Here is a 114,674-nt window from a genome sequence, read left to right as displayed (position 1 = left end):
ATTGACGCATGTTTCCAAAAATGGGCAGTTGCGTCAGAGCACACGCGCATAAGGTTTCCTTGGTAAAGGCACGGTAAAGACGCGTCAAGGATTCCCTCCCCTCTTTCCCCACCTTTAACTTTCACTGGGTGGTCTGTGGACACATGCTTTTGGGTCCTGAGCGCACGGAACACAGGGAGATTGTGTAGAGGTGGTCGTAAGTTTCATATACAGAGACAGCAGAGCACAGCTTTGCGGTCCGCATGGTGCTCTCGGAATCATGTGTGCGATTTTTAATGTGCGAACATGCATGTGCAGTTGCTCTTAAAATTCGCTAGTCACCATGGAGTTTTGGTTTTGCACTTTTTCGAGAGTTCGAAACAACATTCTCAATTCAGTATTTTTGTTGTTGTATTTTCCAATTCTTTACTGCATCATAACAGTTTTTCAACCAATTTATCACAATTCTTCAGACATAATTGTGAATCCAGTCTGTATCAAACTCACCCTTATAGCCCGGAGAACAGATAGATGTCGCCAGTGGTACAATAAAGTTTATTGGGGGAGGGTGATTAATATAAGTTGTATAATATCAACACTTTAGATTTGAGTTTTACATTCCAACGTGGGGTCCATGCTATTTTCTGTAGGTAGCCTATTTAGAAATGCATGTTGTGGATTCATAATGCTGTGAAGATGTTTATAAATGCAACCAAAAATGACAATTTTACCACAGTTGTCGTCGGGTTTTGAACCAGTGTTGGGGAAACATTGATTTTTAGGTTGACATATCGCCCTAATGCACTGCCAGCCATAAACAAAAAAGAGGAAATATTTGAATACTGCAGTAACCATCCGTTTCATACGAGTTTGTTTTGCGTTCATTTATTTCGAGTATGAAAGAGTATGAAGAGAACGTACTGTATGAGTAAACACCAGTGCCCAAGACATACCCATAATAAGACTGATAACTAGCTTACTTCAGTAGGTAGGATATACAGAATAAATGAATTGACATGAGACTAATAATAATAAGAAATATATTATGATAAAAGCAAACATGCTTGATAACTCGTGCGTGTGTGTGTGTTTCAATGCCTTTATATATGCGAAGGGCTGTTGTTTATGTTTCTCTATACTTGTGTGCCATCTGATCTGAGCATTATGGAAAAGAACAAGAACAGAAGTGACGCGCGTTCCCGGTGATGGTGAGCGTCACTCGTCGTCTGGCGCAGTTCTGATCTCTTCTTATGGAAAGAGAATTATAGCTGTTCGCAGGGTACATTAATGCGGCGATTTTTAGTCTTATACCATCGGCAAATGCAATAAACAGTTGTGTGCACAGAAAAGTGGCGGAACTCCTTCAGTATGCACAGAAGCTCAACTACATACTAGGCTTTATGTGTAATTTCTATACCATTACGAAAATGTTGCTATTTCAGAATACCATTTTCATATACAATACTCCATCGCATGTGTCCATAAACCAAAGCATTAACTTGGTCATGAGGGCAATATACAGATAAATGGATTAGCTCCTTAACCCAGATTTAATATGAGACGCATTCATTCTAATCTGATAACGTCTCTAGCCCCTGGATGCACGTGCTGTACTGTGAGGTAAATACAACGAAGGCACATGGGGAAAGGTATGTATGCAATATAACTTTTACTTATGGTTTATCACATATTAAACTGTTACTTCAGTGCCCAATGGGGAAAATGATGGGTGAGTTAAAGGGGTCATTGGATGCTACGTGAACTTTTACAAGTTGTTTGAACTGAAATGTGAGTTGGCAGTGTGTGTGTACACAACTAACCTATAATTTAAAAAATCCCCGAGTGTGTATATATATACATCTTGTTAAATCATTTCCCCTTTTTTAAATCGAGCCTTAGTAGTCTGTCAATGCACAACACAAGATCCAGGGGGTGTGGTTGGATCCACATCTAGGGGATAGAGATTGATAGGTTTAGGGGTGGAGATGGGTGGGTTTAGGGATCAGAGCGTGGAGACGGGTAGGATTAGGTATACATAAGGTGGGATGAGTTGGATCTGGATCCAACCACACCCCCTGGATCTTGTGTGCTGCAGTGAGGACAGTCTCAATCGAGCTGATCTCAGATACCTGTCTGTGTGACGTCACACCGACAGGCCCCTCCCACGATAGCTTGATTGACAGTGGGGTTTCAGCAAAGACTGGACTGGCTTCGACCCGCCCTGAGTTAGCTGTCATCAGACCGCTATTGTTTCACCTCCAAAGCAGATGTAGACAAGAATGAATTCTAAATTATTGAGGTGTTCTGTTGTTGGATGTAATAATGAACATAGCAGTCACCATTTTCTCCCAACATCTGAGCTGCTGAAGTCGCAGTGGATTATGTTTATTTCTGAAGGGAATGCATCCCCGATCTACATAAATGCATCTATGTTTGCATGAATAATTTGTGAGCCAGCTTCACCAACAGAAATAAGTATAAGGTTTTTTAATGAATCTTTGCAAACCGCCTTTCCTAGTAATATATTAATTAGCAAGTTTCATGATTAATGCAGCTAAATTAAACAGTCCCTCAGAGAGCTGCTTGGAAGAGAGGGGTGGGGTCAGCAGAGCTCATTTGCATTTAAAGGAAAATGTTACAGAATGGCTTGCTCTGAAAAGAGCCGTTTTTGACAGGGTAAAAAGGGAGTTGTTTTACACTACCACTGAAAAATTAACCAAACTATGTTACAGAATTTCTGTTAAGACCCTAAAGAATCATATCAACTTGTGGAAAGTGGGCATCCGATGAGCCCTTTAACAAAACGATGTAGTATTAAAGAGCCACACAGATGGGAAATCAAAAATTACCTGTATTACAGTGTATGATGTAGCTGTCCATCAGTGTAAACAATGTGCAAAGTAATTAAACCAAAAACTACACGATTTATAAAGTTATTGGCTTCTAAAGTAAGGAGTCGACTCTGAATCGCTGAAACGAGTCGTTATAGATATAAAATCTTTTGCCCATCTCTATGTACGTCACTAGGAACACTTTGCATAATAATCCCCGCCTACCGTCTTGGGAGAAACGGAACTCTGACCTGCCCCACCCCCCACACAGACGCTCTGGTTGGTGTGATAGCATCATGTCGAGGAGACAGTGTGTTTTTAATTGTAAAGGCAAGTTTGTTTTATTTTCACTGCCAAAGAATGAAGATCAGAAGAACCAATGGCTAAAATTCATTTTTACCACAATACCTAAGCAGTACAACAAATCCCTTTTGTTGTGTTCACAACATTTCACTGATGACTGCTTTTCTAATCTCAGTGAGTAAAATGAGGGATTTTCAAAGCGTTTGGCCATAAAAGAGGGTTCATTACCAACTTTATTTAGACCAACGAGCATCTCCGAATCACAACGCGAAGTATGATTATGAAGTTATGTGTTTGTTTTCTCCCGAGCGTCTTATCAGTATGTGTGCTGTCTGCAGCATTTGTCTGTATTGATCTTCATTTACAAACACGTCATTAAAATGAAGTGTAACAAGTGCTGCTAACAGATATTCTGTGATCAAGTAATCCATATGAAAACAACGCGATGTCCGTTTTTCACGTCTCCCTTCATTATATATAATGTGACCACGCCCCCGCGCTGAACGCGCTATTCAGATTCAAACTGAAGCGTGCGGCTTGAATACGCACACACAGAAGAAAAAGCAGCGAGACTGTTCAAGTTTTTTATTTTACTGTTTGCTTCGCGATGAGAGGAATAAGACAAAATTCACCCCAAAAAGATGCTAACGCATTGTTTACCATGAAGTTGTGTGCGGAACAACCAATAAACCTGACTATGTCAGTTGACCAATCAGAACACAGTATGCTACCGAAAGGTGGGGTTTAAGGAAACTGAATCTTTTGAACAGCTTTGCGCGAACCGTTTGGGGATCTCTGAGAATTGAGGTAATTTTAAAATGATATTTTGACAAAATGACAATGTTTTTTAACCTTGGATGGATTTAAACCTATTGTACAGGACTTATAAACAGTGATAGGAAGCTTAGAATTTTCATCTTACTGGCTCTTTAAATGGGGGTCCACACAGTCTGATGAGGCCAGTTTAGCAGAAGGTCGGAAAAGGTTACAGTGCCAAGTGTGGAAGCATGGGAAAACAGACACAAATAATTTTGTTATTATTTTTTTTTATTAAGAATCTTACTGGCTCTTTAAAATAATATTTTCACATATTTTATTGAAATAGCGCAAACTGATTTACATACATGAATCCCCAAATTGTTGCCTTTCAACAATACGCAATAAGAGGTGGCACTGGCACACCTAATTAATGTCACAATCTGCCTGGGAGTCTTGGGTGGAGGCCGGTGAGCAAGTGCTTTGTGGATTACTGACTGGTGAAAACACCTGATCTAGATTAGTACTTCATTGATCTCTTGAAATTTTATTTGCAGGTTTCCCTGGCAACTAATGTAGACTGGTCTGAAACAGAACAGAGCCACAATGTGAACATTCCAGGCCTGGAGGGAATATGAAACTCAGAGGATAGAAAATGAATTCATGCTGGAACATTTACACTGATTAAGCCAATCGCATTACAGAAGAGTAGGAAACATGGCCTTGGTTTGTCTATTGTAAATAATATCCCTGTGTATAAAATACTTGCTCAAATGGAAAATGCAACACAATAATTCTTCAAGCAAAACCACCAGCTGAAATTTAGACATCTGCTATTACGGCACTTCATTATAGTCGTTTCTTGTTTTACTGAGACAAAGATGAACAACTCCATAACAAAGACAGCATACTGAAGCAAAAATATTTAATTATAAAAGAGTTCATGATTATTCTGAATTACCATTTCAATTGTAAACACACAGAGGAGCATCTTCATAACTTAATATTATAGCTGAGAACAATGAAGTCTGTGTGAAAGACAAAAATTCTATAGCCAGGCAACTTCACATTTATTTTCTTGTTCATGTGTTTGTGAATAGAGAAATCCTAGAGACTTGTCTTCAAAAGTCATGGAATGGAGCATTCTTTATTTACTTATGTTTCCACCACCTGCTGTCTATAGCCCAGTGGTCAGGATCTATTTCGACAGGGAAGAATGTGATGTGTGCAGGAATTCTTTTTGACATCATGCTCTGTTACTGAACAACGTTCTTCCTTTATAAAGTTGACAATAATTTTTTATGCTTGCCAGTAGTCTTAAAAAATGGTTTTGCTGGCAGTACGCTGAATGTACCCATACACAATCTGCGGCTTTGACCGTGGTTCTGAAAGAGTTATTACTACGAGAATCGGTTCCTGCTACAATGGAAGGAAATGCGTCACAAACGCGTGGCTGACTCAAAACAAAGAACGACAAAACGAAGTAATGGCCACTTAAAAACAAAGAGGAGGATGGAAAGCAGGAGCGTAAAGTGGAAGAACTTAACAAATGGAGTAGAAATAGGAGAGGTGGGGGGACTTTAAAGAGGGACAGAAAGATTTAGCATTGGTCTTTACTGCAAAAGGGTCTTCCCGTAAACCTTCGGTGTTTGGCCAAGGCAAATATGACCGATCACAGTGATCTTTTATTCCAAGAGGGCAGTAGAGGAAAGATGCAGAGGTATATCTGAGAGTTTTAACATCTTCTACCCCCTTGTTTTGCGAATTATTTTGTCAGGTGCTGCTTTCCGAGTGCTTTTTATCAAAGGTGCTGAACACAATGGAGAAAATCGTTTCAGAACGCAACTGGGGTTTCTCTTTAAGATCTACGTGAAGTATGAATATGTATAGAGATGAGAAACAAGCCTCATGGAATCCTAATTAATTTGTTTAGAGAACAAGTGTGGGCCAAATGTTGGGCTGTCTAATCTGATAAGGTTCCTGTAAACCTGTATGCATGTCGTCGATGTGTCTAAGCAAACCTTGTCACAGATTCGAATGAGCCTTGTGGGAAACACTTTGAGGCAAATTTGTTACATATTAACTGCAATTGTAATTTGCTAAGGAGGCGTTAACCTGTTAAATGTCACCCCGTCCAGTATAGCAATATTTTTTGTTAACAATAGTTAGAAAAGTAATAGATGAATTTATGACAAGAGTGCACCCTCAGAAATCTACATTACAAAAAGAGCTTTGACCTTTGTTTAAAAAAAAGACTTCCTCGTTGCCTTTTTCTCTATCACATATTAGAAATCATCAGAAGTTATATATCACTTGAAAACATAAAATCTCAAAATTCATAAAATCAGACATTGCATTACCATGTAAATGGTACATCAAAATCATGTTACAAAATGTTTTCAGTCATGAATTATAAAAATTTATGTTTGTATCATGCACATTCATGTCTATCTTCAAAAACTTGAGTGACAGTTAACAGGTAGAACAAATGTTGTTTTAAATTTAGATGTACTTCAAGAAATTGGGTGCTATATTGTCAATGTATTATACAGTAAGTATAGCATGTAAGTCACACACAATTTAGCACAGCCACTCTTAACTTTATCTGTTGCTACATACTTAAAATTTTAATGTCACAAATTAGCCTTACAACTTAAAGTTTAGTTAAATTATATATTTTTAGATAATTTACTCCCTGATGTAACTAAGGTTTATCTTTTGAGTGAACATTTGTGTGAAAATTTTAATTTAAAAAATGAAAAGAATATTCTTAGGGCACCTTTACACAGTTAAGTCTGCATTGACAGGCTTTGTGTCTACTCCAAATTCAGACTCAGCGCCACACAAAAGTCGTATAATAGCAGTCATATCATCAACATAATTATTATCAAAAGCGACTGTGATGTAGCCTTAAACTTTCATCATAGCCACGACAGAGTATATATTTTATAACATTCATCATGTTTCTATATTAGTAACAAAATATGTAAAGCATGGCAACACTTTTGTGATTGCAATTCCCATGTTAATACATGGTAATTATTTATTTATTATTTGTGGTGTAGAAGCTGCTTAGGTTGCTGGTTCTGTGCCACATTTTCAGTATAAAGACGACATTAGTTATTGGTATATTCCCCTTTTTGCTTTAATGAAAGCATTCAATCAACCTGGCAAGTTTTATATGGAATAATGTGAGAATGTTTGGAAACAAATAAATCTTGATATGTTGTAGAAAGGAGTTAACAGGAAGCATAAGCTATCACTATATTGTGTGTTTTAGCACTGCAGAAATTTGCCAATCTGCATATAGAACTGGAGCTATAAGTTTTATTATGGACATTTTTGGATTTTAGGATATGGGTTTCTCCTTTGCGTGGCATTGTATGAAATAACTCAAGCTTGGCTCAGTAAAAATGCATGATTGTACATTGTTGATGCAGTAACTAATGATATCATCTTATTTTCTTTTATTTCTTGCATCATCTCTTCATGATGTAAGGGCCCTCTGACAATCCTAAAGAGAACAAACCATGTTGACTCAATGAGCAAGAGTCTCTTCTCAATTGACCTGTCTGTACATGATTTTAACTTCACTTGTCTCCACCTGCCTTTGTATAACAACCAATAATAAGCCTAAAAAACAGGAGAGGTGAGACATACAATGCAAGTGCCATTCACATAAATAGAAACAGTGTTGTGTTACTTTGAACCTATCCAATTTCCTTTGGCATAGGGATTTATTTACCTTTCATATACAACTATATACGTATTTCTTTTGGATAGGAAGTAGAATAGTCAGGGAGCAGTGTCCCTCTCTGGGGTTTACTCCTTTGGAGCATCCATTCTGTCCGGTTGAATGAAAACTTAATGCGAGTGTGGAAAAGTGGAAAATTTAATTAAGCAGCTAAGGGGGGTTTGTGGCACTCGACACGAGCCTCTCAGTTCTTCTGCAAACTCTCCTCACTGTGTTCGCTGTGCACTGCTTGTCTGCCTCCCCTTCTAAAGCCCTCTGAGGTCAACTGGCACAGAGGTCACAGTTTACAAACATTAATGCCTTGGATTTTATGCAGGCAGCTATAGGTAGCCATTGCAAATTCATAAACAGATGTGAGACATGCATTCTTTTTGGCTAATTTAAAATAAATATAAAATAAAAAATGAATTATATGAATTATATTAATTCTATAATACAAATATAATATTAAATATATGTAGAACCAGAGCAAACTTATTGGGAACCATGGGATGAATGCATTTGGGGCAATAGAATCAAGTCTATATATAAAATTAATAACAATATTCATTATTATTCATTAAATAACAAGAAACATTATGGAAAGCAGAGAAGAATTGAATTTAAAATTTTTATTATTTATAATAATATTGGCCATGGATATGTCAGAAAATCCAACTTTTCAGGGTAGTATACAGATTAACACACTACTGATATATCAATTTAGCCTAATAATGCCTGGTCTAATAATTCAAAAACAATAAACAAATATTATTGAAAAGAATATAGGCTTCACAAAACTCCTAAAAACATTCCTGTCTTTTGATCTGCAGTGTGCACCTGTCCATGTGACTCTACCTTGTATACATCACTCCTTCTGACAGGTCAATCAGCCAGACAGGCCATCAGAACACATCTCCCAGCCTGACAGCGGTCAACGCTCAATCCAGCCTGACAGTTGACCAGGTACTGCCGCCAGCCAGGCACTACCGCACACGGAGAGTAGGAGGAATGTGGGAAACATGGAAGGGCACCATTTTTTGAGGATGAAATAAGATGCCTAAAATAAATGAACTCACATGAAGAAGTGACCATATCTTTACTCACTGAATGCTCCATTCCAAATGGAGTGTCAGTTCCTTTAATTTCATGTTAAACTGGGGGAAGCCAGGAGCCGTGTGCCAGAGCTGAAGCGCCTGAGGGGTTTGCTTCAGTAAATCCATGACAGGTCGAAATCGAACACTTACAATTTGCAGCCGAGAGGAAGATGGCAGAAAATCTGCATTCATCTTGTCACCCATCCCCACACCTCCAATCATATCCTGAAGAGAATGGAATAAATAAATAAACAGAGTCCTAACAACGTGAGGGAGAGACAACAGCAGAAACCAGCCAGAGCCAGAAACAGACCGTGTTTGATCCGCTTAGCATGGCTCTCTCCTGCCTTTTGATGCATGGCTAGGAAGAGAGTAATTAGCAATTAACAATCAGGGCTTAACGAGTGGAAGTTATTATCAAGCAGGGGTGAAAACATATCTTGCACATTGACAAAGCAAGGCAAAAAAAAGACTAATTCTCTAATTTCCATGACATCTCGGAGCCCCCTCCCTCCCCCCCCCCCCCACAGCAGATCAAACAGGCTCCAACAAAAGGCCTCAAATCTCCCCAACTCTTCCAAATTAGCTAAGCCTCTCAGCTCCATCATCCCAAACATGGCTCGCGTCAACAACCCCATCCGCGTATACGAGTGTCGCCACCGCTGAAATCCACAATCCTCAATCCCTGCCACCCCCTCCTCTCCCCTACAGGAACGAGATGATGAAGAGGGAAATAAACTCTCACTAATGTCACTCTGAATTTGCAGACATCAGGACGCAAAGTATCCTTGAGTTACCAGAACAGGAAACTTTGTCTCTCATTTTCCCCAACAAATGTTTGTTTCAGCGACTTGCTTTTAATGATGTGTTTGTCTTTTGTCTTCCAGAGGAATGTATTAAATAACCGTGACTGCATATGAAATCGCCAGGCCTGACAGCTTGGGGAGCTCCGCAGTGGTAAACAGGCAAAGGCAGCGGCCGTGTTTCCTCAGCCTTGCTCTGACATATTCAGGCCTTCATAATGTTCCCCATTTCGCTCTAATTACCTCTCATGTTTGCCGCTGCCCTGTCTTCTTAGCATCTCCAGGGAGTGAGGTGATCTAAGATGGCAAATGGGATTTTCAATCATTTGTTTTCTCTTTTCTTTCTTATTGTGGACATCAAAACTCTAATGTCGGAGTTGAAAGTGGACTGTTTTGGGAGGATCTGAATGTCTGGACTTTTCCTGCCTCTCTTTTGATTAATTCTTGGATGATGTGCTTTTGGAAAAAAGTATCCTTACTTTAAAAAGTCACAGTGAAGGCCGTCACATTCACAGTCTTGCTAAATAAGCCCTAAAGTATCATAATAAACACCTAGTGAAAGCCATTTTAAATACAGATGTTGGTCAATCAATCTAAATCTAGTCTGAAATCATTTAATCCATAGTTGCTCCTTATCTCTCAAATAATCACCATTAGGATACTGAGAAAACTGCAACTTGTTTTCACATGTAAACATGAAATGTGGTTGAGGTTTAGAACTATGTGTAAATGCAGATTACCAGATGGTTCAAAGACATTTTAAAATAGCCTGTAGTTAAACAACTGAAACTGTCAGCAGCAATTCCTTCAAAGGTTAACTTAGCCGCTTGGAATGACAATACCGTTGCAATTGATGAATCTAAGCATCATTTAGACTGCCAAGCTTTTTTATTTTCTGTGGCCTGCTGCCATCAAGATGGTTTAAATAAGGCAGGATTACCGGATTTGGGGAATTAGAAGCAAAGTTGGCAACCAAGACCCCGACACTAAAAGTGGAGAGCAAAAAGAAAACAAGGTCTTTGGAAACAGATTCACACCACACCTCATTTAAGCCGTTTATTCCTCTGCATTCCTATTATAACTCTTTGATATTAAAAGTAGACTTTGATATAGAAGTTGCTGGCATGTGCATGAAATACACTGGAGGAAGCACTTTGTTTCCCCCAATCCATAATGTACTGCACTGTGCAATGTACTTTTACTGTTAATGCAGTGCTAGAGCTGATCGAGTGGGTGCTGAAGAAAGAAACAAATCTAAATTCTGTTTCGGCTTAAAGGGCCCATCAACCTTTCCTTCACCTCTTTCAACATCACCTTAAATGGGGGTCCACACAGTCTGACGAGGCCAGTTTAGCAGCAGGTCGAAAAAGGTTACAGTGCCAAGTGTGAAAGCATGGGAAAACAGACACAAATAATTTTGTTATTAATTCTTTTATTAAGACCCTTGATTCTATTAAATGCCCCAAATGCATTCATCCTGTGGTTCCCAATTAGACATGACAGCTCCTACACGACCAACAATAAATTTAGCAGATGGCAGACCCCCGAGGCCAACAAAGACCCCTGACGATGACCCCTGCGCTTAATGATGAAAACAAGCGAGCTCACATTCTCTCCCTCCCTCAGCTGTAGTTTCTCTCCCACACATCCCGTTCATGTCTACACTCCCTTGACAAACACACTAACACACATATGGTTCGTTCTGGTTCATGTCTGAAACCCTGTTAAAAGCTTAAAAGCAATCAGGGCTGACAGTGATGACATGCCAAGACACTTTTCTATCAGAACAAAAGAACACATGCAGACACTCACTCACACAAACATGCAATGTGGAACCAAATGTCTCAAAATACAGAGCAACTACATTCTCTTTGGCAAATTACAAGATTAAACAAACAAGACTAAAATAAAAAAAAACTGGAATAGAAGTGCTCATGATTTAGATGCTTTTTCCAGTTTTGTGGAATCTAGTTGAAAGAAATATGGCATTTTTGACGACTTCATACACATTTACAAACTAGTATAGATATATGAATGATGTGAAACAACTCAGTATTGAAACAACATCAAGTTTTGTGCTGAACTCTTTCTCTCTCTTAAAAATTAAGTACAGATGAACTCCCACTTAGTGTTTGCTATAGGGCAAGGATCATTAATACCATTTTTCCTTCTTAGGTTTAAAGATTTGAACTAACCCTGACCTAAAGTATTAGACTGAATTTGAAGGCTCAAATTATCCACTCTTGTCTGCTCTTAGTAATAAATAGTAACACAATTTATGTTTACAAAATACTAATAACTAGGTGAGTTATGAGTGACAGTAGCTCCGATCAAATCCAAGATATTCACATTCATCCAAGCATGGCCTTATTGGAGTTATCTACTACTGTAAAATGAGTTCCTATACCTATTAATTAACATTAGTTAATGGATTAATTAAGAATAACTTACAATGCAATGCAATGCACTAACAAGTAATACATTTATTACAGTATTTATTAGAATTAGTTAATGAATGTTAATAAATGGAAACTTATTGTAGAAGTGTTACCAAAATAGCACACTAATACAGTTAAGCTAATGATTGATAAGATTTGCACATATATTGATAAGATAAGATTTTGCAATATAAACCGGTACAAAAATGCGAAACACCTTAAAAGTACAACTAATTTTAAAACATATCAGAGTAACAAAAACCAGAAACCGAGTAAAGCTGCAAAGTAACTTGATTTATTGAAGCAATCTATTTATAAAGAACATGGGAAAACACAAAAAGCATATAAATTATACAAAAAAACTAACAAATTCACAGTACTTTTAAAAGTACCAAATGACATTTCTTGTGAGGGCCGGAGCACTGAAGAGGACCAGTTGGCAGACTTGCTGACTCCTGTACATCATGTTCATAGACCCTCCATTCAAATCAGAGAGATCCTAATTAATACAGTAAATTTACAGTTTTCCGTTAGCAAAAGCCCCCTCCTGGAACTGAGGGATAAAGCTTTTGAAGTAGGCCCTGTGGGAGAAAGAAAATGAGAGTGAGAGAAACAGAAAAGAAAGAGAAAGAGACACGACAACAGCAGTGTCATGTAGAAACTTGTGTCCATGTGAAATCACCCAGAATCACCTCCTGAATGTCAACTTGACTAATTATTAGAAACACAATATTTTCTTATTTAAAAAAAAACGTCATTTAATGTGTTAAGATTTAAATTAACGGTTAAATTTTTAGTGACAATATTTGCTGTTTGATCACAAATATTGACAACTTACAACACTTATATATGTTCAAAAAAAGATGGTGAATACAAACAATCAATACGGCCAAATTACAGAAAAGACTAAATAAGCTGGTGAAGTTAATCAGGGAAACTACATTTCTAAATCACTGTTTGATTAAAGCCAAACCAGAAAGTCAATGGAACAGTTATCCAAGCAGAGAACACAAACAGAAGAAGAAATGTATTATCATTAACACCTATTACACTCAGGACAAAGAGTGCTCTCCAGTTATGAGGAGCGGCTAGCTGAAAAAAGTCCAAAGGTGAACACTACTTATTCCAGTAAGCTTTGACTGCAAGAAGGGAAACCATTTGAGAGGAATACCATTTCAAAGGGAGCAAACTATTGGTAGCTCTTTGTTGGGAGGATTCGTAATGCATTTGTTCTTACTTGGCTCGCTTGGCCATCTCGTTGCCATCCCAGCGTGGACTGTAGGGGTACGATTTCTGCACCTGAGAGTAGAGCTGTCCACTGCTGGTGAAGTGATAGATAGACTGAAACGTGAGGGTGGGTTGATCTCGAGGGAAGTATAAAGGCAAGTCCACTACAAGAAGAAAGCATAGAGAACAGCTCAAATACAGATCATCCAGAACAAAAATGCATGACAGATACCACCATGAACGTGATAGGAGTTAATATTTTCACAATTTATAAAAGGCATCTCATGCTCACTGGATATATGGTATGTGTCTGTGGCTACATTTCTACAACACTGCTAAATCTTACCTAAACATACAATTCAGTGCTCAAGGACTGGCATGGTTGCAAAAGCATTTTTATCTGCAAAATTAAACATATGTTGCCTATTGTGCATTTTATGAATGTGATACTGGAAAAGCACAGCGAAATGTTCCCAGAGGAACACTGTTGCAGAAATGTTGCCAGAGTCATTTATTTCCAATGACCCAGAGTTGCAATAAAGGGAACATGTATCTCACCATGGACCAGGAAGCAGAAGTCTTTCCACATGAGCAGAAGGGTGAGCTTGGTAAACCCAACAGCATCATACTCTACCACACCCCTGTTTAGTCAAAACAGAGTAATATTCACTGTTAATATCATGGTATAAATCATAAAATAACAAATAAATCTTGGCATCTTCCCTGTAATATTGTCCTGATTGCCAATATCTGTAACATAAACTGTACTTCAATCAAGACCTAAAATGTGACCTAAAAACAACGGACAAAAGCAACCCCATTGACATTAATACATTTTTTAGAGCCCAAATACTTTTTCTGGGGCCACTGTATCTGCTGTGTCATTATCAGAGATATTTAAAATGGTAAATGTAAAGAGAACCGAACTGAAGAACCACATATTTTTGGTGATGCAAGAGATAAGAAAAACGCTTTGTCCTACTAAATCTCCCCCACCCCCAAAAAACAAGTTTCCCATAATAGCCTTCATTAATACTACTTCACATTTAATAAATCAATGTGCTAGGTTGTGCCTCTTGCCCGACTGCCTTTTCTAATGACGTATCAAGGTGTGTTAATAAACTGGAGACATCTTGGTGCCTTGTGTATTACAGCCCATTATAAAGTTGCTGTTTGTACTTGTTTATGAGATTAGAAGCCAATTTTCCTAAGCAATTAAAAAAAAAAGGAATTAATGTTGGTAAATAATTTCTCATGATCACAGGGGCGTGGTGAGCAGCTATACTGGTTACCACTACAGGTACAAACTTGCAAGACCAGTTTTATTTATTCATGGTCACGATTTGGACGTGTAAAAGTCTCTTTCAATTGGGTTAAAAGTTTATATAGAAAAACCTGACAAAGAATCCGAATTTGTACAATTCTAGTTCACTAAAGTTAGTAATAACATTTTTAATTTACTTGGCTGCTTTTATGATAAATTGCTTGCGTTTTCCTCATTCTTAAGCTGTTAAATTACTGTTAAATGAATACGGTTTACTCTAAATGTCACAGAGATAAATTAAGCAGTATTTAAAGGGAAAAACAGACTCACATTCCAAAGTGACTGAGAAAAGCAGCAATGTATTCTCTCCTCTTGTGATATCCTTGAATGACATACTGAACCTGTGTCAAAAAAAAAAAAAGAAATAATAATAATGAAACAAAAGTTTCTTGGTGGAAAAGTCAGCTAAATTAATGTGGCTGAAAGAATAAAGTCCCTGCACAATAGAAGCAATTGTTGACAATGAACAGAACTGAGATGGATAATGACACTAACCTTGCAAAACCAACACGGTTATTAACATTGAACTGACTTGAGCTGAATAAAGACACTATTATCTTCTGTAGAGTGGCTTTACAACTGAAATTGAAATTTTGTTTTCAAAATTTTATACATTTTACGACATAAAAATATCAGTTCAATATAGTTACTATTTAATGTCATTTTTATTAATTTATTGAATTGAAATTTTTACTTGAACTTATATTCAGTTTATATATATATATATATATATATATATATATATATATATATATATATATATATATATATATATATATATATATATCAATTTAGTTGATGAAAAAGTGCACAATTGAACAAAGCATTTAATTCATTAATTTAAACAAAAACCTTTTGTCAAAGAACATTGTTATTAGCAAAATTATTTGAACATCAAATTATTATTGTTTGTCAAAACAGTACACAAACATGCTAGGAATAGACATGACGCGTCCTGTACACATTACACAACAAATCAAACTTGCATCTTATGTGTGCACAACACCCCCATATCTCAAAAGGTGAAGCAATTTGCTGTTGTGGAAAATTTGAAATGGATAACAGAAAAAGTTCCCTGTCTTTCCAGCACTGGTCTATTAGATCCGATTAGATATAGTTGCTCGATACGAAGTGACTGATATGTTTTTCACAGGTGAGATCAAGAGAAGGGCAGCTCTGATGTTGCAGTGTATGATGTGTGATGTAAGGATCAGTGCTGATCTCTGTTTCATGATTCAGCGCATTTTCAGAGAAGACCCACATCTGAAAGAAACATTATGCTGCTCAATGCAAGACACACACTTGTTCTTTTTGTTTCTTTAAGCCTTGTTTGTTTAGAGGTGTGTCAGGAACTTTGGATCAGTGAACTCTACACCCACACATGGAGCGTGGGAGAAGCTGACAGGTGAGAGCAGTGATCACAGAACAGGCTTTATCGCAAAAGTTCAGAGTCCAGATTTCGGTGTCTGTATGCTCATTCTGGAATAGAAAATACCATTCATAAGAGATGTGATCTGTTATAACAGTGTCACTTTCACAAACATGATCTGGGTCATGAATCCGGCATCATATCTGATCTGAGAGAGGCAGCAGAGCTGAAACTATTCGGTGAATAATGGTTTCAATTTTGGTCTGTCATCACACAAACTAGAGTGCTGCTGCGATGGCATATTTTTGTAGGCCAACCTATCACCGTGGTAACCCAATGGGATTATTAATGAAGCTTTCACATTTTGTTCATCATGAATAAATTAATTTTGAAGCCTATATACAATCTTCAAAAGTAAAAAGCCAAACGAAAGCTTATGAAAGTACCACATAACTCTCATGGTCTCATGACTTTAACGTCACCATGACTAAGTTTTCCGACAACACTTTCAGTAAGAATAGTTTGCAAGAGTGTGATTCTAAACACAACTAGGCTGTGAAAGCAAAACAGTGAGTAGATTGGTTTTCCTGTTTTGTGTGATGATGTCTCTGTCTGACTCTTCAAACACTGGAGCGCTCTGAAACACATCATCTATGTGCATCTACTTTATCTAATATAAACTTAAAACTGGGGCAAGAAAAGTTATATGTTGTCAATTTTGTCATTTTGAAGTAGACTAATGTGTGGCCCTAGTTCAGGTGAGTGTGCCCTGAGGAGCTGGTGGCCACTGGTGGGGCATGAAGTGGAAGATCGGAAGGGTTGATTATTCATGCTGTCTGTGTGGATATGAACAGTGGGGCTGAACTCAAGTAGAGATGTCATGGGGAAGGAATGTCAGTCACTCCTCAGGCTAGTGACAGTCACATTTTCTTCATCTTATTTATGCATGTCTAAACTGATCAGAAATGTACATAAACAAATAAAAACAAATGTATTCGATTCATACAAACGCATCAACTTTACCATCCGTACACATCATTGTTTACTATAAACAAACCCACACTTCACTATAGTTTAACCTGACTGATTAAACAATCATAGTAATTAAAATAAGGAACACACAAAAAGAAAGTAAGGATTATTCTTTACCTTGTTTGTGAGTAATTGGCACACTTGAGGCACATAGTCAATGAGGCAGCCACCACTGGGGAATGCTGGGATATGTAATGCCGAAGATCCTCCAAGTGCACTGAGAGAGAAAGAGGAGGAAATGAAAATAAATATAATTTTAATTCACCCTACATGCCTTAAAAGGAATAACATTATTGACAGTTCCTGTATCCCATATAGCAAAATCAGTGAATTGCTAAAAGTATTTCTGGAAGTCAACATTTGCTGAAAGCACAGAGTGCCTAAGCACTCCTCTTTGTTCAGTTTCGGAATTCTGAAGTACTTTAGTGTGCAGAACCTGGAACAGCATCTACAACCCATTTCCATAATTATACAATACATTATCTACTCATTCTTTGTAAGTACTATTTTTCACATTTTATAATACTATTAAAGCCATCAAAACTGCGGAAAAACAAAAGGAAATTAGTTTGACCAGAAAATCTTTAATAAATGTAAACTCTTCTATATATTAGCTTCTTAAAAGTTGTCCTTTGAAGACTATTACAGCTCTGCAAACTTTGTTCTCAAACAATTTCAAGAGGTGTTTTATATGCTGGGAACTTTCCGGCTGTTTTTTTTTTTCCTCTCCCAAGCATTTAACATGGAAGACATAAGAAACAGAATTTATTAACACTATTTTGAGGTGCCCTTGTAACATGTTACTTACTATTATAGTACTTACTATTATAATAACAATAAATTATGCAACATGCAGTTAATTAATATTACTCAGTACTTAAATGTATAATTACACTATAAAAGGGATACCACAAAATAAAGTTAAACCTAGAAATTCAATCATGTTTTACATTCAAATTTTTGTTCAAGACTATGTGATTGAAATTAGCAGAATGGTTTTGGACTAAATCTTGGATTATGCTTTTATACATAATGACTTACAATGCATTCAAGGAAAGTTTTTTTCTTCCTCTTCCCAGAATTGAACTCTGCTGGTCTACACTGCATCTGTGCTTATAAATCTGCACCATACATACTCCCCCTGCTTTACACATGAACAGATGAGTGTGCTGCTATACAGCAGGCAAGAAGAAAGAGAGAAAAAAACATAAATAGACATGATTCTCAGAGAACAGTGGAAGCTGCCAGATAAATGAAGGATTAGATGATGTGATAGGTTCAGGACAAATATGATGAGAACCTCCATTAACGGCTCTTATGTTGGAGGTTTGGTTTTAAGATGCTTATTTTTGCTTGGACAGTCTTTTTATAAACAGCAGAAAAAATAAGACGCATCTCTTAATAGAATATGAAGGAAGATTACAAAATACTCCATTTTAAAAAAAGGGGGGAAAAAAGAAACATTGCAGATATTCTGCAACTAGTCTCTGAATACATGAAGAATAGCAATCCTCTGTCAGTTGGGTTTAGATCAACAATGCCCCTGACTGACAGTAAGATTACCTTTTGCTGAAACAGTTTTTGGCAATATACAAGCATGGAAATGTCATTCACGTCCATCACGCTCCTGAAGTATATTCATGGACTGTTTAGAGATGTTAATGCAAAGACGTATTATTTATTAACTGTTGAAATAGGAAATAGAGAAATGCCACTCAAACGCTATTCAGCTGTCAATTCTCCATAACAAAATGTTGTCCTGTGCTACATTGACAATAGAGCAGCATCTCCATGGAGATACAGCTTGATTATGATGTATGTGATGCTTGCCTGTGCAAACATTGTGGTGTGGTGCTAAGGTGTTTTGTGTGGTTGCTAGGTTGTTAGTATATGCTGCTATCAGTTGTTCCCTAGATTTTCTGAGTTATGAGTCAATGTTTAATACTGAGGTTGTGAGATTTTGAAAATCGCTCACCCTGTGTACTGCATTGCTTTACCTTAGCAAACAACGCTAATGTTAAATTTTGTCTCAGCATCTTGTGCAGGCATGACGCCAGCAGCCATAGCCACCCCAGAGTAGATGAGAATTTGTCTGTTGGAACAGGATAGGCTTATGGGGATATTTGTTCAATAGCTATTTGAAGCAACCAAGAAAAATCTCAGCAGGCACTATTTTTAGGGAAGATTATGGAATTACAACCTTGAACTGAAGTTGTCTAAGAATATTCTGTTCTGACTTGTTTGAGCATATTACAGGGTTCCACAGAAGCCAACAGACAAAAATATATATTATGAGAGTGGTATTATATCTAATATATTTTGAATATAGTCATGGATCAAGTAAAAGTTGCTTTAAGGCAGGGCTAGACTATATTTGCCCAACCATGCTTTAAGGCATCAAAAAAAAAAAAAAAAAAAAAAAAAAAAAAATTCACAATATCAAAATACTTCTTGTTTTTAAATGGTTACTATAAAAAATTTTTTACAACAAAAATATTAAAAGAAGAGTTTTATATTTAAAAATGTAATTTATTCAGGTGATAATTTGTGGTATATATTTCTTTACAGTACCATTCAAAATATATTTCAATGAAATAAGTCAAAATTCTACTCACAATTACAAACTAAAAATTAACAGTAAATACATCTATATTGTTACAAAATATTTATATTTCAAATAAATGCTATTTTTAATTTTCTATTCATAAAATAATTCTGGAAAAAAATAACCTACCCATATTTCCACAAAAATATTAAGTGCCAAAATTGTTTCCAGCATTGATAGTAAAAAATAAAATAAAAATCTATATTATTATCAATAATAGTTTTCATTCTTTTTATTATTAGTAAATAAATATAATAATTGGAAATGATTTCTGAAAGAGTAATGTCTGTTTCTTTTGTGCTTTTCAAAGTCATATGTGGCTTGTAAATATACCTACACTGTTTTACGAAGAAAAACAAAGAAAATAACAGAATAGACAGCAACCAGAGACAAACGAGAAAACAGGCAAATAATCTGCACAATAATACAAAGCACAACCAACACATATCTGTCTTCTAAACAGACAAAAATGCAATCAAAAACAGAAAAGGGGGGGGGGGGGGAGTGTTCACAGCGCTGTAAAACTATAGAATGTGTAGGAGTCGATCTCGCACCATCACATGTTGAAGGAGATGTGAAGTCCACTGTCAAACTCAGTGAGCACTTCACAGTCATCACAACACAGCCTGCTGTGTGGGCGTAAAGACTGGCCATCACTGCAAGAGCTATACGACGGGTAAACCTGGATGTGTGGATTCAGAGAAAGAGAGACCGAGACAGAGATAGAGAGAAGGATTCCTGGGAGGATTTTATTTCACTCAGCTCAGGCAGGCTGAGAGCGACCTCTCTCTTGCACTTCTCTTTCAAGTCCCACTCACTCTCTCTCTGGTTCTGTGACGGGGCCGCAGGGACGGCCGCATGACTGGCTGGCTGGAGGGGATGCATTCTGTGCCAGCCTGGATGAGAGCTGAAGCAGGGGATTCCTCACATGTGCTGGGTTTGTTTAAAGAAATGAAAATCCTGTCATTATTATTTACTCACTCGCACGTCGTACCAAACCTGCAAATGACTTCTTCTGTGGAACACAAAAGGAGAAATGTCCTGGCCCAGTCCATCACAGTCCAAATTAATTGAATAAAGCTTAAATTTGAATATGCTTTTCAAAAACATTAAATCAAGCAATCATATGTCTTCAGAAGACTTGAAATATGGTGCATGGGTTGCTGTCATTGTATTAAAGGAAGCATGAACAAGTCAAAAGGCTCCAGTGTTGCTTGGTTTGGAAAGTTCTTCAAAATATCTTCTGTTGTGTTTCACAGTGGAAAAAGTAGATTGGAACCACATGAGGTTGAGTAAATAATGACATTTTTTATTTTTGGTTAGAGCATTCCTATAGTACCTATAGCAACACTATAGATTGTGCTGCGACCACAGAACATGAACGCCAGCGACAAATGGCACAAATCTCAAGAAATGCGTGTGCAAAAACACACACACAAATACCATCAGCACAAGAAATGTCTGATACAAATTCAACTCAAATCAGGTATAAACATCCACCCACTCACAAAAAAATCTGTTAACAATGTGTGTATTGTATGAGCATTAGTACCTGTGCAAAAAGTTTCAATCGCAGACAGAAAAGTGTGCTTCAAAAACACTGTGCCACTGTTTTAGCATTCATTATTTTCCAGGTATGTCCTCAGGAGCCCCGTTTCTACATTTCCAGCATTGCTTTGCCCCCCTGGCTCTACCTTTGTAAAAAAAAAAAAAAAAAAACACACCCACAGACACAGACATATACTCCCACCCGCCTGTCTCTTCTCCTAAGTCAACCTAGTCTGAGCCGCTACCGTGCTTGCATGGAGGCAAGGTCAACCCTTTGTGTCCTGTATTATCCAAACTCCCATAATGTAACGGGGTGGAGAGAGTGTGGCCATGACAGATAGAAGCTGACATGGCTGCAGAGCAAACAAACGGGCTTGTTCCTCCTCCTCCTCCCCTCCCGCAACGCTGATTTGAGTAGATGGAGGACAGCACAGCGAAAGACAAAACATAAAAAAAATTAATCAGGCACCCAGAGGCTGGCATTAGATCTATCTGTTGTGAAGTCACACTGAAGTTTCCTACATTTCTTCTGAGAAGTGACCTTGTGTTTTGGATACTGCAGAGGGCATAGGGAAATGTCGGTCTAACTTCAGCATTTTTTATTTCATGGTTAAAGTTAATTAAAACATTACACTTCCATATTATACTACATAAAATAAAATTTAGCTAAAATCATGATTCATTGGTACAAGCTTCAGTTCATACAGGTCTGGCTTAAAAAGAGCACAATAACAGGATTCCAGAAGTAGAAAAAAACAAAAACCTTCCATTAGAAATATTGATTGTGGGTTAGAATACATAAATTTCTTGTTGCAGATTAACTATGAGCTCCAAGTGTGAAATGAAAAAAAAAAAATCTAAACCTAGGGTGTTTAAAAAGTGATTGTTCACTGCTGCACTCTATGCTTGCAGCGACAGAGAATGGAAGAAATAATTATCGGTCTTTTATTAACAATATGTTGATCATCTGTAAATCCATGAACAGCTGTAGAAAGATCACATGAAATTAATAAAGCAGGAGTGGATGAGTACCACTATTTATGAACATTCCATGGTGCACAAGATCAAATTAATTCCAGGTTGTAATGCACAAACTTTGGACTGATGGGAAGAATTTTGTTTTGAACATGAACTGAAACAGTAATGTCATGCTCTTCGAGTCACATCAATAACCGAACCCTTTAGTAGCGGCTCTCTTACTTGCGCAAATTTTTTTTTATAACTCTCAATTCCTCCAGGATTTCAGGAAGTAAACAGCAGAAGAGGAAGTGCTGTCTTTAGTTCATTTACTCAAGCTGGCAGTTGGATAAGGTGAGTCATAAGTCGTGTGCTTCAATCTCTTAAATAACAGTACAAAGCAATTTTCACTCAATTATTTTCATTAAATTATTATAAGCAGATATAAGTATTTAGTAATTTAGATTCAGTCTTTCTTGGCTGTGATAATTGGCTTAACATTTTGGGGAAATAAACTGTTAGAATGAAAATACCACCCCTTTGCACCCCTTTGCAATTGACTAGAAATAGTTAGCAGCATTTTATGTTTTTACTGGCAATTAAAAAAGGAACTAGTCCATTAATATATTCTGCCCTAATCTCTCGAGGTTCTTTAACATTACAATTCTGTATGACCTGGGAAAATGTATTTTCACTTAAGTAAGTCACTCACTGCTCAATGCTGGGAGACAGGTAGAGTTTTGGAAAGACTTGTGTGGCTTCAGCATCTTCAAAACTAACGGAGAGAAGTGCCACATCTTCTCCTGGATCCAGTGCTGTGTCCTAAAAGAAGAATAAAGGAAAAAATATATTTTAAATGATAATATTATAGAACATATATAGACAATCAAATATGCGGTTGGCAAGATTTTACAAAACAGCAGTGTGCATGCTAATGCTACTGTAAATCTTTTAATTGTCTTGCATTTTGCCATTTTGAGATTATCAGGATTAGACAAAAACGGTTTCGGCTTGGCTGATGAACAGTCATCTAAACATCAGAAGGCACCTTTTTTTAAAGATATATAATAGGTAAAATAAATGTAAATACTGAATGTTTCATATGTTTTGTTCCAGAAAATAAGGAATTACTGTACATGTATATTGACTATCCTCCTATCTTAGTGGTTAACTGGTGGGTGGCGAATGTTTGATTGTGGTCAACAGATCCGATAAAACATCATGCATGTGTGGTATTGCACATGCATCAAAGCTTAGAACAGATAAAAGTCCTGGAGATAGCTATAACAAGGTTTGATATTCACATTAGCACCACGCACGTAATATGAACTGTCAAGTAATCATATAATTAGAAAGACAACAGCAAATGGGGATGTTTTTTTTTAATTTATTTTTTTGGGTTCCCGCCTTACAATGCTTGAATACACCTTTAAGAATAAATGCTCTGAGGTAGTTCAATGCACTGGGAAACACTGAAGGTATTAGCTAGCATACACACCAGCCCGGCTGGTGCTGAGCAAGTTCTCATCTGAAGGTGGTGTGCAATTTTGGCAGGAAAAGACTACAACCAGAATTCACGCTGCATTAGCTTTAGCTTCAGCTATGGCCACATCTGCCAGTCTTCAGCTTATCACATCAAAAGGTTCCGTAGGGATCTGTCTGAGACCAGTTTTCCTACAGGCTCTGATGTACAGTACAGTGCATCATTAGCACCATGGCAGTAACAGAGGGCTCTAATCAAATGTGTTTCAGTCGGTTTGAACTCATCCATTTGTGATAATTGCTGCCTGCCGTGTAACCTCTGCTCCCATTTGAGTGAGCCGTGTGTGTTTGATATGTGATGTTACCACTTTGTGGGGACATGTGCGGGATAACTTGGTGAGGCACATTGAGGTCTGGGGAGAAACATGAAATATGAATGGGACATATTCAACCATGGCTTGACAATCTATTTGATGTTATAGCAAAATGGTTCTCTCATCTCTAACAAAGTTGTATTACTCTGGCTAGTCTAGAGTGGCAAAATATTTCTGTGATACATTAGGTCAAAATACAAAAGACATCACAATTAAGTAACACATTATAAAACTAATTTTGTTTCAGTTGTGTTGTTGGTAATGAAGTCTTAGAACAATGTTAAGAATCCAACGATTTTCATTGTGAACACAACTTCATTGTGTAGCTGGCATACTAGTAATTTTCTGCTAGCATTTAATCTGTTTTCATATGGATTAATTCAAAATATAAGCAAATTAAATTTATTTTTGTTTTTCACTTTAAAGTAAAAAGTACAAAGTAAAAAAAGGTTGAGTTAAAAATAATTGTTTCAAGTTTTCATGATTTCAAGTTGTTTCAAGAGTAGTGTTATAATGTATGTTGGAGATGGAATACACTACACAACATTTAAAAACTGGATATATTTTAAAATACTGGGCATCATACACTTACCGACTTTGTAATAGTCACAGAGAAAAAACTGGCCATCATAAGCAGTAATACCAGTTAATTGACGAAAAATTAGCGGAACAACTTTACTGGTAAATAAAAAAATAAAAAAAATTCCATATTTTTCCGGTAAAGTACCATTTGTTTAAAATAATTGGTTTTAAATTACCAGTAAATTCTGTGATATTCCTTCATTGAACGGAAATGACCTCTAAACAGCAGCACCTTCATTTTTGTGTCAAACGTTCAAAATCATGCAGCTTCTTTTGGCCCAGAAATATCGTATTAGACGACTTCAAACCTAACTACACACTGTAGAGTAAATCATCATTGCGTCAGAATGGTATGACTGTCCCGCCCCAGAGCCACTAAAGTTTACATTTTAACGGCACTGGATTGGCCCAGAGTACATGTCTTATGTAACCACGTTCTGAGCTCGTATGTGCTCATATCGGTCATTTTCATTCTGTGTTCACACACAGCAGAATTCCGTCAATTAACTTGTAATGTTACAACTTCTCATACCAGGAAATTGCTGGATTGAATTTACCAGTATTTTCAAAAAAGGCCTGCTCACACGATCTCTTTAATGGCAATTTACTAGTAATTTCCAGTAAAATCTGTATGTGTGAAATGGGATATACACTAAACGACTGAGGATCATACCACACTTTGAAGTAATTCCAATCAAAACAAACTCATGCAGGAGCATGTGCCTTATTGCTAGGAGATGCGTGACAAATGAAAAAAATGTGTGTTCTAAAATCAGCTAAAAAAAATAAAACATGTTAGATATCCTCTAACTGGATTGAGTCTGTGCCCATCATACACTACACAATTTTATATTGAATCTGTCAACTCAAATCTGCATACTGGCTCTGACAACCGGCAACTAACGCCAACTCCTCCAAAAATTGTGCAGTATATTTAAGCCTTTGTCGAACATCCCGATTTCATACACATAACAGTAACTGATATCATCAACCTTTGGTTTGACTACATTATCACACAATAATGTATTAATAATGTGTTACTAACAAACCACGTTCCAATTCACCATCTAAGAAAACAATCTTCTAAAAGTGAACATCCTTAGGCTTTGCTAATGGTATGAAAAGCCACACCTTGATGATGTGATTGGTTACATGTTTGTGATGGTATGAAACAGGGCCTGTTTCAAACCACATTTTGAGAATTGCTTAATACACTGCAGTTTGGGGAAAATGCTCAGCAATGGTGTTGACTGATGAATTTGCACATGGTTTACCTTTAAGCATATTAAAAACACCAGACAGACAAGGTGTCCTAACCAAAAGCAATGCAATAAGATTCCAGTCACAAGCAATCTGTCTGTCCACATCAGACACGCCACATCAGAATCAATCAAAATTCAGTGCCAATAATAAGCCAGTGTGAATGGGTAATCACTGAAAGCACACTGCACTTGCAACGAAATGGAAAAGTACATAATCTAATAAACCTCTTTAACATTATTACAAATACATACTGAGTTGACTGATACAATCTTTTTTGTAGAATACACTTGTATATTGACAGAGTTGACAGTTTGAACATTCTTATAACTTTAAATCTAAGTAAACTATCTGTTGTTGCTTTCAGTATGGCTATAAAGGTCATGCAAAGTGATATTCAAACTCACATTAAAGCATTTTAATCAGTAACTGAGATAATCATTGTCATAGTTTGTATACCGTTGTTGTAGTCACAATGTTGCCGAAATAGAAACGATTTCTTAAATAGAATCCCGTCTATTTTTTGTTCATTAACACAATGGTTAGGACACGTTAAACAGGAATAAATGAAGTGTTGATTTAAATTCAAATTACTTTCTACTCCTGTGCATTTATGTTTTTTCTTGCATCTGACCTTGACGGACTGAACAGAGGAACTGGACTTGAAGTATGAACTGCAGAAGATTTCCATGTCAAAGAAGTTCAAGTTCAGGTGTTTACCAGCAAAAGCGAACATTTCTGGAACATTTGCTTTGGTAAAACTCCCAAAATGAACTACATTTTGGCCTAATTTTGTTTGGAATGACGTCATACAGTTATTCTTTGATTTCAATTGAATTATTTCAGGCCTTTACATTGTATTATCTTACAGTAAAGGGTAACCAACACATGTTTATAAGCTGCTTTCTCATCAATATGTACTACTGTGAATTGGAAATATTGGTTCAGTAGATTTCAGAGACCTTTGAAATGAATGTAGCATCAATAGCTGATAATGGAAAGATCCAACGAATAAGCTTCACATCATTTAAGATTGCCTATGACTCACAAATTCATCAAGAAGTCTGAGTTCACTACTCAAGATGATCTGAAAAATGGTTTGAAATGTTTTCAGAGCAGTATGGACCTTCTGGGGCTAGAAAACCTAATTTTCAGTAAAAAAAAAAAAGGGTTCAAAACTCAGTCAGTAATAATATGGGGCTGCTGTTGAAAAGCATCAATTTGATGAAGCTCTGAGGGCAAACGTGTGAATCTGTTTGAACGCAGGAGGAACAAAATGTCAAGCGCAAAGCTGATGGCTACCCTTGTCATCTGTGTCTTCTTGCTCTTCATCAGCCACTATCTTACGACATGGACCTGGGCTGGGGGTGGGGGGTGGTGGGGGTTGGGCATCAACATCCCAAGGTGTTGTTTGATTTAATCAGCTTGCATCAGTACAGTGCTTTGGTATGACCCATGCGTTCCCAGAGAGATAATTCATTCTTGCTGATGGGCATTTGTGTGATTGTTAGGTTATGGCTTGGACAAGAAAAAAGAGATGGAGAAGAATTGTATTGTTTTGTGCGCGTGTGGCTGATATTGGCATAGAAACAATGCATACGACTTGTTTCGTGTGCATTGTTTAAGCACTTGGCTTGTTTTCATGTCAACAGAACCTTTAGAAATATATTTACTGAGAAAATGGTGATGTGTTCAATACTTATTTTACCCGCTGTATGCACTTTCTTCTAACTTGTTTTGTTAAGAAAGCAACTGCTAATAAATGTATGAATGAATGAATGAATGAATGAATGAATGAATGAATGAATGAATGAATCAATCAATCAATCAATCAATCAATCAATCAATCAATCAATCAATCAATGCCGCTTTTGCGCCAGGCAAGGGATAAGTCAGCAGGAAAAGGATTGGGATATTGACTAGACCCTGCTTAAAAAAAAAAAAAAAATCTAAATTTAAAATAATTAAGATTCAAATTATAATTGGCAGACATACAAGTAAATTTTCCTCAAAAGCCTAATGTATAATATTTGATACATTTTAAAATTATTTTTCATTATAACACTAATAAACTACAAGATGAAAAGTATAATGGTATAATTATAGTAAAAGTATAGTTCCATATTTTTTTTTAAAATGGTTCCACAATAAATCTTATTATTATTATTCCACATATAAAGAGCATCTTTAATGTGGAAGTCTTTGGGCAAAATGATACTTAAATAAGAATAAAGGTGCATCATTAAAACATGCTCTAAGAGGTTCTTGGTAAAGAACTAATGAAGACAACAGTGATGACTAATGAGGGTTTTGAGTGACCCTTCCTCCAGGACAGTGAGAAAGGGAGTATAGTGCACTCCGTGGCTCCTGTTTAAACCAGTGAGTCAAGTGTCAAGGAGTCGGGGGTAGGGCATGGGGCTCAAGGGTCTGGGACCCGCTTTGTGTTGTTTTATGACCTCCCCTCGGGTGCTTGCCATACTGCGTGATGTGACATCATAGAGATGTGACAGCTGTCTCCAAGCCAAAAGCTGTCTTAAACCAAAACTTGAGGTGAAGTTGATTTGTTTGGCCCTACTATAGAAACTGCTCAATGTTTTCAGAGCCATCTCATATGGGGAAAGCACAGAGACCTGAGTGGTTAGCTACAACCATGACCTTGAAGAACAGGTGTTTTCCAACACACTTCAAAATTTACCACAGCATTTAACATGACCTTCCAAAATTTATGTAGTGGCAATTCATAACTATATTTTAGACCATATGTCATCAGCTCAGGCTCATTTATTTGCTTTTCAACAATGCACATTTTTTCAAACTACCTTTACAGATTGGATTACTAAATGTTAATATGTATCAATATGTACCATATGTGCATATCAGCTTGGATTCCATAACCAAATGGTACCAAACATGGATGTTTCATTGATCTTGTAGCACTATCAGGATTGCTGACCATGACGTGGTTGCTAATTAATTAATTCTTCCTTGAAAACATATTCACCACTGAGAGAAACTCAATATATCCCAATGTTCTTTTATATATAAATGTTATATATATATATATATATATATATATATTGTTATTGGTGACTACTGTTGACTGTTGTAACTGACTACATTCATAACTTTAACATATATAAAATTACTATTATTGACAAGATTTTAGAAAGATAGTTTTCAGCCTAGGTGTCATGCCCACTGAAGAGATGCCCAAAATATTTTCATGGCGGGAATATTTAACCTGAAGCAGACAATCTGGGTAGCAGAGGCATCTGTCTCAACCTATATAAACCTGACAATTTTTTCTACATTCCAAAGATACTGAAAATGTGATGTGTTCAAAATGGCAAAACATATCACAGAAATATAAAATATTTCGGAAAAGGTAATGGAAGTTAAAAAGAGCCAATTGATAAACTTAAAACATTTTAAGATGTTGTGTGTTATATAAATAGGCAGGGAGTTTTTTTTTTTTATTGGTGGATAAAAGGAGGAGAATTGTGGAACATTTTAAAAATTTGGGCACACCCTCCAAGGTGGAGAACACAGCTGGGCTATAGTGTCTGTATCTCAGGGGTGTGTACGTGTTTGAGCCAAATACTATTTCAAATGGGTGTGGTGACTGAGGTAACCCAGTGTCTAGAGAGCTACTACCATTAGTCAGACAACCCATCTGATCAAATGATACGATAAAGAAAATAACTTTTTATTCAGAGTCTAAAGTTGACTAAATACTCATGTGACAACTGTAAGCTTCATGATGAATAAATCGGGAACAACTACAATAAAATTAAAAATTTCCAACAGGAGAAGTACGCCTTAATTTTTCCACATTCTTGTGCACTTCCTGGTGAACACTGTAAGTTTGCACACCAAGACCAGTAGCTCAATACTCTTTTAACAGGTTACATGATTTGAGGCTTTTGACGTGTTAAAACAAACCTCAAATCCCTAAGTATATATTAGTCATTTTTTATACATATGAACATACATTTCTCTCTCTCTCTCTCTCTTTCTCACTCTCTGGGCCCTATTTTCATGATCTAAACGCAAAGTGTAAAGTGCACAGTGCAGGTGCACTTAGGGCATGTAAAAAGTCCTCTTTTGCTATTTTAACGATGGAAAAACGGTTGGCGCACCCGGGTGCATGGTCTAAATGGGTTGTCCCTATTCTCTTAATGAGTAATGGGTATTTTTTGGGCATAATGTGCAATAAAACAATCAGAGTCTCATCTTCCATTCCCTTTAAGAGCCAGTTGCGCTCGTGCCATGATGGATTTGCTATTTAAATGGCGGAATTTGGCAAGCGCAAAGACAGAACGTGTCTCCAAGATGAAACTGAGCTGTTTGTGTGCAAGCAAATAGCCTTATTCTGATACATGTAATGACCATGTATTATGACACACACACATATATATATATATATATATATATATATATATATATATATATATATATATATATATATATATGGTAGAAAATAGTATTTTATTATTTATAATATACTAAGTGTTTACAAGCAACAAAGCAAAAGAAGGCCACACTAAACAAACTATATAGTTTTACTTTAGGTCACACCTAAAAGATACATATTCATACATATTCATATTAACCAAATAGCATAGCCTCTATCACTGGAATATAAAAAGCACTGCTGGCTAACAGACTAACACAGAATGACAGTTATTGTTTCTAGTGCTTGAATATTGGAACTTCATAATCTAAAGCAAGCTTCTTGTCATCCCACATCTTTCTCTGTTATTTTAGATCTCTTCAGGTAGTGTCGGAAAACTAAATTTATTTCCAGTGCCATCGTATTGAAGTAGAAATAAAAAATACTGAGACCTTTAAGTCATTTGGATATGGAACAAAGCAAAGACCAGAGAATGGCTTCCGTGAGTTAAACTGAGAATGAGATGTCTTCAGGTAAATACAGGCAGTCAACTGAAAACAGAAAACATATAGAGGGAGAGTGTACACCCACTCGCCAAACACACAAGCAGTTTGAAAAGGGAGCAGTGCCTGGAAATGGCAGCAGTGTGTGACTCACAAGAGGACAATCAACAGCTGCTTAATATATTGAGCCTTGAATTGTGGTCTATGGTGAAAACATGTAGCAGCACACGCTTCTCCACTTTTTTTAAACACACACAAACTGTGACCCAGGTTCATCGATGACTGGAATCAGGGGAAACACTGTTAAACTGCAATGATGAGTAATAACAACATAAAAAGAGACAGACCACACTCTAAAGACATTGATTATTTTGGTGAAATATCTTTACAATTAAAAATATTCGGTAAAATCAATGAATTAAGTAAATGTATTTAAAACATTTAAGTAGATCTAAATAACTACAGATAAAAAGGTGATTCAAATATTTGATTTACATAGTCCTCATGTCTTTAACACCAGGCTCTACTCTTCAACCAGATGGCAACATAACAGAAAACCTTATAAATCTCAGCATAAAACAGAACATTAAACACTAACAGATCTCATCCTATAATAATCTATTGCAAAAATAAGAGGAATATCATGATTAAAGATTTGGGAATATTGATATGGAATAATTATTGCACTAAAAAAATTTAGTTCTCAAAAGTCATCAGTATAATTTCTCCTTTCTCAAATATTTTGAATGAAACTGATCAAAAATAATATAATCTGTTTGTCAAATACAAGTTTCTTTTGGCTAAAACAATAACAACTAAATAATAGATGCATATTTTAGAAAACTTAAAACTGGTATGTTTAATTTGTCATTTAGAGATTTTTTAAGGTAGTTATTTATTATTGTGATGTTTACAAAGCCACTGGATTATTTTTTAAAGTGCACTTGCATATCTATGAGTGAAATTTTAGCTCAATTAGTAAGTAAAACCACTGTAATGTTTGCAGTAGTGTTTACACAATGACTCCAAAGCTAACAAGGCATTACAGGTACATTAAGACATAAAGGTATTAAATCCCATTAAGGTATTAAGTTCCCATGCTTCAATAGCAATCTTGCCCCTGATGGTGCCACCCATCTGTGTAGAGGCGAAACAGTAGTTGGCATCCATTACACAGTACGATGCATCCATAATGATGACTTGTCATCAATGCCTATCATATGTTGCCAGAAAAGTCATAAGCTTTGCACTTGGGGCGTGAAGTCATGATAGCAGCGTGGTGATGTCCTCATTTTTTGCGCTTGTTTGATCCTGTCTGAAAAGTGTTAACACACCAGGGTGCTCACGAGTCAATGTGAGTAATTGCTATCTCATCAGTGAAGAGATGGCAATGGGGCATGTTACGTAAAGTTTGGTCATACTCATTCTAGCACCTGAGAACATGACTTGTCCTACAATAAATGCAAGCTGTCCTACAATAAAATCACCTGAATTAATAATAATAATAATAATAATAATAATAATAATAATAATAATAATAATAATAATAATAATAATAATAAAAACAATCCATTACTAAAATACATGTTGTAATTCTCAGAATGGAACAAAGGAAACAAAACAGAGCAAGAGCATGACACAGACATGTATCACAGAATAATGATTAAAACAACTGTCTATTTTTAGCAATACTACTAATAATAGATCAGCTCAGTTGTTATTACTATCATGAAAGACAGACAGAAGAATGTGACAAGAAAAACAACACTTCCCCTGGCCTTAAAAGTGGGATCAGATGTAATTTTGATATATCAATTTTGTAGGGGCCATTCACAGAATAAGTTGAGAATGTCTCTGATCTTTTTTAATGCAGGTTGAAAAAGGTCTGAAAATGAATTTTCACACATTTACACACATGCATAACCTATAAAAATAAGGTCATGGTATGACTTCATGATCAGTAGATGACCTTTAGTGATACAGGACCATGTGATGTGACTATTTAAATCATTTTGTTTTCTGACTGAAGAGCAGTATCTTGACTTCAGCAACATTTGAGCTCACACTCACACGTAGATAATAAAAAAAAAAAAAAAAAAAAAAAAAAAATATATATATATATATATATATATATATATATATATATATATATATATATATATATATATATATATATATAAAGTGTCATTACATTTAGGGATAAAAATATGCAAAATGGGGAATTATTTTGCATTTAGGACATGAATTAACATTTGGGGTTGTGTCCAATTGCCTGAGGGATTTTATGAAGATAAAAAGGACATAATAACGAATATTAGAGACACACAGGAAAAACATGATATATATTCAGCTGAACAAGCATTTAATCAGGGCGGCTCATGGGTTCTTTAAGATCAATTCAATTAGGTCAACTGTAATATTTTTCAGGGTTAGGCTTTGTCCACCCTTCTTTAATACTTTCCATTCAGAATTCCTCCCTTGTCAAAAAATAAATAAAATAAAATAATAATAATAAGCTCATTGTACCTATAAAAAAATGTCCTTCAAACCAGCAATTATCTCGTAACCATAAGATGATGTGTTTCCTGCTTATCTTCATACTATACTATTTTTTGCATGATTTAAAGCATTTGTGCTATTATTTTTGAGTGTGCGCATATTTCAAAGCATCCAACTGCTATAAAAAATAAATAAATAATAGAATAAAACATTTCTTAAATATCTTAATTTCATACTGAAAAGTAATAATTCAACAAAAAATGTAAAGGTTTCTTCTGTGGAATACAACAGGACCAACAAATTTATAAATAGTCAAATAGACCGTGTACTGTTTTCTAAGTTCTTTAAACTGACTATAATTAAAATCGTTATGAAATGAGAATCAACCCAATACCATAGCTCTGAAATGTCATTCGGATGTGCACATATTTTAAATGGCATAAAGGCATGCTACATTTAACACTGATGGCAAAAACCTGTGGTTTTTGTGTGTCTTGTAACCATCCATGACATATTTGAACATGCACACTGGCGAGATAAGATGCCTCCTTATGAACAGAGTGTAATTACTGATATATTGTGACACATTTATGAATGACTGCAGCATAACAGTGAAAATCATGAAAGGGACCACTGTGGTAAACCTATTCTAAATAATCCTATTTTTGAAAGATTATGAATAATAATTTTGAATGAATTGTTTATTAAGTCTCATCAATGCAAAATGCAATTGATTAACTGAATTCTAAATTCAAAATAATTTATTATTGTATTTACTGAAAATAAATGCGTTTTCACATTTAAGTTCGATAATTGAATAACAACAACAAATCACTTGACAACCCCAGTCAAAGATACATAACAGGAATCATATTTTTAATTCAAGGGGTGCTATAATAAGCAATAACCTACGAATGCATGATTCAATGATCCCACTCAACTTGTCATAAATGAAGATGTTTGAAATGTGTATCTATTCCAAGTAATTAATAAATAACTAAAATAATTATTATTAATTAATTATTTATTTAGAATTATTTTAAAAAAGGTGTGTGGGTGCCTTTCCTCTATCTAATAAATATTCGCTAAACATTTTCCTTTCTTGTTCATTGGAAGAAGGAAGGCCACACAGGTTTTTCATGACTTAAGGCTGACCTTTAACCCGGTTTTACCCTAATCTACATCCCTAATTTGTAATTTTCTTAAGAAACAGCAAAGATATGATCAGAATCTGAGGGAGTGTTATCTGTCATTGAAAGTGTCACATGATGCAATACAGCTCTTAGAGAGTAACTTCCCGTTTCACGATTTTCCTTGTTTCAAATGACGACTGGTTTAACTACATACCTAAGAGTGCAAAGTGATTGCCTGTCCTCTAAATCAAAAAATAAGCAGCATAGTCACAGAAGAATGACTTTATTCTCAGACAAGATGCTAATTTTCCTTGATCTTGGACATATGATGCAGCTACAGAGATGTCTTCCTCTCAACCCTGTGCTTACAGTAAATTACTGTCGTGTTTCCATTTTCCAAATGACTATGGTGTACAGGTCTCTCTTTCCAGTATCTTATCGCTAACAGCTTACATGGCACCTTTACAGCTCACAGATTTCCTGTGGTTTATTCAAAGCAGTCTCAGCTTCGAAAAAGATCCCCTTTCCTCCTCACAGGAGGATATATATATATATATATATATATATATATATATATTTTTTTTTTTAAATACCGCTAACACGGTCTGTCTTTCTCTCGTCTTGAATGTGTATGCGCATGTTGGGTTCACGCAGATAGTGCTGTGTGAGCCTACCCCTCCGCTGTGCCCTCTGTTCAGTCAGTCGTTGATTCTCGGATTAATTAACCTTGATTAATTAATCTAATTAGTTAACACATTGCGCAAATGAAACAACTGTTAGCTCAAACACAGGGAGGGAGGGAGGGAGGGAGGGAGGAGAGGAAGACAAATGGTAGAAAAAATAAGCATTTGCTGTAATTGCTTATGGCAAAAACAGTTGTGAAGGTCAAGATTCCCTCTTTTCTGTCAGTAAATGTGCTTTTGGGTACAGCAGAGGTTTCAACAAACAGCAAGACCTAGGCAGACTTTATTAGAGACTTTATTAGAGAGGCATTTTAAAATTGGTTTGAGCTAGATCTGTGCGGCTGGTAAAAATCTGACAGAGTAGCATCTACAGAACTATAAAACACTCCACACAACTTGCTTAAACTTTCTGTCATGCTAGCAGAATTGATTCCCCTCTTTCCCCCCTAAAATCATTACAGAAATGTAAAAAAAAAATAAAAAAAAATCTGCTGATTAGTTTCATTAAAGGGGTCATATGATGCAATTAATATTTTTCTTTTCCTTTATAATGTTACAAGCTCTTGGTGCATGAAGAAGATCTGTAAAGTTGCAAAGACTAAAGTCTAAAATCCAAAGAGATATTCTTTATCAAAGTTAAGACTCTGCCACTCCCCCCAAAACGGCTCATTCAAACCCCCCCATAAAATATATATGCATATTTTTTTTTTTTTTTTTTACATTAAAGCATGTCAAAATATTCTGTTACACCAAATACACAAAATAATGATCTTTAAAAAAAGCATCATATGACCCCTTTAATAGTTTCATACTGCTACAAAAGTAAAACAGAAAGAAAATGACTTAAATGGAATATGTGGCTGTAGAATTCCACAGAATACCACAAAGTTTAAAACATCCTCTGCACGTTGCATATTAGATTATTATTATTAATTTTTTTGTAATGTGAAATTTTTATAATTATTATTATTATTTATCAATGATCGTGTTGTACTGCCAACTTTTACTATTTAAATCAATGGCCCTTAAGATTAGCATTGGAAATGTGAAGTGTGGAGTGTGGGCCTAGTCATTTCCATGGGTAATTCTGACAGAACTTTAAAGTGCTAGTTCACCTGAGAATGAAAATTTGTCCATGTTCTACTCACCCTCGGAGCATCCTAGGTTTATTTGACTTTCCTCTTTCAGCACAATCCAATCGAAGTTATATAAAACATTGTCCTTGCTTTTTCAAGACTTTCAGTGTGGGTAAGCGGGTGTTTGTTGTCAACTGTTCAGAAGATGTGAAATAAAATGCGTGTATCTGTAATAAAACATCCCTCACATGGCTCCAGGGGGTGAAAAAAGGCCCCCTGTAGTGAATCCATGCGTTTTTGTAAGATGAATATCCAGATTTCAAATGTAATAAACACTTTTTTTCCTAACTTCTGCTGACTGTGGGATGTGGAAGACATGCAGGCGGAAGATGGAAGACGTATGCGTCATGTTTGCGCGCCTCTGGGAAATGTAGGAGCAAAGGAAACAAAGTTTCCTTAATTTAGCAAAGGAAAACCAGTCTCCTCTTGGCTTATTTCTAAATACTCAATTTTTCTTTACAAATCCTCATTCTGTGCTTCTAATTCGTGACCAGCATTTTGTTTTGTTCTCTCTCCGCACTCGTTTATTACGTTTGAAATCTGGATATTTATCTTACAAAAATGCATGGATTCGCTTACAGGGGGCCTTTTCCCCGGAGCGGTGGGAGGGATGTTTTACTACAGATACGCACATTTTATTTCACATCTTCTGAACAGTAGAAAAGAAACACCTGCTTACTCCCACTGAAAGGCTTGGAAGAGCGAGGACAATTTTATTTTTTATAAAACTTTGATTGGATTATTCTGAAAGAGGAAAGTCACATACACCTCGGGTGCTTCCTAGGGTGAGTAGAAGTCAGAAGGCTGTTGTTGTGTTTTTCATATGCTCGGAAGGCTGTTTCACAGAGCACTCTCTTGCAGTGTTGCCATGTCCACTTATAATAACAATTATGGGCTAGTGTTCAGGCTTGGCTCATAAAGCAATCAAGTTTATGGAATCATTGGTAGGTATGGGTTGTGATATTTTGGTCTTATTTTCAAAATAAAATATTTGGATTAATTTCAGTTTTTTTATGGGCTTGTTCTTTTTATTTAGTTTAATTTGTTATTTTTAGCAAGATCTGGCAACAATAAGGAGTCAAGGTTCGAAATAAGCACAAAAATTTGAACTGACAATCTAATTTAGCTGCAATGTGTTGGTGTTTTACTACTCTCGCGTAGGGAATCTATGGCAGCTTTCATTGGCCAAGGCCTGACCATGAGGCCATTTGACCACAACAACAGACCACAGTGTAAAACTTTTGGACATATTTAAAAAATTCTGTGCCGCAAACTTTTAATATCTCACATACTTTTGAAAATCCAGTGTTTAGTTGATGCACTCGTCACAGTTGTAAACACTATAGGCTTTCTTCTTTCGTGAGGGGTTTTGGCGCCACAGCATCTTTGTCTCCATGCGGAATGTTCCGGAAGTCAATCCGATGATGACTTCAACACTCCTGAAGTGTTTCCACTGCCAAAAGTGTTCATTTCAACTTTTTAAGATTTGCTAAAATGGAGGTATGTTTTTTTTTATTTTTTTTATTTTGTTGTTACAAACTATCTTTTAAGTTATCCCTATTAACAAACTACAGAACTACTGTTCTACCATGCTATTATGTTTTTACATAAGTAAGATTTTGGGGGATATTATGCCAAACAACAATAATGCATCACATATGCAAGTTTACAAGCCCTGTGATCAGCAAAAACTACGGCTGCATCCAAAAGCATGTCTCGCTGCCGTATGAGGCAATGATTTTGCAGGCAGCGTTTTTGCACAGATAGGCTTCTATAGGCTATTGGATAGGCTTCTGAGGCAGCGTAATGGTTTAATGCTCTACAACAAAACAGAATGAGTTTTGGTGATAACTAAACAAATATTTAATTACTATAATACTAATTTCTCATTAGAAAATAACATCAAAAGTGCAAAACTTAAGTCAGACTGTTGTAATATCTACACTACTTCAAACTGAATGCCACCCAGAGTGTGGGAGCACCATTCTTTTCTAGGGGCTATAACAGAATGGATGGGCCATCATTAGCTGATGCAGCCCTTTACAGTGATAATAGCGAGTTTACACGCTAAGACCAGAGATTCAGCTGTGTCTGCTTGTATTTGTGGGGGGCTGAAGTCTGTGAATTTCAAGTTCAGAGCCTCATGGAGACAGAATGCGGGCAGGTCTCTTTTTGATGTTTCATGCTGTTTTTTATCACTCTCTCACTCACTGCCTATACAAAACAGCACGGCAGCCAGATGTTTATCCAAAAGATACATGTGATAATGTCTTACCACAATGCCCTCTTAATGAGAATCACATGCAAACTATTGGGTTAGGGATACTAAGGCAAGTATAGGCTTTCCTATCATTGATACCAAGGTTTAACCCGAAGTATTAAGATTTGCACCCATCTCATGGACAATTTAAGTGTTATTATAACCAATTTAGCTAGCACTGTTTATGACTGAGCACTAATAACAACTGAGCAAGAAATCAGCATATTAGAATGATTTCTGAAGGATCATTGTGGCGAGTGGGGCGGGGCCGAGAGGCGTGGGAACGAGGAGTGAGGCCAGGTGTAGTGATTGGAGATGAGTTGCACCTGCGCCCCACCACCGGTATCGAGTCCCACGTAGGAGATGGAAGGATATAAAACTGGAGTGACTATAGTGAAGGACGAGAGAGGACCAGGCCTGGGCCATTATGTTATGGTTTGCTTTTTATTTATGCGCACCGGTCGTCCGTGAGGGGCTGGTGCGCTGTTTTGTGTTTATTTTGAATATTAAAGTAATTTTTGATTGACCGCCGGTTCCCGCCTCCTTCTTCCCGATGATTACAAAGGTTATATCGTTACAATCATGTGCACTGAAGACTGAGGTAATCAGCTCAGCAGAAAAACTCAGCTTTACCACTACAGGAACAAATACAATTTGTAAAAATCAATTAAAATAGAAAACACTTCCTTTAAAGTGTTTCGCAGTATTATTGTTTTTACTGTATTTGTGATCAAACAAATGCAGCCCTGGTGGACACAAAAAAAAAAACAATTTAAAAAAACAGTAGTGCACCCACACTTAAAGAGCTTAGTGTTTACACTGGATGCAAAACAACATGGTATGACAGGTTTAATAAGTAAAATTATGGGTACTTTGTTGTATCTTATAATAGGGATATTAAAATTGCCTGAACAAGAAAACATTAAGTATGGGATTAAATCAAAACCTTTCACAGGGCAAGTGTCTGATGGGTGTGCACTGGGTTCAGTTGTCTGACTTGGGTTATTATGTCCAAAAAGTTTAATTTAGTGTGATTACTGTCATGAAATTATGAGACAAGACACATGACAAAGCAAATGAGACAATATCAATAAATATGCTTGATTAAGTCCAAAGGATTAACTTTAACACCTAGTAATAATGAATCGCTTATGTATGACCTGGCTTCAATACTGTAGTAATCAATATACTGTAGTAGATATAGTCAACATTTATGAAGGCAACTGAGTGTAATCACAATAATCACAGACTATTAAAACATTAATTGCCTATAAAGGTGTGGATAATGCAGCTAGATCCCTGTAATGACACAAAAGTATCCTTCATTTTAAAAGTATGATCACCTGGCACTTGACTCGTTCTTTACTGTGACGGCTGGCAGCCAACACGTCTACACATCTCTATGATTTTGCAACCACATACGCACACTTGTGACTCACACCGGATGTGTAAATGTGGAGTCAGCAAAAATGCTGTTCCTTTCCTGTATTACGGGTAAAGTTTTTGGCATACCACCAAAGATTGGACTGCCAAGATAAAACCTATGTACTAAAACTCACAGAAACGCTTTCAATATCTGCAGAAAACCATACGACAATAAATCAATAAAAGCAGTAGTAACTTAGTAATAGTTAACTTAAATATAACATTTCTGTTGTAATATATATTAACCCTCATCAATTTGTTCACCTTTGTGTGTTTTTCATGAAACCAAAAAAGAATATTAAGCATAAGGCCCTGGCTGCTCTTTTATATATTTGCCACTGGACCACAAAACCAGTCTTAAAGGAAAATGACAAAAATTTTCCATATTTCACTATGTTCTTCCTTCAACTTAAACGAGTTGATATGTACCTCTCCCATCTCAATGCGTGCACGTAATCACTGTAGCGCTCAGCGCCACTATGTTAATGTTTAGCTTAGCACCATTAATTCCTTAAGATCCAAAAAGGGATGAATTTAGAAGCCACCAAACACTTCCATATTTTCCCTATTTAAAGACAGTTACATGAGTATTTCAAGTGAAGTCAAGTCTGCTTTATTGTAAATTCTTTCACATGTACAGTACATACATACAGAGAATCGAAACTGCATTACTCTCAGACCCCCGGTGCATACAGGTAACACAAACGGTAGAACCTAAAAATCTAGATCAAATATAAAATATAAGATACAACTATACAGTAAGGGAATGTACCCGTTACACAAGTAAGTATGGTGACGGGTAAGTATAGTGGATAAAAATGTATGGTGTAAGAGCACTTCGCAACACTTCGACATCGGCACAGTAATATCATCACTCCTGAGAATAGTGCAAGCATGCAGGGAGGGGGGGAGTTTTCAGGAGTGATGATATTACTGCGCCAAGGTTGAAGTGTCATAATTTTTTATCCGCTTAGAAAATTGCCACATTTTATTTTGTGCCGCCATACTTATTCATGTAACTGTCTTCAAACAGAGAAAAAAATGAAGTGTTTGGTGGCTTCTAAATTTATACCTGTTTGGATCTTAAGGAATGAATGGTGCTAAGCTAAATGCTAACACAGTGGCACTGCACACTACATCAATTAAGTGCATGCACTGAGACGGGAGAGGTACGTATCAACTCGTCTAAGTTGAGGGAAGACCTTAGTGAAATATGGAAAAACTGTGGCGTTTTCCTTTAAGTAGCCAACGATACATCATATGGGTGAAAAATAATTTTTCCTTTATGCCAAAAATCATTAGGATATTAAGTAAAGATTATGTTTATGAACATATTTTGTCAATTTTTCTACCGTAAATATATCAAAACTTAATTTTTGATTAGTAACATGCGTTGCAAGGACTTAATATGAACAATATCTTAAGATCTTTACTCAATATTTTTATTTTTTTGCATCCACAAATTCAAATTGTTTTTTTTTTATCGTTGTATCTCGGCCAAATATTGTCATATCCTAACAAACCATACATCAACTGAAAGCTTATTTATTTTTGAAAAGACCCTTATGACTGGTTTTGTGGTCCAATGTCACATATAACAATAGCATGGACTGGGGTGAGTTAAGTATTGGTTGTATATTGAAGCACCACAGAAGTGAACTAATTGCCCAAAGGGGATTAATAAAGATATACACTAAACTAAACTAAACTAAACTTCATGGAGAGACTTCATGGGCCAAAATCTTTACTTATGTACTTGACTCCTATTCAGCAGACTGCTCAGATCCATTGTCTTTTCAACCAATTTGAATCTTGTTTGTGAACTTCTCCTATGACATTTTATTTTGATCCTCAGACCCAGCCCAACCTATAATTTGGCCTCTTAAACAGCAGCCTGATTGTTTGTCGGAGTGATGGGCTTAGCTGCTCTTTTCAGTTCTTCATCGCCTGTTGCATTAAAGATCTTCAAACCAGCAATTATCTTTCTTTTGTCCCGTTTTTTTTTTTTTTTTTAACTCGTCACTCTGAATAAAAGTGATGCTAATGTCAGGGCTATCTCAGCTAAACATATAGGAGTGGCATTCTTGAAGGTTCACAGGCTTTTGCAGATTTGCTTTATTGCTATAAAAATGCTCAGGTGAACATTATGAATGTCAAGAAAAAGAAAAAGCAAGTAATTATTGACGCACATCATGCCAAAGATTTTATACATTAAAGTGAGTGAGATGGATTTTTACTTCTTTTTAAGAAAATAAAAGTCATACATGCCCATGCAAAAATCTTCCAAAGGTTTGTGGGTGTTTTTGCATGTTTCTTCACAGTTGCTTGGGTGTTCTCTCCTACATGCTATGACATTCTGTTCCTTCCCTACTGACGTTATTTACTTATGCACAAACAAATATCCATTATATACGTATATAATATAGATATAGATAAAGTATTCACATATACTACATGACTGGCTGTACAACAGTAGACAAAGCTAATGAATGCTACAAAACCAAAGTCAAAGCTAACAAATCTGAACCCAGAGATCAAACAAGCCCTAGAGATCCAGAAGAGAGGTGTTCAGCAGTTTATTTCCCCTCTTACAGATGTCTGCTCTGGTTTCTGATGGCCAAGCAATAGTGGAGAAACAGTTTCAGAAGGAACCTGCAATTACTTCAAAGCTCTTAAGATTCCTTGGGCTTGAGTCAGTGTTTACTGTTAGAGTGCTCAATCCGCCTGCAAATTACGACTACTGGTGTTGGCATGAAATGCTCTGCAGTCACGCACAAATCTGGGAGTGTCTCAAACGGGTACAGTGTGCCATATAGAAGGATCTGCTTTGATCACGCAGGTGCACAGTGTAATGTCTAGATATTTTCTCTGGCTTGTTTTTCTTTCTCTAGGACTATTCGTAAACAATATTATTTGGCATCTATACCACATTATTTGGCAACGTGAAAGAAAAGCGGAGTAAAAACACAGATATTATTGGGATGTTGATCAAGTAAACATTTGGATATGATTTCCGAGTTCCCAAAAGCCATTAAAGGTATATCACTTTTCAAGTAATACCTTTTTCTTAACAAACATCACTGCCTAAAATAGCATGCAAGAGTGGAATAAATTATTTTGATTGGTTGAAAGACATTTAAAGTTTTTGATTAGATATGAAGTTTCAATATTACATCGCAATGTTCTTTTTGAACTTCTAAACAACATTTTGGACTTTCAATCAATCAGTAATCATTTCTTTACTTAATTTAGCCAGTTATTATCTGGACACAATTAACTGACACACTGGCATATATTTTTGTAGACATAGGAAGAAAGTACACAAGCCCGATGGATAGGCGCCAGTTGAAGCAACTTGACTGTTGGGCAGTTAATTATACTCTGAATGTCATCTTAATGAAGGGGTTTACAGTCATAGTCGTTGATGTCATACCACAGTCTCCTCCATAACACTCTTGTCAGATCCATTTGTCCATGTTTGCACAGCAATAGAAGGCGTTAAGGATTTTTTTTTTTTTTTTTTTGAGCGAGCAAGTGAGTGAGTTAGGGGACATGGAGTGCCAATGAGATTATGAGTGTTCTTGAGGTGGAATGGCACTGCATTTCTGTCATCACATGACTCAACATACTGTGTTGGGCAAACAGTTCTCCAAAAACATTGCAGCAAAACTCTACCTTTTTTCAAAGGAACACAAGCAAGTCCTACAGTGGCATGCTTTCTCAAAGCAAAAAGGAACTTTCCAAAACAATCTCTGCTTATGTGTTGCTCAGTTCTCAGATTCCAAATTGTGCATAATCCCAGAAACAGTCACTAAATGGCTATATTTTTAACAACATCATCTCAGCAGAAATGAAGTTCTTGACGTGACCTCTTCAGTCAGTCTGACATATCTTGACAGCGGTGCTAATACATGAGAGGATAGAGACTCCACATGCAGCACAGCACAGATAAACAAACAAGCAGCCAAAAGCTCGCTGCTGGTGCTGGCATAAAGCTGAATGGTGGGTGTAGGCCGCTGTTAAAGGGGCTTTATGTCACTCTGCTCTCTCCTAATCGGAGCTTTGCTGGAGTGGGGAGCGCCGGTCGGAGGAGACGTCAGGTGCTCAGATTGATACGCCTCTGAGGCGCTGAGAGATCACTGACAGGATGTGGGCACTCAGGATGTGTTTCAAGTGTCTCAGAAAAAAATTCTGACAAATGAACAGAATGAGAAATGGACCAAGAGAATAAACAAGGGCAAATAAATGTCTTAATGTGTCCAACCTGGCATTCAAAACGCTGTGGCATCATACAAACATCTATTTAAGGTTTAAAATGCAGCTATGTGTGCCAATGAGATGTCACTGTAGTTGTGGCTACTTAGGGACAGAGCAATAGAAAACAATTATGACAGACAAAAAATAAAAACATGGATAACGATAGCTTTTATTGTCTGTTGCTTTATACAACCGGTGTAGGAATTTGTGTTTACAGTCAGTGTTTGATTTAGATTGCACTACTACAAAAATGAAGAATGTTACTCAAGTATGTGCTTCATTTGGATTTTTTGGTATTCATGGTTAAACACTAGTAGTTACATACATCGTATTAGACAATATTTAAACATTTTTGGAATAAGCGGATAACATTGTTCACCTGGCCAAATGATTTGCGATGTTTTGGTGCATCCTAAAAAAATAGCCTTGCAATTTTTATATGAAATGCTGTTCATTTGTATATGAACAGATTATATATGTATTCTAAGCAACAGATGACAGATGAGCTAGAAAATTATTCCATGTTATTCCTACAAAATAAATAAAAATGTAAAATGAATATAAAGCCTTTCCTTGTACTTGACATGCACAAGAAAATGAGTCAATTAAATTCATAGACGTTATAACACAGCATGCTGCATATGAATCATAAAACCCATTATAGGAGCACATTTGATGTCAGTTGGGCAGCACAGTGCTTATGATTTCACAGTTTGACTGCTACAGTAAATCTACTACTCTCTTACATATTAATAATTAATTCATCAATATGAATTAAATAAATAATATTAATAAATTATGCTATTCAGGGCTGATGAAATCGAATGCCTCATGGTGAAGTTTGTACATGGTTGCTGAGAAGAGCTTCTAAATCTACCAGATTATTAAGATTATTCTAGTGTTCCTGAAGCTCAATTGGTAGAGCATTGCATTTTCAAGCAAGGTTGGGGGTTCGATTCCCTGGGAACACATGATAGGTAAAAATTGATAGCCTGAATGCACTGTAAGTCGCTTCAGATAAAAGCGACTGCTTAAATGCATAAATTTAGTTTTTGAATTTTAATTTTAAATCCTAAGGGTTACATCACCCTAGGGATTTTGGTGTGATTGTGTGAAAGCACCACCTGAAGACTGGGTCTGTGGTATAATTCATAAACAATTCATAAACAGTTTGCATCTTTGCATGCTCCGGGCACAGTTATCATAGTGTAATGTGTTTCATGAAACTCTTTTCTGCTAAATAAATTGCCTTTCGGAGAGCAGCTTGCATTCTTCACATCCCTCGCAATAATACCACTAGTTTAATGTAATAAGATCTAGTCAGTGAACCTATCCTGGAACAACCAAGGCCAACTAAAACAAGATTGGCAGTTTGGCAACACTGCAGACACACTATGCTGTGACATGAAACATCTGTTCTAGATACTGCACATAACAGTGTAAAATCAAAAACTGAAATTAAACTTATTATGAACTGCAATGCCATCAATAATGCAAAATTATTAACATACACAGACCGGTTAAGAAAAATGACAATTTTATAAAAGTATTAACAACAGAAGAGCAATTTACTAGACATATTTCTTACTGGGTTACATTTGGTTATCATTTACCAAGTGACACATGAAATTGGGCCAACATGCTGTACTATAGATATAACAGAGTTGGATTGGATGCCCAGTTTTTTAAATCAACAATCAATGATATAGAAATAATTTTCTCCCAGAGTAAAACTTACGTCATCCACCAGAAAAATTGTGTTTTATATAAAATAATAATAATAATAATAATAATAATAATAATAATAATAAAGTGTACCAAAGATAAGTGTAAAGATAATTTTTAAAATTTTATTTAATAACAAACCTAAAACTAGTTTTTACCTGATTGACATTATATAAATATATAAATTGTGTAATAATACATAATTTGTCTTATAATAACCTTATAGTCCGATCTATCAAGGAAGCTACATCTACACCAATGGAAAAACTAATTTCCTTGGTGCTCCACCTTAGATTCATAATCCACACATTTAGTTCTCAAGGTTTTAATGTCCAAGCCACACCTGAATATATCCAAAGTTGGCCTAAATGTTAATAGTGTGCAACACCCTTTACTCGGACAATAACCTTCAGAAAAAACATGGATTTCCAGACTGCACTACCGAACATATTGACCTGTTTAGATACAATGCAAATATGATGTAATCATAAATTAAATTACACTCTGTAAGGTCTATGAGGACAACATGTTAAACAAACTTAGAAATATCTTTGTAATCTATGCCTATAACAGAGAATGTGACGCCAACCAGTGCCCATGTCAAGAAAATTCATGGTCTAATTCAATGTGTGCTTAATGCAGCAGGGGGTTTCTATGGCACTGACGTTGAACCCGATTCATTAAACCACAAGCCTTCAATCATGTTTCAAATGTCTATCTCCTTTCTTTCTGTTTCACAGCCCCTTACATTTCTCTTGGATATGGTCAATGCTTATCCTAGTTTAAAAGCAAACCATGCCCAGGGCTGTTGAACAAATGTGCATGGACAGTGTTTATTAACTTGAGACTAATGATATTGATCTTGTATGCCTCTCATGTGCCAAGGTAAAGAGAAAAACAAATCACAGAGAGGGGAAAAACATTTCCCCTGCCATTTTTTATATGTGTTAATTGAAATAATAATCAAGATTTTAATTGGCACAGACAGCCTTGAAATTAATTGTTGGATAAGAGTTAAATCATGATAAGGTTACATTTCTTATTATTTTTCATCTTTTTTTTTTTTTTTTTAAAGGAAAACACAAAACACTTTATATGTAAAATATTTGTCAGAAACGTCTTAAGATCTAATTGAAGCATTGAAAGAAAGAATGGGAATAAGGGAATAAGGGAAGAGAACATTAAAATGAGGGTGTCTCCTGCATAAATGAGGCTGGGGAATGGAGGAGAGCTGAAAGGCACAAACCTCAGCGCCAGCTTTACCCTGGACGCACTCTGGTGACTGCCGCCGCTGATGTTAAGAGCGCACTCAAATCAAGAAGGAAAATTACTCAGAAAACAATTAGAGTAAAGCTAATTGGCCAACTACTTAAGTTGAAGTGGCATGAGGAAGGGCGGGAAGGCTGATGAATATAATGTGGCAGTCTGAATGTACAGTAGAGAGCAGATGTACTGGAAAAAAGCAGCAGAGAATCAGCACATTCAACAAGTCAATTGAAATAATGTAATAACATATAAAGCAAAATACATCTAGGTGATAAAGCAAAGATTCCATGGTTGATGACTCCAGACAATCTCATTAAGGTGATCCCCAGTATACACCCACTGAAGCAGCTCATCCTTGTCTCAGGATCATTAACTTTCAAATGTTTTTTAAACAGAACCAACCAAAACATACATATTAGAAAGAATATGAACTGTTAATCGTTAACAGTGGGATTTAATAAAAATAAAGTGTTAATGCCATTCTGTGTTTAATGTCGTCTGTTTTAAAGCAGTTGGGTAATTCATTCATTGTTTTGCTTAAATAAAGACCTACTTTGAGAGTGTGTTGATAAACACGTTTATATTGTTTTACTTTCAGTGTGCCAAGTTTAACATGGCAAGAACAGACCTAGAAATGAATCTGGGTGCCACGATAACTTCACATGTTATTTAACATAACATTGCTGTTGATCTATGTATTTAAAATCACTTAAATATGGCACTGTACACTGAGTGTCAATTGGTAGGTTTGCTATAGAAAAGCTAAAACATGCAAATAAGTGTGACTGACCAAATCGACTGGCTCAGTTTGACCCACCCCGAGCTCAAATGTCAACCTACACCCATGGTGTAGCATCAGATGGGTTATATTTTGCATGTGAATAAGCTTTTTGGTTTCACTCTTGACATGAACAAACCTGTCATCTGTGATTTGTTGTGCCTTTCATTTTATTCCTGGTGTGAATAGGCCTGTCGTCAGTGATTCGTTTTGCTTTTCATTTCACTCTTGGTGTGAATAGGCCTGGAGACAGTGTTTTTGAACCTGATTTTAAAATAAACATGTTTACAATGTAAGCATAACATACAAGTTGTAATTACAAGATTTGTTGCACTGTGTTGCTGTTTTTTATGCTTTTCAATAAGCAGCCCTTGGAGATACTAAAACCATGATAGCAACAGACCTCTGTGTTTAGCTCTCACTTTAATTCTTTCCCTTTTATTTTTAATTAAAACAACCACTTACTCCACTATAGTGACTTTATTCACCAGCAACAGATTGGCCCTTTAACAACAGCCAAAAAGAATCTTGTAGATCTGGCACGTGACTCGCCAGAGTTGTCTAAAATAATCAATGGCAGTGGCGGAGGTATCCCTGAGGGCCAACGGAGCAATCCCCCTCCTCACCCACTGCACAGGAAGTCAGGTCTCAGCTTGCAGCCCGCACGGCTCCAGTGGAATGAGACTGATCAGGCTTGTCACGAACACAGAGCCTCAGCTTGCTTCACTGATGGCTGCACAAACTAGGACAGCTGACATTTAGAGCTAAACGGGTACCATGCTAAACTGAGCAACAAAAGAGCAATGAACAGTAAGGGACTCTTGTTTTGTTATGTAGCCTAAAATGAGCTTGAATATTTAAATTGATTGAAATCAGAGCATTCCTGTTAGCACAGTTAAATATTTTTGGAAGAGTTAGGGCTCCTACTTTGAGCTCCCACAGTAGATCCAAAAGTCTAGCAATAGTATGTCTTGGGTTTTGTCCTTCCCAGGAATGAATCCACTCATACCTGGTAGGATTGTTTCACTAGAACATTGCCATTGTCCTCTATTTCTTGCCACCAATGCAGACTGCTCTCATGACAAGCCCTCAGTTCCCTAAGGGACACAAGTGGATTTGCAAAGGTAAACATGTCCAGGGTGCTCAGATAAAGCCAGCGAGATGGCACACTCCAGGCAACTATCATGCTACACGACACCATTTCAACTGATGTCTGGGAGGCAAACCTGGAGAGGAGGGGACGTCATGCGAGATTTGATGAAGATTTAAACAGTCAAAAAGTCATCTAGTAGCAGCTTGTTTAAGGAGTTATAAAAAGGCAGTGATGTTTGGTTAAGAATTCACTTAATGATAGGTACTCAACAGAAAGAAAATGGAGTGAAGTTAACTACTGTACATCGTCCTTTCTCCATTGCCAGCAAGTGTCTCTCTCCACCTTTATAAGCCCCTTTCACACTGCCATTCCGGCAAATACACGGGTAAAGTGTTCCGGCAATTGTTCCCGGGTCGCTAGATTTTGCACTTTCACACTGCCAGTGATTACCCGCGATATTTGCGTGCTTTCACACAAAACCCGTAAAGATCCTGTAACGACACGTGACATCAGGGCGTGACGTTTCAACATACGAGTCGAAAACGTTAGGCACGTTATACTTTCACTGACGCAAGTGAACGATCTCGGTGTCAGCGCAGAAAGTGAGGAACTAACTGATCTCTGCTTCATTACAGTTTGCACATATATTCATCGTGATTGTTGATCTTCCTTCAAAACAGCCGGTAAAAGATTGCATTAGATTGGCATTAGATCTGGTTTTCGTTCACACAGCGCTCGTCCCGGGTTGAACCCGGCAATGTTACTAGGTCCCCGACCCGGGTTCAATGTCGGAATCAATCCACGGGACGTGGTTGCTTTCACACAGAAGGTGACCCGGCAATGTTCTGGCAATATGCCGGGTCGGACGTGCAGTGTGAAAGGGGCTATAGTGTGATGAAAGCCAATGACCACATTTACATTCACCAAGGTCCATTTACCAGTTGAGCCAGGTGTGTCCTGCTCCTGAAGGGCCAACGTCCTGTAGTGTTTAGCTTTAACCTGACTCAACACACTTGCCTGTAAGATTCCAGTAATCCTGAAGACCATTTAAAAAAACAAAAAAAAACGTAATTTTGTGTTTAATTATGACTAAAGCTAAACTCTGCAGCATACTGACCCTCCCGGCTACATTTTCTCAAATAGCTTGACCTTCTACAACTTTAGGCTTCTAGTATCAATTGTCTTAATTTGGACATTCACAGATATCAATGAATATCTACACACTAAAGTATTTTTTTCAACAGGCAACTAAATATAGCTTTGATCAATGGTTATTTCAGACAATGGTTCAAATCAAACGTTTTATTAGTACGCAAGTACGCAAGTATGCAAGTACGCAAGATCATTGCAATGGATATATCTTCAAAATTCCGATTGATAGATTTCTAGTAATCAAAATAATGATTATATACTCTCTTTCTGATATAGTTTGTTCTTTGCTAAAGGGTAAACAGAAGTTTGAAATAGCTGAGTAATAGTATATCGTTTTGAACATTCCAAAGCAGGAACAGGCGAGTATTTAACTATGTGCTGCAAGCTATCCTTTCAGAAACACAACTAACACACAAAATTATGACAGTGATGAGAAAAGCAGTTAAAACAGCATCTGACCATAGATATGTGGACATGGTTGACCCAATATGTATTTTGGCACTCCAGTTCATGTACATGACCTTTACTGTCTGACCTCAACAGACGGCGTGAAGAAAGTAATTTAATTATGATTGCATTATAATTGCATTATGGTCCACTGGGAGTGAACTGTACATGTCAATGCATAAGTGTAGTGTACTGCTGAGGGACTAAACACTGAGATGGTGATGCTGATGATGGCTGCTATTTTCCGTATGTTTACCATCATTTCGGCTCTCTTGGGGAGGACAAACATGGCTCCGACTGGAAAAGGCCATAGAGCAAGGGCCTCCTGAGGCCGTACACACCCTCTCACGCACACATGGGCACAAACATACACACAGTGGTGAGGCAGAAATGTGGAAACAGAAAAGAAAAAAAGGGGGGAGGGCAAGACACAGGGTGACTGGAAGGAGAGGCGAGAGAGAGAGGGCCTGCAGACACAACACGGCTCAGAGTTGATTGGGAGTGACAGGCTGCTGATTAGTCAACTCGCAGCCTACACACGCACAAACAAGAGCAGAGAAATGAACGCTCGCACAAGAGCGACCTATTCTTAAATGCAATTTTACATGTAACGTTTTGTGAAGACATTTTCATGCACTGATAAACAGATAAACATCCTTTCTCTGAACAAATCAAAGATATGGGGGTTTATGATCTTCCTGAGAATGTGTATTGATGTAAATGTCTTACTTTGAGAAGATAGATGGGAATGTTGTTAAAATCCACAGGGAGTTTCAGAAGGAATCGAGCAGAAAACTCCCCCGTCTAGAAGAAGAAAAAAAAAACCATCAAAAAGCACACACACATTCTGTAACATTCCTCACACAGTAACCTATTTGTTAAAGGAATAATTCTCTCATTGTTTCTCCTCCTCATGTTGTACCAAACCCACCTGACTTTCTTTCTGCCATGGATCTCAAAAGTTGAGCAATTCTGAAGAATCTCCCTGATCGCTCTTTTCCATTAAATTAAAATGAAAGGGGATAGAGGCTTTAAAGATTAATAAAAGCAGCAAAAGCCACATTAAATACACTGCTGTCCCTGTAATGGACCAGCAATGTGTCTGAGATCCTAGGACAGGCTACAGCATCTGTGAAATCCTACACAGGACAAGCGGTTTGGAAAATGGATAGATGGACGGAAGACATACAACAGACTTTCCTATTACGAAATTATATTACAAAGTCAGAGTCATCACAGATTATCCAGTCAAATAAGCACACAAATTTACCCAATAGCCTACAGACTATTCATAGAGCTTGTAGGCTACATTGTGAATAGTAGGTTTATTTAGAGCATTGGTAATCTGGATTTGGTAATCTAAAAAAGATCTGGACCAAGGTGATCTTGCTAGGAAAACCTTGCACTAAAGTAAAATGTATAAGCAAAATATGCCTTTAACAGCCAACTACCGGATCAGTAAGTGAGAAGAACCAATTTGTGAAGGAATCATTTAAATTTACATTTAATTAAAAAAACAAATCTGAGTCGCACAATGCACTTCACAGCTGTAAATGATTTTGTTTCATAAATGATGAACTTTCAACTCTTAACTAACTGAATCAACTGAACTAAACTGAGCTGAAAAATGACACTATTGTATTTTGCGGAGCTGCTTCACTGCTGAAACTGAATTTGTGTTATAATTGATTAATTTTGTAACAAAAATAATAAATTTCCAGTGTATTAATTTAAAGTTTTTTTATTATTATTATTATAATCTGCATTGTATAAGGTGCTTTATAAATAAATGTAACATGACTTAACTGCTGTCATTGCAAATTATTCATTTACTAATCAGAAATCACTACTTTTGTGTTAATAATACCTTGGGTTGATATCTTGTTTTTCAGTGAATCAAGGCTTAAATTAGTCTTGTTTGGCACACAAATCCTTTAATTATATATCTGTTAAAGGAACTACTTTTTTTTTTTTTTTTTTACATTGTATTGTATGTCCCTCAAGGTGGTGTGTGTATATAGGCATGGTTGGGTCAGTACCCTCAATGTACTGATGCATTTGGCAAGCCACTACTGTCAAGGTATAATTTTGATTCAATTTAAAATTGAAGTGAAGTTCATATTTAGCAACATGTGACAGTGTAATGCTGTGCTCCAAGAGTATTCACTTCAAATTCTCTTCAAATGTTCTCTAGAGTAAGTAGGCCATGGCCATATTCACTTTCGAGTGTAATTCGATGGATAACTCCTTGTTTACATTCATATAATATACATAACTTGGGTTACATAATTTGAATGTTACACAAACATTTCCTAATCACAGTTTGTTATCCCACAGACCACAGTTCACCACATCCCTTTAAAGATTGAAGCCCATGAAGCAACATACTCACACCCACAGCCCATCCCACTACACTCTTTCCCAAAAATATGACCATATTACGGAACCCTCTGTGTGCCCGTTTGTGAGGGAGAGTTTGTTCGTTTTTGACCAGTTGTGCAATTCTATTTGCACTTTATCGAGAACCCACTGTCCTGTGATTGGGCCAAAATATAGTGTGCAATTTTAACAGAAGAACATGTACATAAAGTTGTGCAGTTACTATGAATAAAACACTTAATTTCAAGTTGTTACAATAAGTTTGTCTCTGTAACTCCAGTTAGCACTGTGTAAAAGTGTCAGCAGCTAAATAACAAATCTGTAGTTGTAACTAGAGAATTAGAAAGGTGAACTTTAAAACTGGAATTAAATGAAGCAGAGAGTTATTACCACTTTTAGTTCATGAAATTTCATTAAGAGAAGGTCAGTTTACTGGAAGTGGAGTTGACCCAGTGCTATGAATATATCCTTTATAAAAAGTAGGCGATGTGATGTTTTATATATTAAACATCCATCTAATGTCTATTTTGATAATTTAGTGAATTGAATAGTTTAATTTTATACATCCAGGATGAATCCCTGCTTTTGGTCTGAGACACAGGGATAGGGTCCAGCATCCCCTTGACCCTACATAGGACAAGTGGTTTGGAGAATGGATGGATGCATAAATAGATGTGTTTATCAAAATCTCAATGAACGGAAACATTTGACTATTATGTTAAAAGAAGTATATGGTGAAGCAGAACTGGTAGCCAGCTGTTCTTGAGGCCAGCGTAAATCTTCATACTGCGCCCATAGTTGGGGTCATGTTGAACGGAAACATTTGACTATTAACTAAATGTTGAACGGAAACATTTGACTATTATGTTAAAAGAAGTATATGGTGAAGCAGAACTGGTACCCAGCTGTTCTTGAGGCCAGCGTAAATCTCCATACTGCGCCCATAGTTGGGGTCATTGAGCAGGCTGTCATATTCGAAGAGCAGGCGGGAGCTGTCACGAAGCCGCTGGCACTGGTACTGATGGTACTGCTGCAACAGCTCTTTCACCAGCTGCAGGAGACACTCCGGTTTACCCGCATCCCATGACACCAAGTGCTGCCGGAGGAGAGAGAGTGAAAGGGAGTGGGAGTCAGCATTTTATCACACACACAAAAAAAGAAAAAAAAGTAAATTGGGAAAACAGAAACATCTAGTACTTTTTAGCTTTCAGTTGTATTTTTTATTTCATGAAGCAAAAAAAAAAGAAAAAGAAAAGACATATTTCAGATTCTCATTAAGGCTATTTAAAGGGGTCATATGACGTTGCTAAAAATATATATTTTTGTGTATTTGGTGTAATGCAATGTGTTTAACCAATTTAGGGTAAACAAAAAATAAATAAATAATAATAAAAATATTAAAAACTAAACAAAATAAACACACATTATTTTCTACATAATGTACAAACCCGATTCCAAAAAAGTTGGGACACTGTACAAATTGTGAGTAAAAAAAGGAATGGAATAATTTACAAATCTCATGAACTTACATTTTATTCACAATAGAATGTTGAAAATGGGACATTTTGAAATGTCACGCCAAATACTGGCTCATTTTGGATTTCATGAGAGCTACACATTCCAAAAAAGTTGGGACAGGCAGCAATAAGAGGCCAGAAAAGTTAAATGTAAATATACAGCTGGAGGTCCAATTTGCAACTTATTAAGTCAATTGGCAACATGATTGCGTATAAAAAGAGCCTCTCAGAGTGGCAGTGTCTCTCAGAAGTCAAGATGAGCAGAGGGTCACCAATTCCCCCAATGCTGTGGCGAAAAATACTGGCGCAATATCAGAAAGGAGTTTCTCAGAGAAAAATCGCAAAGAGTTTGATGTCGCATCGATTTTTACAAAGCTCATTGTTCTGAAAAGCGTGTACGCTGATTGGCCAGCTATCCAGTGCATTTTGATTGGCTGAATGCCTCAAGCGTGTGACGGAAATGCCCCTTACCACACTGTGATGCCGTGATTTGTGATCGGAGAAACGACAAACAACAAGTGCTACAAAACCTGCGTTTGAATCAGTGGCAAGTTCCTCATTTTACAGAAACGGACACCAGCATTGTAGGTTACTCTCACAGGAAACAGTCCTCGTCCTACATAAAATGTGCTGCACATATCTGAATATTTGGGCTGAACATGTTCCGGAACAGTGCTGTAAATACAACTTAACCACTAATTTCTAGTTGTGTCCTCTTTTAGAAGGCCAAACAAAGTGTTTTTGCTTTCACAACGAAACACGCTACACCTCCACAACATGGCGGTGATGGCAACAGAGAGAATAAAAGTTACTCCTCCTTTCTTTGCATGAACATTTGGGCACCATTATGCAAATCTTCCCACGTCATGATGTAGACACGTGGGGGCATGTTAGAATGAGCCATTTTAGGTACGTGTGTTTGGCTACGTTCACACTGCAGGCTGAAACGACCCTTTTTTTGCCCCTATGCGACCTGTATCTGATCTTTTCATGACAGTCTGAACGACACAGATCCGATCTTTTCAAATGTGACCCAGTCCACTTGGGTATGTGGTCCTGAATCCGATACGTATCCGATCTTTTGAAATGCGACCTCCGTCTGAATGGCCAGGCCACATGTATCCGACCCGTACGTCATTGATATGCTACAAACGTCATAATTCTGCGTTAAAGTAGGCGGGAACGAGAAGAGCCACTCACATCAGTATCCCACCACTCCTGCCTGCGACTCCGCTACCACACGTTTCTCTGTTCAGACGTTGCGAACACTGCTCCACAAAACGCTATGGCCAGAAACCTTCTTTTTAATTTTCTTCTTAAAACGAGAAGATTGTAATTCTTCTGGCTCCGTTGGGAAAATAACTTTAATATTGCAAAAAGAGCTCCGCTGTTGACTACAATGTTGTTGACATCCATGTTTAACGTCAGCTACTTCCGCAAACAACTAGTGACATCGTTCACCGTTGAATACTCTTCTGCGCATGCGGGTCACTTCTGGGTCATTTCACGTTCACACAGGAGATCACAATAGGTCGCATTTACTTGGAAATGTGAACGGCTTTGCAAAAAAAATAAAAAATTTTTCAACAAATCGGAATTGAGCAATAAGCCCTTCAGTGTGAACGTAGCCTCAGACACTAAACTTTTAGAAAGAATAGTTATTTGGATTTGAGACTTTAGTCTTTGCAACTTTACAGATCTTCTTTATGCACCAAGAGCTTGTAACACTCCAAAGAGAAAGGAAAATGTTAAATCGCATCATATGACACCTTTAAAAAGAAAAAATGTTCAGAGGAAAAGGAATGTGTATTACGAATAAAAATATGGTTATTTTGAATTCATGATGACTTTAAAGGTAAAGTATGATTTTTTGTGTGCCAAAAAATTACTAAAATAATTATTATAAAAAAGAAAACAGAAATAAAGCCTGTTTTACAATGACTGTTTTGAAACAAAGAGGTTTACTAAAAATTACCGATCTGCCATTGTTCAAAGTAAATGCCCTGCCCCATCCCATGTCACTGGCTGAGACCACTTAATGGCTCTTGAGTCTAATATAATGCAAGAGTGTTTTATATTGAACGCACATTTAATACTTAGCTTAAAAAAATATATAATAATAAATAAAATAAAATAAAAAACCTTCAGAGACTTTCACAGGTAAGTATAAGACAAAAGGACTGAGGTAATTAAAGGCAGGTGGCAGTTTCTAAAGTGCTGAACTGGGGCTTTATCACCCTTTATTATCAAAATTTCAAAACTTGATGTAGTGGTTTCTGCACCTTTGCACTCCCCCTCTCAACCATCTTGAGGCAAATGGTAACACCACAGGATATCCTGCACCAGCGGGAACACTTTCATCCCCTCTCTCTACATCTCTACATATCCCAAGTCTAGAAGCCAAAAGACGATAAATTCCAGCTCCATTTCTCGTTAAGGCAACGTGCTTGAAAGCACGGGAAATTAAGCCACTGAAAAAGAGGAAACACTGTTCTTGCACAGTTTTCAGATAAGACAGTACAAGACCTTGAGTCTGTGCCATATGTTTAATGCATGCAGGGAACAATGGTTTGGTAAGAAAGCTAGATTTTTGAAGGATCAGACGGCAACTAAGAGCAGGCTATTCCCAGTCTCTCTTACTGCAAACACACTGCTATTAGGGAAAGAAGTGAGTTGAGTGGGTGTATGCCCATCACACAGTTTGCATTGCCATGTTCTTGCGGGCTGCGTGAGCGGGAAAAGGCCTGAATGCCAACACAGTCAACTTGCCTTTCCTCCTCTCCTCCTACAGGCTGACCTCATTTGCATAGGTGATCCCAATTTGCATGAGCTTCCCTGACTGGAGCAGTGCACAGGTATGCAAATTCAGAGTGAGGGGGCAAAAACCAAATTGCCACCTTTTCACGAAGTGTTCCACCATTATTTTCACTGGCCTAATTCTACCCAACAGCCAGTTCTGTCTCCAAGGCCCAATTGCTCGTTGATGCGCGATACATAAGCAAGTTGAAATTAAATTTTAGTGACACTGACTGAAAATAAAATGCAGAATCTACATTTTTTCAAGCGAGTACATAAACATTACATGTATCTCACTTAAAAAAACACCTCTGGCTCTCAGCTCCTTGTCAAGGGTTAAGAATAAGACAAACAACTAAGAATTCCTGTCAATCCAAGGCACACACAAACACAGGCTGTGTTAAAATGAGTTTGTCACATGCTGTCTTGGATTTTTAAATGATGGAAATGCAATTTCGGGTTGATTTTCATCGCTCCCTTGAATCATTCCATCTACAAGCCTGACTGAGTCACATACGAGCAGAAGAGAAGAGAGGGGACAGAGCACGCCGTCTGTCCACTGAGGCACACATTACACAACTTATTAACAGCACAAACCACAGCATACAGCTGAAATTGTTACATTTCTTGGATCAAATCAAAGCGTCTTAACGTAGTTGATGGAAAAGAGGGGAAAAATGGAAAAGGAAAGATAAGAGATGAGCTCTTCACCCGTGGCTGGGAATGATGATCAGGGAAAGAGCGTTCGCGGGACAATCAGTTCAGGAACCCAAATATTTAAATGTGTTTTTTTTTTTATTATTATTGTTTTTAAACAGCTAAATAATTTTAAAGCTTTCCTTTATTTACTTTCTTTTATTTTTTTATTTTAAATTTTTCAGTAATGGTAAACTAGTTGGAGCAAATAGTTAGCACACATGCTCTGATACAGTACACTGGTTCTCAAAAAGGCAACATCAGCTTGAATACAGCTTATGACATTCCTAGATCCTGTCCCTTATGTTATTGTTATTGTAGAGCCCTCTAAAACTAGCTAACTAAAGCTGCGTTTCCACCGCTCGAACTTTACTAGGGACTTTTGGGCTGGTACTCGGTGTGTTTCCACCACAGGAACTACTGTAGTATTTAAATAAAGTTCTGGATAAAAAAAAATGCCCTTCAGAAAGTCCCTGCTCACGAGGTAGTACTTTTTCAAACGGGGTGGGACTTGGGCGCTAAACATGATGATTGGTTAACCCTCTGGAATCAATTAACACGTATGCTTTTTCTCTTGATAACCCCGAAAAGAATTTAAATTACACTTTCAGTTTTGATCGTACAGATAAGAGCAATACATCAATTGAATCTGTAAAGGGTCTACTTTTCTTTTTTTGTATACAGACATAATAATAAAACTTTGCGCATTTATAAAATAAAGATAACAAACAAGGTGAAAAATTTTAAATCAATATATTGTTTTCTGTGAATGAGTAAACAAGATGATTTTCACATAATTTAGAAAGAAAATCTCTAGGCTACAAGCTCCAGTTCAAATCTGAGTATTTATAAATGCAGTGCCCATTTAAGATTTTAGAGACGATCAGCTCCATGCAATCAGTGGGAGTACAGTGCTCATCTATACCGTAGAGAGAGGTCTCGACTTGGCTAGTTCTGACATTTGCCACTGGCTCTGATGTTTCTTTAGTGGTTAAACATAAAATATAATTTGTTTTTAATAAATAAAACAGGTAATCTTTGATCTTTATTCAATTTATTATTTATTTATTTGGGCCAGGGGCAGGATGCTTACACCAGCAATGACCTCATCATTATTTATTATTTATTTATTATTTATTAATATGTTAAAATGTAAATAACGAGAGGCAATTGATTTAATATTTTGTTTTATTGTAATGTAGGCTGTATATATATATATATATATTTCTGCGGCTATTAATATTTTTAAATGAAAGCAAAAGGAGGCAGTGGAATTTCATATCGTATTTCGTCTTATTGTAAATATACAGTGATGAAAATTGTAGTAGCCAAGGCGAGCTGACTGATGTTATCAAGTATGCTGCTGCTTGCAGAATTACTGGACTTGAGTCGTCCCGTCTGTGGGAGTTCACACTCCCGAGTCCAAACTACTGAGGATGCAAGTCAGAAATGTGCATACTTTGTATTGAGAAACGCGAGCAGACCTACATCACCATCGCTATTTGCCTAATCTTCACGGTACTTTAGACCACGGTGGAAACACAGAAAGCAACAGGTTTGGGGGGAAAATAGTTCCTGGGAAAAAAAAGGTTCCTGTTACAATTGCTCCAGGTAATTTCAGTGGAAACGTGGCATAACTAAAACCAGCCAACTAAACATAAAAAAAAAAAAAAAGATTCCTTTCCAAAAATTCCTTTTCTGTTGGTGTCACCTATTAATTATTTTAATCAACCAATGGGCTATTTAGCCAACATTCATCTATCTAGGTTCATTCTGGTATAGGATGCCTATATTTCTTAAACTAATCAAAATTTCTATGAATACCATTTAGTATATTCAATTACAAAATCAATGTCACTGATACAAATTTTGTTTCATACATATTGAAGGAAAACTTCTCAATGTTTTACTGAGTCAGGGGACTAAGGACTTAGGACTTATCTGTACTTGGTAAAAATTGCTACACCCTAAAAAACTGTTCCACTGTTTCAAATTCTTTACTGGCTCGGGGGTCATGAGAAAGTCAACGTTTCCACACATGAGGAGTGGTTTTCTGTATAATGTCTTAAGTCTTTAAGTGGGACTTTAAGTGAGATGACATCATTGCCCAGCATCACTCCCCCTGGTAGAGAGTAAGCCGTGTGAAACAGTTACTAGACTGCCATTATTCATCACATTAATACAGTCTGGGTATCTGATATGGTAAAGCTGAAGATAAATTGTAAATACATTGTGGTCAGCCATACTAAAAAGGTCAAATCACAACAAGGGCACCGATATCCAGACACAAATCAGTCAGATTCAGATTTTCAGCATCTTGATTCATTTTGAGATTAATAGGCACATTTTAAGTTACAATGTTATTCAAGGCTAGATAAATAATATGATTCTCCCTTAACTAATACTGTGTGAACTGAACACTGAATAGAATACTCAAACTTGTTTACTTGAACGATTGATCAAAGTGGCACACTTAATAAGGAAACCATGTCATATCTGAAAAAATCACATGACCATTATGGTCTCATCTGTTACTTTAAAATTCAGATTGGTGATCAATTGTTTACAGTTGTCTGTTTACAGTTACAATCACAAAATAGGAGACAGCTACAATCTGTGGAGCATTATGTCACCAAAAAATTAACATCTGCAGAACTCAAACAAATGTTACAATCATTATTTAGGAAAGCCTTCCACAAAAAAAAAAAATAATAATAATAATAAAAAACATACATTTTAAACAGGTGTATACATTCCTAAAATGACGGCAACTGAATATACTGTACCTGCTGCTATGTCCTTAATGTTAATTAAGCAACAAAAGAAAGAGAAGGAAAAAAATAAATAAATCACTCAGTGCTCTAAACCGACTTTTGTAGCTTTAGTAAGGATCAATTTATGTTCATCGGATACACTGGAGTTATCAGTAATTGCGTCTACAAATCCATACATCTTCATTCTCTTATATGAAGAAATTTTACATTTGATTACTTTACAAAATTGTTGTATCTTTACTATAGTTAGACTGACGTACCTTATTCCATTTGTATCTTTGTTCTATATTATGCATTTTGTCCTTTGTTTCTTTGTTACAACTTATATTAGACTAGTTTTTTTTTATGTTATGTTATGTTATGTTATGAAGAATTGGCATCAAATTTTCATCACCTATCCAACTATTAACACACTTTGAAAATAATTATTAATCCAAATCGAATCATTCTAAAACTGTAAAAGTCTTTCCTGAATCAGCTTCGCTGTCTACCCAAAAATTCACAATTATAAAGATGTTTTTTTTTTTTTTTTTTTTTTTTTTTTATTCATTAATGGGAACATTATACTGATCTGTAAAATGATCAGAGAATCACAAGAAAACCAAAGAGCATTCATTGTGTTTTGAAGGAATTCTAAATGACATCATTTTCTATGAAAGCCTGACAGTTGTGTGAAGTACAACCACTCATTTAACGGCGTTTCACAAAAACGGAGTATAAATGACCCCAGAAAACATCTGAGGCATTCAGCAGCTAAACCCATGCCAGAAACACTATGAGCCAGCTGATGATGACAAAACCACAGTGGTTCACATACACAAGCCATCTTCATTAGCCACTTTTTATCAGTCACTGCTCTATTTTAAGATCGATCTGTTTTGAGATCACAAGGGTCAAATGTCGAGAGTTATTTGCATGCTGCATCAACAAAAAAAGAGTTAAGCACTGAATAGTTAGAAAAGATGACAATAACAGTCTGGTGTCCGTCTGGCCACTTTTCTGTACATCTCTCTATAGATCAGTCTGAGCAGGAAGAAAGATGCCATTGTTTTGGAGAAGGAAGGGCTCATCCTTTCTGCCTAGAGAGGAAGCTGTGGCAGGGGCAGGGCGCTTACACCAGCAATGACCTCATCATCCTGGGCTGTCTACGGTTACCAGCAACAACAGGATTCCCGTAATGAGTGGGCGACAGAAAACAAGTTGGATATTGTTTAGGTATGTTTTAGGATGAAGCAACGAACAGCCCGAGGAAAGTTGAGGATGAAGAAAGCAAAGGAAAGCCGACTTCAGGAATGTGCTGTGTCAGAGGAACTGTGTTTGGACTTACCAGGGCCCCTGAAAACTCTCTGTCACTTTATGCTCCCCAGACAATACAATCGAGACAGCAGTCGGTCGCAAAAAGCTAAATACGTGCCATAAAACAAAAGGCCTGCGCAGGTAGAGTGATGCAATATTGACACTCTTTTTGAGTCACTCCAAGTCCTGTCTGCCTGGAAACCATTTCTTACTCGGAGAGAGGACAAAGCAGTCTTCATTGTGTAATTACACACATTACACACAAAAATAACATGTGGAAAATTGACCTCAAGAAAAAAATAAAAATAAAAAATAAAGCCAAAAGTGAGACAACAAAAGGTGTTTAAATGTATTCATTTTCAATTAATGACCTCCTCATAGTCAAATTCTCTTTATTCTTTTACAACATAATGTGATTGTTATTTTCATAAAAGACTATTTAAAAAATACTATGGAAACAGTGAAAAGCTGCAATAGAACTAATGATAAAGTAGATGTAATTTTACTGTAAGATACTGTTAAATGTGTATTTTTTTAAAGAGGAAAAAAAGTGTCATCTTATAATTCACAGTAAAAAATAAATAATAATTAAAATGCACATTACCGCATTTCTCTGTGACAGCTCACATTCGATGTTTGTTTTACACTGAAATAACAGTTTCTTTTCTTTTTGTTTCTACACTGAATCCCTTATATCATTTGTCATAGCTTGTGGAAAAGCTAACAGTGATGAACTTTAACTTTCATGTGGCTTTCCCTTTACAGTCTGTGTTTTACGGTGGTTGTCAGCTTATTATGAAGGTAAAACAGATTTTAGCAGTTCTGTATAATAACATAATTTTCAGTTGAGGAAAATAGTGCTACCATATGGCAATCACAGCCGTGATATCAGTCACTTAAATTACAACATCAGTTTTCTGGTGATTGCATAGATATACAAGTAGATTTTAACAGATAGGCTATAAAGATTAAAAACTTACTTAAAATTTGCCTTCTACTAATAATTTTTTTTCTGAATTAAAACATAACTTGACACTTTGTTTTAGAGTTTAATCCACTGGGCACACAGTCACAAAGAGTGAAAAATAAAGAAAATAATAATAATAATAAATATAAATATAGAAAAAGCTGATTTTTTTAATCTGTTCTGCAGATCTTTTGTCTTTTTGTTACACCGTTACTATGTGGCCACACTGGGAGCATTTTTAGAGAAGAGTGTGAGTTCCTGTAAGCTGAACTGTCAGAGCTGGGCCGAGGTTGATGTGCCGTGGGTGTGATGCCTCCGGGTTCAGTAACGCCCGAGAGGCACACCCAGTCCTCCTCACCTTCAGAGCAAACCTCCCACACACATGAACACACACGCACACAGCAACAGAAGGAGCTGCTCTGACAGTGGCTTTCTGCATAATAATGCATCAGTCACAACACAATCTGTTGGCAAACAAATTAAATGATGGGAGTTTGGTGATAAAACCTCCGAGGATTTGGGTAGATTGATGCCTTCTGCATCAAACTTATAACTTTTCAAATTTTGCAAATAGAAACAGGCACAAAACAGAAAAATGTAACGCAAGGTCTTGAGGTGGAACTCGTTAATACTTGGTTCTGTTTTCAAAATGCTTCATCAAAAGTCTATAAGAAGAGCTGTCATCTGAAATGCAGAGATAGTTCTTTTGGACACAGCTATTATTTAAGCACCTCAAATATACGGTATTTTTTTTGTGCCGCTGGCAATCAGCCCCAATAAATAGCAACAAACTTGAGCAGAAAATTAAAAAGAGGAAAAATATTTTGAGTATTAAATTAATCTGAGCTAGCGTCTAATTTGAGTGTGGGCAAGTGTTCAGTTTTCCTCATGAAGAGTGGCTAAAGTGTGCCAAGTTTTAGATCACACTAAATTGACTTTGTCATGTGTTCAAAATGACTTGGCTGATGAGGTCCAGAATGTTCTCTTCACATGAACTTAATGCTTCAAATAAAAAAAAGAGAAGGCACATCCCACAAAAAGGGTACAAAATAGGCATTTAAGCTCTACAGAAAAGTATGTCTTTTCCAAACAAAATGAAAGCAGGTGCCAAACATAATTTGTTTTCTATCAATATATATTTAAATAATGTAATAGTACATTTTCATACTAAATTAATAGAATAAAATTTACAAACTTTGAGAATAATAATAAAAAAAAACTAAACCAAAATGAGAAACGGATGAAAAATGATTATGCTTCTATCCAACTATGTAAAAACTGAAAACTGAAACAGGGAAGAGAATTTTAACTAAAAGGCTAACATTTTGTCACACGAGGGGCAGGGGTCATTTTGGAAGTGACAAATGTCAAATACAATCATTTTGTGTGTGTAGCCTATGTATTGTCATAATTATATATATATATATATATATATATATATATATATATATATATATATATATATATATATATATATATATATATATATATATATATATATATATATATATATATATATATATTATATTTACAAGGAATTCTCTTCTGTTTTATTAATTTTAATTTAATGTAAGAAATCAAATACACTGCTGGATAATAATAAATCATTTGTAATCTATAATTTGTTTTTCCTAATGGCAATTTTATGATTGTTTTTATATACCTGGCTACATTTAATTAGCAATTATTTAAATTTTGCACAGAATAAGTTAGAAAATATGCTTTATAGTTTCTGTACTATAATAAATGATATGTCAATTAGCACCGCATCATTCATAAATTTTATTTTGTGGTGTTTTTTTCTTAATGTTTCATCAGTTCATTCTGCTTTTTATCCAGTTTAGATGCAGATAAAGCCTGGCACGTCTATGAGAGACATCACTTCTCTTTCAGTGTGAAAACTTTATCTCATTTTCACAAAATAACATTTCTATAGTAGCTACAGTATTTAACATTTCCTCTCCATCAGCGAATGATGATACTGAAAGAAAATGCGCCCAATGTCTATTTCTATAGCAACAAATGCTACTTTCATGCATCTGATTATCAGATAAATCTGATAATTTCAAGGTCGTTGTTAATGCTGTGTTTATTTTAACAGTTTCCTTCATACTTTCGGTTCATCAGCATTTTCAAAACACATTTATCATTCAATGGAACTGTGCTTATGATTTAGACACTTACATTTCTGCTCCGTCCATGCAATAAATACACAGCTTTCGACTGCTCAGGTAACGCCGTCGGTAAGATGCAGAGAGTCATTGAAAAACTACAGAAAAATAAAGCTACTTAACTTTAGTATTACTGCCCATTAGTACTAAGGAGAGATCACACATCAGCTGCGTCAGAGACGAACGGAGCGTGAGCGCAATCCTGTGACAGTCTCGGGCAGTAATAGTGAAGGAGAGAACCGAAGCACGAATGATAAAAAACCGTGCTTCAAGATCGATGCATATGCATCGTAAGGGTTTGTAATTGATGCATCAAGAAAATGAGAGAACCGTTACACCCCAAATATATATATATTTCCATATTTCTATTTCTGTCTATGGCTTTGCCAGTAATAGTTTTGGGATTTGCTTTAGCAGAACAGGAAGGAAGAGGAAATGGTGGTTAAGTGTGCCCAGGTTAGCCTGCCTCTGTATATGGTCACCCTGCTTTGCATTGTTGTGTAGTGGAACATGAGGTGTTCCTTCAGCAGGAGGGAACCGCAGATTCTATTAAAATCACGTTTTACTGCATCCAGCATAGAGCTCCCAATTCTCCATTTCCTTTCCCATGATGGACACCAGTAAAGATTTTTTCTTTACCAGTTAATTAAGTCTCTAATCCATTCTCAGTAAATCTGTGAGATTTTCCCCCCACTCACTTTATTGCACACACAACTGCATGAATGCTTTCTTAGAAAAGTAACAGTACAATTCTCAATAAGATCCATGATGTAACGTTAAAGAGTTAAGGATGAGTTGAAGCAAGACTGAAGCACTGACATATCCAGTTCAACTGCTTTGAAAAAAAGTGTAGTTCATTTGTATAGCTTTACTGCTGCAAAAAACTACTTTATACTTTAACTACTTTACTACGTTATTGTTTAGTTTGACCTCAATGGTCACCAACTGAGCGTAAGCTACACTAAACCTGAAATATTGCTTTGTTACTGTTAGTAAAACAATTTTTTTGCTGTAGAGGATATTTTGCACTTAATGTCACCAAACGGTGCCAAGGTGTCTCTATTCTCCTGCATATGTCTGGATTTATGGCAGTTGAGGGTTTTTCCCAAAGTGCACTCATGGTTCAGGTGCAGGCTAAATGCAAATATTTACAATAATTACTTTAAACACTTAAAAACCACTGTTCAAAGCAGAATTTCTGGTGTGTAGGAGACCTGGATGCAAACAGGGCCGGAGAAATGAAAGGGCTGAAATAACACAGGTCACTCAGGACAGAGTGTTGCAATGTGTTTGGAAGTCCAGATGTGCAAATTTAAGAGGCTGGAGAAGGTCCCATTAAAAGAGTTTAAATAAAAAGAAAAAAAAGAAGATATCTGAAAGTGAAAGGCTGTGAAAATATTTGTCAAGCTAGGGGTTATGACAGGGTCTTAATACAACAGTGTCTTAATACAGATTGCATGACTAAGTGTAATACAAAGTGTGTCTTATTTGAACTGTGTTTTTCCACTTGGAACTCATTTTGCTTTTGTGTTTTTTTTTTTTTTTTTTTTTTTTCAAGTGTTCTTGTCTGGCAAACATTTCAGAAAAACATGGCCAAATAGAATAAGTTCAGCAGAATAAAACAATGCAATCTCAATCATTTTACCAGAATCAACCTTTACTCAATTCTAAAGAGATGACAGTGTGCACATTAACACTTCTGTACCCAGACATTGGTGTCTTTTGGTTGTTTCCAAAATCTCCCTGGCTGATACACTTCCCCACAGTTTCCTGGTCATTATGAACGCTGTATTCAGGCCGTGCCAAAACACAACCCCTGCTACCTCTCTATTGTCAATGTTATATCCTTCCCATAATGCCAAGTGACTCGTAAAAAATAGAAATGCCGGTGTGATTGCCAGAACAGGCCTAGAAAAACTTGAAGACAATTCCGGGAGACCAATGAAATATCCATCCATGGGGATTGATGGAAAAAATTCTGTATCCAGAGGAAGGGAGAGGGGCAAATGACTTTAATCCATAACATAAGAATAAAGCATACAGGAATGACACAATATCCGATTATTGTATCCCTATAATACTAAACCTCCCTAAATTCATTGAGCTACTGCATTATAAATAGAAAATAAGTTTCCACAATTTCTTTTTATTTTATTTTTTTTTACAAAATGTGCATAGACACACCGCATAGTGACCAATTAAGATTTTCCATTTAAACAAAATGCTAACACAATAGATGTATCAATATAGACTAATTTTGAGTTATAATGATGTAAACTTTAAAATGATAAACATTAAAATAAAATAATAAAGTATATATATATATATATATATATATATATATATATATATATATATATATATATATATATATATATATATATATTGTATGATTTAATTCTGATCTGACAATAAATAAATTAATAAATAATTCATAATTAATTAATGTTATTTATTATGACAACTAACATGGCCAAGATCTGAAGACAAAATCTGAGATTCAGAGTGATTATTACCATTCACCAAATAAATAAATAAATAAATAAAATAAAAATCTGGTTTGGGCCACATTCATAAACACTGACCTAATTCTAAATGTAAGTTAAACTGTAAAATAAATCTGAATATGAAGTGAAAGAAGTGAAATCACCCTGGAGTGATTCCCCAAAGCCAGTCTGCTGATTATAGTTTAAAAGTACTTGTACAGTGAAAAAAGCCTGTATCTTGACTCTATGCTTCACTTGTTCTGTAATGTGGTGTTACCATACACCATTCAAACAATTCAACAGTCACACTATGATATTAAGTTACAATGCCTTTTTAAACGTGAAACCCTTTAATAGAGCGTGGGTTGCACTGCGGTCGAAACAAGGTCACACAAAAACGTGGAATATAACAGGATTATGCATTGCATGAATCATTAATATAAGCCTAAACAAGACATCACCACAGGCTGAGATGTTTGCTGTCTAGACTGCAGCCTCGATTCTCCGAAGCCCGGTGAAACTTAAACTAAGAGTGCTTTGATCTCTCCAGTTTTCCCATGGCTAACGTCAGATGTTCCATCCTGGAGCTTAGACCACTGTCTCAGCCACCTCACCACAATTAGCTGCTCTTTCCTCAACGGCCAGAAAAGCCACTAATTAAAATCAAAAGTAGGAAAGCTCTGTAGTGTGCTGCTGCAGCACTGTTATTGTTTGACGGAGGTTAATTAGAGACACTAAACCGAGGCATTCTTAGTAATATTGAAACAAACGCAGCTCTGCTTAACTTTCACTTTTATTCTGCTTTTCAGGAACAGGAGACATAATAACATAATGACATAATATTGTCTATTTGATTCAGTAAAAGAGGGTTATTAAAAGGGATGAAAAGGTGATGAAATAATTTACGAGTCAGTTTGATGTGCTTAATTACTGGTGAAAGAAGAAACTGGACCTTAAGGCAAGACACTTCATCATGTTTTTAGGTATAAAATTACATGTAGGTACATTAAATCCAAAAAAAAAAAATATATATATATATATATATGTATATATAATTTCTAATTATAATATATATATATATATATATATATATATATATATATATATATATATATATATATATATATATATATATATATATATATATATAATAAAAAAAAAATAAGTTATATGTACAAACCCCTGGTGTGGAAGGGGTACATGAAGTGAAGATTTATAATAAAATTTGCTTTCACAGCTAGCCAAATCAAACTTGTGATCTCTGTGGAATCAACACAATATATTATCTATTATTACATTCTATTATCTGCCTAGTCATAATGTTATAAGCAATGTGTAACTGCATTGAGGATATTAAATTCAAATTCCAATACTAAGAGCAAATTACAAAGAAGCATCATTGCAATTCTTTTTAGTCTTATTTGCTTTTGTGCACATTTAATGTAACACCAATGGTATGAAATGCCACTGGTTCTTGAGTATCTTGTAACAGATCACTGATGTATTTATGCACCATATTTTGGGTACAGGTTACATTTTGGTCTGAGCCTCACACAAAACTAGAAACGTGAAATCCATTTTATTTTCCCTTAAATTCTATGTTTTTCATTGTATTTTTTTCTGGATTTAAAGTTGATGTCGAATGAAGTGAGTTAATAAAACATGAACAATTAAGTCAGATTAAAATATATATATATATATATCAAATGAAAATACAACAGTTTGTTTAAAACAAAACATTGTATTTGTCAGTCTTAAGATTGTAATTAAAATCTACAGAAGCAACCAGATAAAGTGCAATATAATAAGATTTTTGCCTGTAGTGTCTTTCCATAAGTGTTAATTGAGGTCTGGCTTCCTGATCCCAGAGTTACATTCTGGGAAGCAGTGTCACTTAATCATACATTTTCCGCCAAGTTGTGCAAGTGAATGGTCTGGTTATAGAAATTAAGTAAGACTGGAATAAAGTATCCTTTCTGGCCGCATGCTGAATCACTTTTGGTCAATGTTACATTAGTCTACAGGATTGGCTGAGGCTAGTCTCGGTGGTTATCCAGCTAATGATCGACAAACTGCATTACAACCATAAGAACCTTATTTTAATGCATATGTTTTTAAGATTTCAAACAATTTATGCCAATTTAGTGCTACTTCAGTCATGTATGTCCTCCTGTCTATTTAAATGGGTTTAAGACCAAAATGTCAGATCATCAATAAAATCTAACAGCACTGAATGCAATGCAATATGCTCTGAATAAAAGCAGTTGCCAAATGCATTACAGCATGTATAATGCAAATGTATGAAGATAATTTTCTCTTTCCAGGACATCCTTTCCTACAGCCATCCTGTTGAACGATACAGTTTCCCCAATTGATTTTTGATGAGTTGGCCTATCTAATATATGTGTTCATTCTTTCTAAAATTTTAAACAGCACAGATGTCTCCACTGTAGTAGTGCACTATTTGACCTTCATCCATTAAAAAATGAAAAAAAAAAGACTTGAGATTCTCAGGTGATGACAATTTGAATGAAAAGCATCTCTGAATGAAATTGCTACAGAGCTGTTTGGAGCTAGCTGAGTCATATTTTGTTTCAAGCAGTGCTTTCACAGCTAGCCAAATCAAACTTGTGATCTCTGTGGTGTCAACAAAATCTCTGCCTAGTCATAATGTTATAAGTAAAGTATGCCTGTACTAAAAATAATAAATTACAATGGCAATCCTAACAGCAAATTACAAAGGAGCATCAAGACATCTCTACTGTTTACTGTGTACTGCATTACGTTTTTTTTTTATATTTGGCAAAATATGATAAGTCAAATTTGCATTTGTGCACAATAGTTTAACAACAATTGCATTTTGTGCTTGTGTATCTTGTGACAAATCACTGATGCTTTTCTTTTGATTCACAGCAATTTAATGTACACAAACAAATACAAGCTACATTTCGTCTGTCTCTCGCACAGCGAAGTGAAATCCATTTTATTTTGCCCTAAATTCTGTTTTTCATTTTCTTTTTCTGTATTCAGAGCTTTTTGATTGAATACAAATTTATCATCTAATGAAATGAGTTAATAAACTTGAACAATTTAATCGAGAGTTTGAATTGTTAGCAAATGAAAATACTTTATAACAATTCATTTACAACAAAACACTGTATTTTTTTTTTTTTTTGCCAAATAAGATGCTGCACAACAGAACTGTTTAAATTAAAACATGATTGAAAATACATAATATCTTTTTGTGTGCAAATAGCCTGCCTTCTTGCCAGAGGTTATTTACACAAGCTCCACCCACAAACGTGTGATAAGGCTAGTCAACACTATATAAAAGATTACTTTTGGATGAACCATTTCTTTTATGATAAAACTGAGTGCAGGGTTCATAAGTGCAATATCAACTTTCTGTAATAAATCCTATATTTATCAAATTAAAATGGAGGAAAATTGAAAAACTTTAAAAACAAGTACAAAGAACCAACATTAATCAACTTTAAAATCAGAAATGATGAAGTGATGAACACTCTTGCAACATTTCTTTTTACACCTTTGTAAATCTTCTGGTGTCAGCCAATCAAGTAAACCCACCATTCAAACCATGGAAACAAAATGGTAGTTAGCAGCTAATAATACTTATGACAAAGTGTAAACAACCCCAAGTTTTACTGAGACATCAGAAATTCCTCAAAGCAGTGTGAAATTTATGCAATAGTTCATGTAACTGGAAAACAAGCCTGTGTCCAGCACCGGAGCGCTGGTGATGTGAAAATTAAAATCATTAAACATAACAGCTGTTTTATCGTTAGCGGAGCAACAGCTAACATCCTTACTTACAAAACCTATGTAAACTACATTTTTCATAATATAGCACAACTAAACAGAACAACGTCATTATTCTACTGCTCTTCCATTTACAACAAATTGCGAGGCCACCCTGTGTCTCGCAAAAGGAATCTATAGGCAGTAGACAGCAAGTCAGCTACTCGATAAGATTTTGGAACAGTTGCATATTGAGGTGTGAACGATCCAGACGCAAGAGGTCATTGTTGATCTTGAGTCTCTCACATGCCAATGTGAAAGTTATCAGTTTGCATGGGACGCACTGACAGCCAAATTAAAGCAGCAGAACTGTCTGGGAAGGATGAAAGCAAATAAGATGAACAAATCAGAATAAGAACATATAAAACAAATGTATAGCTGTTTTTAGACATTATGTTTGCCTATTATGTAGCATATTAACTTCCCCAGGAATTTTGGATTATTCATGTTTGGTTACACATAAAAAATAAATGACAAAAAAATAAAAATTCAAGTGAAGAATAAGCAGGATGAAGAACAAGACGGAGGGAAAGTGGCTGCAAACCAGCATAAGAAAATGTCCCTGGAAAATAAACCAAATAGCTGCATACACATACCCACCCGCCATAACGAAGAAGCTAAAACACAAAGCAAACACATGGGCAGAGTGCAGCCTTGGCAGCATAGAGGTGCTTCCCCCCTCATGTTTTCAGCTGCATTCAAGAGACGGTGAGCAATAGTCACCGTCTCACAGACTCTGACATAAGCAGGGGATTTTTTCATTCTGTTCCTCCTTAAAAATAGCCTGAAGGAAAGCTTTAAGCAATCAGGGTAAGAAGAGTCTTAACAACAGAGTCCAGACGAATCTAAACCATGTCTTGCACAAACACGGTCTCCTTTGCAAAATAATCTCTAATTCTCATTAAAAAGTTATTTAACACACCACAAGAGGAATCTGGTGACCCCATTTGAGATGACCGTAAATTTTGCCTACGAATAGAATAGAATAGAATGTATTGCAATTAGTGCAGTCAAATAATTAATCGCAATTAATTGCATCCAAAATAAATTTTATATATGTTATATATTTATATATATATATATATATATATATATATATATATATATATATATATATATATATATATATATATATATAAATATGTGTGTGTGTACTCTTTATTTCTATCATGTATATATAAATACATTCTCATACAGTAAATATTTAGAAAATGGTTACATGTATTTACAAGTATACAAAAAAATTATTCAAGATATGCATGCATGTGTATGTATATATATATATATATATATATATATATATATATATATATATATATATATATATATATATATACATATATAATATACACAGTACACACATTATTTAAACAAAAACTTCGGATGTGATTAATCATTTGACAGCAATAACTGCAATATGACAATGAATGGTGGAATCCATTGCTCTGTTTTTCTCACATTGTGACTACAAAACATTCATTTATAATAGGGAAATAATAAAAACAATGATCAAGAAAAAATAAGGTCATGTCTCATGCCTGGTTTCTTATTGGGTTTGACCTATGGATTGTTTGTAATAACAGATTTGATTACGGTGTCACTCATCTGGTAGGAGAGTGTTTAACAATGCATGATTTGTGAGGCAGAACAACATATCAAGAATGCTGTGGGTCTGTGAAGTGCACCTGAAACAGTCTGTTATACTACTGTATGTCTCTGACCACTAACTCTTCATAAACTCACAAAGGCCTGACACATAACTATGGGGTTAGATTTGTTGCATATTTCCAAAAAAAATCAGGTAACAATCTGCAAATAAACAGTTATAATATATAACTTTAAAGTTAATAAATATTTCATTTTAAGATTATTTTTTTTTGGTTATTATAGTTAACTACAATAACAACGATAGTTAACTATTTATAACATCTTTGGATTGCTTCCTGCATTTATGAATCACCATACACAAATTTGTACACAAATCCACAAATAGATGGACTCCTCCCACTATCTACTCAAGCCAATCAATCGCTGCACGTTCTAGCTACAGCCAACAATATTTTTTTCTTTGACAACTGTACTTTATTTATTGTGAACTTTATTTAATTATTGAAACTCTCCACATTTATTTGAGGACCATAATCTATTTATTTGGAAAATAAACAAATCTAACCACACACAAAATATACAAATGCTAGGCATGCGGCACACTGTGTGTGTAGCACAGTAACACAGTGGATCTTTCATGCCAAAAATTATATTCCTAACCCTAACAAAAAACAAACCAACATTTATAATAAAAAAATATAATATAATTTATAAAAAAAAAAAACATTTAAATGTCTGCTCCAAAGCCAAGTGAGTTTTCTATCTGGATGGTTGTTTTTGACGGTGTTCTGCAGCAGCACTGCCTCTGTTGCTAATTTTGCAACCCTAAAACAGGCACCAGAAGAAGGACACTTTTAAACGCAGACGCAACACTTATGTAATTCACCAACACTCTCTCTTCAGAACACTGGAAGCCCCGTGGGTCAAATTTGGCTGCTGAGTCGACCACGCACATCGATACCAGCCATCAGATTTAACTAACCGCACTACAGGAAGTTAAAACAGCTGAAATATCTGCTGCACAGCTACTTCAAATATATTCTAGAATAAGAGCCATTGTTCTGCCTTATTGGGTGTATTTCTGAACAACCGAATTTAACCTGCAGCTACAACATTTTTGCTTCACTGGAGATTTGAGAATTGTGTTTTTTTTTTTTTTTTTTTGTGGGGAATAATTGTGAGTGACCCAAAAGCAAGCACAGACACTTCACTAAAACTAGACAATTTTTATTTGTCAGATTCTGTTAAATTGGGTCTCTCTATACAGAGAACTGAATGCACCATCTTATATGGGTGTTGTTTTAACGTTGAAAAACTAATAAATAAAGGGGAATGATGTCATATAATTATAATTATAATCGTAGTACACACCGGGAGTTCTGATGGTTCAGGCAGGAAGTCAGCATCCTCTCCAAAGATAAAGTCTGGGGGCAGTTCTGGCTCTTTGGCATTGAAGATAATGTCCCCTGTAAGAAGAAAAGGTTAATAACACTGATAATTACTTCATAAACAATGTGAAATGACATACGTTATTGATTTACATCCAGTTCAAGCCAAGACACAAGCCAACTCTTTGAGTTGCACAAAAAACAAATCTCACTCAAGGAGACATGCACTTTAGATGCCTGTATGACATTAACACACTGCAATTACTGTACTTTCCATGTAAGCTCTTTATGTAAAAAAATAAAGGTTTCATGGTTGTTTATCAATGCTTGACCTTATTAGACCAAACAACCAATGTCAATATCAAAGACTAACTTTTTTTTTAATGAGAATGGCCTAATGGCTCTTGTAGTGACACGAACTCTAAAAGGGCATTATCGCACTAATGGAAGATTAAACAAGCCATTGAAAAAGCTTAGTTTTCAATCATGGGTATAATGTCCTGATATTAATGTTGTTAGACAGGTGATACTATTATTATGGGTTTATTTGTGTGCTAGAGGTAAAAAGTTACATACATAAAAAAATAAAAAAAAACCTTTTGTCATCTTCATTCATCTTTCAGAAGCATACAATCAAGTTTTCAGAATAGAATACAACTCAACATCCAAATTTGAAGCATTGTTTTTGTAACTTGCTTAGCTCCCATCAATGAATTTAGACCATGCTTGTTCAAATAATATACATTTCTTCTTTTTTCCATACTCCTTCTCCTCTGTCTTTTCCATGGACAAAAACAAAACAGAGCAAAACAAACACAAGGCAGTAATTTTCCACAGATGGAGCACGAGGGAAAAGAGCCTGGATGATGTTTGTCGTACATCTGTCACATCTGATGGCATTTTGGAAAAACAGTTGCCAAATACCTAAAAAGAGATAGCAATGGACTTGGCATAGAAGTGTAAATGTTGGGCAATAATGCAGCACTACCCAAATTTACACCCTGAGGGTAGTCAAGGTTGGTGCTACTCAAAAAAAAAAAAAAAAAAAAAAAAACAGAAAGAAGCCTTTGCAAACTCTCGTGAGAAGCAGAAAGCCGGAGAACTCTTGTTTAGTGACTGGATCGCTCTCTTTGCATGCAAACAACAGTCAGCACTTTTGCCAGTGCATTAGTATCACAAGTAAACAATCTGCATTCTTCCTGGAAGAACGGCATCACAATGAACCACCTAGCAACTGGAGTGGGCAACAGTTGAGAAATGCTAAAATATTTCCCTTTTTTTCTGTTTCTCCTGATTCTGGAGTAACTCTAAGTTAAAAAAAAAAAAAAAAGTTAATAGAGAAAACTATTTAAATTGATGTTGAGAAATACAACACGATTCCACAGCAGGCAGATTGTGACATTTATAAAACAGATGCTTCTGAAAGATCTATCTGAAAGATTCTCTGATAATTTGCATAGGTCTGGTATCCTTAGGCAAGTCATTGGCAAAACAAAGGCGAGGAGTTGTGAAAAGGTCTCGAGTCACTTTTTTCAATTGTCACCCACTGGCATTTGCTAAATAAAACCTAGGAAGCAGTGCCAACTCTTAAGTCTGCTATCATTCTTGATTATTTAGAAACAGAAAAATTTGAATGTGTTTTCAGATACTACAAATAATGGATATATAAAAGCATCAGCTTTCCAAGAAAATCAATCAAATCTGTTTCTATCTGAAAGGGACAATTATTTTAATTCATGTAAAAAAAAAAATGCCAACAGAATATTTAATGGACTACTTCCTGAGCAGTGGAGCAAGTGTTATTACTTAACATGAGAATACAGATGTAATTCAAATACTGATTACTATGATTTATTGTGACACAGTGTTAAGAATATGGCCATCATTCAGCTACGCCTCCATTTTAGAACTAAATTAGACTTTTCATTTCAATTTGCACTTGAGCACTGACTTTCAGTAAAGGCCGCTAATGCAACAATGTAACATTATAACTCTTTGATAATGCACACAACTAAAAGCACTGCCTCAGGCATGCACCAATGCCTTAAAATGACCAACAACCAACCTTCTTTATACGATAAGTCAATGACCATCAGGCCATGCATCTCCAAAAGGAAGAAGCCCTCACTGAGTAACCTTGATTTCTCACTGTCAGACTGCATGATCAATTCCAGCTCCAAGAAATTTGTTCATATGTGGCCTCCGTGAAAAACTGCTTGAGTGTTTGAGTGTCTCATGACTCAGAGCTATAACAGGAACTCCCAATTAAGATCACTGCCGAGTTATAATTACTATCCAAGCTCATTAAACATCACTGAGCTTGTGGTACTTGAAAGCATTTCAGACAAAACCTCTAAAAGCCCTTCTCAGAAGCTTGTTTCCAAATCGAAAGAATTGTGCTCAGTGCACCACCATTACGAAGTCTTGAAGAATCTGTGTAATACAGTTTTATTGGTCTAACATTTACAAAAAGTTCATAGAGTAATTGGCTGCTCTGTTGTAAAATGTAGTTCTATGGGTTTATGGGAAAAGGAGGACCAAAACTTGCCTTCAGGTTTCTGTGTGAATTTCCCTTGAATAAATGCTAGCTAGCCACAAAACAATTACAGCCTATTACAAAATAACAATGCACAGGCATTCCAACTCCTCCAGGATGGCACATCAATACGTGCCATTGCCAGAAGGATTGCTATAAAGTCTCCTAACTCAAGGACAAGGTCCTAACCCATCAGCAGGACCGGTTTCTGCTCTTGATGGCACCATGAAGCTTGATTGGCATTTGCCACTGAACACCAGAATTTGAAGGTCCGCCACTGGCACCCTGTGCTTTTCACAGATGAGAGCAGGTTCACCCTGAACACATGTGACAAAAAGAAGAGGGACCGGAGAAGCCGTTGAGAACTATGCTTCCTGTAACATTGTTCAGCAGAACCGGTTTGGTGGTGGGTCAGTGTTGGTCTGGGGAGGAATATCCATGGAGAGACGCAAGGACCTCTACATGCTAGACAATCGCACACTGACCGCCATTAGGTATTGGGATGAAATCCTTCCCTACTCAGATCCTACTGTGGTGCAGTAGGTCCTGGGTTCCTCCTGGTGTATGACAATGTTAGGCCTCTTGTGGCGAAAGTATGTAGGCAGTTCCTGGAGGATGAAGGAATTTATACTACTGAATGGTCCCCACGCTGGCCGGACCTAAATCCAATAGAAAACCTCTACATTCTACAATAGAGATCAGTGATGCCCTGGTCCAGATCTGGGAGGAAATCCCCCAGGACACCATCCGTCTTCTCATACAAGCACGTGGGGGGGCCATACATACTACTGTGTACCATTTAAGTACATAGTAGAGCTGAAGAACTTTGCCCGAACCCGACGGGCTCAGGTTTGCGAGGTAAACTTTTATTAAATGTCAGATGCTAGTGAAGCAAATCCAGCTGAGCCTTTATCTTAATTTCGTTATTACCCATCTTAATTTAAAATTGATCTCAATTTAATTTATTAAAAAAAGACTTGTTTTTATTGGTGCATTGGTCTATTTATAGGCTAAATGAGCCTATGTCTATTTAGAGTGCTGAGATGTTAAGATTTTTTTTATTTTATTTCTTTATTCCAACTTCCAAGTGGTCTAGTCTACGTTAGTTATGAATAAATTATGTTAAAACATGTATAAATGACTCATTCTTGACAAAACGCAAAAGTGTGAGCACGTTTTAATAATGTCGGGCTGTAAACGTGTTCGGGCTTTTAAAAAGCTGTCAATCAAAATGTACTTGTCGGGCTCGGGTCCTGTCGGGCCTAACTTTTATGGCCGATTTTTATGAGGACCACAATGGAAATAAGTCCTGGACTTTATTGTGTTTTTATCCTCGATTGTATCTGATGCCTTTTTGTTTTATGTTTACTGTAAGGCTTTCTTGATATAATTAAATAAATTAAAAAAAAATTAATAGATCAGCTCTAGTACACAGTAGTACTAGCCTGCTGCAACATATTTTCACTTAGATTTTCGGGGTATCTTTGTATTCAGCCCTCTGATAATTTTTTTCCATCAAATGATGTGGCATCTTTTTGTTCCTAACACATTACCCAGTCCAAATCATTAAAGTGAATGTTGTGACATTTTTCCAAGTATGGTAGCCCATATTCAGAATTGGTGCTCTGCAAGCTTTGCAAGTTCAAGTCCTTGTTAAAAGTTCAGCTCTCTAACCATTAGGCCACAGCTGCTTTTTTAGCTTTTTTAAAGTATTTCATTAATGTTTAGCACTTCAGCATACTAAAATAATATAATAAATATCAGCTTAGCAACTAGCTGAAATAAATGTTTGTTTTTTATGGTTTAGTTTTAGTTATTGATAATAACCTGGGGTGCATGGATTAATTTAACACTACCTTTGTCTTTTAGGGATTTTGGTCCATGCTATCTTTAATAATATGAACAAAAATGAAAACTTATTCAAAATATCTACTTTTGTTTTCTACAAAAGTGTTATGAGTTTGGAATTATATGAGTTCTAGCAAATTAACTTTTTCGATGAACTATTTAGTATAAAGTGATGTTTGTCTTAGCAAGAATGAGTAATAAGATGTTTACAAATTACAAATGTGATTATCATGAACTCACTGGATTACAAATAGCTTTGCTTATTAAACACAAAATATCATTGGTGTTTAATGAGGTTGCCACCTCAGCTTTAATAAGGTTTTAATCAATCATTTTTTTATCACTTTGATGAGAAATCCCAGAGCTGGAGTTGATGATAATATGTCAGAAAATAAAAACACACTGTAATAAACAACACAATGATTTACACTGTACACTGCCGTTTGAAAATGTAATACATTTATAATGCATCACTACACATTAAATCAGCACACGTTGTAGCCTGCAAGAACATATAGCAAACCAATATCATTAAACATCAGCAGCTTTCACACAGTTAGGAGTGACCTCTGATCTGTTCATACTCATATACTCACATTTGAGAGTCTCTCCAGCATATGGAATATGAAGTTTGAATCTGTCACAGCATGGCCCAGGCATTAGTGATGTGCAGCTAAAATGAAAATTGAATGAAAAAAACTTTCAACGACACTTCAATAGCTGAAAAATAATAATAAATAATGTATTTAGCAAATATGCATTCAACCGACTACAGGAGTCATATAATGTGATTTCAATTTATCCTTTCTCTTTGAAGTGTTACAAGCTCTCTGTGCATAAAGAAGATCTGTAAAGTTGCAAAGACTAAAGTCTCAAATCCAAAGAGATGATCTTTATCAAAGTTAAGACTCTGCCACATCCCCCAAAAACGGCTCATTCAAACATGCCCCCACATCTCTACATCACTATGTGGAAATGTTTGCATAATGCCGCCCAAATATTCACGCAAAGAAATAAGGAGTGGTTTCAGTAACTGCAGTTAGTGTTGAAGCGCATGTCAGGGAGATGTTGTACGGGTGCTGGTCATATAATTAGAATATCATCAAAAAGTTAATTTATTTCACTAATTCCATTCAAAAAGTGAAACTTGTATATTATATTCATTCATTACACACAAACTGATATATTTCAAATGTTTATTTCTTTTAATTTTGATGATTATTACTGACAACTAAGGACAATCCCAAATTCAGTTTCTCAGAAAATTAGAATATTTGATAATAGCTAGAATATCAAAATCAACTGCAGGCAGCAGATCCTTTTCCTATTTAGCGCTCAAACTCTGGAATAACCTACCTAACGTTGTACTTGCTAAATCGTTAGAAGAATGGCATCTACGCTAATATTAGTCTGTTTCTCTCTTATTCTGAGGTCACCCTAGCCACCAGATCCAGTCTGTATCCAGATCAGATGGTCACTGCAGTCACCCGGATCCAGTATGTATATAGCAATCTGACTTTGCTGCAGCCTGGAATTGAACTGTTGGTTTCGTCTGGTCAGAGGAGAACTGGCCCCCCAACTGAGCCTGGTTTCTCCCAAGGTTTTTTCTCCATTCCAATCAATGATGGAGTTTTGGTTCCTTTTTGCTGTCGCCTCTAGCTTGCTTAGTTGGGGTCACTTCATCTATAGCGATATCATTGACTTGATTGCAAATAAATGCACAGACACTATTTAAACTAAACTGAGATGAATGATGACATCACTGAATTCAATGATGAACTGCCTTTAACTGTCATTTTGCATTATTGACACACTGTTTTCCTAATTAATGTTGTTCAGTTGCTTTGACGCAATCCTTTTTGTTTAAAGCGCTATATAAATAAAGGTGACTTGACATCATAAAAATGATTTGCAATTACCAGCAAAGGGTGGGAAATTGCAGCCATTACATGATACTGTGCTGTAATTGTTTTTTCCCATAAAGCTCTGATATTATAGTAATTTAGATATTAAAAGAAGCAGTGACCTATAATAAACTCATTGATTAATTCTAAAAAGTCCCCTCTGCTTTCTGGAATTCTGATTAAGAATTTGTGACAGGATTTTAATTAAAAAAAATTCTATTTCAGTTCAAGATATTAGTCATATTTGTAACTTGGAGAACTTACAAACGCATTGTTTTCCAAAAGTTATGCTTTTGTTAAGTTTACAGAACACTCACCCACTCTTGAGGTCAGTGATCCGTAGACAGCTGGATGAGTCTAAACCAATCCGTCCATTGCGCACTACAGAGCAGAGTAAAGGCCGCAGCTCAGGAGAAATACGGCTCAATGCCACCTCTGGAGAGAGACTGTTCATCTTCCAAACTCTGCCGCTGTGTGACAAGACACAATGAATATACAGAAATGTATATGTTCATTTCTCATCAGTAGTAACACAGTTACCACCAAAGTCTAATCTTCCCTGGCACCGTTTCATGATAAACCTAAACAATATTGCACTTCAGAGATGTATTACTGTTATAGGGGGATAATACAAATAACGACAGCAAATTATGTTTAAAATAAATAATAATGATAATAAAGTATTGCTTTTTATATTTACATTGTTTGGGTTCATAAAAACACCAGTGTGAATGTATTGTAAACTGAGACACTTAATTTTGAACTCTCAAAATGTACAACATTTTGTACAGTATCTTTATTATATTTCTACTTCTATTATACGTTTACAACTTAAAACTAAACAACGTTAACTTTTTTGGAATACCTTTAAAAGGTACTTATGCCATCACAGTAATTAAGAGAAGGAGAAATAAAAACTATTGATTTTTACTTTTACAAGAAAAGTAAAAAGAAAAAAAAGAAAAAAATCCATCTCAGCTGTCAAAACAAAATTTCTAGAATAAATAATTCCAGATATTTACCAATAACGTCAAGCAAACCTTCAACAAACAAAACAACAACACTACCTCCGCTGAGCTTGAACACGTGCATGAATGAATCGAATAATTTGTGTTTGTTTTGTAATATGAAAATTATTTAGTTTGTTATTCAGATTGTTTTGGAGCTACAGCAGAACTATGCTAACACACCGGCTAGCATGCTAATCAGGAATTATGAACGAATATTTATCTAATGTTTATTTTATTACCAAAGCAGTCATTTCTCTAAAATACATTTTTATATGTAATAAACGAATTTTCAGTACCTTTTATTTGACCTACAGCACAAATATCGAGCATGAACTCATTCCTCACTTCCGCTGTTGTTTTTGAGACTTGTTTATGGATGTTTAGAAATATGCCTGATGAGTTTACCACGGTGTTTTTAAATGGCTACATGAATATTACATTTGTATAGTTAATAGTATACTATATTAGACGAAACTGAATTTTCTACATGATTTTTATGTTTCGGCACGTTTTAAATTATAAATCATGTTTTTTTTTAAAGACAGGAGGAAATAGGAACTGCTCAAATGTTCGTCTCGTCACAAGCGTTTCTGTGCTGTCAGATAGAGACGTAAGAAGAGACTGCTGCTTTGACTATTTAGATTTCGTTTTACAGTGGGCAAATAGGTAAAGTGTAAAACATTACAACGTACCGAATAATTCTAAACACTATATAATTATACGGTTGAAATTGTTAAATGTGATATTGCATGAATTCTTGTGATTAATACGATTAATACATTAGAGTAGACGGTGCAAAGGTTACGTAGACTTTGATCACAACCACTATCCAGCTAAACAAGCCTCGATAAAACATTTTAAAACATAGCGTCTCTGATTGTAAATAAAATACATGTAACTCCTCTAACAACATTTTACTAGTCCAACTGGATATTAGCGTTCCCAGCACTGCACATAATGACTTCAATAATTTGTCAGATTGTCCTCCAGACTACCCACTTTTAAATTATTCGGACTGAATTTCGTATAGTGCGTCTTATTTGCATGACAATGTAGTACGCTCTCCCTAGAAAACTATTTTGAGACTGCAGGCTGTAATAATAAATCTATATTTATAATAAATTATAAAACAGTTTTTCTCACATGTAACAGTCATGTAACTCTGTTCGTTTTGTTTGTGCACAGATGGTCTTATCTATCAAAGGGTCATGCCCACACAGTAAAACACTTCAAGCTATTCAGACTATTAAGATTGATTTGAATCTAAGTATGCAGAAAATGCATCCTGGACTTTAGTTATTTTGAGAAAATGTAGGCTGTTCCTTAGCCAGCGGCAGGCTTTTACAGTCCCTTGAGGCCTGCTGAGAGATTTGAGCAGATTAACACTCTACTATTCACATACGTTGCCTACACGCAAGGGATTGAATTAATGAAGGATTTCCATGGTTGTTGTCACATGATCCAGTCCTGAAATAATCATCCACATTAGTGCAGGCATGCTCAGTGTAGAGCATAACTACCAATATTTAACCATTTAAATATTTCTGTTCAATATTTTTTCTCAGCATTTGATTAAACATTTCTGTAAATAATGTAAACCAATGAGTTTCAGTTATATAATGTTGTAGTTTTGTATTTATTTCATCTATTTCTATTTATATTCAATATAAACCTTTGTGTGTGTGTGTGTGTGTGTGTGTGTGCATGTGTTAGGTCATGTCTGAAGACGTGAGTGTTGTAGTGGTGGGCTCTTGTATGACTGACCTAGTAAGGTAAGTCATCAAAGGATTTCAGTGTTTCAGTGGCATAAGTGTGAAACTAGGCTAAAGGCAAATATATCCCACATGTTTAAAATATGGGGGCAGTCATGCCTTTGTAATGCATTACTCTGTCCTGAAGAACAAAAAAGTGATTACAAATTGCAGAAAAATCTATTGAGACAAAATACAACAACAATAATAAAAAAAAAACAAAAAAAAAACAAAACAACAACAATAAAGAGCTATGTAATCATGCATGTGCAAGAACCATGCATTCTAGCAAAACATTTTTGCGTACATTTGATTTGGCATAAACAGCCTTTTTTATTTTTTATTATTTTTTTATTTTTTATTCAGTCATTTTGCATGATAGATGAGTTAATAAAAATATGACTTCATAAAGATAGTATTTTCATGGGCCGGTTATATGGGAGCATATAGGCTATCATCTCTTTAAAAAGTAAATTTTTCCACTGAAATATTTCTCTTTAGGAAATGTAAGCAGTATGATTAATTGATACACAATGTCTGTGTCAACATTTAATGTCAATTTTAATGCATAGTGTTTTTTAAAGCATTTTGGATTATGGAATTTACATTATGGAATTGTATAATAAACAAGTGTTCACCCTCTATGATCTTCTTAAAGCTCAGTCCTCAGATATTGTCCTATATGATGACTTCATACTCATGTGACAAACTCTCACACTCGAAGTGGAACATATTCCAAATGCAGAAGGCAGACTTTAAGATTTTAAAATAACTTTGAAAGGAATTAGTCCTTCCAGCAGGAACCAAATAAGGTCCGACAAAGGCAGATTTGGGGAACTGCCTTCTGTTTTGCTGGGTCTGTCTATTATTAATATTTCCCCAGGGAACTGATTCACTGCTCACTGGTCACATTTGCCGGCGGCAAGTTTTTTTTTTTTTTTTTGGCATCAAGTGTGTCCCAGTCATCTTGGCCGCAGTATTTACAGCTCAGGTGAACCTTTTGACTGGAATGTGGCCTAAACTTAGAATTGTTTAAAATGGTAGTAAACCTTTACCTTGCATAGCCACGCAGTATATAACTCAGAAAAATGGCACAGGTCATGGTATGCAGTATATAGATAAACAACATTTTTGGTTTTATGCTTTATAGACGTGTTTAACCATTCTACGCTATCCAGAGTGAGCAGTTTTCTTTCCACACACAACTAAATTAAACCATACTCATATCTTTCTATGTCATACCCCAGGTTCTCAAAGCAAATTACCCATTATGAAAAAATTCCAATTGCTCATATATTTTACGATTAAAACTCCAGTCATCAATGTTGGCCTTTGAACAGAAGAGATTGCATCAATTAGGCAATAGTTTTGATGGGAAGTATATGTTTGTTTTCCAACAGGCTGTTTTTGGAGGGTGGCTGACACATTTCACCCATCAAAGTGCTATGCATGGCTTTGAAGTGTAAAATCCAGTTTTCTATGTGGCTTGTGTTTGTGACAGTCAAACGGAATCAGACACTTTGAAACAAGTCTTGTGGAACATCTGTGTGTTTGTGGTGAAGCCACACAGTGCCACCTGCTGATTACAATTTTAACCGATTTGTTTGCCTTCACTAATTTCACTTTCTAAGGGATGTTGTTAGTCAAGAGTGTATATGTGGCACACACACACTGCATGTTTAATAACAATAAACCACAGGCAACTTATCTTCGGTTCAAACTGAGACATTTCTGTAATGGTTAAAGTGTCATTTAGTAATAATGTCTATTTTTAATTAACCATATGGTACTCAAAGATACTTTAAAGAATACAATTTTACCATATACATACAAAATAGTTCTGTGACACTGTTAAGTATGGTTTTGATCGTGTTGTACTCAGAGTTTAATATTTCTGTTTATCCTTGAAGTTGATGTTTATATGTTTATTATGGTACACCAAAAAATACATTAAAAAAATTGTGTAGAATATACTTAAAATTTTCACTCTGAAATTGTTAGTAAATTTCACAAATACTTATCAAGAAATGGCATATGAACATCCAATTACTTGAATTAAAGAAGAAATTCTGATGTAGGAAAACTGAAATAATATTTCCATGTGAAAAACAAAATGGAAAACATAAAATTACCATAGAACTTTGTCTGTTTACAACAAATGCTTGCTCCTGTATTGCCCCATGGACCACAGTGCATTAAGTGTGTTACTCAAGTGTTGCTGAGGCTGTTTTGTGTCCTACTTCTATAAAGCAGTAAACAGCTGCTTGCACCACAGCCTATGTCACAGAACACCTGTTGTTTATTTCCTTTTTGGCACAAGAAATTAACAGCATTTGTATCAGAATTTGGTTTGTGGGAACATAACTGTTAGTCATTAAACGATAGAGGCACTTGAAGTGAGAAGTTAAGGTGAGGCCAGTCTGTCTTGAACCTGCGACACAGACGATGACTCAGTCACACACACTTGAGTAAATTTTATGTACAAGTTGTGAAGTAGTGCATACACGCTCTTATTGCAGTATAATTGGAGCAATTATCTATTTATTTTTAACAGTTATCTGTTAACAATACATTACTTCTTTATTAATCTTTTTATTGTTTTACATTCTAATATTATTTAAAATAATTCATTATACAAAATATGACTTTTGTCCAACTCTGGAAAACTGCATAATTCAGTTCAGATTGTTTTTGTTTGTTTGTTTGTTGCCTTGTAATCATTTTACGTGAAGTATATAATCGAACTCAAGTCAATTTAGTCAGGATTTATCTTTGTCTACATCATTTACCACACAGTTCATTAAAAACATCATAACCATCTGAAATCTCTTCACTTACCACATACTTTACCAAAATCTCGGCAGGATCTTTGTTCGTTTTCATTGACTTCCTGTAATATACCCACTGTTAACCACACCACGCCAGCAACACACATGTGAAAAACAACTTTATCTGCCTATTCTGCCATCACTTAAACATGGGCTTCTATAGATTTGAATTGGGGCCAGACCATAACTAGATGTCTGGGATTGAGTTTTTTTCTTCTTTTTTTCTCTTCTTCTTCTGTTGTTCAATAGAATGAGTAATAGCTGCTAGTTCTGCTCGGGTGAAAGGCTGATGGACCCCACTCTGAAATGTCACGCACTAAAGCAGCACAGCAATTAGCTTTTTAGGGAGTTCAAACACCTGCCTTAGATTTAGAAGGGCTCAGGATATCATGTCATATTATTTTTACTTACAGCTCACAAACATAGCATGTTTCCAGTAAAAGGCCCTTTCATTTAAACAATATGGACTTTGAGAAATGGCTGAATTGCCCATCTGTTGTTCCTTTGAAAACTAATTGCATAGCAGTACAGAGAATGAACACCCACAAGCACAATTTTAAGTTTTAAAATCAAAAAAATCTAAATTAAACTAAATAGGTTTCTTTAAAAACAAACTTTGTGTATTCAAATTTGTAAAAAAGAATCTACTTTGAGTTTCTCTGAATTTCATCAATTCCTTTTTTATTTTATTTACCTAAAGTATAGTTCAGCCAAAAACCTCTATAACTTTCTTTATATCTGTTTAACCCAAAAGAAGATATGGTGAACAATGTTTCAACATATAATGAAAGCAATCTTACAATATAAGGACAGAAAAAATATATATTTCTTTCAAATTATGTCTTTTTTTTTAGTGTTACACAGAAATGGTTTAGAACAACATTTGTGAAGAAAATATGACATAATTTTAAAAGTACAATTGAATGTGGATTTCTCTTTACAAACTAGTCCCATATGTCTTTTCTGTTAGTCAGGCACCTCGGCTCCCCAAGGCTGGAGAGACAATACATGGACACAGGTTCTTTATTGGTTTCGGTGGCAAAGGGGCCAATCAATGCGTCCAAGCTGCACGATTGGGGGCCAAGACTGCCATGGTGTGCAAGGTATCCAATATGGTCTGCTTTTCTGAACATTCTAAATATCTGAGTATAGCCTGAAGTATACATAGACATAAAAAGTTTAGATTGATACCAAGCAATTCATGTAGTTCAGCATTTAACTGCACAAGAGAGCCTAACCAAGTAATAAAGCTCTTCATTTTGTCAGTGCAAAGACCCCAATCAATAGCGAAGCGTATGCAGTGTATAAAAATAGACTCCTATGCTTTCAGAAACATTCAAAGAGAGATCACACTTCAAAGACAGGAGGCCAGGTAGTGAAGAGTCTCTGCTGCTGGGGCTTAGGACCCCATACTTGGCATTTCTTTACCAGTGTGGGATAAAAGCAGACCCAATTGGGAAAAAAGGAACCCTTTTGCCCTCTACCTCAACACTGAACGTCTCATAGAGAGCAAGACAAAGAGGGAGAGAGGTGGAGATTAAAGATGTATTTGTAGAGTGGAGGCGTTTGTTTGGGGATGCTATATCTGGAAGGCTTGGCCTGATATAGCAATGCAGAACTTTGGCCGGTCAGTGAGTTGCTAGAAAATATCATCTCAAGTTCAGCTTTTCATCTTTGGTTATTTTTTCTCTTTAGGTCGGCAGAGACGTTTTTGGGAACGACTACATTCAAAACTTCAAAAATAATGGCATATCGACTGGTAACGGCCAAACAATGCTTTAACACCGTTTCACATCTAAAGCTTTGTTTAGACAAGCAGCAAAACATCTTTTAAATCAGATGTTTTAGGTGTATGCAACTCAAATATATTTAGCTTTTCATAATTTGAATAGCATTTTTTGGTTATTTGGATTGCAAATTGTGTAACGTGAGTACAAAGTGTGCAAAAGTGCAAATTCACAAATATTTGGTGCCTTTATAAATTAGATGCTATCATAAGCAGAAGCAAAACTTTCAGTTCTACATCCATAAATTCCATAATGACATCTACTTTCATCAAGCTGAAATTTACGTCATTAAGAGACGATGTATAAATGTAAAATGCTTAGGTATTTTTACATTAAAAAGACAACAATACTGAGAAAGAACTCTCAGTTTTGCAGTTCAGTTCTGTTCCTGGAAAACCTTGCAGTGCATTTTGCAACCTGATATATTGATCATTATTGTTGGTATTGTTTTGTTATTTACTTGTAGTTTAACGTATAACTTTTGTGCTGAATTTATAAACTGTAATATTTATTTTAACCATTGTATATATCAGTTATTATATATTTAAAATGATCTTAAATCACTTCCTCAAACAGTTTATAAGTCTGCATATGTACTGCTTCTATTATTATAAATTATAAACACAGTAAATAATTTTTAATGAACATTCAGTCTTATTCAATTTAATTTTGTATACTGTAAGCAATTTAGGTTATCCTCTTCTTTCTCTCTTTCCCTTTTTAGCCTATGTAGAACAGACTGAAAATGCTGCAACTGGAGCTGCCTCTATCATCATAAATGACACAGGTAAAATTAAAATGGTCTGGGAAGCGAGCCCTGCTGCATCTCCTGAGTTTTAAAAGCCCCTAAAATAACATAGACATCAATAAGTACTCTTCTGAATGAGACATGGATGAATGAGAAGCTCTCTCTACCTGTGTCCAGCTCGCCTACACAGGGTAATTTTAGAACCATTTTAATGCAGCAGTACTTGGACTTAAAGAAAGGTGACATAACCAGCATCCCTCTGAATGTTAGGCCTGCTGCATTGTAAATGTCATGGTTTAGTGATCTATCTTAAGTGCTGAGCCTTGTGGAAGTCCACTAGCACCACAGTGAGCACTCCAAAAAGAGATCTGATTGGCGTCATGATCACCATAACAACCTACTGAAACCTAGCTTCCTGTGTGAATATCACAACAATATGAATTAGAACATTTATGTTGCAAGCTAACAAGGAAGCTTTAATGAGGAAAAACTTTGATAATATCTCCTGACTCTGCACTGTGGTTTTTCGTACACTTGTGTCAGCTCTTTATTTTTTCCTGTCTGCTTGTGATGCAATAGGAAGATAATTTCTTACATTTCATACATTTTCGTCTGGGTGAGTAAATTACCTCCTAAATTGTAATTTATGCGGAATAAAAATGTATGAATGTCATTACATTTGATAACAAAATATCAAAGTGGCACCTAAAAACATGTTGTCATTTTTGCTTATATATATATATATATATATATATATATATCCCAAGGTAACTTTATGTTCTCACGTAAATTATGCGCATGTTCTTCTAACATACCACCACCAACAATGTCCAAATAATACTGTCTTAATTTTTATAACAAATTTATTTTTGTGAAGTGTTTTTTTCTTTCTTTAAAACTGATATTTTGTTTGATATTCTTTACATATACAATGCCATTCATACCATGTGTCTGGATTGTGTTCAGATTTCAGAGTCATGATGTGACCCCTTTTTTATGATTGCATTTCTCATAAATCTGGATTCATAGTTAAATCTGATTCTAATTACCAGTAATGTATCCTTGTGGTCATGGTTAATACATTGTATTGACAGGGGAGAATGCCATAGTGATTGTCGCTGGTGCTAATATGCTCTTGGGCCAAGAGGAACTGCAGCGGGCACTAACCACCATAGTAAATGCAAAGGTGCTCGTTTGCCAGCTTGAAATCAAGCCAGATACATCACTTCAGGCCTTGAGAATGGCCAGAGAGAACCACGGTCAGTCATGAATCTTAACTTTATATCTCTATATGAAGCTCTTTATATACTTAACTATCTCACCCCACTTCCTGTTTCTCTAACAGCTCTATCTTCACGTTAAGTCAAGTCAAATTTATTTTTATATCACTATTCACAATTCACTTTGTTTCAAAGCATCATAAAATCACCATGTTTATATAGAATATTTATTTAGAATATCTTGATGCATTATAGTCACATTTAGCAGATTAGTAGATAGTTTACATTTTGTGATGAAGCTATTAAGTAGTTTATGCTGTATATGCTATATGGTATATACGGCCCTATGTGAGTGTATGTATGCACCTGCTAGGATCGAGTTGCACATACTTATATATACAGCTTTTTGTAATATATATATATATATATATATATATATATATATATATATATATATATATATTAAATTGTTTGCATATGTAAAGTGATTTATACTACATAGCAAATCTCAACTGACTGATCTTTTGTCACAAAATGTAATCATATTATCTCCCAACACTTTACAAAAAGCTGTATATATAAGTATGTCCAACTCGATCCCAACAGGTGCATACATACACTCACATAGGGCCATATATACCATATAGCATATACAGTATAAACTACTTAATAGCTTCATCACAAAATGTAAACTATATACACAGCTGTGGGATAATACCGCTTTAGTGACAATATAAACAACACAGCCAAGATAAGGTATATAGTATACAGTATATTGATTTATGAGAGTATAATGTCTGTGCGCAGGTAAAGTATCAGCATTCAGTTGTTAGTTACATCCTTCCCCTTTAATATAGTCCACATCTTTCTGTGTTTCAGAAAATAACTTGTTGTTCCACCCTGTTGTGGTCATCTCTTTTTGCCAGCATGTTACGTGAGTTCAGTAGCATAATCGTTTAACAACAATAGTTTAGTTCCTTTTTCCTCGTCTTCCAAAAACACTCACTCCCACATTGTAAAAACTATTTTTAGCTCCTTTTACCGAATGACTGGTGAGAGCAAAGCACGACTCTTTCCTCCCATGGAAAATAACACAACCGGCTGTGTCTCAGATATCATTAGCACCTTGTTTGTTCAGGTCCCCGCTGATCAGAGACACCCTGTATCCTTGTCATAGAGATGCACAGCGATGCAACAAGCCTATTTCACAGATGGATGACACAGATGGATACCCTCCCTCCCTCGATATTCACATTCACCACCTCAGAACTTCCAAGATACATGCTGTTTAGCCCGTTAGCAGGCCATATTAAGTGTTAAGAGACAGCCCATTAGCCCAGATTATGCGCCTATCACTTGGGATGAATTCATCAGACAATGACGTGCGCAAATTGCACTTAGCCAGAGCTCAAGGCTTGGATTACGCACATGCCACCCCCACAGGCTCACTGGAGAAGAATCTGAGTACTGTTTTCCTAACCTGCATTTTCAAATAAATGGAAATAAGGACCCCCCCACCAACTGTCCAACAAACCATTTTAAAGATATTTCCTCTTTTATTTCTGCTGTTATTATGCCTATTGCATGTATGTTATGTAGAAGTGTAACTGCTCAAAGGTTTACAAAATGTCTATGTGCATATTTGATTATGGGCCTTTTTAATTATCAGTTCATGCGCAGCAATAGACATGAACATTCTTGCAGACAGTATGAACATCTTTTTCTATGTAGTAAAGACCATCTTCAAATCTGGGAGAAATTATTCAGCAGAAATGCTCCTTATGACATACTAAATATTCCCACCTCTTAAACAGCGTTGTTTACTACGTTCACTAAAAATCCCCTCACAGACAGGAAGTTAGAAGATAGTGATTCGGTTTAAGTTACTTCCTGTGGTTGAGTTTTATAAAACATTTTTGGTTCAGGACTGAGAGTAAGAAAAGGAAAAGGAACTGATAGACAAAGATTGACGTAGTTATGAAGTTGAGAAAGGAGCCAAGCTTGCTTATATCAAATCAAATGAATGCAAGTAGTTCAAAGGGCAAGTTTCATACTGACTGTCTGACGTGAACTGCGGTGTGCCAGTATCTGTGACTTCGCTGTGTCTGCGTGTGCACACCGCTTATATTAACTCATAACAATAGTTTGACATCATAGAAATTATTTACCTTGGTGTTTATATACTTGTGGTATTTGCATCTGTTTTTTTTTTTTTTCATTAAAAAAAGCAACTCCTCATTTATACAACCTCTATATATAATATCTGAATAATATTTTCTATGTTTTTTACAGTGAAGACCATTTTTAATCCAGCTCCAGCTATTGTGGACCTGTGTTCTGATTTCTTCAAAGCATCTGACGTTTTCTGCTGCAATGAATCTGAGGTGAAAAACAATTCCAGTCACATTGCATCAATAAACAAACAGATTTTTACAATTTGTTGCTATGGTTCTGTGTGTGGTTCCCAGGGTGTTGCTATGCTAAGGTTTAGAGGTGGAAAATCTACTTCTACTCTCTTGAGTATAATTAAATCGTGGTACTTTTACTTGAGTAGAATAAAACAAAATTATTAAACTTCGCAACATCATGTTTTTTTTTTTTTTTTAAATGAAAGAAGGCACAGATGGAGAAGAACAAGTGGGCATTTGACGGGCACTTCTCATACTCCTGGGATGGAGCTCTGTGCTTCAGCCAATAACAGAAGGTCTGACTCGGTTGCAAAACCAATCAAAACTTTCAGTTCAGCTGCAGGAACGGGCCGTTGAAACCGCACTATGCTTTGACTATGCCAAAAGTCCCTGGATGGTCTATTTCAGGACGATTTTTGAAGTGTGGATCCATGTAGTGTACTCTCTAATGGCTAAAATTGCCCACAATCCATTGCACTTTGGCGAAGGATTCGGTCCAACACTACAAACACGAATAAAACGTATTAAAACAATACAAATGTAATTGAATGCGTGCGATCAGTGGTATGAATAGTGGAAAATATGAGCAGAGTTCTCAGCATGAAAGACCTGCGACTGGTAGATTCTTCTCTCTCCAGTATTGTAGGATGTTAAATTAAATGTGGAGGATGTTAACTGTGACAAGATGATTGACAGGCCAGTTTACGGTGACAGGGTGTGTGTAACATTTGCAACAGAGTGGTCCTTAAAAGACGCAATTGTGTGACAACTCCAGTCTCTTCTTGAAGATCCCGAAAAAGTCAGTTGGCACCTCAGTTCACTCAGAGAAGCTGTCAGTCTCAGCTGTCAGTCATGACGTCACACTCCCAGTGCTTAATTAACAAAACATTTAATACAGCATAGAAACGGTTCTCCCTTATTATGTGTTTGTATAAACAAATCTTAATATTGTTATTAGGAAAATACAGAAAAAAATATTATAGAAAATAAATGATTGGTTATCACTCAGCAGTGTATTAGATTTCTTATTCAATTAAAATACATAAGAAAAAATGCCTGTCAATTTTTTTTTTGTGCCCTATTTCTGTTTTCTCTGCTGCACACACATCCTTGTGTAAGTCCTTTAGTAAGTCATTTAACCTGTTGATTTGTATTCATGTTATTCAGCTAACAAGGATATATTTTGCAATAAGAGTTAGAATAAATGTGAATGATATCTAAAGATTTTTCCATTTTTATTTATTTATATATTTATATTATTATTTTTTACCTTATTGGAATCAAAATTAAGACAAGAATCAGAATCATAAAAATTCAAACGATGCCTTACCCATATTTTTTCTGGCACTTTTCAATTCAAACTGTTTTAAACCCTTTCTTTTCTTTTAAACCCTCACTTACCCTTCTTTGCTTTTGCCTTCCTTAAAAACAACCACATAATCTTATACGTGAATATACTTTTCAAAATTTGTTATAAAACACTTGCTCCTGGCAAAAGGGATAGGTAGTATATGTTTCCTTATCAAAGTGTCGAACTTGACAATTCATGAGACTATCGTGTTTTAGTCCAAAATCACTATATAACATCAGTTGTGTTTGAAACAGTTAGCTTCTGTGGTTCCATGCAGCATTCTTATCACATTGAGACAGACAATATTCTTTATTATTATCTTTACAGTGGTATGTCAATTAGCATTGTATTGCAATTGCGTGTTTGTCTTCCACTTTTCATTAGTCAAAGCATCTCTATCTGCACGTCATTCAGCTAGTAGGAGTGATATAGGATGCATTTGTCCATATAAGGGATTTCCAGTCCTTTTACTTAATTACAATTTCTTAGTACTCTTTCCACCACTACTAGGTGCTCAGAGTGTTGCTAGTGTGTTGCCATTTTAAAACAAAATAAGTCATTTTAAAGCAATACATGAACTTTATAAAATGAATACTAATTCCAAAAAGCAGTTGACATTATTTGTTTTTTAACTGGATTCATCTGTATAGCCTAATTTATAAACAGGTCTTCAGGTTCACTGAAAAAAAGGTTACTAGAGCAAAACAAGCTCAGTTATCTTGCCTAGTCATGACCTGCTTACTAGAAACAAAATACAACAGCCCAAAAAGTCATCTACCTGCCAAGTGCAACAAATTATGTGGTAAGCTGTTGTGCCTTACTGTAACTGTTATGTTTGGGGCCGCCCTCTTTCACATCATGGCAGGGTGAGATGACAGACAAGGGATTGGGTTGATGGGAAACAGTAAAGTTAAAGCAGCCACAACCAGGCAGGCAGATGCACAGATGGTGTGTCAGTGTGGCCTGGAGCAAAAGCTTCAGCATTACTGAGAGACTGAACCAGAGTGCTCCGTCAGAGCAGCTTTGATGTGGTTGGAAGGTTAGAGGGGGAAAATGTACAGGTGGGACTTAAAAGTGAGAGCCCTCAGTGCAAATCAACCCCTTAGATTCAGCCCTCGTCCCAGCACACATTCGCATACCCGCTTGGCTCTCCCCGACAACGAAGTTGCAAGAGTGAACGATGAATCATCAGCAGTTTACAGAAGCAGATAACCACACATTGATGAGTAATCTGTGCCCTTTTTTTGTTTTGGCAGCCAGCTAGGAAAGATTGATGGCAAAGCTTAAAGTACACAAATACAAAGGGGATACTTATTGCCCTGATCTTTCAGTACAAACTCCTCTCTTTTGCTGGGCTTGTGTTGGGGCTATCCTTCACACCTGCACCATACACTTCTTCATACCCTGTGTTATTTGTGGATTACATCATTTATGATTTATGTCCATACTTTTCCATGTATTCTAAACCACTCATCTTCAGCCAGGGCTGAGTTTCCCAAAAGCTTCGTAAGCCTAAGAAGTTCGTAAAATCGACCGTACGACTGAACTTAATATTACGGTCTGTTTCTCAAAAGCATCGAAACTTAAAGAGCACTTGAAGTCATCTGTCAATGACTTGCTGAAGTGCACGAAAACCAGCTATGTATTGGACCCAGAAATAACGTCTCACTCTCTCTCTATCTATACTTTATATAAATAAATAAATGTAAATAAATGTATGCATTTAGCAGAAGCTTTTATCCAAAGCGACTTAGAGTGCATTCAGGCTAACATGTTTTACCTAAAATAATATATAAGTATATTAAGTATATTATATATTATTATGTAAAGTATAATATTGTACACTATAATATAATATTATAACGGTTAGCGACTCCTCTAAGTAGCACTTAAAGCACAATTACGTGCGATTGCTTTATGTGCATTGTTGGGAAATGTAGGCCTGTCGCGATAGTTGATAAATCAATTAATCACACAATTTAAAAAAATGAGCTCGCTAATTTTTTCAGCCGCAATAATTTCTTTTTACAATTTTAATTAACAAACATTTAACATGTCATGATGTGGGGTTAGTCTGGTAGAAAACACCCTCCCTGATGGCACAGGTGTCCTGGGAATAAAGAGATCTCGCTAGAGTGACCAGCTTTGGGAAGCACCTTTCATTTGCTTGTGGATGTTTGCGTCGCAAGTGATACTGCACTGTACTTGCACTACTGCTTTATTTTAATACCGCGTTGGCTCTTGTCACATGACCTGGTGTGCTTGCTTGTTCATTCTGAACAGCTGAGATGTTTTTAACTAGATGCTGTGTGGACATGCCTGAAAAAAATGAGAGCGTCGCACCGCGTCCCGACCGCGTTGCTTCTATAATGAGCGTGCATACCGCATTTGAAAAAATTTACTTGAGCACCCAAAAGACGTGATATGTGAACAGCCCCTTCATTGGTCAAAATGTTTACTTTCGGTTAACGGTTAAACAGTCAATATGAGCATCCCTAACTGGCATATAAACATAATATAACATACAAGATTAATTAATTTTAAGCCACACAAAGTCAACATTTTGGTATTTCTTGCTCTGATTTTTATCTTTGAAAAGCTGTACCTATTTTATTATGCCATTATCATTATAGACATTGAAACTGGTCTTTATTATCAATAATAATATTATCGACAATATTATCATTTATCGCAATAATTTCTTGGACAATTTATCGTCCAGCAAAATTTGTTATCGTGACAGGCCTAAGGAAACGCATGTGAAACATTAACGAACGATCCTAAAATTACTTGCTCGTTCTTAAGCGCTAAGACCAATCGTTATCGGGAAACCCGGCCCAGTTCTATGTCACATGAAGTAATAAAAAATGAGTAACTTTGGTGGTAACAAACTCCACTAATCAAACGCAAATGCTTTCTTCACCTACGTTATAAATGTTTCTATCATATTTCATGATACAAACAATTCCTGATGGATAAAATTGAGTCTGGCCACGTTATTTTCTTTTTTTAATGGTCTGCTTCAATATGTCCATTACTTAGATAGTACTATTTCATATTAAGGTAAAACTTTATTTTAAGGTGTCCATTACACGTTACATGTACTTGCTATTATATGCCTCCCCCCCAGTGGGACGTGCCTGGAACACGTCCCCAGGAAGGTCCTCAGCTGGCTCCTCTTGATGTGGAGGAGCAGCGGCTCTACTCTGAGCTCCTCCCAAGTGGCAGGATCTCTAAGGGAGTGCTCAGCCACCCTACGGAGAAATGTCATTTTGGCCACCTGTCCAGGATCTTGTCCTTTCAGTCATGACCCACACCTCATGACCATAGGTGAGAGTAGGAAAGTAGATTGACCGGTAAATTGAGAGATTCGCCTTGCAACTCAGCTCCATCTTTACCACGACAGACAGGTACATCGACCGCATCACTGCAGAAGCTGCACCTATCCGCCTGTCAATCTCTCGCTCCATCTTTCCCATGCTCGTGAACATGACCCTAACATACTTGAATTCCTCTACTTGAGGTAGTAGCTCTCCACCATCCTGAAGGGGACATGCCACCCTTTTCCGGCTGAGAAGCATGACCTCCGACTTGGAGGTGCTGATTCTCATCCCAGCCGCTTCACACTCTTAAAACCGTCCCTGCGCACGCTGAAGGTCCTGGCCCGATAAAGCCAGCAGACAACATCATCTGCAAAAAGCAGAGACGAAATCATGTGGTTCCCAAACTGGACACCATACTTTAAAAAACCTAAAAGTAATGATCAGGACCGGTGATAAAGGGCAGCCCTGTCGGAGTCCAACATGTACAGGGAACAAGTCTGACTTACTGCCGGCAATGTGAACCAAGCTCCCACTCCGGTCATACAGGGACTGGACAGCCCTTAACAGAGGGCCCCGGACCCCATACTCCCAGATCCCCCCAACCCCAGGAGGTCGCGAGGGACACGGTCGAATGCCTTCTCCAAATCCACAAAACACATGTGGATTGGTTGGGAAAACTCCCATGAACCCTCTAGCACCCTGGCGAGGGTATAAATCTGGTCCAATGTTCCACGACCGTAACGAAAACCTCATTGTTCCTCCTGAATCCAAAGTTCGACTTTCGGCCGAATTCTTCTCTCCAGTACCCTAGACTTTCCCGGGAAAGCTGAGGAGTGTGATTCCTCTGTATTTGGAACACACCCTCTGGTCCCCCTTCTTGAATAGAGGGACCACCACCCCAGTCTGCCATTCTAGAGGCACTGCCCCCAACCGCCACGTGATGCTGTAGAGACGTGTCGGCCAAGACGGCCCTACAACATCCAGGGACTTGAGGTACTCAGGGCGGATCTCATCCACCCCTGGTGCCTTGCCACCAAGAAGCTACTTCTATTATATAACAATAAATTATATGTAATTAAATGCAAGTAACCCTTAAGAAAAACCCTAATTCTAACCCTAACCATATAGTAAGTACATGTAGTTAATTAATATTATTCAGTACTAAAATGAATAATTACACTGTAACAAGGACACCTTAAAATTAAGTCTTACCCATATTAACTTTTAAACCATATCAACAGTTTAACCAACTTGTTAACATTGTACGACCAGGTTACATTTGTTAATGTAAATGATGCCCTGGGTGTTATAAACTAACAATGAACAACAATTTATTTTATCAATTAAGGTTTATGATCATTTAAAAAATAATGCTTTTGTTTTTGCTAATTCATATTTGCTGATACATATATACTGTTTGATATATATACTTTATTAATTAATAGCAATATATACAACCTGCTGTATAATTAAATAATTGTTAGTTCAAGATAACCTATAAATGAACTGATGTTTTAATATTGTTAGTACCAACCTTAAAGGGATAGTTCACCCAAAAATTAAAACTTGATGTTTATCTGCTTATCCCCCAGGCATTCAAGATGTAGGTGACTTTGTTTCTTCATTAGAATACAAAATATGATTTTTAGCTTAAGTCGTTGCAGTCTCTCAGTCATACAATGCATGGCAAATGGTAACAGAATCTATGAGAGTAAAAAAACAACAACATACAAATCCCAATTAAACCCTGCGGCTTGTGACGATACAGTAAATTGATGTGTAAAGACACAAAACAATCGGTCTGTGCAAGCAATTAAACAGTATTTATATAGTTTTTTATTTTTACCTCTGATCGCAATGTCTGAACTGTTAAAACACTTGTGAATGCACTTCGCAGCAGCAAACGCATGAGGCTTTCTTCTTCTTGCATTATGGTGGATCGCAGATTTATAAGTGCATTACCACCACCTATCTCTCAAGTGTACCATTGACACTCTATCTACAATCTCAATTAGGAGTGTCAATGGTCCACTTGAGAGATAGGTGGTGGTAATACACTTATAAATGCACTTAAAAAGAAGAAGAAGAAAGCTTCACACGCTTGCTGCTGTGAAGCACGTTCAGAAGAGTTCTAACAATTTGGATATTGCGTGAATCAGTGGTGAAAAAAACAACTATATAAATACTGTTCAGTTTCATGCACAGACCAATCATTTTGTGACTTTACACATCAATGTATCCTCACGAGACGCAGGGTTTAATATGGATTTGTCTGTACAAGGTTTTTTTTTTTTTTTTTTTTTTTTTACTCTAATAGATTATGTTACCATTTGCCATGCATTGTATGGCTGGGAGACTGCAATGACTGAAGCTAAAATCATAATTTGTGTTCTACTGAAGAAACAAAGTCACCTACATCTTGGATGCCGTGGGGGTAAGCAGATAAACATCTAATTTAAAAACATTTCATTTTTGGGTGAACTATCCCTTTAATTAAACTCAGGTTCTTTTTAAACTGTCACTTAGCTATAACAGTAGTTGATCTGCAAATAAAAACTGTTAAATAATGCTAATGCATGTCACAGCACAACTTGCATCTATGTAAATTTTGCCCTGACACAATTCAGTAAGCAACAACACAAAGTATGTTATTGGCAATGGTAATTTAAACAGATTAGCGTAGTTGTAGATTAGCTATTAGCATAAATGTGAGTGTTTTCTTATTATGTTATGGTGTTCCTCTTAGGCAGAGCTGTTGACGGGTATGTCCGTTACCTCAGTGGAGGATGCCAGTCAAGTAGGCCTGGAGCTGCTAAACAAAGGTTGTGGTTCAGTCATTGTTACCTTGGGGCCACAGGGCTGTGTGGTGTGTCAGCCCACAAACACAGCACCGAAACACATTCCCACCACTGCGGTGACTGCTGCGGATACCACGGTAAGACTGCAATTGTTGTAGTTGAAGTTATTTGTAGAGACAGTATATTAGTTTTGTTAAGTCTATAAAAGTGTTGTTTTTGATAAAAGTGCTGTCTGGAAGATTTATAAACTAGGGTATGTGTTATATTGCAGTTCAGTACAATCAGAACATTGCATACACCTAATTCTCCTTTTCATGGAGCAAACTGTGATTTAAAACTGTGATTTCAGGCACTTGAAGTATGAAGGAGAAGAAATTCATAATTCCGCATATGGAGTTAGTTATCTGCAGCAGACATTTCTAGCACTCAAAGCCTGTGACTCACCACGCACTAGGGGTACTTCCTGAGTAGGTTCTCTAACACTTTATTATCTGTTATAACGGCATGCCCCATTTGTTAGGTTAGTCTCACAAAGAAGAAACTTTAACTATAAATATCAGGTCCATTTTGCTATTTATTCTGACCAAGAACTGCCTACTTAGACAGGAAAAGGTTCACAAACTCACAAAACAACACTTTTCCTGTAGACTGTTCTGAAAAAGATTGGCATCCCATTGGGCATTAACTGATTTGTTTAATTGATGATACAGATTGGAAATAGAAAATGTATCATTTTATTTTTTATTTTTTTATTTTAGACCTTACTTATAAAACAAAGAATATAAAACATAACTGCCTCTGAGTGTCTTAAATGCATACATAAAAACATATTAACACCTGATAACTATTAATACCGATAACAGCTATTGATAACAACATCCTTGCTCCAGTCAGACTGGGTAGATCTTATAATATACAACAGATAGTCTGTGAAAGATCTGTTCATGGTCCACCTGAAGGTCAAACTTTGACAGAGTATCTGAGAAGACCAGATTTTTGTATACCCCTACAAATTTGTCATGCCACTACAGTCATGAGTGAAAGATATTTAGTCATCAGTCATAATGTGCCCATATACCATATGATCCACAAGTATGATTCATAGTTGAAGTAGTATGTTTTGAATGGTAGTAAACACAATTTATGCATCATTTGGGACATTTGAACTGACATTTTCATTCACCTAGTATGATTCTGATGTGGGCTTTTTTTCAAAATGAGAACAAAGCATTTCTTGGAGTTTCACGTCAATTCTTACTAAAACATCTGATTGTTGTCAAGTTCAATCTGGCATTCTACGTATATGTTAATTGTATATGGCTACTTATTTGCCTCACATTTTTGCAAGTCTGACATCAACCTTAATGTTAATTGTGGATGTGGTTTTTCTGGTTTCCCTTCTGATTTTAATCTCAGAAGTGGATTACTCATTTCACACCTGGATCCGCTAATTCTGGCGTCATCATAACTCATATTTCCTGTTTATTTTATTGCTCTCAAAATGTTTGAAACACATAGTGAGTCTTGTGAAGAACAACAAAATCAACCATTAGTCACTTATTAGAATACGTCAAGCCAGAAAGAAAAGTGGACATATCATAGTGTGATGTAAATTAAGCAAAAAATATGTCCAAAACTGCCCAAAAAAGTTTCCACTGTTTCTCTGGTCTTTATTTTTTATTATTCTTTAGATTAGAAAAAGTTTTGCAGTTCATATAAACTGCATTTCAATTCCAATTCTCATGTGGTTAAAAAGCAAATTCGCAACTCCGTCCAACACCTACTTATTAGCATGACGTGCAGACCACCTATGTATCTAAAATTCTAAGAAAAGGAGATTTATTTGGAGAAGTTCTGAGACATAAACGGGGGGTTCTCATTATTTTAAAACCTGAAGTTTTAAGCAGTATTAAGCAGTGGATTCACAGCAAGATTCTTGTGAGACCACATCCATCTCTTTTAGTCAAGGATTCTTCTGCAAATCACTGCACAGTCATACAGAAAGATAGCATTGAATTCACTCTGGTAATGTACAGTACCTCTGGTGGACACGTCAAATGATTTAGACTGCTTTAAACCTTTGAAACATATAAAAAGATAATAGTAATTATAGTGGCAGAACATCAGTTGTGAGAAAGGTTTGTAAACTACAAATCACTTCAGTTATGTGCAATAAACACTTGCACATTTGCAAGACTGTAATACCAAGCATCAATTACTTATTTTTATGGATTATTTACTGTACATACACGATTTTGTAAGTGGCAAATAGCAATGCAAGCATTGTATGAACACTTCGCTAAGAGTGGTAAAAGCATTTAAATGTGGCTTTTATTTAGTCTGATCTTTAACCACGACACTCATAACACATCTCTCATAAACTCATACACACACACACATATAGAATACAGACGTCCAGTCTTATCAGAGTAGGCTGCCCCTGGCTCCCCTGCCCTCTCTGGGTGACTCAGTGCTTAGCAGTGATCCACTCCGTGGGAGTCCGCCTGGCTGTGGTCTCCACGTGGCAGTTGGCCTGTTCCCGTGCACTTTGATGACCCATAAATCCTGAGTTGTTTAACTCTTTTGGATGCCCTGATCCTTCTTCCAGTAACTCAGTTTTCCCCCACTTGTTAAAAACCAGGAGGAGGAGGGAATGGGACCAAGTGCCAGATTTTATCTCAACGACTAGACAGGAGCAAGGCATGTTTCCATCAGTTTATTCTCAGGGAATAATGGCATATCACTTTTTAAAAATAAACTTTTATGTGGTTTTATGTGGTATATAGCTTTCGTCATCTAACATTATGTGGCAATTGTGTTTATTTGTGATGACTATCTTTAGTCATTGAAGAACATTCAATAGGTTAAAGTGTTTATCACGCTTTTCTTCAAGCATAGTGGTGTGAGTCACAAAGCCCAGCAATGCTCTATGCTCCTTGGCCTGAATCCAGCGTTTTCTGCAGTGTCACCAAATCTCAGTATTTCATACTAAATAACCACTTGTTGTTCAGAGAATAGGCATGGAATTGCCTCAGCTCTGGTATTACATGAATTGAATTCTGTCTTTTTGTTTATATGGCTCAGTTTGCACCATAAGCTCATAGCAACTACTAAGAAATGACAATATTCCAAAATAATTGTATATTTGTAACTTTTTAAGCTAAATGCACACTGGTCAACCTGAAACACCTTGATAACAGGATGGCACAATCTCTTGTTGCTGAAAGTACTTCTCACTTTTGGGCCTGTCACACTTTAGATGTGTACTCAAATTTCACTCTGGTTATATATTCTCTATATAATCGTGTATGTGACAAATACAAATCTTGAATCTTGAAAAAGGGGTAATCTTTTAAACATGGATTCTGTTGCTTACTGAAACAAAAGACAATAAGTTTACAGGAATAAGTACAGATGCACAATCATGGACAACAGTTGGGTGTCTTCGTGTAGCGTTGACGATATGTTTCTTTGTATCTGATGAGGAAAAAAAGAAGAGGATTCCACAAAAAAGTTTTGACTAAATCATTCATTGGGTTGTAGACATTATGGCTTGTCAATTCTTCAGCATGCATTTGAAGTGAAAAGGAGTTACGTGTTTACAACTGCTAGCTCATTGGTCATGGCAAGGCCATGAGAGACCGCCTATCAACAGCCACTTAGAAATTCTCAACACTTTGTCGTTTCCAGTGGTTGCAAAGAGAGATGGGCTGCTAGATCAGTGAGTGGGGCTGCCAGATTCATGTTTGTTGTTGTTGTTTGAGCGCATGAAAATTAATAAAAAAAAAAAAAAAAAAACTTTAACAACTTTATAATTTTAGCTTCTCACTCCCTTAAGGGGAAATTACGCAAAACTCAAAGGGATTGTATCATTGTGTCCTCAAGATAAAGGAATCCTTTCTCTTGGACTAGAAGCAGTCTCAAGTTAAAAGGATCTTTTGGCAGTCTTTACAGCTTCACATCAGCTAGACACCCCTTCTGTGATCAAAAGCCTGTGGTATGGCATTACATGAACGGCACGGCAGACACTATTGCAAATCTGGAAAGGCAAATAAGTAAGTAGTTTTCCTCTGTGTGGCTACCTACTTATTCTATGATTATTCCCTTTCTTCCATAAATCTTACAAAGGCCTTCATATATTTAACACTGACCAACTCCTTCATACGAAAGTGATTCTATCTGTGGCCTACGTGTGTGTTCACTGAGATCAAGTTCTCTAACCTACAGCACACTTAGTTCAGATGAACTGTGGGTGGCCTGTGCTCTTACATTTGAACCCAATTCCAGAACCTCGCCTTCAAGCCAGACAACACGGCTTGCAGTTGTTTCAGACAATCACAATCAGCCAAACTTCACCTCTATGAAAAGAGTCTTAGAGGACCCACCACAGGGATCTTTAGAAGAAGACGGCTGTGGGTATTTACCAGAAAGCACTGTGTGCCTCCAACCAACATTGATGTCATCACACCAAGAGACTGTAAATGAAACCCACAAAGATGAACCCACACTAAGCCGCAATGGACAGCAGCCATTCTTTAGAGGGAAACTATCTCCTAGCAACGTGTGCTGTGGTGACACAAGATGACCACATAGACCCCCAAGTGTGTTTGTAAAAGATTAAAGATTTGACCATCAACAAACACTCAAGGTTGTACTGTATATCTCTTGGAACATCATTAGGTTTGTCTTCAACCTTTTGGAAATTGGAAAGTGATCAGCAACAGAATAACAGAGTTTGTTAGGCTGTCTTTATGTTTTGACTTTGTGCAACCCACCCACTGGTCATTCTCTCATTATCCTCGGATGGACGTTTTTGGCATTGAAGTTTTGAATACCATCTTGATCACATCATCTGTGAGTCATCCACTTCTTCCATTGTTTTTGGAGACTTTTACTGTATTTTACCAGTGGACTTGCATATGTGCATTGTTGTTGTGATAAAATTCTCTCTGTGGTGATCATCCAGTTTTCCCAAGCTTTCACTCCACTGGCCATAATCATGGGCTACCACCAATAAAATTTTAGTTTAGTATATCACATTGACAACTGATTTAATTTGGAATCAGATGCATTCATATCCTTGTTTGCATATTCTCCACAGGAACACTGGTTTTATTGTACACAATTCATCTATAGTCTTGTCTTTATTATCCTTACTGAACCAACTTCTTTCTTGGATGATGTCACCAATTCCTTTTAGATTTCAGCCCCACCCCTTTACTGATTCTACCCATATAGCTCCATTCTGTCCGGACCTACTTTTCTTCTTCGATTTCACTTCCAATGGATAGTCAAGTCCCTCTCTACATTTTCCATCTTACAATTACAGAAATAAAATTAGTTGTAAACACTGTTTATAATTTTTGTCTTACAATTGTATTGTTTCACAGTTTGTAGTGCTGTAAAGTTCAACAAGTTGCAGTTTTTGACTTACCACATATAATAGTTTTGTCATATGATTGACTGACAGCTCTATATAACATTTACCAGAATGCGTCTGGGACTGTTTGGAAGCTACTGGGAGGAGCAGTAGCTGTCACCACTGATGTCAGTCTTACTTGAAAAGTCTAATCATGTGGCCTGTAAAGACAAAAGCTGCCTTTTAAACGTGAATGATGGTCATTTTTTTTAATGACGAACTGGAAAGTTTTGTTGTTTTTGCATCATGTTGTTGAAGTAAACAAAGTTTGTTTTTCAAGTTATTTTAACACTCTTTTTTTTAATACAGGTCATTCACATTCTATTCTGCAGCAACTAGAAGTAATACATTTTTATTGCCAGTTGGTGATACAATGTGGTAGTGTCAAAGTTCAAAACATTTTAACATATTCTCGAAACAAAACAGCATATTTGATGGCAATGGAGTTGATCATTCACAATGTTAATGCGTAGGCAAACTGCGCTCCCATACATTTAATAGTAGGAACAGCTACTATCGCCAACTTGACAACCTCTAGCAATAAGAGCACCTTTCCATCTTATTGGAGTAATAGAAGTGGGTGGAAGGTTTCATCTGAACAAGAGACATTACCTAAATTTAATGATATTTTTTTTCCCAGAACTTTCCTCATGACCACACCATATGTCCAACTGCAGATGTTCTTCCATTTTCCCAAACAGACAAAATGCATGACTTAAGTCAAACTGGGCAAAGGTGGACTGTGATCATTTTGCAATGGATTCTTGTCTGCATAAGTCACTTCATTCAGTCATCAATCAGTAGAGGAGTGCAGACAACTGTGGCCTATGGCCTTGTGGCTATATGGAGGAGACCGAAGGGACAGTCAGTGGTGTGTAATAAAGATTTATGGTTAGGAGGCGGGCCATTGAGATGAGTAATCTGGTAGACTTGTGAAAACCAGTGACGGGGCGATCTGTGGTTAAATCTGAGTACAACACTGCATTCTTCTGTGCTTTCTCATCATAAATTCAACACCAGACATCAACCCTCCCCCCAGATCCCAGTCTACACCTGCGGGCATGGTAAAACATGGCAGTGTCCTTATCACTTTCATACAAGTGGAGATAAAATAAAAAAAGCAGCTTAGAGTGTATTTCTGACAACTCTGGGGAAAAAATGAATAAATAAAAAATAAATAGAAATTTGAGCCCTTAATCAGTTTGTCAAGATATGTATATATATTTCCTATACCTGGAATTAGTGCTCTGCATTTAACCCACCCTAAGTTCACAAGCACAGCAGTGAACACACACACACCTGTGTACACACACCCAGAGCAGTGGGCAGCCATTTATGCTGTGGTGCTCAGGGAGCAGTTTGGGGTTTGTTGCTTTGCTCAAGGGCACCTCAGTCATGGCATTGAAGGTGTGAGCAAGTACATTCATTCCCCCCACCTACAGTCCCTGCCATCATGAGACTCGAACCTGCAACCTTTGTGTTAAGAGTCAGACTCTATAACCATTGGGCCACAACTTCCCCAATGTTATGTTTTATTTAGGACACTCCTAAGATATTTTACATTTACCATTTAGTCCACAAGACAAAATGAATATGAAATTATTAAAATAACCCATTTCAATAGTTTGGGAACCATTGATGGTTGTTCATGAGTCCCTTGTTTGTTCTGAACAGTTAAACTGAGCTCTGTTCTTCAGGTGCTAATGTCCTGCTGCAAAATGAAATCAGCATTTCCATAAACTTTGTCAGAAGATGGAAGCATAAAGTGCTCCAAAATCTCCTGGTAGATGGCTGCATTGACTTTGGACTTGATAAAACACATTATGCAAATCTTCCCACATAGTGAGATGTGAGGGTGTGTTAGAATGAGCCATTTTAGACGTCTTATAAAGAATCTCTTTGGATTTGAGACTTTAGTCTTTGCAACTTTACAGATCATCTTTATGCAGCAAGAGCTTTTAACACTCCATAGAGAAAGGAATATTTGAAATTGCATCATATGACCCCTTTTAAACAAAAAAAAAACTCTTGAAATATTTCAGTTTGTGTGCAATGACTCTAGAATATAAGAAAGTTTGCTTTTTTAATTAAATTACAAAAAATAGAAACATTTTCGATATACAAATTTTTTGAGATGCACCTGTGTATATATATATATATAGAGAGAGAGAGAGAGAGAGAGAGAGATTCAGATGGATCCTGATCAAATTCAGTTATTTAAAATATTTCACAATAATAATGTTTTACTGTAGTTAATTTAATAAATTGAGCATAGGAGCCTTGAACTGAATCTGGTCTCATTGTTTATCATATGAGACTTCTTTAAAAAAAATAAAAAATCCAAAATTGTTACCAACAAACACATACATTTATATGTACATAAACTAACAAATAAATGTTTGCAGGTAATTATAAAAAAAAAAAAAAAAAAGGAAAAAGAAAAAGATTTTGGAGGGAAATTTCCATAGTGCATCAAATGTTACACTGTTGAGTTTGAGTCAAGATATGACTTGGACATGTTGTCAAGCTACATTAGATTAACCCAAAAATAAATATTCACAGAGTATGCTGAAATTATAGTAGGAGAGCAGACAAAAATGGCCACACACATTTAATGTCACACTGCATGTCTCAGCAAGTGCTCAACTCAAACAGAAGACCTTGACAAAGACTTTTGAGGCAGAAGGCGACCCTACATCACTGACAGAGGTCAAGAAAAGCTTTAATCATGCGTGTCGTTTCACTCTGACCCTTGTGACCCGTACCCAAGTCAGCATCTACAGATTTCCTCACATGCCTTGCACAACGGCAAACACACGACTAGAACACAAATAGAAATGTAAAGTCATGTCATCATCATTAATTATTATCACAAGGATTTGATAGTTTAATATTTATTTTGAGATTGATTTAATAAAATTTGTACATTGTGGTGCCATTTGTTTAACAAGATACAACCTTTGGACCTACTGGCATTGACAAGTATGACGGCACCCCCTGCTGACATATTTGTTTTTCCAAGCTATGATGCAAAGTTCAGTGTTCTTCTGTTCCGCATTATAAACATTCATTTAAATGCCACAAACTGAACTGGAACTATTTCTTAACAGGGAGCAGGCGACAGCTTCATTGGTGCTCTGGCTTTCTACATGGCCCATTATCCCACAATGCCGCTGGAAGAGATGGCAAGGAGAGCCAACCTTGTTGCAGCTGTGTCTGTACAAACTGTTGGCACTCAAACATCTTTTCCATTTCAGAAGGATCTGCCAACTGAACTGTTCTGAAGGTGACCCTTGGCTTCAAAACAACACCGTTAACCTGTGCACAGTGTCCACAGAATTATTGTTTGTATAATAAACAATGCCATGTACTGGAGAGTTCCAGATAATGTAATTTCCTGGCATTATTTGTAAATGAGGTGAGATATGATGTTTAATTATGTCTGAAAATAAATAAAACCATGTAAATGTATGTAAAAAAAAGTACAAACATTGTTTTTGTCAAACAATTATGAACATTGTTTTCTGCTAAACATTTTGTAGGCTAATTATTCCAACAAATCCACTTCAGCCCAAAGCAATCTGTCATTGAGTAGGTGGTTCATTGTTTGCAGTAGGTCAAAATTCTGACATGGTACAAAAAAGAAAACAAAAGAACCAAACAAATCCAAAATAATACACTTATTGTAATGGCCTTAACAGCACATTATCCTGACAGGATGTACAGCTCATTTCTGGTCTCAATTAGACCAGTCATCCACAGCTGCAGCGATGCAGGGTCTTTACTTTGATGTAAATCTTCTTCCTTCATAGTTGTTTAGTGACACTTGCATATGCTGGATGTTGATCATCACACTGTGGCAGTTGTTTTACGCCAATAATGCTTGAAAAAAGGGTCCGTGTCAAAAAGTTTTCTCAGTGTCTGTGTCAAAAGAGATTCCTCCATTTTTAAAGAGATCGTATTTTCCTCTTCTCAATGAACAGAACATGTTTGTTCACTGTGGAGAGCAATGAAGAGGAAAACATTAAAACATTAATTAAAATATGAAGAGAAAAACAAACAAACAAAACATTATAGCAATCTATTTTAAAAACCCAACAAAATGTATAAAATTTATATTATAAAAAAAAAATTTTTTAAGTCAGAGCACAACATATCGAATGTATATTTTGTCATCATCATTACAGGAGTACACAACCTCAGTGGTTTTCAAGTTTGCATCCATAGAACACTTGAAAGAAAAAGACTTTATAAAATGTACTTTGCATCTTTAATATATTTATGAAATGTAAGACAATATTTCAAGTCTTCGTGAAATTAAAATGTACTATATTTAGTCTGTTAGTGCACATTGTTAGTCTTAAAGTGAACAAATTAATCCGAGCAAATTAATCCACTGAAGAAAACAAATAATAATTGTTTGTCTTGGTAACCTTTCATCAAAATCTTAGGATGTAACGATTAACTGTGAGCCAGTTGAAAATTGATTCAAATGTGACGATTCAAATCGTTTGAGATGCTAAACAAAATGTGATTCAGTTATGGGTAGGAGTTTATATGAATGTATGACTGAGGGGAACTTACTTTAGAAAAGTTTAGATGGTTCCCAAGTTTACATAGTATTTTTTTCTTTTCATCTTGCCTCTGTATAACGCATATTAAAGTTCATAAAGTGCAGTGCTGCTTTGTTTACAGCGGAAACCAAGGAAAGGCTTTAAGCGCCACCTGCCTCTAATCTTAAATGGAAAGAGCACAGACAAAGTCTTATTTTTTTAAAGAGATTTATTTGATTTGGTGCTTGTTTTAACATAACAATTTAGTTTTGTTGTTAACATTTACATTATATTTAAATTTAGTCATTTAGCAGACGCTTGTATCCAAAGCAACTTGAGGACAATAGAAGCAATCAAACCCAACAAAAGAGCAATAATGTGCAAGTGCTATATTAGTATATTGGTATAGTATTCTATTTCAATTTCACAAAGAAATGTGCAGGATTTTGTCCAAGCAATAATAAAAGGAAATTTAATTTATAATTTGTGTTCAATATCATTTTGTAAAAAAGAAAAAAAGAAACCCGCCCTCTTCAATATTTGGTTTTGTTTGGAAATAAGTCACTATACAGAACTACAGTCAGTAGCAACTTCAGGTTCACTTGGACTTCAATACATTTTTACCAAATATTATTACCTTGTCTTTCTGCTTTCTAAAAGCATATTATGAGTTCACAATTATTTAGTCTATTGACAGTCCTAGAAAAAAAAAAAAGTGTATGGAAAAAATATTTACAATAGATCTCACAGGTTTCATTTGTTAACATTAGTTAATACATTAGCTAACATGAACTAGCAATGATCAATAAGCTACTTCTACAGCATTTATTCACTTCAGTCAATGTTAATTTTAAAAGTTAAAATGTTTAAAACAAAAGGTGTATTTGTTTTTAACATTAATTAAAACATTAATTAATGTGAATATGAACAAGGAAGAATTATATATGTGACGAGTGGGGCGGGCCTAGAGACGTGGGAATTGGAGCGAGGCCGGTGGAGTGATTGGGAAATGAGCGACACCTGCTCGACCCACCGATCTCGAGTCCCATGGAGGAGATGGAGGGATATAAAACCGGAGCGACGACAGTGACGGACGAGAGAGGACCAGGCCTGGACTTTATTTTGTGTTTGCTTTTTATTTGTGCGCAACAGTCGTCCGCGAGAGGCTTGTGCGCTGTTTTGTGTTTATTTTGATTATTGAAGTTTCAGTTGATTGTCCGCCGATTCCCGCCTCCTCCTTCCCGATGATTACGAAGGTTTTATTGTTACAATATATTTTTTACAAACTTAACCAAAAATAAAACAATCCTTTAAAATATTTATTGCTCATTGTTAATTAGCCAATGCATTCACTAATGTCAACAAATGCAAATCTTTCCAACTCTTCATTTTAGACAGTGCACTAATGATAACAGAAACAACATTTGATTTTAAATGTATTGATAATACTGAAATTAGCTAAATGAGATGAATAAATAAACTATATGAACTGTTTATTTTAGGTTAACTGTAGCTAACTAATGTAACAAATGAAACGTTAATGTAAAGAGTTACCAATATTTATTTAAAAGTTTGTTGTGACAGACATGCTCAGTAGAGTTTTAAAACAATATTTTCTATAAAACAACTGTAGAATTACATGTATTTCAAATATTAATTCAAAGGGTTCAGATTTATTTTAATATAAAGGTTTCTGGGTTCTATCGATGCAATACAAAGTGAATGTTTTTAAATAGAATATGATGTAAAATTATTATTATTATGATTATGATATTTTTTAATCAAATTAAAATGTATATAAAAATAAAAATTTAAAATACAGTATAAAGAGTTTTTTTCTTTTTGGAAATCAATTCAGAGTTTTCAATTATTCTTACAGTGACAGACAATGTTCACCTCACCTATGGGGTCATGCTTTCGCAAAACCAGTTTGTCCCTCAATCGGCCCCTCTTCGTGTTAAAAGAGAAACCTGTGCCAGCTGCACTCACCATCTGAACCAGCAAAGTCCTGAAACAGAAGAAGCCACAGGTAAATACAAAGCACTAACTTCAACGTGTCTGTCATAAAACAACCTAACCAAGGAACAGGAACTATTTTTAAATCAAGTGTTTAAACAGACCTACCAGAATAAACCGTTAAGTTGTTAGTTTATTCTAACAATTGTATAATGTTCAGCAACAGAACAAAAAGCAATATTAGACCGTGAAGTGTAATTTAAAAAATGTATCATACATAAGAGTTCAACATGGCAGCAGTGTGTCTTAATATTTCCTTACATTTATACTGTATGGCGTTTTTCTGGACACTCAAAGCGCTTTACATAGAAGTGGGTAATCTCCTCAAACAGCAACAGTCTTGCATATTAGTGCAGCACAGTTTTAGTATGTAAACAAGTACAACGTAAAGATGTGTGAATACTCACTTAGATTTGCTCTTGGCAACTAGATAGAGTTAAAAAGGAAGCAAAACAAAAAGGTAATTAGCACTGGCATCTCAGTGTAATGAATAATATGATGTGATAATAAATAACAATCTCCTCATATCCAATTTTAATTGTGCCATATTATCAATATGCAAATATACATTTATACATGAAACTACTGGCTAACGTTAGTTATTAGACGCCACTCAATGCATCTGTTCTGCAGTCGTTTTGCCCGCATTTATACTGACGTTTTCTGTATATCTTTAGTTTCATATCGCAGATATTATCATTATAGGTGTACTCACAGTTTACGGAAGTGAGAAACATTCTTATTCTTCTATAACATAAGTAACCGCTCGAAAATGTCACATTTTGAGCTCCAGCTCCTCTGACCTCTGAAAGTTTCCGGCTAAAGCGCCAATGCTTCCGGTGTCATGTGCGTCATCGGGACATTAATGGAACTAAAGTAATTTCGCTTATGGGTTAGCTTGGTTCTACGCATTTTATGTACAGTATGTCTTTAACATGTGGATATGTAAGGTTAAGAACATAAGAAACTTACTATATATATATATATATATATATATATATATATATATATATATATATATATATATATATATATATATATATATATATATATATTAGTGCTGTCAAAATTAGCGCGTTAACGCATTCGATTAATTAGAAATATTTAACGCGTTAAAAAAAAATAACGCAATTAACGCGGTTGCAGTTTTTTTTATTTCTGGTTGTGGCCTATGTGTGTTCAACGTGCAAAGAAATATGGATAAGACCAAGGAAGGACTTTTAGACGGAAAGTTTCCGTATAAAACTCTGCCGGATGACTGTAACAGTGCGTAAATCAGACCTTTCTGTAACGCTAACGTTAATAAGATTAAACGAAAATAACGAAATAATTGTGTAGCAGAGTATTTTTTGTACACAGTGCCGCGAACTGTCAATCACTCCTGCGCGCGTGCATCATTTGGAGGATATTGATGGTTTATTGCAGGTATGTTGTTTACATGAGAAAATCTGTGTTACAAGTTAAACAAAAATTCCAATAAACTTTCTTCTTCTTCTTTTTTCAAGTTTAATGGCGGTTGGCAAACCAAACTTAAATGGTGCATTCCCGCCACCTACTGGATTGGAGTGTGGATAACGTTATGGTAGTAGTGACCTAAATCCTGTTACTTAAATGAGTGTCTTTTAAGAAATTAAATACTTCTTCGTATATTTTAAGTTGCTTTGGGCCATTACCTAATAATGCTTTGATAGAAAAATCTTCCATTTCCATTTCTCTTAATGCTTGAAATAATTTAAATCTTTCTCTTGCATAAGCCTCACATTTTAATAATACATGTTCTACTGTCTCCATATTTTCCGAACTACATTTTTCACAATACCCAGTCTGGTGTTTCCCAATCCTGACCAAACTTTGATTTAGTAGACAATGGCCTATGCGCATTCTTGAAATTATAACATCCATCCTCCTATTTCCAATGTTTCTTCTTTCAAAACCAACTGTTCCTTGTATGTTGTATAAATGTCGACCCTTATTTCCACTGTCCCACTCATTCTGCCATTTCTTTCTAACTTCCTTAGCTATTATACTTTTAATCTCAGTCTTACTCAGCGCAATCTTGATATCAACTTCTTGAAATTTTATGGCCTGTTTGACTAATCTATCCACCTCCTCATTACCTGCCACCCCCATATGAGCCGGTATCCAAAGAAAATTAATAATGATTCCCAATTGTCTGGTTCTAAAAAGACTTTGCAATATTTCATAAATTAAGTCCTGTCTAGCTGTAGATATACCACTTGCTAGACTTTCAATTGCAGATAGAGAATCTGTGCATATAACTGAACTGATTGGTTGAACTTCTTCGACCCACTGTAATGCTAATATAATTGCTATTAATTCTGATGTAAATACTGAAATGTGATCTGATGTTCTTTTCAAAATGTTAACTTTAAATTGAGGTATAAATACTGCTGCAGAAGTTATACCAGAATCCGGATCTTTTGAGCCATCCGTATATCTGGATGGCACCAAAATACATATGATCTATATAATCTTGTATTTTTACGCTATCCAGGACATTCTCCTTATTATGTTTGTCTTTATGTAACTGGATATCAATAAAAGGCATTGGAAAAAACCAAGGAGGAATTGCTGGCAGAACCACACAGCTGGCAATATTAACATCCTTAATCATTTCTCTTGCCTCCTCATTAATAAACCACCCAAAACTTGTTAATTTTTTATAGTTATATTCCCAACAGTCACTTAAAACATTCTTAACTGGATGATTTTCCGATTGACCTTTTATGTTTGCCCAGTATCTCATTCTTAACTTAATCCTTCTCATTCCTAGTGGCATTACTCCCGTCTCAACATTAAGTGATGA

General features: G+C 36.0%; 3 protein-coding genes across 4 annotated transcripts; 1 reads left to right on the top strand and 2 right to left on the bottom strand.

The window, feature by feature from the left end:
- Positions 1 to 12,213: 12,213 nt before the first annotated feature.
- Positions 12,214 to 82,101, bottom strand: babam2 (BRISC and BRCA1 A complex member 2). The gene is made up of 12 exons (XM_052579866.1): positions 81,942 to 82,101; positions 80,953 to 81,105; positions 79,328 to 79,404; positions 74,331 to 74,425; positions 53,731 to 53,925; positions 51,180 to 51,254; positions 22,715 to 22,824; positions 17,010 to 17,109; positions 14,762 to 14,832; positions 13,726 to 13,808; positions 13,178 to 13,331; positions 12,214 to 12,521 (listed from the first exon to the last, which is right to left on the bottom strand). Exons 2-12 carry the CDS (start codon positions 81,087 to 81,089, stop codon positions 12,458 to 12,460), a joined length of 1,161 nt encoding a protein of 386 aa, XP_052435826.1. The 5' UTR covers positions 81,090 to 81,105; positions 81,942 to 82,101; the 3' UTR covers positions 12,214 to 12,457.
- A 16-nt stretch (positions 82,102 to 82,117) lies between these two features.
- On the top strand, positions 82,118 to 108,760 carry rbks (ribokinase). 2 transcript variants are annotated; one of them, XM_052579869.1, is made up of 9 exons: positions 82,222 to 82,311; positions 83,359 to 83,417; positions 87,195 to 87,327; positions 87,920 to 87,983; positions 88,736 to 88,798; positions 89,854 to 90,018; positions 92,272 to 92,363; positions 99,808 to 99,996; positions 108,389 to 108,760. In XM_052579869.1, the coding sequence occupies exons 2-9, from the start codon at positions 83,362 to 83,364 to the stop codon at positions 108,560 to 108,562; spliced, it is 936 nt and encodes a 311-aa protein (XP_052435829.1). In that variant the 5' UTR covers positions 82,222 to 82,311; positions 83,359 to 83,361; the 3' UTR covers positions 108,563 to 108,760. The 2 variants fall into 2 exon arrangements, with proteins under 2 accessions (XP_052435828.1, XP_052435829.1); XM_052579868.1 differs by lacking the exon at positions 83,359 to 83,417 and having other exon boundaries at positions 82,118 to 82,311.
- LOC127975863 (39S ribosomal protein L33, mitochondrial-like) lies at positions 108,157 to 112,710 on the bottom strand. The gene is made up of 4 exons (XM_052579886.1): positions 112,563 to 112,710; positions 112,255 to 112,273; positions 111,733 to 111,839; positions 108,157 to 109,275 (listed from the first exon to the last, which is right to left on the bottom strand). Exons 1-4 carry the CDS (start codon positions 112,582 to 112,584, stop codon positions 109,226 to 109,228), a joined length of 198 nt encoding a protein of 65 aa, XP_052435846.1. The 5' UTR covers positions 112,585 to 112,710; the 3' UTR covers positions 108,157 to 109,225.
- Between the last annotated feature and the right edge of the window lie 1,964 nt (positions 112,711 to 114,674).

Source organism: Carassius gibelio, chromosome B17, assembly GCF_023724105.1.
Source record: "Carassius gibelio isolate Cgi1373 ecotype wild population from Czech Republic chromosome B17, carGib1.2-hapl.c, whole genome shotgun sequence".
Classification (NCBI taxonomy): domain Eukaryota; kingdom Metazoa; phylum Chordata; class Actinopteri; order Cypriniformes; family Cyprinidae; genus Carassius; species Carassius gibelio.
The sequence above is the reverse complement of the archived record's forward strand: the minus strand, read 5'-3'. Positions and strand labels throughout refer to the sequence as shown.

Bases quoted from the DNA above. Each gene is read 5' to 3' on its own strand.
- rbks (XM_052579868.1), top strand. From the start codon at position 82,133: ATGATTTTTATGTTTCGGCACGTTTTAAATTATAAATCATGTTTTTTT. The intron at 82,312-87,194 runs GTAAAGTGTAAA...CTTTTCTGTTAG, and splicing joins GTTTTACAGTGGGCAAATAG to TCAGGCACCTCGGCTCCCCA. The intron at 90,019-92,271 runs GTCAGTCATGAA...TGTTTTTTACAG, and splicing joins AATGGCCAGAGAGAACCACG to TGAAGACCATTTTTAATCCA.
- LOC127975863 (XM_052579886.1), bottom strand. From the start codon at position 112,584: ATGTTTCTCACTTCCGTAAACT. The intron at 109,276-111,732 runs GTGAGGTGAACA...TGCTCTCCACAG, and splicing joins GCGAAAGCATGACCCCATAG to TGAACAAACATGTTCTGTTC.
- babam2 (XM_052579866.1), bottom strand. From the start codon at position 81,089: ATGAACAGTCTCTCTCCAGAGGTGGCATTGAGCCGTATTTCTCCTGAG. The intron at 74,426-79,327 runs GTGAGTATATGA...TTCTTCTTACAG, and splicing joins TGCTGGAGAGACTCTCAAAT to GGGACATTATCTTCAATGCC. The intron at 13,809-14,761 runs GTGAGTCTGTTT...TTGACTAAACAG, and splicing joins TTTCTCAGTCACTTTGGAAT to GGGTGTGGTAGAGTATGATG.